We start from the raw sequence: 142139 nt of genomic DNA on the forward strand, positions 1-142139 counted from the left end.
GTCCAGGTCAGACAGGATTTGGTAAACAGGCCGAGGGATGTAAACATAAACTCTTTAGGAGTATTTAAAAAAATTCTTTTAATGTTTATTTATTTCTGAGATAGAGACAGAGCATGAGTGGGGGAGGGACAGAGTGAGAGGGAGACACAGAATCCGAAGCAGGCTCCAGGTTCCGAGCTGTCAGCCCAGAGCCGGACGCAGGGCTCGAACTCACAGACCGCGAGATCGTGACCTGAGCCGAAGTCGGTCGCTCAACCAACTGAGCCACCCAGGAGCCCCAGGAGTATTTTAAACATTGTTTTGTAATTTTAGTAAAACGTAAGACGTATATGTTTGCTACTTAAAGCATAATTTATATATGATACAAAGATCAGATGGTAAGTGTCCAATTTGGTAGCTTTCATAAATATACACATGCATGCAATCATGACACCGATCGGCATATCGGGTCAGGTCTCCACCTGCCCCGACCCGTCTTAGTCCTCCACCACTGACGTCCCAGGCGGCTTCTAGGCTCCTGATTAATCTTAGCCAGTACTGTTCTAGAACACCATCGGCACGCCCTTCTAGACTATCTACCCTCTTTTGTATCTATTTTCTTGTTTCAACAAAATGTTTTTGAGATCCACCCATGTTGTGTGTGGTAGTTCAGCCTTTTGATTACGGCATTATTACATTTGGTAAATAGACTACAACTTAACTCTCCATTCATCTATTGATAAATACTTGGCTTGTTTCCAGTTTGGGGCTGTTACGAATAGTACCACAATAAACATTTGGGTCGAATAGTTTGCAGGACATGTGTATTCTTTTCTCTTGAGCAAATATCTAAGAGTAGAATCTCTTAGACGAGTGGCAAGTGGATGCTGAACTATATATAAAAGTGCCAAGAGTTTTCCAAGCGCGCGTGTGATTTCACACCCCACCAGCGGTAGTGAAGAATCTGGCTTGTTCCTCATCGTTGCTAACACTTGATATTCTCAGGCCTTAGTTTTAGCCTGGCTCTAATGGGTTTGTAGCAGTATCTAGTGCCTTAAGTTTGCATTTCTCTTATGACTAACGACGTCGACCATTTCTGAAAGGCTTATTGGCCATTTTACGTCTTCTTTTGGCAAGTGTCCATTCAAGACTTTTACCCATTTTTTATTAGGCTCCTTGTCTTCTTATCAAAGTGTATGATGTGTTTATATATATGTATTTTGGTCAAATTATACACCGTATACAATATATCTTAGATCACAGGATTCACGCTATAAACAATATAATCTATATCACAAATTATACACTGTGGCTTGTCCTTTCATTGTATTGTCCTTGTCACTTACGGATCACTTGAACTCCAACTAATGCCTTTTGTTTTTTTAAGGATATTCTTGTGTGTGTCCTATCTAAGGAATATTTGAATCACTGAAGCTGTGAAGATATGCTCATATGATTTTTTTCCAGATGTTTTAGCTTTTGCATTTAGATTTATGATCCATTTCAAAATAACTCAGTGTATGGTCTGAGGTAGAACACATAGTTCATTTTTTTTCATGTGGATATTGAGTTGCTTTTGCACCAAGGTATTTATGTCAAAACTAAGTGACCATCTAAAGGGGTAGTATCCAAAATCCATAATGAACTTATCAAACTCAACACCCCAAAACCAAATAATTCAGTGAAGAAATGGGCAAAAGACATGAATAGACACTTCTCCAAAGAAGACATCCAGATGGCCAACAGACACATGAAAAGACACTCAACGTCACTCATCATCACGGAAATGCAAATCAGAACCATGATGAGATACCACCTCACACCTGTCAGAATGGCTAAAAGTAACAACTCAGGAAACAACAGATGTTGGCCAGGATGTGGAGAAAGGGGAACCCTCTTGCACTGTTGGCAGAAATGCAAACTGGTGCAGCCACTGTGGAAAACAGTATGGAGGCTCCTAAAAAATTAAACATAGAACCACCCTATGACCCAGAAATTGCACTACTAGGAATTTATCCAAAAGACACAAAAATGCTATTTCGAAGGGATACACACACCCCAATGTTTATAGCAGCGCTATCAACAATAACCAAATTACAGAAAGAGTCCAAATGTCCATCGAACTGGTGAATGAATAAAGAAGACGTTGTGTGTATATATGTATGTATATACATGCAATGGAATATTACTCAGCAATAAAAAAAATGAAATCTTGCCATTTGCAACAACGTGGATGGAGCTAGAGTGTATTATGCTAAGCGAAATAAGTCAGGCAGAGAAAGACAAATATATGCTTTTACTCATTTGTGGAATTTAAGAAACACAACAAATGAACATAGGGGAAGAGAAGGAAAAATAAGATAAAAACAGAGAGGCGAAACATAAGAGACTCTTAAATACAGAGAACAAACAGGGTTGCTGGAAGGGAGGTGGTGGGGGGATGGGCTAGATGGGTGATGGGCATGAAGGAGGACACCTGTTGGGATGGGCACTGGGTGTCATTTGTAAGTAGTGAATCACTGGGTTCTACTCCTGAAGCCAAGACTATACTGTATGTTAACTAACATGGATTTTCAAAAAATAAATAAATGAAAGACTAAGTGATCATCTATGTACAGATCTACGTTGGGCTCCCTATTCTGTTCTGTGGGTCTATAGGTCTTTCTATTCACCCGTGTCAAACTGTCTTAATTACCATAACTTTATCGTCAGGCTTAAAGTCAAGTGGCATAAGCTTTCCAAGTTGGTTCTCCTTCAAAATTGTTCAACTTATCTTGTTCTTTGTAACTGCACATAAACTTTAGAGTAAGTCTATCAGTTTCTCCGAAAAAACAAAACAAAACAAAACAAACCACCGATGTGTTGATTGATGCCGTATGTCTACATACCGATCCGGGGAGAATGGACATCTTAACAGATGGAGTTTGCAATCCAGGAGTGTGACATACCTCTCATTTTATCGACACTTCCCTCCCTCACTCCTGCGTAGTGTTCTGGGTAGAGTTTTTGTGTGATACGTTTGACTCAATTGATTCGTACTCGTTCAAATTTAAATGCGTGTTTGTTAAAAAATTGTCAAAAATTAAATTTCCTATAACTTATAGCTACATTGTAGCAACATAATTGTGTTTTATCAAATGTCTATTCTACTGAAAGCAATCTACAGATTTCGTGTAATCCCTAGCAAAATACCAACCTTTTCACAGAACGAGAGCAAACAATCCTAACATTTGTATGCAACCACAAAAGATCTTGAATAGCCAAAGCAATTGAGAAAAGAACGACAAAACTGGACGTGCCATAATTCCAGGTTTCAGGTTACATTAAAAAAAGGAGTGGTAACTAAAACAGTATGGTACTGGCATAAAAACAGACACATGGGTGCCTGGGTGGCTCAGTTGGCTGAGCATCTGACTCTTGATTTCAGCTCAGGTCATGATTTGAGTTTGTGAGTTCAAACCCCAGGTCAGGCTCCACACAGTCAGTGCAGAGCCTGCTTGGGATTCTCTCTCTTCCCCTCTGTCCCTCCCCTGCTCATGGATGCCCATGTACACCTGGTCTCTCTCTCAATCTCTCTCTCAAAATAAATAAATAAACTTTTAAGAAATAGACATATAGATCAATGGAATTGAACAAAAAAAAAACCCCAGAAATGAACCCACAACTAAATGGTCAATTAATCTTCGATAAAGCAGGAAAGAATATACAATGGGGAAAATGTCTCCGCAACAAATGGTGTTGAGAGAACTGAACAACAACATGAAAAAGAATGAAATCGGAACACTTTCTTACATCCTACACAAAAGTAAACTCAAAATTGACTAAAGGCCTAAATGTGAGACATAAATCCATAAAAATCTCGGAAGAGAGCACGGGCAGTAATCTGTCTGACATCAGCCGTAGCAGCGTTTTTCTAGGTATGTCTCCTGAGGTAAAGGAAACAAAAGCAAAAATAAACTATTGGGACTACATCAAAATAAAAAGCTTCTGCACAGCAAAGGAAACAATCAACAAAACTAGAAGGCAACCAACTGAATAGAAGATATTTGCAAATAAAATATCTGCCAAAAAGGGTTAGTAACCAAAATATATAAAGAATTGATCGACTCAACACCCCCAAAACAAATAATCCAATTTAAAAAAGGGCAGAAGACATGAACAGGCATTTCTCCAAAGAAGACATCCAGATGGCCAACAGACACATGAAAAGAGGTTCAGCATCACTCATCATCAGAGAAATAGAAATTAAAACCTTGGAGATTTGTCACCTCACACCTGTCAGAATGACCAAAATCAGAAAAGCAGTAGGGGGCCTGGCTGGCTCAGTCAGTAGAGCATGAAACTCAGTCTCAGGGTTGTAAGTTTGAGCCCTACATTGGGTGTAGAGATCACTTAAAAATAAAATCTTTAAAGACAAAAAAAAAAAAAAAACAGAAGAAACAAGTACTGGTGAGGATGTAGAGAAAAAGGAAACCTCTTGCCCAAATGTCCATCAACTGATGGATGGAGAGAGAAGATGTGGTATATATAGAAAATGGAATACTGCTCAGCCGTAAAAAAGAATGAAATCTTGCCATTTGCAATGACATGGATAGAACTAGACAGTATTATGCTCAGCAAAGTAAGTCAGTCAGAGAAAGACAAATATATGATTTCACTTATGTGGCATTTAAGAAACGAAACAAATGAGCAAAGGGGAAAAAAAAAGAGGAGACAAACCAAGAAACAAACTCTTAACTACAGAGAACATATCGATGGTCACCAGCGGGGAGGTGGGTCAGGGGATGGAGAAATGGGTGATGGGGATTAAAGAGTACACTTGTCATGATGAAAATAAAACAAAATAAAATAAAAAGAAATGCAATTGTTTTAATATGGATTTTCTATCCTGTGACCTTGCTACATTCACATACTAATTCTGATTGATACTTGTTTTTCACAATCATGCTGCCTAAGAAACCTCCCCAAATTTTGCCTTATTTCTTCATTTGCTTGTTTGCTTGTCTGCTTATTATCTTATTACACCGGCTAAGACCCCCAGGGCAATGCCGAGATCCAGCGCAAATCCTTATCGTGCTCCCAACCCTGAAAGGCATTAACTCTTCTCTGGTTAACACTGATGTCCGCCGTGGTGCAATGTTGGTGTTCTCCATCCAACTGAGCGATTTCATTCTGCCCATGGTTTTCTGAGCGTTCTTAATAAAGGAGTCATAAATTTGTCCACTTTTTTCTCCAGCTACTGACATGATTTATCCCCTTTACTCTCTTGACATAGTGAATTACATCGATTTTTCCAAGTTGAGTCAACTCTCAGTTCCCGGGATGAACCCCATTTGTGCACGGTGCTTTACCCTCTGATAGGCTGCGGGACTTGGTTCCCTTACACGCATGAGGACTCTTGTTTCTATGTTGATGAGACATGTTGGCGCTGTGATGCATGGACATCAAACACACAAATACAGAATCTGAGAAAACACCTGTCACAGCCACCAGAGCGGCTAAGTGGAAGAGACTGAGCATGCCAAGTGTAGGCACGCGTGTGAGGCAGCCAGCGCCCTCCCGCCTTGCTGAGAGACATGAGACCGTACCGCCAGCCTCGTCCCTGATGACACCGCACATCCGTCCACCCCGCGACCCGGTCACCCCACTTCTTACAATCCATCCTGCTCCTGGACCGCTACAAATACGGGACAGCCTTCGTAGAAATCGCAGCACTGTTTCTAAAAGCGAAAGCTTAAACGACACAAATATCTTTACGAGGGGTCTGGTTGATTGACCGCAATGCATTCCAAGATGAATTCTAAGAGGAATCCAAGGTACTTTTGAAAAAAATGAGGAAAGTCTCTACAAAGTAATTTGTAGTGAGGTCCTTGATTTATTGTTACAAAAAAAGTAGCAGGGTGTTGAATAGTGTGTACAATAGGCTACCTCGTCTCTAAGAAAGAAAGGGAGAGGGGCGCCTGGGTGGCTCAGTCGGTTAAGCATCCGACTTCAGCTCAGGTCACGATCTCGCGGTCCGTGAGTTCGAGCCCCGCGTCGGGCTCTGTGCCGACAGCTCAGAGCCTGGAGCCTGCTTCCGATTCTGTGTCTCCCTCTCTCTCTGCCCCTCCCCTGTTCATGCTCTGTCTCTGTCTCAAAAATAAATAAACATCAAAAAAAAATTTTTTTAAAGAAAGAAAGGGAGAGGATTTACTTATTGTCATGAATGCACGCATATCTTGGCATACATTTGCAAAAAGAAACGGGGAAGACTTCCTAGAAGCTGACGAAGATGGACTGATGGCGGTGGGGGAGACAAATAAAAGGGAAGGAAAGAGGCAAGACTTTGCTGAGTTCACTGCTCATAACACTGAAACCATGGGAATTATTCCGCAAAAAATGGAATCCAGGGGCACCTGGGTGGCTCAGTCGGTTGAGCGTCCAACTTTGCTCAGGTCACGATCTCACAGTTCGTGAGTTCGAGCCCCGCATTGGGCTCTGTGCTGACAGCTCGGAGCCTGGAGGTGCTTCGGATTCTGTGTCTCTCTGCCCCTCCCCTGCTCGTGCTCTGTCTCTCTTTCTCAAAAATACAGAAACATTAAATTTTTTTAAATGGAATCCAGTCCCAAAGGGGAAAAACCCTAAAATCAAGGTAGATAGAAATACATAAACCTGTATAACCTTGATGAGATAATGTTAATACTTTCAAGTAATTTTGAACACAGTGCCTCATGCATCCTAAACATGATGTTTTCCAGATACAAAAAAAAATTGCAAGGAAATTTAAAAAACCACTGCACTCAGTGAATTTATTGTTATTAATAATGTCAATGCAATATATTTTGAGATAAATCAAATAAATGAATATACCATGTTGAAGGAAATAAGACTTTCGATATATGGGGAGAGATATAAATAAAAATATTTTGATGCTAAATACAAATTAGAAATATATGTGCACTTATCTGAAATATAATTGATTATGTGCTTTATTTCAAAATCTATATATAAAAGCTGACCATAAATATTTTTCTCAGAGAGTCATGTAAAACTCTGGCAAAGTCAGAGAGTTCAAAAGAGAACGGATATAGAGACATGCTGTTCCTCTCGCTCCTTTATCGTATACACCCGATTCATCACTTGGCACATAGCTTTTTAAAATTACCAAATACACATGAAGTGGCAAAATGGAGATTCTTCTGATTTCATGCTGCAGATTTCACTCCTCCTGAATAGTTACTTGGCGTTTCCTGTGTATCCTTACAAATCTTTCTGCACACAATAATAGCATTTTGAAAAAAAAAAACAAAAACAAAAACAAATGAAGAAAGAATCCACCAAATTTTGTGACTGATTTGTATCCACTGGTACTGTTACAAATCCTCCCCTCCAGGCCTCCCTGAAATTAAGAGAACAATGCAGAAAGGTCCCCTCTTAGAGTTCCGCTTCCTGAGTGTCTGCCTGGTGCTCCTGCAACTTCCCCCCAGAGCCTCAGCGCAGGGACACTGATGTGGCTCCTGGTTCTGTGTCCTGGGAAGGGGGTGGTCTCACCGGGCCCTGGTCACCGTGCTCAGAGGGGGCAGCACAAAATATCCCAAGGGTGCCTCCCATTCCCTTGTATGGACACGCCCATTTCCCTCACTTCCCCCAACTCCCCACCCTTGTCCCCACCAAACTGGTGCCCGCTTCTCCGATCTTCTCATTCTGAAACGTTCTATCCATTTTTGATTTAGATTCTATGTGTCGTGCCGTAGGTAGCCTTTGGGATTGGCTCTTGTCCCACAACCTAATTCTCTGGAGACCCATCGGGATTGCCTCGTGGACCCACAGCTCACTGTGTGCACAGCTGAGCAGTAGCGGCCTCAGAAGGACATCTGGCTGATTCCAGTTTCTATTACAAATAAGGCTGCTGGGAACACCCGTGTGCAGAGTCGGTGTGAATGCACGTTTCTGTTTCTCTGGGACCGATGCCCAAGAACGCAACTGCCGGACTCCGTGGGAGTTTCAAGTTTTGTTTTGGAAGAAACTGCCCAACTGTTTTCCAGAGTGAATGTACCATTCTGTTATGCCCACCAGCAAGGTGTGGATGTGTCCGCTTCTCCACGTGGTCACCAGCATTTGAGGGTGTCACTCTTCTATTTACCTTTGCCATTCGAGGGGGGTCATGCCTTTCATTGTGGTTTTAATTTGCATTTCCTTGATGACATTGAACATCTGTTCATGTGCCTATTTTCCATCTCTATATCCTTTTTGGTGAGATGTCTTCTTATCTTTTGTCCAAATTCCAAATGATGGTCTCCTGTCATTGTTTTCTTTCTTTCTTTGTTTGCTTCGCTTTGTTTTAGTGTTCTTTATATATTGTAGATACTAGTCCTTTGTTGGATATGTGTTTTGCAGATAATTCCCTCACTCTGCAGCTCATCTTTGTGTTCTTTTACAAATATCTTTCACAAAAAGAATAATAGTTAAAACTGGAAGTGTCTTTCCCAGAACAAAAATTTTAATTTGGATCAAGTTCAATTAATCAAATTTTCCTTTTCTGGGTATGCTTTTTCTGGCCTAAGAATTCACTGCCTAGCTCCTAGATCTTAAAGATTTTCTTCTATGTTTTTCTCAAAGTTCTACAATTCCATTTAAGTCAGTGATCCGTTTTTAGTTCATTATTGAGCAACGTGTGAGAGTTGGGCTGACATGTTGTACATGTTGTTGTTTTGCTGGGAATGTCCAGTGACTCCAGCGCCATTTGTGGAAAAGACTAACTTTCCTCCATTGAATCGTTTTTCATTGTCATCAAACAGGTCAGGCTCGTGTGGGTCTGTGTCTGTGCTCTCTATTCTGCTCCGATGGTCTACATGTCTGTCCCTCCACCAGCACCACATACTCCGGACTCTGGTAGCCATGTAACGTCTTAAAATAAAATCGACTGATTCCCCCTACTTTGTCCTTCACCAAAATTATTTAAGCAGTACTAATGACCATGCCTTTAAGAATAAATTTGGGAATTGATATGCCTGTATCCACAAAATTCTTGCTGGAATCAAATTAATTTTTTAAATACTATAACTCTTTCCCACCCTGAATATTTTATGTAAAATATCATCACCGTTCAGTTTGCTCATGTTCAAGTTTCCTTTTCCCAAATGTCAACACGCATTCATTCAGTCAACCCAATTAATTGCTGTGAGCACCTGCTATGTGCTGGGAACAGCACAGGTCATTCTGGATGCAAAACAGAAAATGCGTGCCCACTTTGCTCAAGGAATGCAAGTTTGGGGGCCGATGGCTAACTCGGGAATTTTCTTTTTAATGTTTATTTATTTTTGAGAGAGAGAGAGACAGAGTGAGAGTGGGGGAGGGGCAGAGAGAGAGGGAGACACAGAATCCGAAGCAGGCTCCAGGCTCCGAGCTGTCAGCGGGGCTCGAACTCACGAACTGTGAGATCATGACCTGAGCAAAGTTGGACGCTCAACCAACTGAGCCATCCAGGTGCCCCTAACTCAGGGATTTTTTAAAAACTCCACGTTATTTTCAATGTGCATATCTATTAGGTCCTAAAGTTTAACACCCAAAATTGATCATGCCGTACATTGGAGAGCCAGGGCTCCTGTCATCTGATCTGCCCCATGACCTGAGGTCCACGACGCTCAGGTGCAGGGGACTGCCCCAGGGGGAAGCAGTGGTGAAATCTCCACAAGTGTCCGGGTCAGTTCTCGGTTCATCTCCCTCGGCTCCTTGCTGTGCCCCTTACAAGTAAAAATGAACAACCAGGAGTGAGCCATTCATCCACCCATTCTTTCATTCATTCATTTATTCAACACTTATTTAGTGTTCATGACTTTCCCAGGCTTGGACTGGGGGGTGGGAGAATGAGGTCAGAGAGCCCGCCTACCCGGATGCCAGCAGCTCCCAAGGAGAACGAGGGGGAAGGACTGACGGGGTGAAGCAATCCGTAGAGGCCAGGCCAGGGAGGGAATGTGGCTGCTGGTGGAAAGGCCAGTGGGCCAGGGTGCTGCGAGCAGAGAGCCGGGGAGCTGCCAGCCTACAGCTGTGGGCAGAAACGAGTTCCAAAGGGCTCTCGGCCATGTTGGCACAGGGAAGCTTTCGGAAGTGCGGTGGTTCCCAGGCAAGAGTGCCCACCTCCTGGCCAGGCTCTAAACAGGTTGGGGAGCAGAATGACATATGCAGACCACTATGATCGCTGACGGGCCAGGCCAAAGGACCCGGCCTCGCGGCTTCTCCCACTGAGCAAGGGCCCTGAGCAGATTTGTACGTGAAGACCCAGATCCCTCTGGCTGCAGCGGAGAGGAGAGTGAGAGTGCCTTGTTTCTAGAAGGAGCTTGAGGCAAGAAAGGCCGGAGGAGTCTCCTCCAGGAGTGAGGCGGTGTTGAAGGGCCACAGCCTGGCAGAGCAGCACCGTCTGTCTCCCAGGCCCGCCTCTCTTCTCCTTTCCTCGCTAGGCTGTGTGCTGCCCCCAGCCCCTCTCTCTAACCTCGATTGGAATTTCTTAAAGATGTTCACTGTGACATCAGGGAAGATGCGGGAATGCACTCAGCGTCAAGGCAAGCCTCTCCCCACGGACACTTGCAGCGCTCCCTGAACCTTCCCCTTCCCTGGAGGCCTCAGTGCCCACGGTGCCCCCCGCCCAGAGCAGAGCCAGGGGCCAGGCCCACCTCCCACAAGGCGAGGCAGTGACTCTGCAGACCCCAGATGGAAGGCACAGTGATCCTGGGGAGCCTGCTGCCCAAGCAGCCCGTCCCCCTGCCGGGCCTCGGATAATGGCACAAAGACATACACACAGGTGACAAAATCCATTTAAAGGTCTGAACGGCAAACCCAAGACCTAGTTGTTTGTTTTGTTTGTTTTGTTTTAATTTTTTTAATGTTTATTTATTTTGGAGAGAGACAGAGCATGAGAAGAGGAGGGCCAGAGAGAGAGGGAGACAGAATCCGAAGCAGGCTCCAGGCTCCGAGCCGTCGACACAGAGCCGACGCGGGGCTCGAACTCACGGACCATGAGATCATGACCTGAGCCAAAGTCTGATGCTTGACAGACTGAGTCATCCAGGCACCTCCTTGTTTTGTTTTTACATAAAACCCCTAAATTATACTTCTTCTGTAGTATAACACTTTTTAAAATGCTAACTCTTATTTTTTATTTTCATTTTCAACACAAAATATTTCCACACGATAGAAATGTACAGAGTAACATAACTGCATGTGACCGTCATTCCAAGTTAATAATCATTCACCCTTTGTGGGACATTTACATCAGATACACTTTTCAGAATTAAAACATCACCAATAGCGCTGGACCCCCCTCCAAATCCCAACCCCCCCCCCTTTCACAAGTACTCAGGCACCCTGCAGGGGAGTGGAGGCCTTCCTTCCCACACTGTGACAGCAGCCTCTGGGACAGCCCCCCACCCCGTCTGTAAATAGCACAGAATATTGTCATTCGTAAAACTCCACCCTCTGCATCATCTTGCCCGAATCCTTTTCCTTTTTGAGGATCATTTTTCCTCACTCAGCTTTGTACCTTCAGGACTTACACATTTTGACCCAAGGAGCACTACCTTCAAGCACACTCACCCCTGGGGACCACCGTATTCCATGAAATATGCCCCACGTTGCGTATCCAGGCCTGCGCTGACTGCGGTCCGGGGGTCTCCAGTTTGCACTTGGCAAACAACGCTGCCGGGCTGTGCTTGGCCCCCCCTCCCTGCCTCCACTGGCCTGCTCTCTGTGGTGGACCAGGAAGCAGTGGGTTGCAGACCAGAGAAGTGGATGTCTGCTGACCTCCCACGTGCTGCCCAACAGCTCCCTACCTTCCTCTCAGCAATTGAAGCCAGCACTGCAGTGAGAGACATTCCCTGTGCCTGCACCCTGGGGCCTAGTCCGGTGGCCTCCAGTGGACGGGAAGTCGCATCTGGGCCACTCTCTGATTTCCCATCACTAGGGAGCTGGGGCATCCTTGAGCCTTTTCAGACCTGCTCTCCGCAGAGTCTGTTCCTATCTCGGGTCCATTTTTCCACCAAATGGCTCGTCTTCACTCACGGACTCTGAGGATTCTTTCTGACTCTGCACAGCAATGCTTGTCCTATCTGCAAACGCTCCCAGTGTCCTCCCCCTGGCGGGGGTCGGCCATTTCTACGCTGCCCAACTGAAGTTTTCATGGTGACTGTTTTGGTGCAATTTGTCAAATGGCTTCCGCACGCTCTCCGGTTTTTCAAAAGAAAAACAAAACAAATCCAAAGCAAAGAAGAAACAAAACCGTCCTGCCCTCCCTACCTAAGCAATCCCAGGTGTGCCACAGCCTCCGGGAGAGCTTGGTAGGGGCCGGGCTGGCCTGTGCGCCTGCCCTGTGCCCCCGAGTCGGCGGTCTGGGCGAGCTGTTTTGGGGTACACACGGCCGACGAGGAGTGAGCCCGAGGCGATGCAACACGGCCCCAGACAGGCGCTAAAGCAGCCGTCAGACGGCTGAAGAGAAGCCTCCTTCGCCAGCGTATTCCTGCGAGCGGGGGTCCTACCTGCTCCTGCGCCCGCGGGCTCCGCTCGGTCCGCGCCGCCGGCCCCCGGAGGTGCGCCCCCCGCTCGAGCGGCGACGGCCAAGCCCGGGGGGGGGGGGACGGGGGGCGCTGCCGCGGGGCGGGGAGGGGGGCAGCTGAGTTGTCCCGAACACTGTTTGCCTTGCAGAAACACTTAAAAAAAAAAAAAAAAAAAAAAGCCGAAACGCGAACCAGGAGCACAACGAAGCCAGACCCCGGCCCGACCGCCGCTCTGTCCGCGCAGGAGCGGGGAGACCCTCCCGGAGGCGCGCGGGCGCGTGTCCGCGTGCGCGCGCGGGGGAGAGGCCAGGGGGCCGGGGGGGGGGGCTCGCCCACCTGCCTCCCGCGCGGATCGCTGACCCACGCGGGCCGCTCCCGAAGCGGGTCTCCGGGAACGGAATTCGGGCCCGGGGGCTGCGCGCCGGAGGCGGGGGAAGCGGCGGCAGAGGAGCTGGGAGGACGCGGACGGGGGGAGGCGGGGGGCGGGCAGGGACAGAGGCCGCCGGACGCGCGGAAGGGGGGACGCGTCGGAGGCGGGCGCCGCGGGGAGGACGCACACTCGGCTGCCCGCGCGAAGGGACCGGGGTCTGCCGTCGCTACGCTCGAGTCAGCGACCGGTAACGAAACACCGGTGCCTGGGGAGCCAGAGAGGTGCCCTCGGTGCTGGGGTCCCGACGCCACGGGCTGCCCCCGGCCTCTGGGGGCCGCGCCCTCGGGTCTCCTCCCGCGAGGCCGCAGGCGGCTCCAGACCAGGGGCGAGGGGACTCCCCACCCCACCCCCACCCCCGCCTGCCAGGGTTCCCCGCGCGCTCGCTCTGCGGAGACAGGTCTCACCGGAACCGTGTTTGAGAACCTCCGAAGAGCGCCGCATCTGCAGCCCCGTCAGACGAGCCCGGAGGTACCCGCGCCGGAGAGAGATTCGCGTCTCGTTGGGACTTGCTCTTCGCGCAGTTCACGGCGGCCAGCGCTGCTTTGCGAGAAACAGAGGGAGACGGAAACAAAGGAAGTTGCAGACCCGAACTTCGTGACCCCCGACTCCTTCTGGCTGCGTTTGCTGCAGGGCCCCAGGAAGTCGTGGGCCAGCAGCGAGCCGGGATTCGGAACACGCTGGGCAGGTGCCCTGACGCGCGCACGCCGATGTGGCGAAAGTCACAGCCCTGGGGGCAAATGTGTACGCTTCACCTTAATCGACCCCCCCCCCCCATTACACGTTCCATTTTGTAAGTGTTGCCACCAACCCTACAAACTGCGCCCATTACCCGGCAGTGAGACAGAGTGAAACAAGTTCGTGCGCGGCTTCGGTTCATCGAAACGCCCCGGCCTAGTTTTCCTTCTTCCCCAAGTTAAAGCGACGCGGGCAGAGGTAGGCCGGGCCGAGGCGAGAGCGCCCACCGCCGTTCAGTGGCCGGGGACTGCGCCGGGGCCACCGCTGCAGGGACCAGGCCGCAGCCGCGGGCCACAGCGCCCCCTCGCCGCCCGCGCGCACGACTCCCGGGCCCGCGCCGCTCCCCGGCCTCCCCGCGCCCCGCCCGAGAGCCCAGGGCCGACCGAGTCTGCAAGGCGGCCCGGCCGGCGCCGCCAGCTCCTTCCGAGAGACCCTCGGGCGCAAGCCCGGCTCCAGGCCTTTCTCCGCGCTCGGCCTCGCAGGACGCCCCGGCTCCTTGAAACGTGCGTGTCCACGCCGACTCGCTCTAAAGGCACCGGCGGCTGTGGGGACAAGACACAGAAATGCGACGGTGTTAACTTCTTTTCATCAGCGCGCGGAGGGGAGGAGAGGGAAACCGAGCCCGAAACCGCGCGCCGCCTACGTGACGGTTACGAGCCATCGCGCTGTCACCGCAGCTGGCCGGGGCTGCCGCGCGGGCCTCGCCTCTGTCCGCCGCTCCGGCTCGGACGCCACGAAAACAGCCGCGGCCGGGCGCCCGGACACCCCTCGCCCGCCACCAAAGCGCCCGGGTCCCCGCCCTGCTGCACGGGCGGCCAGTGGGGCCCGGGGCCAGCGGCTCGCTCCCCGCGCGGCCTGCGCCCTCCGCGGTCACCGGGGACGGAGTTCGCCACCCTCGCGGGCGGCCGCGTGCCGAGCCACCGCGTCGGGCCTCCTCGCTTGCAGCCTGTTTTTCCCACTGACTTGTTTTAAAAGAAGAGCCAGCCAACTTTAATCCAAGACAAGGAAAGTGACTTTAAAAAAAAAAAAAAATCCGGGAGCTTTAACGTGAAACGAAGTTTATATATTCCAGGAACAATGCGGAGCGTAAGTTTTAATGTCTCTGCGTAGGCATGTTAATTTGCTACAGTCACTACCAATAAAAGCGGCAGGCACTGCGATTCGACTGCTTAATAGTGCGAGGTAGACGGTTTTTATTAGTAGCAGGCAGCAGGATGGAGAATTTGGATTTCAGCGGAGGGGTGTAACTGCGGGGGGAAATACGCGGGGGCAAGAGGCTGTCTTCAGAATCAGCAGCTCGCGCGAAAGAGGCGAAGAGGAGACAGCCGTGGTGGAGACGCGCCCTGGGCGGCGGGAGCCCCTCCAAAGCCACGTGGCCTTGTCTGCTTATATACTTAATTGATGTCAAAATCGACTGTATCCGGAGCATACGCTCCTGCTCCAAACTGGGGATGTTTTTGTAATAATTCGCTGTTTTCTTTTCTGCCCCTGGCAGAGATCAGGCCCAAGGGGGGTGGAGGGAGAGAGAGGGAGGGCGAGGGGACGAGCCCCAAATGCTAATGAAACACAGCAGGAACTGGCCTTTGGAAATGGAAACATTGCAGGCCAATCATCCTTGGTGATAAACATTAGACCTGATTTTTTTTTTTCACTTAAACTATCTAATTGGAAGCGAACCCCCGAAGCCTGCAATCTGATCCGTTGGCTGTTGCGTTTGTCATCCCACCTGGGTGACTCTCTTTCGAGGCCTCTACCTCCCAGAATCCCCTCTCTGGAAGACCAAAAACATCCCAGACCCCGACGCTGGTATGCTCCCTCCATTTTCTCTTTCCTTTTCGACACTTCAATAATTGCTGTAAAGTCTGCCCTACACTGAGTTAGGACGGCCCACGTGGGGCGGCAGCGTGGTGGGAACCACGGGGCTGGGTCCTCCAAGTGGCCCAGCGTGTGGGAAGCGGCGATGTGGAGGTTGAAGCCAGGGGGCTGGATTTTAGGAAGGGGGGAGCCCTGGGCAGGCAGGAGCCCGAAGACTGGTGGCGGCTGGAGGCAACGGGCACCTACTAGGAGCCAGAAGCCTGCAGGCCACGGAGGATGGGTTCTTCTCAAGCCCGACACCTGAGTTTGGGACGGGCTCCCCTGGACCTAGGGAAAGACAAACGCAGCTTAACTATGTCTTCAAAGTTCTGCTGGCCAACAGGACTGGGCTGCAGCCTAGCCCGGGGTCTGCCCCCGCAGGACCTTAACAGAACTCGGCAACCGGGCTGCCAGGGTAGAGTGCAGCGAAGTGTGGGGGCGAGAGGGCGGCAGGCCGAGCCCTCACCTGCAGCGATTGGACCTTACAGGAAACCTTTCCGAGGCGGCCTCTGGGGAAGGGGCACCTGTTGGGTGGGCGTCAGCCCAGGACCGCACACACGGATACCCGGTGGACCTCCTGAGCAACCCCCCCCCCCCCCGGGGACCAGTACCCCCTCCCCCAGCACCCTCCTGCCCCTGGTGGGGGAGGGGTGGAAGAGGGGCAATGGAGTGAAGTGTTTTCTGGGGCTGGGGTCCCAGGGCCCGCCGCTAAGCATCTCCCCTCCGGGCCCCCAGAGGCACGTCCCGAGCCGCCAGTTACCTGGGCTACCTCTGCCGCTGCCTGCGCTCCTGCCAGCGGCCTGGCTCCTTCTCCTTCCTCCCCAAGTGACAGCAAGGCTTCGCTTCGTGCCAGAGGCGGTCTGTCCGGTGACAGTCATTCTCTAGAATGCTTTACGACACACGTCTGACGGAGGAGTCAACTTATTAAAATAAAATCAAATAAAACTCCCGGGGGAGGGGTGGCATCTTCGCGGGTGGGACACGGGCGGCGGGTGTCTAAACCTTCCCCAAAGCGGAAAGTCCTCACGCCCAGAGCCCCGGGTCTCCGCTGTGGACTTCGGGGCAGCAAGCTCACCTCTGGGCCCTCCTGGCAGTCCGCGAGGAAGGCGCCCGGGATCCGGGTCCCGCAGGGACACGCGGGACGGCGCGGGGCAGGCGACCGGACCCGAGGCCACGCGGGGCGCCTTCCACGGCGAGGCAGAGGGGACCCGGGAAGGTGGAGGTGAGAGCCGCGCACGCCACCCCCAGGAGGACCCGGGCCGCCGGCGCTGCCACCCCGCCCTCCCTTCGGCCCGCGGCTCCCGGCCGGAGCCTGGGGACACGCGCGCGGTCACCTGGGCCGGCCTCTTCGTAGCGCAGAGCGGGGCGCGGGCCGTGCGTCCCCCAAGTGGACCAGACCGGCCTGCGTGCGGACGGCCTCCGCTCAGTCCCCGCGGGCCGAACGGGGAGGGGGGGGGGAGGCAGTGGCTGCGGGGGGTGGGGGGGCACGAGGAAGGTGACGGGGGCGGCGGCGGGGAGCAGGCCGGCGGAGGAGGGGGGGGGGCGGCGGGAGTACGATCGAGTGGGAGGGGGCGCGCGCCGGGGCTCGGGGCTCGGCCGGGCCGGGCTGCGGGGCCGCGGGCCGCGGGCTGGGGCTGCGCGGGAGGCGACTGCGCCACAAAAGCCTGCGCGTCCCTCCCTCCTTCTCCCCCGCCCTCCCGCCGCCTCCTCCTCCTCCTCCTCCTCCTCCTCCTCCTCCGCCCTCCCCTCCCCGCCCCTCCCCCGGCCGCGGCCCGGCAGCGGGAGCGGGCGGAGCGGGCGGAGCGGGCGGAGCAGGGGAGGGGGCGGGCGCCCGAATATGCAGATGAGCGCGTGACGGACAGCTCCGCGTTCCAATGTCCCTCGGAAACTCGAGCGCTCCTTCCTCAACTCCTCACTCCCGACTCCAGACTCCCCCAAACCCCGACCGCCGGCCTGGCGCGCGGCTGCGCCCACCGGCTCCGCGCCGCTGCCGCCGCCGCCCCGCCGCTCCCCCGGCCCGCGGGCCTCGCAGGCTAGTGCGCGGGTCGGCCCGCCTCGGCCCGCGGCCCCCGCGCCCGCCGCCGCGCCGCGCCCCGGCCGGGCGTGGATGGAGGGCGCCGCGCGCCCTGCCCGCTGCTCGGCGTGACGCGGGCCCGGCGCCCCGCGCCCACCATGTCCTACCCGCAGGGCTACCTGTACCAGGCGCCCGGCTCGCTGGCGCTCTACTCGTGCCCGGCGTACGGCGCGTCGGCGCTGGCGGCGCCGCGCAGCGAGGAGCTGGCCCGCTCGGCGTCGGGCTCGGCGTTCAGCCCTTACCCGGGCTCCGCGGCCTTCACGGCGCAGGCGGCCTCCGGCTTCGGCAGCCCGCTGCAGTACTCGGCCGACGCCGCCGCCGCCGCCGCCGGCTTCCCGTCCTACATGGTAACCGCGCGCGGGCGAGTGCCGGGGGGGTGGGGGGGCGCGATCGGGACGCGAGGGCGCGGGGAGGGTGCCGTGGGCGGTGGCTCCGGGGTCTCGGACCCGGGCCGTTCGCGCCGCTGGCGGGCCCGGCCGGCCCGGCGACGTTACTCAGGCCGGGGGTCCGTGCAGCTTCTCCCCTGGCTCCCGGGGTGACGTTCCCAAAGAGCCCGAAAAGTGCGACCCCGCTGCTGGGGTCGGGAATCCGTCCCGGGTGGTCCTCGGTTCGCGCGCCAAAGCCTGGCGAGGGGTCCGGAGCGGGCCGGGGGCGCGCTCCCCTTGGCTCGGGGAGCGGGTCTCGGCTCCTCTGGGGCCTCCGCGGCGACCGCGGAGCGCTTGGGGGTTACTCGTGGGGCTTGGGGTCACCGGGTTGGGGGAGCGGGGGGAGCAGCGGGCGGCGGCTCCGGGACCCCTCCTGGTGCGCCACGATCTCGGCCTTTATCTGTCCCACAGGCCGAGCTTTCGAAAAACGGTGTGGGCGGGCGTGTGGCAGCCCCGGTCGCCGCGCCCGTCCCCTGCGTGCCGCGGCCAGCTACTGCTCCCCCGACCGGGGGTCGGCCCGCGCGCCTCTGGTTCCGCAGCTGGGCCCGGCCCGGGTGCTGGTGACGCCCGTTTCGGGGGAGCGAGGCCGTTACGGGGGGAGCCGGGGGGAGGGGGGGTTGTCGCCGCAGCCCGCCCTCGGTGGGATTCCAGGGCAGCGGCCCTGTCGCCGGGGCCTTGGCGGAGGCTGCAAATGTCTCGAATTTAAACGTTAAAGGCTGAATTAAAATGCTAATTACCGCGTATTTGAAGAATTCGAAACGGTGACTGGCTTCTGAGTTGCAAATTGGATTTGCCGAGCTTTAGAGCGGTGAATAGCCGAGCGGGGGCTCTGGGGTGGTTTTTTAACCATATAAGGGCGGGGAAGGGGGAGAAGGGGGAGCCAGCCAGAGAAATTTAGATATCAAGAAAGTACCTGCGGGCCTGTGTCTGTGCACGTCCGTGTGCATCCGTGCCCGCAGCTCAGGGACAACGGGGGGAAAGTTGTGAGGTTTTAGCAAAGTGAAATAGTTCAAAAATTCGAGGTTAGAACTGCAGCGTTTTCGTGGTCAACAGCCTGTCTTGCGTTATGCGCTGCGGGCTTTTTTTTTTTTTTTCCCCCCTGCTCTTTTGCTGCCGGGAAATGAGGCTCCAGCGCGGTCCTGACCCTGGGAACGGCAGCGTCGGGAGGGCGGGTGCGGGCCAGGTCCCCGCGCACCCCATTCACCAGGCTCTTGTCGGTTCCAGGGCGCGCCCTACGACGCGCACACGACCGGGGTGGCGGGCGCCATCAGCTACCACCCGTACGGCAGCGCGGCCTACCCTTACCAGCTCAACGACCCCGCGTACCGCAAGAACGCCACGCGGGACGCCACGGCCACGCTCAAGGCCTGGCTGAACGAGCACCGCAAGAACCCGTACCCCACCAAGGGCGAGAAGATCATGCTGGCCATCATCACCAAGATGACCCTCACGCAGGTGTCCACCTGGTTCGCCAACGCGCGCCGGCGCCTCAAGAAGGAGAACAAGATGACGTGGGCCCCGAGGAACAAAAGCGAGGACGAGGACGAGGAGGAGGGCGACGCGGCGAGGAGCAAGGGGGAGAGTCCAGACAAGGCGCAGGAGGGCACCGAGACCTCGGCCGAGGACGAAGGTGAGCGGGGCCGCGGCTGGCGCGAGGCCGCGGGGAGCTTTCTCCCCAGGCGGGCGCAGAGCCGAGGTCCGGGGAGACGCCGCGCGCCGCCACCCAGGATCGCGTGGGGCCGGTCGAGTCCTCGGGCGCTTCCCGGGGGAGGCCCTGCTGCCCCCGCCCCGGGGTCGTGGCCGGGGTGGGGGATCACGTGGGGGGCGCGGGGGGTGGGGGTGCTGTCCCCGCGCACCACAGCCATGCCCGCGCCCCTGCAGGGATCAGCCTGCACGTCGACTCGCTCACGGATCACTCGTGCTCGGCCGAGTCGGACGGGGAGAAGCTGTCTTGTCGGGCGGGGGACCCCCTGTGCGAGTCGGGCTCGGAGTGCAAAGATAAGTACGACGACCTGGAGGACGACGAGGACGACGAGGACGACGGCGAGCGGGACCTGGCGCCGCCCAAGCCCGTGACCTCGTCGCCGCTCACCGGCGTGGAGGCGCCGCTGCTGAGCCCCCCGCCCGAGGCCGCGCCCCGCGGTGGCGGCGGAGGCGGCGGCGGCGGCGGCGGCAAGATGCCCCTGGGCAGTCGGACGTCGCCGGGCGCGCCGCAGCCCGCCAGCAAGCCCAAGCTGTGGTCTCTGGCCGAGATCGCCACGTCGGACCTCAAGCAGCCGAGCCTGGGCCCGGGCTGCGCGCCGCCGGGGCTGCCCGCGGCCGCCGCGCCCGCCTCGACCGGGGCGCCTCCGGGCGGCTCCCCGTACCCCGCCTCGCCGCTGCTCGGCCGCCACCTCTACTACACGTCGCCCTTCTACGGCAACTACACAAACTACGGGAACTTGAACGCGGCGCTGCAGGGCCAGGGGCTCCTGCGGTACAACTCGGCGGCCGCGGCCCCCGGAGAGGCGCTGCACTCGGCGCCCAAGGCGGCCAGCGACGCGGGCAAGGCGGGCGCGCACCCGCTGGAGCCCCACTACAGGCCCCCGGGCGGCGGCTACGAGCCCAAGAAAGGTAGGCTGCCTGCGGCGCGCGGGTCCCCGGGGAGCCAGCACCCCCCAGAAAGCCGAGCGAGGGGCCGGGGCGACCCTGGGGCGCGGCAGGGGGAGCCTTTGTTGTTGAAGGGAGGGCAGGGAGTAGGCGGAAAGCCGGGCTCCACCAGCAGTCGCGGGGAGTGGGGGGGCGTGTAGCACGGGGTTGGGGGGGGGGAGGGAAGGGCCGAGCGCCCCTGGCCTTGCAGGAAGGCTTGCCCCTAATTGTCTCCGTTTTACTTAGCTTACCGTTGTTATTACTGTTAGTATTATTATCCTGATTGATTCGTTTTGGCAAAAGACCGATTGTCACCAAATGCAAATTGCAGTTTGCCTTCCCGTTGGTTGGGCTTAAGCTGCAGAGTGTTCTGGGTTCCCGGAGCCTCAACTGACTCTCCGCTCCCGCCTTTGCCTGCAAGGAAACAAACCGTCCTAGCAACTCTGAGAGTCGCCCGTTCTTCCAAATAGACAGCGAGAATCTCGGCCCCTTCCGCTGGCCTCTCCCGGGTGCCTCCATTGCTCATAATTCAGGCTGGAGTTGTTAAGACCTGTGGAAGGAACTCAAGGGGGCAGGAAGAGAAAACGGGAAGAGGAAACATGCCCCCAGTCTGTCTCCAACAGTGGGGGGAGGGGGGAGACAGTTCCCCCAAAGTGTTTTGTGCGTTTGGGGAGCGAGTGTGCATGGGTGTGCGGGCTGGTGGGTGTGCAGCTGTCTGCGAGACAGATGGCTCTGGGGTCAGGTTCTGACTAACTGCCCCCTCCCCTGACAGATGCCAGTGAGGGCTGCACCGTGGTCGGTGGGGGCGTCCAGCCCTACCTATAGAAGCCCCAGCTCAGCAATGCAAGTAAGTGGGGACCCTGGTGTCACCTCCCATCCCCCCCCCCCCCAGCCTCCCTCCACCAAGTGAGCTGTAAACTTGCTTAATGTATGTTTGCTGCCTCTGGTCCTGGAGTCTGAGGACAGAGCACTGCAGCGTTCTTTGGTCTTTTTGTTTTGTTTTGTTTTGTTTTGTTTTGTTTTGTTTTTCCTTTAAGTGGGAACCTAGCTGGTCTCTATAGAGTCCCCCCTTTGCCACTCCAGTTCTGCTTTGAAGAATCACTCCTTTCACTGGAATATGTATATGGCACCAGTGCTGTTGTTTCCTCTTTGAAAAATAGATTACTAAAATTTGGGTATCTGTATGCAGTGGGGGACCGTTTTTACTGCACTACACACATAAATAGCTCTGATGAGCTGGTGTTGCAGAGCGTGGGGCATCAGAGCCTTTAGAGGTGGTGTTTGCAGAGTAAGCCCGAAGAGAAGTGAGCCCCACTGGCCGTTTATCAGGCCTGGCCCCCGTGTCCAGATGGACTAGATAGGACCCTGCAGTTCGCCTGGCTCACAGCAGCATCTCAGAAAAATGCCTACTTTACAACTAGGCAAAATTACTAATCACACATCTCGAAGATGTTGGGAGAGAGGCGGAATCATTTCAGGTCGACTCATTTTTGTAATGTGATAATGTTGATGTGGAACTGAAGGATTTGGGATGATTTGGTTTTTTCCTTGGTCCACAGGTAGGTGTCACAATTGCTTTGGAAAAAAAAAAAAGTCAGCAGGCCATTCTCTCTCCCCAAGTTCATAAATATACAGATAGAAAAAACCCATCTCTAAATCCGGACTGCATCTTGCCCCACTGTAAAGGAGAAGGAGCCACAGACTCTGACAGAACAGACCTTTGTTGGACATAACGTGAATTTGTTGGCATAGTATAGCTTCCCCCGATGTATGTGTGACTTTTGAAAACAATCTTTTTTCTCAGGATATCTTGAATTGATCACTTCATTGCCACGGTATATATTCTATAGGTGTGATAGGATTTACTGTAAAATTTATTTGTAAAAGATGTACACAGTAGAAATAAAACGTGATTGAAGAACTTGAGTACTTAAGAAGTGGAAACAAATTTGATATTTATTTTTATAATGATATAAAGCTTCTAGTAATTTATGCAAGTTGTATTGCAATGGAATCTAAACTTTTTGTAAATAAATTCTGCCTGGTTTTTATTTGAACATTGCTGGTTATACAATCTTTGTTGGTTGTCTAACAAGAATTCTCTACTAATTTATATCTTAAATTGTAAATAAAAACAGACTAGTCTACAACAATATGGTGTTTGGGGCTCATTTTTCCTAGGAGAGTGATTTGGGTAGGGAGCCCCAGTTCGTAGCAGCCCCTCCTCGCCCCCCCCCACCCCAGGTGATATGACCTCAGGCATTTTAGTGAAAATGTGTAAAATAATCTCTCCCTTCTCCCGCTCAAAAAAAAAAAAAAAAAAAAAAAAAAAAGGAGGGGGTGGAGGAGAAAGGCAGATGAAAAAGAAATACACAGCAGGCCAATAATGTACACCTTTAGAATATTTATATGCACATGTATTGCAAGAAAATTAAGACTTTTGTGCTCTGAATATGCAAATTACTTGTTAGCCTACATTTTTTTTTAACTTGGCAAAATTCAATGACCTGCCGTACTTTCGCATCAGGATCCATTTTATATTTATTTCCATGCTGGCTTATTGAACCTCCTCAGGAACGTAAGCCTGAGAATCGCGATAAAAGCCTGCAGTGCAGAGTCACTCCTCCGACCATAAATTACTGATGGAAGTAATTGTTTATTTTAAAGCCCAAATTACCCAAATTGGCATAGATTATTCGGATTTATTGAATGACTCCGTAGCTCTCCTTTTCATATAACTCACGTTGAACGCAAGGCGAAAATCTGGGAGAAGAGATTTATTTTCCTTTCAGTGGCTCTTACCCTTACCCTGGGGGGAAAGAAAAGTGTAAACGACCTTAGACTGCGGCCTGGGCTGCTCACTCTCTAATTATAGGACAAGTCCAGAATTTGTAGGCAAGTAGCGTATTCCCTTTGACTGGTATCATAAAAGCAGCAAACCTGTCACCTTAATTTTCAGCAAAATTATATGGATATCCATATAATATAATTTCAGAAAAGAAATGAACAATCATTTGTTTCCTTTCCAAAGATAAATTGAGTGAATATAACTTACGGTTATAAAACAAGAATAATAGCTTCTTAGATTGCCCTTTAATCAATCATACACTTATCTTTCAAGAGGTTCATCTATTTTATTCCATGATTAATAATGCTACAGCATGAGCCCATTATTGGATCCCAGCGGGGGACGTCCCGGATGCTTTTAGCTGCTTTGGAATGGTCAGTTGGGGTTCATTATGGGCTGATATTGAACAATTTATAAAATCTTGTCTAAACATCTGCCAGGGACGATAGGCCGATGTGTCTGCGGATGGGAAATTGCTGGACCAGTTGATATTGACAAACGAATCTCTCTCCAGTGGCTTTTTGTGCAGTGGAAATTAGCAGCCTCTTGCTGGGGTCTTGTTAGAAAGGGTATTTGAAAGTAATCTTGGATACTTGAGGCGAAGCCGGGGGCTGTTCACTGGACACCCAGCCAGGCCAGTGGGGAGGGGCACCTGTGGTTTTCTCCCCAGAAGAGGAGCAGATCAGGGTTTTGGTTTTCTGCTCCTCCTTAGGCATTCGGTTGGTTTTGAGTCTGTAGGCTTTCGGAGGTTGGACAGAAAGCGAACCCTTCGTGTAGAGAGCTGGTTTTTGTTTTTTTGTTTTTTTTCCCTCTGTGCTGCCTCCCCGAGTAAGAGAGACCTGGAGTTGTTTGGGCTGAGCTCTTTCTTGGTGACAGGGGAGATTTTTCACATGGGAAACCTTGCCACTCTGCGGCAGTGCGTCTGGAAGAAAAATGTGAGGTCTGCAGACGTAAAAGGGAGCCGTGAGCTCTTTGCTTATTTGTGTTTCTGACATGAAGCCTTCATAGAATTTCCATGAAGATAATGATGTTTCCCCTCCTGATAGCATTTTCGATTGCCATATGAAGGGATAGGACTGGCTTGCTTTTATTCATTTTCGCCGTATTTCCTAAACCAGCAGGGAACAGCGTGCACGTGGCAGCACTGTCTGTTCCAGGTAATATTAGAATTTGAGCATTTTTAAGACTTCTCTGAGAAGCACGAAAGTTGATGACGTTTAACAGCTCAAACACGGAGAGACCAGGCAGGCCATGAAGAGAGAGCAGTGAAAGCACTCTGTCTCTTCCGGAAGTCGCAAGCAGGCCGGTGGGAAACCCAAACGCGAATCGATGTCCATGCCTACTTTCAGAAGTTGAGGCCTGATGGAAGCTTCCCCCTCTTTGGAACAGGAGGTGGTTTGACCTGCACGCGCCCATACGCGCCCGGCAGGACCCGGTCTCCGGACAACTGCCCCTTTCGATTGCTGGGAACCCAAAGCAGCTCCGGAGATTAGCTCAGCCTGACGAGTCTTCTTTGATGTTTCTGTGCCCAGCAAATTATCAAAGATTTCCATAACTTACTCACCCTGCCTCCCGACCTGAATTTCTTTCTGGAGAACTTGATTTTTCAATGCGGGCTAAGAACTTAAAACCTGCAGGTGTTTAGAGGGGGCTTTTGTAGCGAAAAGCAGAGTGATTTATGAGGTCTTCTCCGTGAAGATCTTTAGGGCAGATGAAGGAGGGAGGAGAGCGAGGGAGGGGGGAGGGAGGGGAGCGGGGGAGGAGGGGGAGGAGGCGGAGAGACAGCCGCGGAGCCCGACCCTTCGCGGGGGAAGGAAGTTGCCGTGGGGTCCGATTCCTCTTTGGGCGGTAGAACCTGGTGAGCCAAAGCCGGCGCCGGCCGCGACGGGCGGCGGCAGCCAGCGCCGGCGGGGAGCGGGGCGCACGGGGCCGTCGGGCCGGGCGCTGCGGCCGCGGGTCCCGGCGCTCCCGGGGCTCTCGGCGCGGCCCTCCGCGGCCCGGGCCGGGCGATCGGAATCGGCGCTTTCATCCCCGGCGGGGCCCGCGGGCCGGGCGCTGCCGACATCCCCGCGAGCGCTGGCCCGGCGGCCGCGGCCTCCCGCGCCCCGCAAATGTCAACATTTGTTCCCAATAAAAGAGTCATTGTTTCTGCAGAGCCGCGCAGCGACTGCCTTTGAAACTTGAAAAGAACTTCGTCCACCTTTGTCGGACGCGAGGCGACAGGGCGGGAGCGCGGAGGGGACGGGCCGGTGGGCGGGGGGTGGGGGTGGGGGGGGGCGCGGCTGCCCGGACACCTGCGGGCGCGCGCGGGGGGCGGCGGGGGCGGAGGACCGCGCGCCCTCCCGCCCGCGCGCGCTTCGGGGTCGCGGAAAATCGCCCCGAACTGGTTGCTCCGCCGGCGGGGAGTGAAAGGGGGCCGCGTGTTTGTCAACGTCGCGCAGTAAACGCGCCCCACACGGCCGCTGCTGGTGTCGGGTAAACGACATCAGTGTGAAAAACTCACTGCGAACCAACGTATTCCGTCGGGGGCGACCCTTTCCGATCGAAAGAACACCCCGAATTATTAGAAAGTTTCCTCCAAATAACCCTATGCAGTGATTATGGGACAGATGGCTTTTTTTCTGAGTGCAAATTGGAAATCTCAAGGAAAAAAAAAATTTATTTTAACCCCAAATTAAGGATATACGTAGATCTGCACAGCTTTTACAACAATAACATTTCAAACATTTAAAAAGTGTGTTAACCCACGAGGCAATCTTGGGAACAAAACACAACAGTCTGTGATATGTGGATATTATGATTAACATCATTTGAATTTCTACAAATCGCAAAGGGGACACGTCCCTTTGATGTATTTTCAAACCTTTATGTAAGTGACAAATCCCTACAGATATTTTAAAGGCTTATTATGAGGAGGAGTAATCTATGACAATATAATTTTCCAGTTGCTGGAAATCACTTTCCGACGGCGGGAATGGAAGCACGCGCCAGCCTTCCCCTCTGCTTTGGCGGGAGCTGCATGAGACCCGTATTTGGTGATGTGCCCAGGGGCCTCGGTCTGGGCAGGCAAAGGAGAAAAGGCTCCTGTTGGGGTGCAGACCCCCGTTCGCTGGGCTGCTAACCTTTCACCCGAATCTCCTGCAAACAGAGGGATGTAGGCTCACCCCCACCTCCGCCCTCCGCCCTCCACGCAGAGAACAGGCTTCCGTTCTCTCCACGGAGGGCAAAGCGTTCTCTCTCTTTCCGAGAAAGATAAAAATTGAAGATGTTATTAAGGACTACTCTGGCCATCTAATAAAAAGGGAGTGAGTTATGAAATCTCTGTCCTCTGTTCCTACGAGCTCCCAGGTAGAAGGAAAGAGGAAAAATGGTTTTTGTTTGTTTAAGTCTGGCCCCAAGATCACAAGGGAGAGCCTTCTAAAAAAAGGTGCCCAGTGCAACTTTGTTCTGCATGGACCCGAGCACAAATTAAGTCTAATATTCTGAAGGAAGCAGCACACCCTGAGGTCTGGGGCTGCCTGCAAATGGGAGCAGAGTGGGTCTTTACAGGAAATGCCCAGAGGGCAGGTAGGAAGCGTTGCACAGCACTGGCATTTTTGTGGGGAGATAAATTGACAATTTATTGTGTGTAACTCCTGATCAATTATTAATCCTTAGTGTCAACAACGGGGTTATAATTACCTTCGGTTATTTAAAGGAGTATTTTTTTTCCACTTCTCTGATCCATAATTAGTTAATGCTTTTGAACAAGGATCCGCAGAAGAGCTGGGCTCCCTTTTTGGTGGCTTTGGGGGGAAACAGCCACAGTCACCTTCCCGCTCTCAGAAGCCCCCTCCCAACCTCCATTCCCTCAGTGGGTACCTCCCCCCCCCCCCCAGGCTGTAAATAATGATTCCGGATGAAAACAAATAGAGCACAACTGGAATTAATAAGTCTGGTCTGATCAAAGTTAGTGACAGTGGGACAGCTAGCAGCTACCAGGGTCTGAGGCCCAGAAAGGTGCCCAAGCTCTCGCCTCTTCTCCAAGATCTAGAGAAAGGGCAGAGCGAACGTTTTAACCCCTGGCACCTTCTAAGCGGGGAGAAGGGCTGGGCGAGGACCCCTGTTCCTAGGCAGGGAGAATTCCCCGTGGAAAGGGGCCGACCCGGCTTGGAGCTTGAAGGGAGCCTCGCTCTGGCACCCGCTCCGGCCCCGGGGCAGGGGTGCGGGGTGGTCCTGGGCCGCTAGAGGCTGGGCCGTGGGTTAGCTGGTCAGAGGGGCACGAGCAGGTGGCCTGGGTTAGCGGCAGCGGCCGATGACCGGTGCCGGAGGAGCTCACAGGGGACAGGCAGCGTCTGCCGGGGAAGCTGCTCCACAGCGCCCACGGAGGACCGCAGTTGTCCCCGCTGTCGCCCTCGCCGCGGCCCTGAGTGCGGGTGCTCCAGCTGGAGGTGCCAACTGCGTTCCCCCCAGGGTCCCAAGCTCCTTCCTGTGGGCACAGCCCCTCCAGGGTCGGGTCCGAGCACACGCTCGCGCGCGTTGGGCTGGCACAGCGACGAGCGTTTCCTCGGGGCACCGTTTCCGTCCGAGCTCTCCAGACGCCTAAGCCGTCTTTCGGCCGACACCCCACAGCCATTTCTGCCCCGCGGTCCTCCGGTGCAGCGCCGCCACGCGCGCGCCTCATTGGTCACATCGAGGCCCCAAAAGGCAGCCCCCCTCCCCCACGACCTGTAGAGCCACGGCAGGTCAAGGGCCCGTGGAGAGGCGGTGACAGGCCTGGGGCCGCGCCTGCGCCGGACTGCCTGGCCAGAGTCTCCGCGGGGTCCTGGCCGGGAGCCCGCGGCGGTGGGGCGCGGGGGACACCTGGAAGCGGGGGGCTGGAGGGATCGGAGGAGGGTGAGCTGGCACTCGGGGACCTCCGGTGGCCCCACGCCGCACGCGACTGTGGTCTGAGGACCCAGCGTCCAGCTGCCTGCCCTGTCCCCCCACTTTTGACCCCATCCCTTTGGGGTCATGGGTAACTGGCCCTCGAGCCTCCTTAGGGCAGGCCGCAGCCAGGAGCCCTGGGCGGTGGACCAGCCCTCGGCAACGCACGACGGCTGCTGGTTCCGGGGAGGCCCACCCGCTCCCACCGATGAAGGCTGGCCTCTTCCTCTCCGCCCTCCAGCCCTGCTCTGGACCCCCTTCCGTGACTGGCTCGGTCCCCATCCCCTTCCCCACCTCCCCTCGGGAAGCGCGGCTCCGAGGTGAGGGGTGTGGCGCTCGGCCAGGCGGGGGGACTGGAGACCCTGCGCTCAGAGCTGCCGTGCCTTCTGGCGTCCCCCTCTGTCCCCTTTCCCGCACGGGAACCGCGTGTCCGGCGGCAGGAGGGCTGGAGGGCCACGCCCCGAAGCTGCTGAGAGCCAGGACCCCGCACCTGCCACGCCGGGTGGTCCTCGGAGTGGCGCGCGAAGGGACCCCGCGCTGCGCCCGGCACGCCCTTCCCTCCCTTCCCCAGGCAGGTGGCACCCCCAGGGACCGCTGCAGATGAGGGAGGGTCGCGGCACTTGACGGGGCGGCTGGCCTCTCAGCTACCACTCGCCGAAGACCAGTGGCCTGCGAAACCTCCGCTTCTCCTTTTTTGGGAATTTTACAGACCAAGGCAGGGTTTACAGGCCCAACAGAGCAAATGCAGCTCCCTCCACCTACTGCCAGACTCCATCCCCGCGCTCCTCCCGACGAACCAGCTGGTGGGCTGCCTGGAGGGGGTGAGGAGCCCTTGAGGAGGCGGCGCAGCCCGAGGCCCAACGGGGGCGCCCTGAAGCGGGACCAGTCGCCTGGTTTCCGTCGTGCTACAGCCTCGCAGAACAGCCCGCAGAACGCGTTGTGTGTGTGTGTGTTGGGGGGGGCCTCCAATCCAGCTTCCCCCACCCCTTACTTTCCGGACCTCTTGAGGCAGCTTCGACTTAGAGGCTCAGAGCTGGTCGCTCGAGGGGGTGGCTTGACACCTTCCGGCCTCCTGCAGGCTGGGGGACGGTCCTGAGGCCGAGGTGGGGGCGGGGCAGGGCGCTGGGGGGAGGGGCTGAGAGGTGAGGGTCGGATCTGGGGAGGTGGTGCCCTACCTAACCTTTGGGGGTCAAGGCCTCGTGCATCTGGGGGATGTCCTGGCCCCAAAGTGACCTCAGCTCAGTCCTTCCCACCATTCACACCCCCTGGGGGGAGGGGGGTAACTGCACCCTGGAGGTCTGCACAGCCCCAGACCAGGAAATGCTGGAGGGCTGGTATGGGATAGGCCAGCCAAGGCCTAGAGACCCCCCCTCCCTGGGCCCAAGTGCAGGGGGGCACGGGGTGCAGATCAGGTTCCCCGAGGTCGGTGCCCAGCCATGACGTTAGTTTATTTAAATAGGAGGCCCAGACCAGCTCCAGGTTTCTTCTTCCAGACTCTCAAGCAGTGGAAAAACAATTTGTTTTGTAATGATTATATGATCCTCAGCCCCTCCAATAAAAGTGCCCTTGGGGGTCATGGGCCCAGATATAAACAGGAGTCGCCGACAGGGCCCAGGCTTTGGGAACCTGCTTCCTGCAGGGTCTGATTGGGGTGGGGGGAGGGGGAGGTTGAGCCCACGCCCCGATGGGAGAGAGTGTGTTGACCATTTCTGTGGGGCTGGACTTTTTAAGGCTGTGCTTTAAGAAAGATAAAGCCCGCCTGTCAGGAGGCAGCCCCACAGATGAGTTCTGTTGTAAACACTCTCCTGGGACCTCACCGTGGGAAGTAGAAGCAAAGAACGATTCAGGTGCGCACCCCTCCTCTCCGGCCCTTTCCGGTGCAGACAAGGCACGGAGAGCAGGAAGCAGGCCTACTCCCAGGTGGACTCCGGCTGGGGAGGGGAGGGATGTGTGGCTGTCCGGCCAGGGGGGCACTTTTGGCCTGACTCTTTGGGGGGGGGAGGGGAAGCCTCCGGCAGAAAACTTCTCAGGTGGACCGGGAAGCAGGACGGCCGTCCATCACGTCCGCGGAAAGGCTGCCGGGGCACCTTTACCTGAGCACTGGCGGCTTCAGGGGGGCCTGCTGGGGGCAGGTGCTGGCTGCTACAGTGGGGTCATCCCCTGGAGTGTATTCTTCAGGAGACAGAGTGCGAGCTCTGTCTGGGGCAGGTGGCCTCCCTCTGGCTCTGGCTGGCCCTGCAGGGGTGCATGCACTCGGGAGGGGGCTGCTGTGGGTCTGGGAACCCCAGAGGACACAATACAGGATGGCGGCCTCCATACTGCCCCAGGGGCGGGGGCAGCCCTCATGACTGTCCCTGTATGGCTCTTTGAGTGGCTCAAATGGCCCTTCCCCCAAAGCCCGCCTCCTCCAACCGGGAGGCTCTGCAAGGGGGCTCCTTGTTGCCCCGGGCTGGCCCCCGCGTCGCCACCCACCTGCCCTAGCGGGTCACTCACAGACCTCACCCCAGCCGGAGGCCCAGTGACGTCCATGGACCCGGGGGACAGACGAGGCCCACACTGTAGGTCTGAATACTGAACGTTTGTAAATCGGGCTTGTGAACTGCTCAAGACAATGGGCTTTACCCTTCTATCTGAGGAAATACACCTTCAAATACCAAAATCACAAATACGTGTGAGCATGATTTGCGTGGAGGTTATGGACCTCATGGGGAGGACCGAATTCATGGTCACTGTGCCAGGCCAGAGGCTCTGTTCTGAGGGGCGGCCACCTGTGGATTTGGGGTAAAATAAAGTCACAAACTGTGTATTTATTCCACTGATCATTTTCTTGTCTTGGGCCGAATTACCCCTCGTAACAAACAAGATTTTCGTATAATTTGTGTCCTACTGACAATATATGATTTAAAAATTACAAAGTTGTTGTATCGGGGTGCCTGGGTGGCTCAGTCAGTTAAGAGTCCGGCTCTCGATTTCTGCTCAGGTCGTGATCTCGAGGTTCCAGTTTGTAAGCCCCGGTCGGGCTCAGCGAGGGGCATGAAGCCTGCTTGGGATCCTCTCTCTCCCTCTCTCTCTCTGCCCCTCCCCCACTCATGCGAGCTCTCTCTCAAAATAAATAAACTTAAAAGAAATAAATAAAACGTTGTGTTCCAAGCATACATCTCGATATATTTTCAACAGAAACTACAGAAAACCAGATGCAAGAAGTAAAAATTACCAACTTGCGTTTTGTTTTCCAAAAAAAAAAAATTATTTTCTTCTAAAATACTCAAAGCTATCTCTTGAAATTTAAAGGCAAAATACACGTTATAATTTGTAAATATCCAACATTTAAATAAAAAACTTAAAAAAATACAGCTGCACTGTTTTAATGTTTGAAATGTGATCCCTGATGGGGAATCTCTGAGGTTGAGGGCCCTGTGGGGGAGGGGAGAGTGTTTGGGGGGGTGGCTCTGGGCGGACCCTCAGCTCTCCTGTCTTCCCTGGGCCCATCAGAGGGCAGGCCTGGACTCAACTTGCTGAGCCTCCTTGCCCCTTCTGCCCAGGGAAGCCACCTGCTTCCCAAGGTGTGTGTGGGGGGGAGGGGGAGGCCGGGGGGCAAGGCTGGGCAGGTGCTTTCATCTGAACCAGGGGCTGGACGGCAGTGGGCAGTGGGCAACAGGAGCTTCAGATGGTGTGAGGGGCAGAGGAGACCCCAGCAGACCCTCACAGGGGGAAGGCGGGTAGACAAGGGCGGGACAGACAGCGCCGCTAACTTCACGCGCAGGAAGCTGGACCCGTCACCGCTTTCGTCACAGGGAAAGTTCCAGCACTTTTAAGGTTACGGAAACATTGCCCAGCGAAGGCACAGGGTTCCCACGTGCCCTCTGCTCATTGCTCGGCTTCCGCTGCTGTTTGCATCTTGGTTCCCGGTGGTGTTCGTGGCACGGCCTGATTGTATATCCGCACTTCATCATTAACTAAAGTCCGGGGCGTATGTGAGGGCTCACTCCTTGTGTTGCACGTTCTGCGGGTTTGACAAAAGCACAGCGTCACGAGATCCGATTCTATGGAGACTTCTTCCTGACCTTAGAGGTGTCCCTTCGAATTTTGTGAGAAATAATAGATACAGTCAATAAATGAGTACAATACAAATAGAATACAATGAACTCATGAATGTATATAAACACTCAACGTGAATACGTAAATATACATAAATAACAGAGTTGCTAGATACAATTCGAGACATCCAGTTACATTTGATTTATATATATATGTATATAAACAATGGATACTTCGGCACTATAAGCGTGAAGTATGTCCCATGTGGTAGTGGGACTAAAATGTTGTTGCTTTTCTGTCCTTTGTACTTTGCATTTAACTTTTCATTTTATTTTATTTTGTTTTGTTTTATTTTATTTATTTGCTAAACCTGGCAATATTAATTTTGATGAGACACATTAAAAATATTTGTCCAGTGACACTTTTTAAAAATTTTTTTAATGTTTATTTATTTTTGAGAGAGAGAGAGAGAGAGAGAGAGAGAGACAGTGTGAGTGGGGGAGGGGCAGACAGAGAGGGAGTCACGGAATCCGAAGCAGGCTCTAGGGTCCGAGCTGTCAGCACAGACCCCGATGCTGGGCTTGAACTCATGAACCACGAGACCATGACCTGAGCTGCAGTCCGTCACTTAAGGACGGAGCCCCCCCCCCCCCCCCCCCGCCCCAGGCGCCCCCCAGTGACACTTCTTTTAAGCCCTGTTTTGCAAGGGAGGAGCGGGAGGGAGGGATCCAAGTGGAGTCTATACACCCACATTTGCTGAGTAGGTGCATGGAGCTGGAGGGGTCAGGTGGCTCGTGTTCAAGCCAGACCCACCTTCTGGTAAGATAGGAAGCAGGGGGCTATGTCTCTCAACACAATCCGCCAACAATCCGTTGGACCTCCCCCTTGCTCTGGCCTGCTCTCACCCCTTCCCTTCTCTCTTTTCTGCCATGAAAATCTATTCTCAAATCACATGCTCTTCCCATAAGTAAATACTGCTGTTTAAAAATGGTCACTTTAATTCAGCATAAAATTACTAACGGTCACCATGTCCTCGGTGTCTATGTTCCACGTGAAGTGGCTTCATGTCTTACAGTCCTTAAGCCAGAATGGCATTGGAGTCATCTGGAGAGAGAGAGATTCAGGGTCCGTCGGTTTAGCATGGACACAGGCATTGGTATTTTTTAGGTTTATTTATTTATTTTGAGAAAGAGAGAGAGAGAGAGGGAGGGAGGGAAAATGAATCCCATGTAGGCTCTGCTCTGTCAGCCCCGATGTGGGGCTCTGTCTCACAAACCATGAGATCATGACCTGAGCCGAGATCAAGAGTCAGAGGCTTAAACGACTGCACCGCCCAGGCCCACCTATTGGTATTGGTTTAAAACGGTGATGGCCTGAGGTTAAGTAAGAAAATGAGAAAATAAGAAATAAAAAACCCATGGTGGAAATTCAGGCAGCATTCCGATGGCAGACCCCGAGTGGGGTGGATTAGAGCTGCGTAGCACGTGTGAAATGACCTCGGGGGTAGATCCGACGTGTGGGGGCCTGCACCCTCTGGAAAGAACCGGGAGTTTCCACAGACCACTGAAGTCCTCCTGCAAACATAGCTGTCCCAAGGCGGTGGGGGCTGGGTAGCCTTGCTTGGCCGTCAGTGGGTGGTCAGAAAGCTCTCCGGTTTCCATCAGAGGCAGGTTAAGTGTCTGCATGTTATAGGTAGTAATCCCCAGTTTTGGAAGCCGGCCTTAGCCCTGACTCGGCTGTGGGCCCCCAGACCAGCCTCCATCGCACTCCGCAGGAAGGAGGGGCGTTGGCATCCGACCTTGGGCCTGGCCTAAGTCTGCAGACTGTTTGATTTACACGGTTGCCGTCCTGGCTTCCGCGAGCACAGACATTCAGACGTTCCCCAAAGCAACCGGCCAGGGATTGGCTGGATTTGCACTGACCTGAAATCTACACGGTGGATATGTGGGGGGCCCCCAGTGTCTGCAGCCGGGGAAGGCAAGAAACGATACGATGTATCAAAGCCAGACCTCCAGTCTCCAGGCGATTCCCGGAGATGGGGAGCCCCGCTCCCGGCACACGCCTGCTCAAACTGCACCCAGACCGGTGCCCGTTGGATCGCCAGGCTGTTGGTGGGGGATCGGAGTCCCTTTAAAGTCCCCACTTTTCAAAGCAACTGTAACTGAAAGCGGGAGATGGTTTTCAATAATGTCTTGTTGGATTTCATTGTGTTGCTCTACGGTCCCACCAATGAATCTCGATGTGTTATCAATAAGCCCATTCAAATCCACCGGAAGCCTGCAGGGGACGTGGAGTCTCCTGCTGGCTCCGGAGGCTGTCGATCCCTGTGCACCCGTGAGTGTTTGTCTCCATCCCACGGAACTCGGGCCTTCGTCCGTGGACTTCTGTCTGCCCGCACTGCCCAGAGCAGGCCGCCTGTGTCCGGCACTCGGCACCGTTCCCGGCTCTGTGTTGTATGTCTGCGGATGAACATCAGAGGTTTTCAAAAAGAATGTGACTTTCAAATAGGAATTTATGCTCTGAGCAGAAAGAACCTACGGTGACAAGCAGAACCTAGAGACTCGCTCAGCCATGGACTCCCGTGCAGCGGGGCGTTTTCATTTCAACCGTTTTAACCGGAAGACACGGGATGATTGAAAAAGCGAAGCCCCGTGGCCTGCCTCGTCTGCTCTGTTTCCGGGCTCCTCTCTTCTGCCCACCACCGCCTTCTCTTTGGCCCTCAATCTCCCCTCTGCCCACAACGGCATCCCCACACTGGATCCCTGCCTCAGGCCCCCTTCTCGCCGTGCCCTTCCACACCAACCCCCGAAATATCTGAAGTAGATCGCAGACCTCAACTCGCCTGGTCCAGGCCTTCGCCGACAGGACCTGGGGCTCACCGGCCTTCCACACGCTCCCCCACCGCTTCCCTTGCCTGTTCACGTTGGCAAACACATCTTTGCGCCGGTGCTTCCCATGGACGGCCAGCCGCAGGGATCCCTTGCAGACAGCTGTCTGCTGGGGCCTTGTGTAGACCGTTAGCTGCAAGAAGTTTGTGTAGACAGTCAGCTGCAGGGGGCTGTATGGACAGGGGCCTCTACGGACAGAATCCCGTTCACCCTCTTCAACGAGTTAGGACCCTGTTCGTGGAGTGCAGTCCGACTCATATGCAGACGGTTAGGACTTATTTTAAGTTTGTGCCCTCATCGAACACTTGTTAGACGATCGCGATGCCTTGAAAAGCCGCAGACGGGTTAAAAGATGTGTGTGGTGTGGAGCAGGAGGGGGTTTCATCAGGGAGGGGAGAGGGTCTCTGCACAGGTGGATCTCGTGCAGCCGCTTGCTGGCAGCTTGTGACCCTGTCACCTCGTCCTCGCTCTCGGCTGTGCAGGAAGTGAGCGAAATGGTACCTTCGCACGTTTGCTTGACGGAAGCTTCCGGTAAACGTCTCTGCAAGACGTGCTGAACCCTTGTTAGGTACAAACGCCCAGGGAACTCAAGTTAGGCTAACAAGTTTGCTTTCTGTGTCACCGAGCTCTTCACTGCCACCGAGTAAGCGATGGCTTCTTAGCAGTGACGTCGGTTCCGTTCATAATTCTGTTTGCAAGTACATTCTGTACAGGCAGACCCGACTCTATGCACCTTTCACAAACGGATGTTTTGGGGCGACACGGCACGGAGCGGGTCTCTGGGCCCCTTTCCTCCCACAGCATCTGCTCACTCTGTGTCTCTGCGTCACATTTAGGTGAGTTTTGCAATCTTTGAATGACGGAAACTTGGTTGGCCTTCTATCTGTCTCGGTGATTGTACTCAGACGTCTTTGATGTGGCTGTTGTAATCGTTTGGGGTCCGTGGTCCACCCACGTGTTTGGGGACACGTGGCCCACGTGCCCTCACATCCGGTGTCTCATTGAAACATTGGGTCTCCCTGGGTCGATGTGACTCTCCTCACGTGTTGTGCCGGAGGGGCTGAAGCTCTCGGTGACTTCGGGACCCAGAGCGAATTATAGAGGTGGAAGCTGCCAGCATCGACTTCGCGGTTCCTCCGTGTGCCTTCTGTGGACTCCGTCATGCAAACCTCCCTACAGCACAACCTGAGAGCCACGGTCATCATCTCCCTTCCACGTGAGAAGACTTGTTGCAAGTTCCGGGGACTTGTACTCTGCCCAAAATAACCCAGGCCAAGGAATGTGCTCTGGACCCCACACCGGGTCCCGCCATGGCCGTGGCCAGTCTCCCTGGCCCCGTCTCCACCCAGACCCTGCTCCTCCAGGCCGACTCATCCTTCCCTGCACCCCATGCCGTCCTCACCCGTCCCCGGCTGTCCCTGCTGCAAAGTGTGTTCTGTGCAAATGAAGGCCATGAGCAACAGCCCAGCCAAGGGTCGTGAGGTTGGCATATCCCCCAACCCTGCATCGTCAGGGGAATCGTCTCCACAGACGCCCCCCAGCACCTGAGACCTGTGTGCACACACAGCAAGCTCCAGTGAACACAGACTCGACCTTCTACGCAACACAGCGTTTCTCTGCAGCGGTGGGGGACGGCCGTGGACGCCCGGCCGTGGACGCCCAGCCACGTCACTTGCTGTCTGTTCTACGGCACGTCCCTGAAAAGGGCTTCAGCATTTGCAGAAACCCATGAACGGCCTGTCCTATCCCAAACCACGGCCTTGCAAAATGGCTGTCTCGGCTCTCGGCCGGCCTCTGTCTCCTTCAGGGCTGCCTACAGGCACAGGGACACTTCTGGGTCCAAGCCCATGACCTGCCTGGGCTCAGCCCTGGGCCTCTTTCCGAGACCCCTCCTTTTCTGCCCATACATCTATATCTATATCTGTATCTATATGCCCCTCTCCCGTGGAGGTTAAGTTTCCCAGAATAAGTCAAGCACAGAGCTGTGGCTTGTGCAAACATCCTCTAACGTACTCTCTTCTAAGGAGCCAAGTGCCAGCTTCTAGCTGACTCACGGACCCGAGGACATGGCCGGGCTTGCTGCGTTATGCAGAACCGAGGGCACAGCTACAGAAGTGCATCCCGTCTCTCAAATCCTTCTTTTTGAGCTCTCTTGATTTACACATTAGGTGAGGTCGCTTCACCCTTCATAATCATGCACAGCATCTTTGCCTGTGTGTCTGGTACACACACACACACACACACACACACACACACACCGAGGTTCCGAATACCACGACGCTGTCCTAGTTGTACTCCGAGCCTCATCCCCTCCGAGTTCCGCTTCGCCCGCACAATCTGCTTTTGGGGCAGGAGGCTTACTTCGTGTGGATTAACAACCCTTACAAAGATGTATCAAGGTGACCACGTATTTCGGGAATATTGGAGACTGTCACTCATCGCCAGTCAGCGAGGCTCTGGACGGCACCTCCTGCCTCGACAGAATGGCCAGGTCCGTGTGGAGCTCGCCTTTCCTTTTCGGTAGGCTCTCCCTGTCCCGTGTACCTGGAGCGGGGCAGGAAGTGTGCAAAGGCCAAGTTTCAAGGGACACACATGTCCAGGTTTGGATACAGATGAGTATTTAGGTCTGGGATGAAGTGTGAAGGCTTGAGGGTCAATGGGCAAGCTGGTTCTGGCTCGATGCTGAGCACCGTGAAGGGTCCTTCTCAAGCGCGTCCTCCTGTTGATGTGCCCACCTGCTGTCCTCTTCTTGTGTGACCTCGTCGTCCTGCTCGCTGGCCTCTCCGGGGGGTCCTCACCAAGCTGGCCCCTCGCTGGCCCCTCGTGGTATCCCTTGGCCTCCATGGATCCCCGTGGTGGCCAGTGGGTGGGTGCGAGTGGATGTTCCTGCAGGGAATCCCAGGAAGGACCGTCCACGGACCAGCTGCATGGCCCCGCTCTTGGCATAGTGCCACCCAGGTGCATTCTCAAGGAGTAATTGTTACGTGTTTTGAAATCCACGTTTATGTTTATTGAGTATTATAACCAATCCACACATCTATTGGGTATCTTGTGACCCGAGAAGGTGTGGGCAGAGCACAATGTGTGTGGTGTCGGGCCACCTGCCTTCCAGCTCCAACGGGCCGCTTCCTGACCCTCCCCGACCTTACCTATGTCAGGTGCATAAGCAGAGGCTCGAGCAAGCCCTTCCCGAGGATGTGTCCACACAGAAGCCCCTTAATTCGGCTCCTTTTTTGGATCAGCTGCTGGACGATTCTACGGAACTTAAAAGATATCAGACAGCGTACAAATTAATTTATTATCTGGAAGGACCGTGTGTTTTCAACCGCAGACTCCTAACTGCAAAGTGAGCATCGTGGTAACAAAAGGAAGATTATTTTCTTTCAAAAAGGTTATGTGTAAAGCAGAGTCCACACGAGGCAGACAGGAATCAAGAGATTTTACAATACCGTGGAAAATTATTTAATATATTATTCAATTTCTTGAATATCATTAACTATCGAGCTACTTACAGAATTTTTTTATTAAAGGAATAAGTTAGAACGGTTCCTAAACCTTCTAGGCCGCCAGTGGCCGTTGTGAGTACCGTCCACGAAGGTGATTTCAAACCTGAAAAGGACATTTTGGAAAGGACAACGATGTGCCCTCCAGCAGAGGCGGTATGTTCACCTGACGGCGGGAAGGAAGGAGGAGAGAGACTGAGAAAGACCTCATAACGCTCACAGGAAAGCCTGTGTTGGCTCCATTGGTTTAGGACTCTGGTTGGCAGAACAGGAAAAAGGCAGCAGCAGATAGTTTGCTCCTCTGTGCAAGGTGGGCCCCTGAGCTTCTGTGCAGGCTTTTAGGCAGGACGTGTCCCGAATTCGTGCAGGCGTGGGCTCACGGAAGATGCTACGTGCAGAGGGTCTGTAACGTACGACAGGACCTCGGCGTGTTAGATTTAGTCGGATTGTGTGTTTGTGTCTCTTTCTGTGTGTTTCCTGTAAGAGGATGCCTGGGGTTTCTGACCCCGAAACCCTTACCCAAACGGCTCTCGGGACTTCGCAGACACCCCCTTACTACGCACCACTGGCTGGGAGATTCAGGAAAGCAGAAGGCAACATCGTCCATGTGTTCCAGAAGGTACACCAGAGACAGCATGGTTTCTCCGGCGTCCCCCGTGGCTGTCGCGGAGCTGGGGGGACCCAGAGACGACGTGGTTTCTCCAGGGTCCCCCGTGGCTGTCGCAGAGCTGGGGGGACCCAGAGACGACGTGGTTTCTCCAGGGTTCCCCTGGCTGTCGCGGAGCTGGGGGGACCCAGAGACGACGTGGTTTCTCCAGGGTTCCCCTGGCTGTCGCGGAGCTGGGGGACCCAGAGACGACGTGGTTTCTCCAGGGTTCCCCTGGCTGTCACGGAGCTGGGGGGACCCAGAGACGACGTGGTTTCTCCAGGGTCCCCCATGGCTGTCGTGGAGCTGGGGGGACCCAGAGACGATGTGGTTTCTCCAGGGTTCCCCTGGCTGTCACGGAGCTGGGGAGAAGTGCATTGCCCAGACCACAGTCCAGAGTGAAGGATAGAGTTGCAGGATATACTGCACACTCTGAACCCAGATCCCAGGTTTTCTTCTTTAAGAATAATCCCCCCCCCCCCACTTTTTCAGATTGAAGCATTTCATGATGCTGTTTGGGAGAAAAAAAGTCAAAAGTGATGAAGGTGACGACCTGCCATCTCTCAAACGCTCACTGGCTTTGAGCCGTGCTGGAGAGAGGAGAGCTTCACATGTGGACAAACTATTTCTGCTGCACTTGGGAGTCATGAAATATATTGAAAGACATTTAAAAATACCTTTGCCTGGATCGTGGGATGATGGCAGCTGGGTAAGGAAGAGTTTAGTATGCTTCCAGTGAAAGTTCTTTATTGGAAAAGCTGACAGGTGCTCCATTTGTATGAGAAAAACCAGCCATTGTTATCCTAACCCCTCAGAATGCTTAACACCCTGCTTGTCAGAAGCATATAGATCATGGTTCTGTTTGAGCAGTATTGTTCAAAATTTCTATTAATAATTCCTCACAAGCACTTCACCAGTGACTAAAATGACCTTGGATTTTACAGATGGAAGATGTTCCCAGCCACATCCAGGGGTGAGAAGTAGGCAGGCGGCCCCAATGGGCTCCTACCCTTTTGCATCATTTGCGTGCCTTTTCTTAGGCAATTTTCAGTTCAAAGTCTTATTTTAATTTCCCTTGGGGATGCCATTTCATGGGTGTGAGCTTAGATTAAAAAAAAAAAAACTTCCTGTTTTTTCGATTTTTTTTTTCTTTTCCCCCACTCTGACCTCATGGAAACATAGAGCTAATGAGGCTGGGGTTGTATGTTTGGTTTGACTTTTGGGGTGAGCTGAGCACAGGTGACTCCTCTCAACTCAGAGGTCTAGGCGACCTCGCAGGATTTGCAGACAGTTCAGAGGGCCCAAGATCCTGCCGACTCTCCTCTGTGGGTGAGGGGCTGCCCTGCTGATGGGAAGGTGAGTGTGGACGGTCGAACCCACCTCAGGAACACAAAACTCCCCACGGGACTCTACTGTGTGGCCTTGACCTTGCCCACGTCAGCACGTCCCCTAATTCAGCTCTCGTTGTTACAGTCTTCCTGTGTTCCGAGTGCTAGGTCGGGCAATTTGACCCATACACGTTTTCCATTTAATCCACAGGATGAGACTTGGGAAGGAGAATCAATGCGATCTCTTCTAGATCTAAGAGTTTGTGATAACAAGATTCTCTGGGTTGAGTTGGGGCCTTTTTGTACTTAGCAAGAGCTCCTTCAACCAAGGGAGTCTCACACGAAATTCACTGATACTTATTTGGTTGGTTAGGCTTAAATCACTTAAAAGCCCAAGTCACGGGTTCAATTCCATAATGACTCAGTCCGTAGTGGTGGTTACAAACTGCCTTAGAAATACAGCCCGATGTCTCTTGGAAACATGCTTCTTGATACGAGCCAGAGCGTGGCTTCAGGAAGTCAAGTACCCGCCCCGTGCAGAAAGGACTACATGGACAGAAACCTCTCACTGTGGAGCGTGGTGACAGGTTCAAGACTGTGTAAACATTGCAAGACGCTCTGAGTATCGTAGCTTTATGTTCAAGGTGGGGGTTGGGGCCCACAGTGGGTCATAAGATCAAGGAGCAGTTTCCTTTGAGCAAAATAGAATAGAAACGGTAGTCGGGTAGAGACAAAGGCCTTGTGGACTCGCTCAGGTGTGTGTGCACGTGCGCGTAGATGTAAAAATCCCGCTCTTGCGGAGGATTGGGGTTGAGACTGAGAGCCCCCAGTGTGGTCCATAAGCAGTAGGTTGTTCACGCTTCTCTGAAAGGTGGTTAGAATCTTAGATTCATTCTAAGAGGGACGCTTGGCTTGTGCGGGGCTTGCGCAGAGACCAGCACGACCCTGGCCGTTCCCCATTTCCGCCCCGGGACAGGAGGCAGAGGCCGTGCCTGCCGGTGAAGCCGGTGAAGTTAGTGAAGTGGCAGTCAGGTGAGGGAACCCGGGCCGCCGTGACCGGCTGCCAGCTTTGGAAGCATCGGGTGCGTGTAAACTGGGGTCTTTTTTTTTTTTAATGTTTATTTATTTTCAGGAGAGCACAAGCCGGGGAGGAGCAGGGAGAGAGGGAGACACAGACTCCGAAGCAGGCTCCAGGCCTTGAGCTGGCAGCACAGAGCCGGACTCGGGGCTCGAACTCACAAACCGCGAGATCATGACCTGAGCCAAAGTCCGACGCTTAACCTACTGAGCCACCCAGGCGCCCTCAACACTTTTTTTTTTTTTAACATTCATTTATTTTTGAGAAAGAAACAGAGTGCGAGTGGGGGAGGGGCAGAGAGAGAGGGAGACACGGAATCCGAAGCAGGTTCCAGGCTCTGAGCCGTCAGCACAGAGCCCGACGAGGGCCTCGAACTCACGAACTGTGAGATCATGACCTGAGCTGAGGTCCGACGCTTCACTGGCTGAACCCCCCAGGCGACCCTGTAAACTGCATTCTTAAGTTGCTGATGATAACCAGTGACGGTCAGTCTTGTCATAGATACAGGGTAGCCCGTGCCCAAACCGGGGTGGGGGGGGTGCAGCAGGGCCCGGAGAGGCCTTCAAGGTGCCCGTGTGGCAGTGCTTGCTTCTGGAAGCTTCCAAGCTTCCCGTTTTCTTCTCCGAGCACCCTGCGGGCTCACTCTGTAGTTGGGCCAGCCATGTGGCATGCCACAGATGCCACGAAGGAGACTGTTTTGCAAATCCTTGGCAAAGTGTGCGGAGAACAGAAATCCCCACGAATACATAGCCCAAACCTGTGAGTCGGGCCTAACAAGCATTCTCAAAATACACGGAGAGAAAAGAGAACGCCGGCAAGGACCACGTGATCCAAAACCTAATGTCCAAGTACGAGCCCCCCCACCCCCCGCCCCCACCAGGGTCCTAGGCTGGACACACAGACTCACCTGTCCTTCTGGGCAGCCTTCCTTCCAGGAAACTCACCAAGAAATATTAGTCTCACTCCACTTAATCACTGAATGCGAGCAAGGAAGCATCGCCTTCATTGAAGGCCCTCAGGAGTTCTGGCAGGTTTTTGCTGCCACGAGGCTGAAGAGAGTCGCGGGGACTGTGGCGGGGACACAGCTCTCCCGCAGGATCGCCTCTCCGTCATTTCCTTCCCGAACTGGAATCCCCGGGGCCTGTGACGCATGGGCTTAGCCCTCGTCTGCTGCGTCGCCCCCGCAGCGAGGGCTCTGGACCCTGGTCCTCACCCCAGCTCAGTCCCGGTTTATCAGATACATCGCCCCCCACACCCCAGCCCGTGGAGCCTGCGGCCTCAGATGGCTGCAGGGAGAAGCCTTGGCCAGCGTGCCAGGCACGCGCATAACCCCGTGCCCGGTGCCTGCCACATGCTGTGTCAGTCTTTCCTGTCACCCTGGCTTAGAGAATGAAGGCTCCTCAGAAAATGCTCCACTGCCTTATGCCCACGTCACAATTATCCTGAAACCCCGGATCCCTGGCGGTGAGCACAGAGTGATTGCACCCAAGGTTCTTCTTTATTTACACCAGGAAGTGGACCATTCACACGCGTGCTTGAGGGCAGTGTCGCCCCTGGATCTGTGGATGCAGGGTGGCCAGGAGGTCGTGGGGAGGGGGATTCTGCTCACTCGCGGAGAGACCTGTCCCAGAACAATAGGACGTGAGGTTTCTTTGCCCACAGAGGTGCCCCTTGTTTTCCGTGGGTGAATTCTCCCTTACCCTACTCTCATATTTAGACCAGTCAGCATCCCGGGAGGAATTTCAGTGGTACCACGATGGGTAACCCGCGGGATGGGTACTCAGTGCCCTGCTGGCTTAGGGGCAGGGACCGCGGGGAACAGGGTGGAGGGGACCATACGGGGCTTGGGTTACAGGACCCGTATCGTGTTCAGGACCCGTTGCTGACTGCCCCCGCCCCCCGGGGAGTGTGGCTTCTGGACGGCATGAGCCCAGCTTCTGAGCCTCATCAAGGCCCTGGAGCCCGGTGCTGGTGCCTTCCCGGGCCCCCTGCGCTCTGGCAGAGGGCAGGACAGCTCTGCCGTGGGTCTGTCCTCCACTCCGCACAGAGGGAGCCACGTGCCCTTGTGTTCAGGGTCTACTTGTCCTTCACGTTTCAGGGAGGGATGGGGTGAGGGGAGGCAGACAGCAAGGTGGCCACAAATGGGCTGGTGGCCACGGCACCTCATCTCTGGACACTCACGGCCGGCTGTGCGGATGGCTGGGCCCGGCCATGTGTCCAGCCCCGGGCCAGCCCGTGGGCATGGGATTCTTCCCGTGTGCTGCTATGCCCACCTCGTGGGTTACCCTGGAGCGGGCACAGGACGGACAGAGAGCATGCACGGGGGACGGACGGCCATGCAGGGTCCAGAGAGGCAGGACAATGCGTGCTCAGCCTCCTGCCCTTGTCCCCGGAGTCCGCTGCCCATGGCTCCCCAGCCACAGGCAGGGATGACACGGGATCGCTCACGGTTGCATTCCCAACGGCAAAGTCAGGATTTCCCACCGCCAGGAGCACGACGCATCCGAGTGGCCGTGACCCCGAACGTGGGGAGAAATAACTAATCAGGTGAATGGCTTATCTTTTTTCCTGAATGACACAGACCATTGTGAGCATCCGATCTTCTGGCTGAAGAGTTCTTTGGTGTCAGAAAAATTCACAGAATTTTGTTGCCGGGGGATTTTAGAGGGAGCTGAGCCCCAGGCAGTGGGGATGCGGGCTGGGTCTCGGCGTGCCCCTAGGGTTCTGCGCAGGACGGAGAGTTCCCTTGCCGGACGCGCAGAAAGCCGTTCTTTCTAAGTGCTGGGCCACCAAACGGTTCGTCCTTCCGGTCTGCCAGAGGGGATGTGCTTTGTACCTGGCTGGAACCTGACTGGGTTTTGTTTGTTTCAACTGAGTATCTTTTTTCTGTTTTCAATGTCTGTTTATTTATTTTGAGAGAGAGAGAGAGAGAGAGGGAGAGAGAAAACCCCAAGCAGGCCCTGCACGGAGCCCCACGTAGGGCTCGAACCCACAAACCGTGAGATCAGGACTTGAGCCGAAACCAAGAGTCTGGTGCTTAAATGACTGAGCCCCCCAGGCGCCCTCTGAGTATCTTCACAACGGGAACTGCCGGTCCTGTGGAAGATCTACGGGGGCACGTCAGTGGCCCTGACGTAGGGCCTCCGCACCGGAGCGAGGTCTGCCCTCCAGCACCTCGACACAGACGGGCTCAGCGCCAGAGGCGGGAAGCTCCTCCGTGCCGTGCATGACTCAGGGGAGGCCGCATGGGAAGTCCTTTGACACTTGTTGGGCTCGATGACACTCTAGCAGCCGACTCAGCGCTGACTCATCACGGCATCCTTCGCTCAGTTCACTCATTTGCAATTTGGCAAAAGTTGGAAGGTATAATGGCTTCTATTTTTAAGTGTGCAGGCAGGAATATTCTACGCAGAACTGTGAAGTCCTGGCGTCTCTCTCTAGCCTTTGGAGACTGGGAGAATTCAAAGAGAGAAAGTAAAGTTTGTAATTCATGTGTGTACTGGGATTCTGATAAGGAGCAAAACTAAATATTCTTCTAAATATGTATTTTTTGAATTTGCAAATGATACGGAAATATATATAATCACATAGTAATTTTATTCTAAGCTAATCATGTGGAAGGTTTGTGAAATGCGATCCTGTAGGCAAGCGATTACATCACAAAGTTATCGTCACCTCTGAGTCTACGTGGGGACTGCAGAGCCAAGAATCAGATAGAATCCTTTCCGGGACTATTTTCCTGATTCCCATTTGTCATGACTGCTGATCTTTGCTTTTATTTAATGTCTATTTATTTATTTTGAGAGGGAGGGAGGGAGGGAGGGAGAGAGAGAGAGAGAGAGAGAGAGAGAGAATGAGCTGGGAAGGGGCAGAGAAAGGGAGACAGAGAGACTCCCAAGCAGCTCGGAACCTGACATGGGGCTGAATCTCACAAACCGTGAGATCATGACCTGAGCGGAAATCAAGAGCCAGATGCCTGACTGAGCTACCCAGGCTCCCCCCCCCCCGCCCCCCAGACCCTTGTTTTTCGTCTGTAAGTGACTGACTTCGTGTGGAAATTAAACATCTTTCTATACTGATTCTTCCCTCCTCCTCCACATTAAAAAAATGATTTAGTTTGGATTGATTGAAAAGTACCCTTGAAAAAAAATTTCTAAACATGTATAAAAAAATAATGGCACAATCAAAATTAGCACTTGACACGGGCACTACTTGGACCCGCCTGGAAGCTGACCCAGGCGGAGCGGGCGTGACAACTGACAGCAGGCTTTATGGCCGCCGCGTCGGCCACGTCCATCCTGGACACGTAATGGTAACGGGTGATGCGAACTGTGATAATGACCACGGAGATTTATTTGCAGAATAAGTTATTATTCCTCAGGAGCCGGACAGCAAGTATTAACACGTGAGCTGCTGTCCGCGGGCTCTCCACAAGAAAGGTCGACCTTTTGTGGCCCGAAACCGTCCTGAGACGCAGGATTAAGGGGTGTGGGGGCCCGGGGGGCATCGGCCCGACTCTGAGGCCCCGATGTGTGGCCAGACTGGCTCCTGTGTTTTACAGGGTGGAGTACCGTCTACAGGAGGGTGGTGGCCCACATCAGCGGCAGCCTCCCCCCCCCAGCCCCCTTCCCTCTATTTCTTAATTCCTTCTTTCTGTGTACGTTCACCGTACATCACTTCCCCAGAAACCTTCTGCAGCTCAGGCGTGGCCACATGACCCAGTTCAAGTCCACGAGGCAAAAATGGGAAATCGCTGTGGGGTGTGTGGTGGGCGGGAGGAGAGGGATTCTGAGAAAGGTTCACTTCCCTGATTATAATCCAAGGGAAACCAAAGGCCTCTGTCTTGTTTTCCTGCTCTGTCCCTTCCTCTCTGCAGACAGCCGTGGGCGGAGGCTCTGCTGCCCCGGGGCGCGGGGGTTGTAATGTCAGGTGGACAAGTCCAAGGACGCAGAGCCCGCAGAGGGAGGGTGAGAAATGGGACGGCGCAGAGAACGTGGCCCTCGGCCTGTGCGCGCGCAGACCTTCCCCACTGAGAGCTCGCCCGGCTCGTCGTCGTGAACTCCCCTTACGGGGCGTCAGAAGCGGTCCTAAGTGACCTAAGAGGACACCCAGAGACAGGACCGGCCGCGGACCCCTGCCGATGTCCAAAGGGCATTCATGGCAACCAGAGGAGAACACCCGCGTCCCCCCAGCGCGTGACGGCAGCACGGGCCGCGGGCCGCACCTCATCACAGCAAATACTTCTGACGGAACGAGTGAACCGGTTCATCACCGCGTCCCTATTGTCTCTGGAAACATCTCTATTTGACGTTCATGACCAGCCTCACGCGGGAGGAATCCTGTCCTTGGCCAAGGCCAACGCATTTCACGGGAAGACGGGCTGGGGCGTCACAGGAGGACAAGGGGATATTTGGGCGTCCATCCCCCGTCGCTTGGATCGTCACCTCTGCCCCGACAGTTCAGCGCGTTGGGGACTGTCCTCGCTCCCCGCCTCGCGGCGGGGAGGACGCGAGAGAGCAAGGGGCCTTCTCCCTCCCACGTGGCAGCTTTTCTGTACAAACCTGGCAGCGGCCGTTCAGTGGTGCCGACGTGGGGCTTCACCGTCTCTCGAAGATCGGCTTCCTCAGCCGCCGCTTGAGCTGCTGGCGGCCAGGGGTGGGAGGTGGGAGGGTGGCGACCTGCTCCGAGGTGTCTCCTGCCACCCCCGGGTCCGTCCGGACTCTGGGGGAATAAGAGGCTTTGCAGCAGGTGCGCCTTCCTCATTCTGTTCGGGTCTCTCCTCTTCGACCCTGAAACGTCTGTCTGTGGGGATCCACGCTCGTCCCCCGCCCCGGCCCAAGACCCCGTCCCTCCTGCTCAGGCAGCCGCTGTCTGTCTGACGTCTGACCTGCCCCCTGACCCCAGGAGCCCATCCCGGCGCCCAGGAGGCTGCGGCCAGCTCCCTCAGCCCTTCCCGGACACGCGGCGGCAGGCCCACCCCAGACCTCTGCCTCCCACTGAATCGTGTCCGGCTCTCAGGCCGCGGTCTCTGCCCTGCACCCACCGGGCTCTGGCCTTTGGCATTTCCAAGGAAGCCTTTGGAGGGCAAGCAATCCTTCCCTTTCTCAAGGGCGCGGCTCTTGCGGCTGAAGCCCGGCTCCCGGATCCAGCAGGCTCCGTTTCGTAACAAGGTTGTTGGGAAAGTGACAGCTGGGCACTGGCTTCTTGCTTCCAGGTCCATCTGTCCCCACCCCGAGGCCGTGGCCGCCTCGACTTGGGAGATAATTCACAGGCACCAAAACTACTGTGGGCTAAAGAAAATAACAATACATTGGAAGTGTTTCACGAAACGTCACCCCGGCGCACGAGCTCTTGTAAATCCCCAGGAAAGACAAGAGACTGGGAAGCTGGGTCCTCAACTCTAGGAAGCAGATACTGAGAGAACTGTAAGCACTTAGATGGCAACACGGAGATCCAGAGGCTGGAGGGCTGAGCACGCGGACAAGGACCATTTCTCAGTATTGATAACAATATACGTCTCTATGTAAAATAATCTCCCCATATGTCAATATATATCACTAATAATCTCTGTGTAATATCAACATGTACGTATCACTAACAATCTCTAGGAAGCCCTGTGGCTCTTTTTGTCACGAGCCCTGTAAAGTCTGGAGCCCAGGGTCCCCCGGCAGCCGGACAAAAGGCTGTGTGATGTTGCGTAAAATGACTGCAGAGACTGATGACTGTGCTCAATCAATCAATCATTTCGTCCATTCATACGACACCCGTGTCCCCAGCACCAAGTTCTTTGTAAGGCACTGGCCCCTCTGTGCCCGAGGACTAAGTGGAAAAACCAAGGTGAAACGTTACTGAGGATCCACATCAAACATGAATCCTTTAAAATGACTACTTGTTAATTCTAAACCAGGAGGTATCTTGAAGAGCGGTCTAAGGAAGCTATCGGATTTCATAGTATAAAGTAACGAGGAAAGCAGAGAGACCCTGCAGAAATGTTTTCAGAGTTCAAGACTTAAACCCTTTAAAATCATTTTTAAAGATACAATTTTATTTTATGGAAATCCTAAGCCATGTTACTACAAACCCAGTTCAACCGACTGCATATAAAACTCCATCACCTTGCCTCAAGGTAAGAAAATAAAGTTTACTGCTATTGAATCATACTAAAATATTCATCTGTCAGGACTTTGTCAACCATGGTTTTGATGGCATTTAAATTGAATTTAATATAAATTTAAAGGCATCTCCATTTGATGTGATGAATAAAATGGGGCCACCATCAACTTCAATTTTAATACCTTAAATGTAGGCATTTCCAGCTGCCTTGGTGCATTTATACTCGGGACTTACTCGTTATAGTATATGTTTTTAAGCATTTTGTTATTTTACATTTGCAAATAATACTGAAGCCAGAGGTGGAATCCCAACTTGGATATCGCGGCCCCGAATAGGTTCTAGAAGCCAGTGCCAAGCAGTCCCAGCTCCGGGGGCCTCCTGTTGGCCCCCGTGGACGAGAGGACCCTGGCTGGGCCGCGGGGTCTGCTGGTGGGAGGGACGCCCCCGCGCACCCCTCCTCCGAGGACCCCCTCCGCGCATGGTCCACAGGATCGCGCTGTCCTTCGTCAGCCTGACGCTCTCTTTCCTCCGTTCTGCTCCCGGAAAACACTGACCGTTGTCAGCCGCGGAAGTCACTTCTGGGGGGATGAGCTCCTTCCGAGTGCGAGGCGCTCGTTGTGGCCCGGGGGTCTGGTGTGTGTGTGTGTCTCCTGCCTGGAGAGGGTGGTGCTCGGGGGAGAAGGAGGAGGACGTCGCGGGGCGCGCTGGGTCAGGTGCGCTGAGGGGTGAGGCAGGCGCCCCTCCAGGTCAGGGAGCCTTTGCGTGGACTCCGAGCTCCGAGTCCCGGCTCATCGCTGGCTAACCTCAGCCCTGGGCGTGAGTAGGCCTCCCTCCACTGTGACATCCCAGAGGCAGCGGGCTCCCTGAAGACGCACAGAGAGGTCTCCCGGCCCCCAGGGTCCCAGAGGAGGTCTGACTTGTCTCCCAGAGACAACCACGGCCAGGACCACACCTCTCTGTGGATCAGTGCCAGGCGTGGTGCCCGTGGCGGGGTGGGCGCTGAAGTTCCGGCCACCGGCCTTGGTGAGCTGCACGCCCAGTGGCCAGGCGGCTGTGTGCAGAGAGGCTCTAGAAACCCCTTTCCAGGGACGGGCCCCCCCGGTAGGAGAGAGCCAAGCCGGGAGGGAGGAAGGGAGGCGACCGTCAGCCCTGGACGTCAGACGGTGCCGGTCACAGGCACAAACGCCTGGTCTGGGTCCAAATGGGCCCGACTGGGGAAGACGGGCCTTTTCAGGAGGGGCTACAGCACAGTGGGAGAGAGCAGGTACGTTCCTTCAAATGTCACTCCTGTCCTGAGGTTCGGGGGGTGCAGGCTGCAGGGTGCTCGGGGACACAGAGCCTCCACTGTGAGCCTCGGGAGCTCGGGGCCGGCCAGGCAGCCCTTGTCGTTGTCCCTCCGGCCCAGCGGCTCCGTGAGGATGCCATGTCCCCGTGAGTGGGTAGGGGGCGGGTGTCTTGCCCTCCAGGAAGGCAGGCAGGCCCGGGCACGGCTGGGACCAGGCTGGGTGAGGGTTGGAGCCCGACCAAATCGGAGGGCCAACCAAAGGGACACCTGGGTGGCTCAGTCACTTAAACATCAGACATCGGCTCAGGTCGTGATGTCACAGAAGGGCCAACTGGGGACGGTTGATTCTAAAGGGGAGGGGACGCTTCTGGACTGGAGGGCCCAGTGTAACCCCTCAGACCCTGTTTTCCCCCAGCAGGCGGGGGACTGAGGCCCAAACCCCTGCAGCCGGCTGACTGGGCCAACCTCAGTGGGGGGCCCGCCTCCCAGCCCCCACAGCCGTGCCCCCGCCAGCTCTGAGCCCCCCACCCCACGTGCACCAGGCTCCCAGATACCCTCTGCCCTGCCCAGCCCTCACCCTGGGACTGGGGGGTGAGGACTGGGATGTTCTGTCACTATTTTTCAGGGACAGTATTTATTTTCGTCCCATCTGCCAATTTTCATTTTAGAATACGTTTTATTCTCTCACGAGGTAGAGCCTTATTTTACTTACTGGAAAATGTAGTGTAGACTTAGCTTCATGTTTCTACAGAATTGCTTTGGGATTTTCACGTCCGCCTACGGAAGTCCCCATCTGTGGGTGTGTAAACTGGTTCCCAAAGCCTCGTGCGTGAGAATGCGTCCTGAGCCGGGGTCCTCGTGGTTCGAACGTCCTCCCACGTGGGGTCCCACACAGCTCCCGGCGGGCACCCCACCTGGCCTCGCTCTGCACCGGTGGCCCAGGCCGGGGACCCGCACGCCCGCGGGCTGCAGACCTGAGTAGGTGGGAGCGAGAGAGCAGAGTCCCAATCCCTTCCGAGGGGGCAGCTCAGAGGCGTCCAGCCTCCGCCCGAGGCCGCACGTCCTCTCCCACCACGTCAGTCCCTGGGCACGTGGTGGCCTCTGGTCCCAGGGACCCGTTTTGCTCTGGGTCCACACTTGTCACCGTGCACTCTGCCCCGTTTCCAGGCCCGGGGATTCTCCTCACTTGCTTTCCTGGGCAGCTGTGCATTTAAAATTCAGTGATCTCGGGGCGCCTGGGGGGCTCAGTCTGCAAGTGCCCGACTTTGGCTCAGGTAATGATCTCCCCGTCTGTGTGTTCGAGCCCCGCGTCGGGCTCTGTGCTGGCAGCTGGGAGCCTGGAACCTGCTTCAGTTTCTGTGTCTCCCTCTCTCTCAGCTCCTCCCCTGCTCACTCTCTCTCTCTGTCTCCCTATCCCAAAAATAAATAAAGAAAGTTAATAAAAAAATATTCACTGATCTTCACCTGACACATCCGTGTGTTTGGAGTGGCAGGGGAAGATCCAACACTTACCCCATCTTCTGACTCGACCTTGGAATCTAAGCAAGTTATTTAAATGAATAAAAATCACCTTCAGGGACATGTAGGCAGATATGTAATTAATACACAAAAATCAGGTGCCTTCCTATGTACCACCAAAGACCCCTCAGAAGATACGAGGGAAGAGAAAATCTCACTTGAAACACCTAAGATAACTGAGGACATGACATCCTTGCGAATAAACTTGATAAGCAATTGCAAAATCCATGTGGGGAACCTTTCGGACGCATTTGAAAGCCTGCCAGGGAGGCCTGAGCCGATGAGAGGAGGAAGGGAGGATGGCAGTCTCACCCCAGGCACCATGGGAGTTTAGCCCAGACCCGATGCACATGCCAGCAAGTGCCTGTCACAGCCTGGCACTCGATCGTAAGGCTCCCGTGGACGGGTAACGTGCCAGAACAGCGAGAAAGTCCCCGAAAGACACGAGCAAGGAGGGAAAGGAGCAGCAGGGCCCGTGAGATAGGCAAGCAAGTCATGAAGTGTCTGTGGCTGAGCAGTTCCGGGGCACGGCCGGACAGACGGACCGGGCAGGCGCAGGGAACGTGCACTTTGTTTACAATAAAGGCAGCATCTCGTACCGTCAAGGCCAAAGCAAGTGACGTGAAGGCGACTGAGAAACCATTTGGAAATACATAAAATTGGACCCTTATCTTACTCTAAACAGCAGCAAACAAACAGACCACAAAATACCAAATGGGCTGGAGGATGGAAAGAAATTAAAACGAGGTCTCCAGCATGCCAGAAGGACCCCTTCCAGCTGTGACCCAAATAAAGATGCAATTAAACCAAGGCAAAGTAATGGCACCCACAGCAAGCGGATCTTCGCACGGCCGCCCTCACCCCCGAAACCCGTGGCCGAAAGCAAGGGCAAACCGCAAAGCCGCCCTTCTTCCGGTTTAAGGGCCAACAACCTACCTCATAGGACGTTTCACGCACCCACGGAGAACGAAGGCCCAGACACAGGACAGGAAAAGGGGCAAACGCCCGGAAAACACGTCTCCCTGGGACACACGCGCAAGCTCGCGGTAACGTTCCGCGTGGCCGTCTGGGCAGAGTCGCGGCCCCGTGGTGGGGAGCTGGACAACACGTGGCACGGCTACCCTCTAGCACCACTTCCAGAAGTTTCGCCGAAGGCTGAGCTCCACAAACAGGAGGAAGGACCAGCACAGGACGGTGGCTGCTGCGGGAGGACGCGAGAGGCCCCAGCGGCGGTGGGTAGAGCCGTGGCCTCTACAAGGCCGTCCACGTCCTGACCCCCAGGGCCTGCGAAGGGGACCCTGGCTGGAAGAAAGGGCCTTTGCTGATGTAACTGAGGTCATGAGGGGCTTACCCCGGATGACCTGGGGGGCCCTAAGCCCACGATAGGCGTGTTCTAGGAGTGAGGCCGCGGGAGATCAGACAGACAGACGGGGGAGACACGGAGGAAAAGCTCCCGTGAAGACAGAGGCAGAGGCGGGAGACATGCGGCCGCAGCTCGGGGTGCCTGGGGCCACAAAGGCTGGAAGGGGCAGGAAGTGGGAAGGGCCTTCCCTCGAGCCTTCGAGGGCAGCGAGGGCCCGCCGACACCTGGATTTCAGACTCTGGCCGCCAGAGGCGGGGACAACACATTTGTGCGGCTGAAGGCCAGATGGCTGCGGGGCTTTGTCATGCGGTCACAGCGGCCCAGCAAGGAGAGAGCCACCTGTCCCAGAGAAGGTGCTAATGAACCGGTGCGGCTACCCGGTTTTTGACGCGGGGCGTCTGGGATCTGCCTTACGTCACTTGGTAGCCGGTCACCTGTCACAGACAGAAGGCGAGTTAGGAACGTAAACCTGTCCTCTTACTTCGGGGGATGAAGCCCGGGAGGGATGCGGGAAGGACCAGGATGGACAGAGTCCCTGGGGACGGACGGCGTGGCTGGGTGAAGGCGGAGGGAGAAAGGGCCGAACAGGGAAGCTGCTCCCTCAGCAGGTGTAGCTTGGGGACCGAGCGCCTTCCCTGGGGAGCACGCTTCAGCGTAGAGAATGCACGCAGCTGATTAGTCAATTCTTCGTAAGGGACGCTATAAGCGCACACACAGGGAGGACAACAGGATCCTAGGCGAAGAATCTCGGGTCCTCGTAGGAAAAGCAGGGCCCCCGAAAGAGAAGCGTCGTCAGAAGCGATGTTTCAGAAAGATGTCTTCCCAAGTCCTTCCGGTATTCCAGGCAGAAATCCTGCTGGCAGGGGTGAGATGCAGCGAAGGCTACTGTTCTGTCACAGGGCACAGAGGACAGGCCTGTCCCAAGCTCACGGCAAGAGCACGTCCATCCACACCATGGGGAGCACTCACAGTTCGGCCCTGTCCACCCGGACGGTTGTCTGTGCAGGACGTCAGCAGAAACCCACCGTCGTGGAGCCTGTTTGTGCCCCACTCCCCATCCGAGATTTTCTCCAGAGGCTCCGCGTGCCTCCCTTAAAAGGCCCTGCACCTCCGAGGGAGCCGGCTGCTCTGAGGCTGGCGGGAGGCCTGACTGGTGGGACTGACCGTGTCCCCTGCCAGCCTGGCTCCTGGCAGGAAGGAGAGCTGGCTCCATGGAGGCAGTGAGACCTGAGGACAGGTTCGTGAAGGCTGCTGGGAAAACTCACCGGCTGTGACACAGAGCCACTTTCTGCCCCGAGGGCATGGCTAGGGAGGAAGCATGCAATGCTTGACACTGGCAGCCCTCACGTGACCATGAGGCCTTCCAGCCTGGGACAGTGCTGGCTCTCCGCGTCACAGGGTGAGGGGCAGAGCACTTCTGGGACAGTCCTGCCACATCTAACTTCCTCCACGTCTGCACCCGACTCATGGTTCCCTGCTGTTCCCGTCTGTTGGAATCGGGCCTCCTATTACTGTAGCTGAAAGCTTCCCGTGGACAGAGACATGCCAGGCAGCCACACGGAGCTGAGACAGCAAAGCACTTGGTTGACTTTTGAAAAAAAAAAAAAAAGGCTACACCTGAGGACTCCCAGGAAGCCTGGAAGCTGAGCAAAGCAGGTTGGGGCAGCCCGGCCAGACTTGGGCGGGTGTGAGAATAAACCCTGGGTAAACCCCAGCCACGTCAGAGAGGCAGATCCAAACCGGAATGAAATGCAGTCCCTGATTCTTCAAAAGGAGGGTCCTTTATATTTTGACCCTCAAATTTTATCAAAGAAAAAAAAAACTACAAGCTTGGAAGGCAGCAAAAGCTACTAAAATTCTATCTTGTGTGAAAGGATTAAAATTATTTTTATTTTTGGGACGCTTGGGTGGCTCACTGGGGTAAGCGTCTGACTTCGGCTCAGGTCATGATCTCACAGCTTGTGCGTTCGAGCCCCGCGTCGGGGTCTGCACTGACGGCTCGGAGCCCGGAGCCTGCTTCGGATTCTGTGTCTCCCCCTCTCTTCCTCTTCCCTGCTCATGCTCGTCTCTGTCTCTCTCAAAAAAGAAATAAACATTAAAAAAATCTTTTCAAATGATTTTTAGTTTTGACTTTAATGAAAATACGGAGGAACACATTTCTAACGCAGGGTAATCATGACAAGAATGGAAAGATAAATGTGTCCTCCAGGTTCCCAGGAGAGACCACGTGAAAAAGCAGGACCCAGGCAGCAAGAGACAAGAAACATCAGGCTTTTCTTCAAAGACCAAAACAGCTGGAAGAGAGCCACGCACATATACGTATTTTTAAATAAGAGGCGGTAAAAGGCACAGGGCATGAAATCATGTAAACCATAGACTTCATTTTATTAAAAATGTACGTGTAGGAAAAACACTGAAATATAGCACCTGCAACATTAATGGGCCAGTCAAATGAGGCAGGTGATTCACTGCCGTTTTCAGGTTGTCGATCAAGAGTGGGTACGTTTCTAACCACGAACTGAGCCTAAACTTAACTAACGCTGAATACGTGCAGATCTAGTTTGTTCATTGTCTGTTTATTTACGTGTTATTCATATGTATCCGGTAATTACATATCCAGTCACAAAAACTGGGGGAAGGCCCCTTGGCCGTGTGCTTGTAATCATTTCCGGAGCCATGCAGTTTGCTGGTGACTTGGACTGGGTCGTGGACAGCGATGTCCCCGAGTGGTGACGGGTCCCCACCGGCACACCGCGCTGTCCTCGGAGCACCTGGCATCTCCAGCACGCCCCGGCCTGTGCAGAGAACCGGCGTGCGACACGGCCCGGGCCTCAGAGACTTGGGCTTCTGCCGGGGCTGCCAGCGGACCTGGGCCTGGGAGGGGGGAGGGGCGCCCCACGCTCACGCAGTCACTCGGCAAACACTCTCCGGGCAGCCGCCCCGGGGGTGAACGTTGCAGTGCGCACACTGGGCGACTGTCCCACGGGCTCTCCTCGCTCCAGGCTTCTGGGCAGCACAAGCGGGTCACCGGGAGTGTCCACAGGCACGGTGTCTCCATGTGTGCAAATTGAACCGGTTTTCCGGGAGAAAACGTGCCCTTTGCTCCGAGCCTGACGGTGAGCGTCTGGGTGAGAAGGGGCTCCCCAGCCTTCCAGCGAGGTCATTGGGCCCGGCAGGTGCACGTCGGGGCTCACCGGTGCCAGGGACAGCCGCGGCGGGCGTGGGCACCTGAGGCCGAAGCACGGGGGTAGCAGAGGGAGGGCCAAGGGTCCTGATGCACCTCCCCCTCCGCCTGTCATCCCTCCCAGGGGGGTCCTCACACACATGAGTAAACGGCATTGCCTCCAACGTGGTATGTTGCTGAGTCTCGTCCTTAGCGTCCAGCTGTATCCCTGTGGTTTCGTGTTGTCCTTGAACACCTGGAGGGGCCTGTTCAGCTGGGGGGGGGGCACCCGGAGGTGGGGACGCTCTCTTCTAGTTGAAAGAAGCGGACGGACTAGGAGCATGGCCCAGAGCGACAGGGACACGGGGTCAGCAGCGGTCGCTTCTCGTCAGCGTGGAGGGTGACTGGGCAGAGGAAGGTCGGGTGCAGCTGGACCGGTCAGTGCCCAGGAGCTCGCCAGTCGGAGCGCGAGCCTGGCAGCCCGTCCCCTGTGCCGGATCATGTCCAATGTCACCACGGCATCTTCTCACGTGCTCTCTCCTTTCTCCTTGTCTTTCTTTACACGGCAGAAAGGTGCATTTTCTGAGACCGGGATCCGAACTCCTCTCTGAATCCCCCTTCCACAGCTGCGCCCTTCAAGGCCCCAAGAAGCACCTCAGAGGCCCCTCCGAGCAGCCGATGTGCACATTGGACCCGAGACCCTCCCGGGAGAAGTGGGGCGTGTGCTTATGACCCGGTCCTCCGGCGACGTGTCCCCTTCGGGTGAGGTGGCTGAGGCCTGTGTGCCGTCCCCTGTGCTGGCCTGGGGCTGGCTGGAGACAGCCGTGCTGGGGGGCCCACCCCCCCCCCCGCCCGTGGGAGGATGCTCATCTCCTGCGGGGCTCCTTCGAGGGCTCAGTCCTGCCCCGGGACGTCTGTGCTGGTGAACAGGAAGACTGACCCCCAAGCAGGGTCTCCACCATTGGATTGACAGATGCAAACCCATGTTGCTTCCATGCTGTCAAAATCTAAGCTTTTAAGAAAAGAAGTTTCACGTTTTGTCACCCACAAGGCTCGGTGTACTTTACGCCCGGCCCACGTGGCCCCTGCTCCGTTTAGCTGCCCGTGTGACCCCAGGACTCGGCCACCCGGAAGAAGTAGGTCATGGACAGCGACTCCCATCAGTGATGAACATCGTGGCCCAGATCGTGGCCCGGACGTGACACGTGCTCCTCCCGTAGCCTGTCTAATAGGAACCCTTTCCTGCTGGTGCGGCCCATTTCCGGCGTGCTTGACGGGAGGGTGCAGAACCCCCCAGCGGGGCAAGGAAACTTCCGGAGAGCCTCCCGTGTTTGGCATGAACGGGTTGAGACCCTTCTTAACACATTTCACTTGTGATCTTTTAAAGCTGTCAGACCAGAATGATTTTCAGTCACTTTGCTCTGGATTGGATTTAAAATCGTGTCCCAAAGGTAATAGATTAATAGATTAAAAAGGCGAAGTATTAATCTAGTGCATCGTCCTGTCTCCTTACCCGTGAGATACAGTATACCTGTCACACGGCTGTGGCACTTCTTCGATGAGGCGTCAACGGGCTCAGAGCCGGCTTCTGAGACACGCAGCCGCTGGCCGTGCGGACCCGCAGGCCCCTGGTGTGACCGGCCGTGGGGGGACAGGCGTGTCCGACATCCCTGTCGCCCACCGGCTTCGAAATTGGTTCTTTGGTCAGTGCTGGGACCCACTGTGTTGATCTTCTCTACTGTCTTGAAGGAAATAAATAGAATTCTTCATTGTCTCACGCCTGATTCCCAAGGAGAGCAGAGGGAGGTGTTAGAGACCTCATTCCCGCCAACACTTTGCCTTTAAAGATTTGTGGTAAAAATGAGAGTCTGGATGAACAGCAGCCTGAAACCTGTAAACCCGGCTGAAAGCTGGCCGGGGCCGCGTGGGGAGAGGAATTTGCGAATTCCGGGCTGTGTCCCCGGGAGGTCGAGGTTTTCCTACCTCCTCCTACGTTTTGCAGTTTGGTGGCCAATTTCTGGAGCCCAAGTGGGAATTCTGCACCAGAGGAGAAACGGGCAGAATTTTCCTCCTCCCCCAGTTGAGACAAAACTCATCCCATCGGACCAGAACTCGTGTGCGGACTAGAGGGGTCCCCTCCGTGCGTCCACACTGCAGCACCCTGGGCCCGGTGCCTTGCAGGGCACCTACGTGCACAATCCCGCACAGAGCACACGCCCTCCGTGCACACCCGCCTGGGTCCCCTGCCATGTGAGTAAACCATCTTAGCCCAGATCCCGCACCCCCGTCCCCCTTTCCCCAGAGCCAGGCACACAGCAGGTGCATACTAAGAGCTCCACGCACAGAGGCACGTTTGGGTGAATCTACGCCCTACCTACCTAGGGTCCGCTGGCTCATTCTGGAACAAACTTCATACACCACAGAGGAACACTTTGGCAACTCACACGGATTTTTCTAGAACATTTTCTGGGCTTGCTTTACAGAAAGCGTGCAAGACTTTGTACTTCGGACACTACCTTCAGAGGAATGCCTCCTTATGCGGGATGACTAGAGGGCGAGACCCCCACGGCCAACACTGCCTTTGTACTGAGAACAAGCGCCCACCACGCAAAATCCACGTAAGATTTTGACTTCTGAAGCTGAGGCAACTCCAAGGCGTGTTTTCCTCTCCTGAAAATTCAGAAACAAAAAATCCTTCCAGGGGCCCCTCAGCGGTCGCGCCCCCTAAATCATGAGGATGTCTGAAGTCTTGTGTCACAGGGGCCATATTTTCTATGGTGTTCTTTCAAAGTATGTTCCTGGAAAAGTACTTTGGGAGGCAGAATCTGAAAGCCTTAGAAATTATTATTATTTTCCTTTCCCCAGGAAGCAATGGGGCAGAACGGCGCTGGAGGCCGCGTGCCAAGTGTGGTCCCTGCAGGGCCCCCAGCATCTTGTCCGAAGGCTCCCACAGCTGGGTCCCAGCACGAGGGTTCCGCGAGTGTCACACGTGAAATCCCGTGACGCGGTTGTTCGTGTGATGGATAAGGTATGAGGAGGACGCGGGCCGGCGTGGCCGTTCTAGTCCCTGCCTCTGCGGGGCGGCGAGGCCGGCCGGGCTCCCCGAGACTCTGGGACACACAGGGCGCCGGGGAGGGGGCCAGGCACGGGGGCCGGACCCTCCCCCGGCGAGCCCCGATGCCAGGACACAGGGCAGTGGCGGGTGTCGGAGGGCGGCGTCCCTCGGGACTTTTGGTGCCGGGAGAGGCGATTGCCTGCGAGGCCATCTGGGCTCCACCTGCCGTCCACTGGCCCCTTCAGAGATTCATGCTGCTCTCTCGTCACCACTGCCTACGGAAGCTGGGCGCTCCTCTTCTAACCACGATCGTGCTGTGAGTGCCAACACGTGACTTCCTTAGGGCCGCGCGTCTCTGCCGTGGTGCTGACTGTGACAGCGAATCTTGCTGTGTCAGCTGCTGGACGCGTGACCCCGAAGCGTCAGATGGCCTCGCTCCACTGCTTCCCAGCCGCTGTGGCCCCCGGGGCCACCACTATGAGAGGGGCGACAGCCACCCCCCAGGGTGACAGCCGAGAAGGAACGGGCGGACGTCCCCTGGGACACGGTGCCTGGGGAAGAGGCCCCGGCCGACGCTGGCCGAGGCGGTCATTTGGGACGGTGGGGACGGCCCAGAGGCGCACGTGGGGCAGGCACGCTGCACCTGACGCACGTCAGGGGACAGTGAAGCCTGCTCCCGTGCCCTTGACGGCCATGAGGTCACGCTGTACGGGAGACCTGCTCTCCTTCCTCTCACAAGAGCGTTTTTCAGAGCCAGTCACCCTGCAGTTAAAGCTGGAGCGTTTGCCGCTCGCCTGGGCACTTGACCGTCGGGCTTAGGGTCTTCCTCGTCCCGAGGGAGCGCCCCCGTCCGGTCACTGCCCCTTCTCATGCCCAGCCCGACCGAAGCCTGTATGTCGGACCCTCCCCCACCAAGGTGACGGTGCTCCGGGGGAGCCGTTGGGAGGTGACGGGGTGGTGGGGCAGGTGGGATCGGCACCCACAGAGCTTCCTGCGCGGAAGGACCCAGCAAGGGGAGGGCTACCGTGTGCAACACCAGAACCCACCCCTGCGGGCACCTGGATGTTGGACTCTCGGCCTCCAGACCCGCCTCTGTTCGTAGGCCCCCCGGTCTGTGGAGCGTTGGTAGGACAGTCTAGACGGATACGACCGTCAGGCTCTGAGGTTCCAGGTGGATGTGTGCCCTCGGGGTGGGGGGGGGGGCACTGACCGGCCCCCTACAGGAGGATTCCACTGAAGGTGCCTTAGCCAGGGGTCAGAAGGATCACAGGCACGTGACCCCGCACGGGCCCTGGCACATCGGGGAGGCGTCCTCTTCTGCTCTGACGCTTGTCCCCACGCAGAGCAGGGCGGAGCGAAGAGGCTTGTCCTACTTTGTGTCAATACGTTCACTGTTTCTGACAGACCACCCACATCGTCATAAGAAATTTCTCATGTGTACATTTCCGTCACATTTTGGGGGAGACTTTAGTTTGCATTTTTGCCTTGGGAATTCGAAACTATCTGAGAACCCCCCGAGCAAAGGGGCTCATTTTAGATGGAGAGCCACTGCTTTGAAAACTCTGGTCCTGGCAGAACAAAGCGTTCTTGCATGAGGAAGGCCCGCGCGACCTCGTTGCACGTATCTCGAAGGGCCGGGGGCTTGACCTGGGCCTCCCCTGTGCCTCGGCTTGCGCTCGTCTACAGTGCGAACCGATAAAAACAGACTCCCCGTGGTAGCGGGGGCACTGGATAAACGCTGTGCTGAAGCCCCAGAGGAGAGGTTCGCACGGAGCCCGCGTGAGAGCCACGCCGATCTGGAAGAGGCCCAGCCGTGGTGAGCCCGTGGCGACCCCCAGCTCTGTCCCAGGGCGGCCCGGTCCCCCTGCCCCGTTCTGAAACCAGCCCCGTCGGCAAGTGGCGAGCCCCCCGGGGCACCCTGCAGTCCTCGTGTGAATAGTTTCAGGGAAGAACACGATTTGCCAAGAACATCCAGGACTCTGGCTGTCTCGCCTTTGAAGACTTTGGGAAATTCAGATAGCATGTGATGTCCAGTGCCATAATTTATACTTCAGAAGATACTGATGTGGGGAAATGTAATTCTGGCTAATTTATTGGCAATGGTTGGACTCTTCTCCCTGTGGCACATCTGTAGATGATTTCCCTCCACGATCTGTTCCGGGGTTTCCTGGTTATCAAGGCCCCAGCACATCTGCCTGCCGCATGAGCTCGGGGGAGCGCCCGCCTGCCCCCAGGCCAGCCTCCTGCCCCCCTGCCCCCCTCGCCCTGGAACGGCCTTGTCCTCTGCCTGCCGCCAGAACGGACGGATTTCACACGCAGAAGGGTGGGGGTGGTGAAAACACTGTTCCTTCCGCAAGATCGTTCTATTTTTCCTTGCTGCGTTTCGATCTCATTTGCCAATGCGGTGGGATCAGTGATGGGGCATGTGGGTAACGATGTTGGGTTAATATCCGGCCATTCTTCAGAGAGCCCCGGTCACACCTTTCACAGCCTAAAGACCGTCGGATTTGGCCAAACTCACTGTCCAGAGGGGGTTGCTGTCCCAGGCTGTGTGCACGTTGCCCAGGGGTCCCTCACGAAGCAGGATGCGCCTCTCCTGACAATGGCCCGTCTGACCCTCCTCGGAATCCGTGGCCAGGGGGTCACCCCTCACTGCCCTCAGTGCCGGCATGCTTCCTTGTCAGCATCACTGATGATCGGGTTTGGAGGCCAGTTCTAGAAGCTCAGAGGGTCTGGCCAGGCAGGTGACACGCCTACCCAAACCAGAGAGGCATGTGAGTGATCAGTAACATGGCAGTGACAGGGCTCTGCCTGGCTTCCAGTTTTCACGCCAGAGGCAAAGGAAGTGCGTGCGAAGAAAAAACGGCTCTTATCGCACAAGAGGCCAACAGACAAAAGAAAAACTAAAACTGGTGGAAAAACCCCACCTGGACAGGTGCTCCCATGAGAGTGGAAACTCAGTGTCTCTGGTCCAGGCTGTGGTGACTGCCGTCCCCAGCCGGTGTCCAGGGCTCCCAGCAGGTGACATCAGCAGGTGCATGGGGATGGGCAGGCTGTCTTGTCTCCAGGGGGGTAGGGTCCTCTTAGCTTTCGCAGTTGACATCGGGACTTCAGTCCCACGTGGACACCCGGGAACCCTCTGACTGCAGCCAAGATGAGCCTGTGGGGATGAGGTCAAGGTGCTCGGTGTGGGTCTGTCCCCATGAGGGTGGGGCTGTGGTGTGCCTCCCGTGTCACAGCCCCGTCTGCCCCCTTGGGAAGACTCCAGGCCACCGGGCAATGCCACTGGTCACCTGTGGCTCCGGGCTGCTTCCACTCCCACGGACAGAGGAGATCTGGACATCACAGCTGCTCAGAGTCTTGGGTGGGGCCGTTCCCTCTTTGTGCGCTGTCTGCCTCGCGGGCAAACAGAAAGCTTTTTGCATCATTGTTAGATTCACTCTTCCTGGTGATTCTGCAAGATGGGCAGGCAGCCGGGGGCACTGGCCCCAACGGTCAGCAGTGAATGTGCAGCAGAGATCATTCCCTGCAGACATGACTCCACATTCCTGCCATGTGAGTCCGCACAGGACTTGGCCCAGCAACTTGTAAAGAAGGAAAGACAGAGCCGGCGACTGAGAGGGAATGTTACTGTTCACAGCCCTTGATTCCATCAAGTCACGTGGCAACAGAAGGAACAGGGCAAAGGGACAAACCCACGCACACAAGGTCACGGGGCTGGCTGTCGAGGTCGGGGCCACGTGGGTTGCTGGAGGGCCCTTATCTCCCAGCCTTGACAGCTTCCACAGAATCTCGGGAGAGGCAGACGGAAGGACAGAAGGAAAGAAAGAAGGAAACACAGGGGGAGGAACGAGGGATGGCAGGAGAGGAGAACCTCCTGGAAATGAGAGAACGGGTTTTGTCGGAGGCACAGGCTTCATTCCAACACAGACGGCCTCTCCCTGCTGCTGACTGAGTGCCACAGCACTGAGCTCCTGCAGAGGTGGGAGATCGGAGACCACGTCTAGTTCCTGGAAGCAAAGGTCAGGAGCATCGTGTGAGGACTGTGGGATCAGGGATCAGTGTCAAGACTGTGGGATCGGGGATCAGTACCAGGACTGCAGGATCGGGGATCAGTGCCAGGACTGCAGGATGAGGTATCAGCACCAGGACTGTGTGATCAAGAACCAGCACCAGGACTGTGGGATTGGGGATCAGCACCAGGACTGGAGGATCAGGGATCAGTGTCAAGACTGTGGGATCGGGGATCAGCACCAGGACTGGAGGATCGGGGATCAGTGCCAGGACTTTGGGATCAGGCGTCAAAACCAGGACCATGCACTTCAACTTCTCTGTGCAGTTGTCCAGTGTCCAGTCCCCAGGGCAACGCCAGGGGCCCTGGGCTGCTTCGTGGGGCACTGTGTCCTCATATGACTTTTCGTATTCATCTTCTGGAACTTCTATAATAGAGTCCCACGGGTTTGGGGGCCTCCAACAGCAGAACTTTATTCTCTCACACCTGGAGGCCAAGAGTCCAAAATCGAGGTGTTGGCACGACCACACTCCCTGGGGAGACTCTACGGGGGGGACCCCTCTTTGCCTCTTCCAGCGGCCGTTGTTCCCTGGCTGGTGCCTGACCTTGGAGATTCCTTTTCTCTCATGTCTGCGCTGGGATCGCAGACCAGGGTGATTTGCCCTCTTCAAGGTGCTTCGTGCCACGGTGGCCTGTGAGCCACAGAGCCTCGTATGCGATGGCACAGGGTCCACACTGACTGTGCCAATGAACCAGGGAAACCTGATAATTTCCTGTGGACCAGCTTCAGAAATCAAAACCATCCTTTCTGCTGTATTCGTAGCCAAAACAGGTAAATTCTCCTCCAGATTTAAGAGGGTCATAGACTCTATCTGAATGGGAGGACTGTTGAAGAAATTCATGGCCATTTTTCTTAAAAATACTATAACAGTTTACTCTCTGGTCACAAGTTATTTACATTCTGTCCCTGTGCAGACTCATTTGAGACCATTCTCAATCATCCTGGCAACAGGATCAGGGTCCGCGTGAGGATGAGGTTTCTGTGGGTGGCTCCTCTCAATCTGGAGACCTGGGTACAAAGGGGCCAATCTCTCTTTCTGTAAGAAATGAACTGAGTTTGTAACTGAATACTCTTCTCAGTCCATTTCCTGATGTCAAATGTAGCTCCAAAATACTCTTTTCAATTGTGGGCTGTGTCTACATTATGTCAGTCTGAGTTGATATCATTCCCTTAAAAACACTGTGGGTTTCCCCTGTATCGTTTCACATTTATTCCATTAGTCAAAAGCCACACCCACAAACACTTCAAGACAAATCCTCCTCTTGAGCATAAAGTGGGAAAACAACCAAAAAAATTATAGGGACCCTATCGTTTAACACACAGGCTTGTGACCTGACATTCTTGAAAGACTTGCAAGTTCGAAAGGGTCTATAAAGCACTGCTTTAAATCTTTTTCTGGAGAGGCTGAAAATGGGTAATAGTTTATTTTCAAAGCCAGCAAGCCCTGCCTATTTATATATTTTTTTCTAAATGCTGCTTGGGGGCGCCTGGGTGGCTCAGTCGGTTAAGCCGCCGACTTCGGCTCAGGTCATGATCTCGCGGTCCGTGAGTTCGAGCCCCGTGTCGGGCTCTGTGCTGACAGCTCAGAGCCTGGAGCCTGTTTCAGATTCTGTGTCTCCCTCTCTCTGACCCTCCCCCGTTCATGCTCTGTCTCTCTCTGTCTCAAAAATAAATAAACGTTAAAAAAAAAAATTAAAAAATAAAATAAAATAAAAAAATAAATGCTGCTTGAAAATGGAGTAATTCCATCTCTAACTCATCATCCTTTAACCGTACCATATAATATTCAGCTGAAAAAAAATTGGTGATTTTAGCATTCCGCCTAAAAATGTCCTTCAACGAACCCACCTCCTTATTGCATACATGTGCTATTTGCTCCATTATTTCAGGCAACATTTTGCTAAAATTTCCATCACTGAAGAGCAAAGGTCTGCATTCCTCAGATAATATTGCCTTCGCCTTTTACTGGGTTTTCACTGAGAGACACCTGCTGTTACAACTGCCTGGCTTCTGCTAACAGCCTCCTCGGGCCTCTCTAGTTCCCTCCAAACCCAAACTGACACAGTGTATTTTAGGTTTTTATTATGGCAGCACCCCCCCTCCCAGATTCCACACACTATTGACGCAGAAAAGAATCCCCGAAAACATAGCGACCGGTGTAAACCATTTTATTTTGCTAATATATTCAGGGAATCAGGAGTTTAAACAGGACACAGAGGAGACGGTGTGCCTCTGATTTTCAATGTCTGGGACCTTCAGTTCCAATTGGCCCCATAGGAAGGGAGGACAAAATGATCTGAAGCCGAATTTAGCAAAGCTGTCTGGGCCCGGAACCGTCAGCCAGAATGCTTTTGTGCGGCTGGCCTTCTCGGGCCTGCCGGGTTCTCCGATTCCAGGGCTCAAAAGAGCCGATAAGCTGCATTGTGTGCTTTCAACGAGCCTTAGATGGCATAGAATGTGCCTCTGTTCTTCCGTGAGGGCTGAAGGAGACACTAGCCACCGGCGATTTAAGAGGAGGGGACTGCATCCCACACCTCAAAGGGAGGAACAACAAAGACTTCTGTGGCTGCTTTTTCTTTCCCTTCGGAGCTGCCCGGCGCATTCTGCCAAATTTAGACGAACCAAACCAATCCCAAATAGTGAAACTGCCAGACAGTCGAGGGCAGAAATTACTTTCTATTCAGTCGTTAATGGAATTCATCCCTCCATCCGTCCATCCGTCCGTCCACCCAGCCGGCCACCCACCCACGTACACGTGGGCTTATCCAACATCCGAGTCCCCGCTGTGCAGCTCCCATGACAGGCCGCACACAGCTGGGCCCCCTGAGACCCTGGCCACCCCTTTTCGTCCCCACTGGCTCTGCTCTGTCTCAGGAGACCCTCCTACTCCAAGGGGACTGTGAAATCCTCTTCAGTGCCTCTTCCGTAAAAGCCTCCCACCTGTTGTCCACCAGCAACTAGAAAGTTCTCTCTAAGATGCACGACGGGCTACGCTTTCTCTTGTTCACATTGTTTCAGGCTCTAGCAGCTTCCTGCCCTGGGGGGTCCCCCAAAGCCGCGGCGATTTGGGCTTGCCCCTCTGCCCGGTCTCGGGATCTCAGCCACTCCTTCCTCTAGCTCCGGGCCGGATGCACAAGCTCCTCCCGGGTTTCGAGGGCCCCCCTCACCCTCTCCCTCTCTCCCTCCCGTCCTGCTCCCACCGCCCACCATAAAAGCCTCTCCCCTTTGGAGCCATTTTTCACTCCCAGGGTAGGCCCGGTGGTGTCCCACACAGGCGTTTTCCTGTGCCCGTGTCCAAGTCTGTGGCCGCGGCTGGACTCCACCGAGGGCGGGTCAACGTGCCAGGCCTCGCGCCAAGCAGCGCGCAGTCAGCTTCTGTCCGACTGTTTCAGGAAGGGCTCCTTCACATGACTGTGGTCCCTTCAGTGCAGGTGAGCCTGCAGGCTGAGGGGGAGGGGCCCGCCCCTGGGGGCCCCACGTTGGTTCCCCTCCTTGTCCTGACCTTGGAGGAGGTCGTCCGCCCCGCGGGGCATGGGAGGAGAAGGGATCAAAGTGCCAAGCGCCGTGCAGGGGCCGCTGGGAACCCAAGTTCTTTACCCACGTGCTCTGTGGGAGGCAGGCTCTTAGGGCTCAGTGGAGTAAGGCTCGGAGGGGTGAGGCGGGAGAGACGGCGGGGTGGCTGGCCTGCGGCCTGCAGGAGCGCCGACTGTTGGTCAATGTCACGGGAACGGGATCCGTGCTCGCCGGTCATGGCTTGCCGCGGAGGGACTCAGGCGTCGCACCGCGTATCCACAGCCAAAGAGCGCTACGTGGGGGCCGGGGACCCGTGCGTGAGCCTGTCCCCGTGGCGGGGACCAGCGTAACCTTACAGGTCTGCTGGGAACGCGTGTGGCCACTCTTCCCAGGGCCGAAGGGACCTGCGTGAGCTCAGGCTTTGAGTCCAGGTGGTGACCCAGCCCTGAGTCAGGTGTTCTTGTCCCCCGTTGGCATGTGGGGAAACTGAGTCCAGGGAGGGCAGGCCGCGTGTCGAGTCTCACATCCAGCCAAGGGGGCAGTCCGAACGGGCACCCAGTTCTGACGCCCCGCAACCCACGCGAGGTGCCTGGACAGGGGGTGTCAAAGGTGGTCGGTCTGAAGGTCGACGTGGGAACGGACGCTCTTGCACCCCGAGGGGGAAGGTCAGAGTCGCCGTCCCGGGCAGGGCCCCTCCCCCGCCTCCTCCCCGAGCTGGAGTTTGTGGCGGTGACACGGAGTCTGCAAGCAGGAGCCCCCATCCAGCCGGAGCTCACCCGCCCCCCGAAGCCGGGTCTTCCCCAGCCGGGCAGGGGGGCAGGGGGACCCTCTCCGGCGCGGACGGAGCCTCCTGCCTGCTGCTCGGCACGGCACCGGCTGGCGGCTTCGACAGGCGTGCCTTTGTCCTTGCTGCTGACTGCGCCCCCCGGATCCTCGCGGGGGGCGCCTCCCCACCGCGGCTGCGGGTTCCGTGCACCGGTGTGAGCCTGTGCCTCCTCGGAGCCGTTTCTCCTCGACGAGCTTGGTGGGGGGGGGGGGGTCTTGTCAAGGTGGGGTGACCCTTCACAGAGGGAGCTCTGCTGTCCCCGCCCCGCTGGCTGTTACGGCACCAGATGTATTTAATTATCACCACGCAGGCTGAACACCCAGCCTCGCCGTTTCCCCCGTAGCAAGATGATGTGTGCGTGTGTGTGAAAAAACGTAAACAGATTGTATAACAAAGTGTTCTCGAGCTGTCAGCTTCCCTCCCAACTCACAATTGGCTGGCAGTCGGCACATAATGAATAATCGCTCCGGGGACCCGCGGAAAGATGTGTGGGAAAACTTTAATTAAAAGCTTGTCAGTACAATTTTACCTGGGTGACATCACCCGCGTGAAATGCCGCTGCGGGCTTTGTTGTCTGTGGGATCGCGGGGCACGCTCTTGTTTTGCTGACGGCAAACAATTGAGAAAGGCCTTTAAGGGCTGGCGGTGGGTGGACGGGAGTGGGAGGCAGCCGCTGGGCTCGGTGAGACCCCGTCGCGTGTGGGGGGCCGGTTTGGCAGCTGCAGCTGCGGGTCCGCGGCGGGGCGGGGGCAGGGCCGGGCCCGGCGGGGGGGGGTGGGGGGGAGGGGGGTCCCGGCCGGGGGCCCTGGGGGTGCCCGGGCACCGCGTTCACCCTGGAGGCGCCCCCGAGCCCTCCCGCCAGAGCAGACGGGGGCAGGCGGCCGGCGTGGGCGGGGCGAGCGGTGTCCCCGGCGGGCAGGCTGGCCGGCCCCCTCCCTGGACGAAGCCGGACTGGAGAAGACGTGCCCGGTTGGAGCCTGAGCTTCCGGATTTTCCAGAAAGCAAAAGTGGAAGCAGGGAACGTGGGGGGTTTACTGTCCTTCCAAACGCACCTCGCTAAGCGCTTCCTCTCGCCAAACCAGTCATTTGCAGCTGCACCCCAACTGAGGACGCCCACTCCTGCCTCACCTCTGCGTGAGTCGTCAGAACGAACGCCCGACCCTCCTTGGCCTTCTCGGGAGACTTTGGAGGTTAGAAAGAGAAATTGAGTTTTGACCCGCGCAAAGACCTGCGGGTTCCCGAGGACCGACCGAGTCAGCGCTCAGGAGGTGGGAGGTTTGGGATTTGGCAAAGGATCCCACGTTCCGGCTGTTCCCCCCTCTAATTTGTTACGAGCCTCGTTCCTAATATTAAGGGATTAATTGCAAGTGAAAGCAATTAAATACTAATGAATCCATTTTCTGAACAATGCCTTTCTTTTATCTATAAACCGTTTACATGCGATATTTTGGTAGCAATTAAGTATCACAGTGCAGCCCGGCGCTTTCCGAACCGTGTTCGGACAGGTGAACAGGCGCTGGCTGCTTGTCGCTATCACCTGAGAAGGTTGAGCAACAGGGCGGAGAGGGGGTGCGGCCAGGGCTGACCCACGGGCAGGCATGGGCTGCAGGGGGCGTAGGGAGCAGGTGCACTCCGGGGTCCTGCCGCGCCCGTCCTGTGGCCCTGACCGTGGTGGACCACGCTCGCGTCTGTGCAGCCACATCCCCCTTGCAGGCGTGAAGGCGAGCACAGCCTGAGCTCCCCAGCGGGAGGAGCCAAGCGGAGTCCGCTGGAGAAGCCGGACAGCCGCCAGGAGGGGCCCAGCCCCTCGCTCCCAGAGGAAGTACTGGGGGGCAACTTCCTCACGTCAGAGGTGGCTGTTCCAGCCCAGGCAGGTGTCCACCGGGGGTGGGCAAACTCATCTGGGGCAAAGACGGGCGCGGGTTTCATTATGAGCGGATTGAACCCCACTCGTTCATTTGCGAGCTCATCAACGGCAGCCCAGCTCTCTAATCCTGGGGAGGCTCCCAGGCCAACGGGTGACCTTTTAAAGGAGCCTCGTGGGGCGCCTGGGTGGCTTGGTCGGTTAAGCGTCCGACTTCGGCTCAGGTCATGATCTCACGGTCCGTGAGTTCAAGCCCCGCGTCGGGCTCTGTGCTGACAGCTCAGAGCCTGGAGCCTGTTTCAGATTCTGTGTCTCCCTCTCTCTCTGCTCCTCCCCTGTTCATGCTCTGTCTCTCTCTGTCTCAAAAATAAATAAATGTCAAAAAAAAATTAAAAAAAAAAAAAAAAAAAAAAAAGGAGCCTCGTGTCCCACGGCTGCTCCGAGGACAGGATGCATTCTGGGCCTCAGCTCGAGAAGGGACAGGGCCCCGTTCTTCCAGCGGAAATCCCAGACACTGAGGTTGTGGGGGACGCCGTGGCCGCGGGAAGGCGGTGCCCGGAGAGCCGTCCCCGCCGGGCCATCCAAGTTCAGATTGAGGGCCGTTCTCTGTCGGCGGGGCTGCTGCCTGGGGCCCAGGCGCAGCTCGCCGAGCACAGAGAGGGTCTTTGTAAGCTGGTCTGATGGTGTTCTTTGGCATTTCCCTGGTAACGAACCCATCCGTGAATGTCTCCAGGAGCCTGGGCTACGCCCCTCCCCCTCATGTCCTAGTCCCTCCCTCCTTTTGCCTCATTGTTTCCCACGCTGAACCCCATTTCCGAACTGGGGGGGCTGCTGCAGGGCCCTCATCATCCTCTGCAGAGAGGCCTACATGCATTTCTGGGTCTCTTTTCTGCTCACCCTCCTTTCTCCATAGCTTCTGTTTCTTCGCCAACGTTGCTGTCGTCGTTGACAAGGACATTTCTGAGATCCTGCACCTCCTGAGTGAGGGGACGCCCGCTTCCCACCCGCAAGAGGGCCAAGCATGCCTTTTCCCTCCCTTCCAACCTCTCCAGCTGAGGGGGCGCAAGTAAGGATGTGGGTGTTCTCAGGAGCCCCTTTGCAGAGGCCTTTTCAGAAATATCATAGTTCGGGGAGTAAAACAGCGATTTCTCTAAGGACATCGTTTTCAGAGACTTGCTAAAGTCACGAATACTTGTAGGTGAGGTCGAGTGTTCCGACACAGATTATTGCTTCCAGAAAAACTTACTGGGTCCCCACTTGCCGCCCTCCCTGCTGCTGTTGCTCTGCTGGGGAGACGGGGTTTAGTGTCGGGCGGGGACGGACGTGGGACTCGGGAGGAAGCGGGAAGGTCTGGGTCGCCGGCGTGCTTCAGAGACCCACCGTGGGGCCGCCCAGACTCGCCCTGCTGACGGACTCAGCACTTGCGGTGCCTTTTACACAGGAGGCCACGTTAATCCAGGGATCCCCCACCCGGCTCGAGAGGAGTCGGTTTGCTAAACCCGAGTACACACATTACAGCTATCCCACGACCCGAACCTGCGGATCTGATCCGCGGCTTTCTCTGCAAAGTCGGGTACCATTCCCCAGCATTAGTGATTGCTCTGGACTTTGTGTTGACATGATTTGAGATAATCCTGGCTCCCGTGTCTTCTCCTAGCTTGTTGATACAAATGTCTGTCTTTTGCTTTTCTGTTGTTGGCTTAGTGTGGTTTTACATGAGTCATTATGTATTGTTACCCACAGATAACTTGCTTTAAAAACGCTTCTTTGAGAATTATTCATACTACTTTACAGAAGAGGCCTCGCACTTAAAACCATCGAGTATTTGTCCAGGAGAAGATGGAAGGATTAATGGAGCGAAGTTCCTTGTCCGAGGAAGGCTGACATACAGAGGGCATCTCCACATTACAAAGGCGGCCTCCACACTGACCAGGAGACGAGGGCGTATTTCCGGTGTGCAGGCACTCCTGGCCAGCCGTTTGGAAAGAAGGAATGTCTTATGTGGAAAAAGAAAATGACGTCTTATGTGAGAAGCTCATCTAAAATAATACGAATATTGGGGCGCCTGGGTGGCGCAGTCGGTTAAGCGTCCGACTTCAGCCAGGTCACGATCTCGCGGTCTGTGAGTTCGAGCCCCGCGTCAGGCTCTGGGCTGATGGCTCGGAGCCTGGAGCCTGTTTCCGATTCTGTGTCTCCCTCTCTCTCTGCCCCTCCCCCGTTCATGCTCTGTCTCTCTCTGTCCCAAAAATAAATAAAAAACGTTGAAAAAAAAATTAAAAAAAAAATAAATAAAATAAAATAAAATAAAATAATACGAATATGTGTCTTATCTGAAAATGAATTTAAGGTGTGCAAAGTATTAAAATACGAGAAATGAAACCATGAAGGTCAGGAAGAAAATTCAGTGCATTTTTGTTACATTGGTCTGGTTTGGAGAAGGACTTCCAAATACGGATCGCGATTATTCTGAAAAAAGAACGAAAACTTTGACTAATTCACATGTAGAGTCTACTTAAGACAAATAAAAACGAAAATGAAGTAAGAAGATGATGGAATGGGAGAAAGAAACATTTTTTTACAAAGAAGGGAGCGCCACAAATCGGGAAGGGGGGGCCACACGCAAACAGAAGGATGCCGAGGTCCAGGCACAGACGCGGCTCAACTCTGGCTCAGCGCACGCGCCCTGCCCACCTGCCCAAAGTGCCCAACGTTGCAGATTGTGGGAAATCGAGAATAAGATGTCCATGTTTAAGCTGGCAAACATCTAACTTTTGTCAGGTGGGTCAGGGGCGCTCTCCCACACCCCATGTCATGTCCGGTGCTGCTTGAGGAAGTTAAAAAAAATGTATTTAAATTCAAGATGTACAAGGTCATTAAGAGAATGATTTCCCCTTTCCTCTGTGTTGCTGCTGTCTGATTATTACAATCTGCTTTTCCTCATTATTGTTGATAAATACATAGCCCTTTCCTAACAAGAAGAATAGTGATTTGGAGATTAAATATTCTTCCTCACATGTATACATTTTTCTGAAGTTTATTTATTTTATTTTGAGAAAGAGAGACAGAGGGAAAAAGAGAGAGGGAGAAGGAGAATCCCAAGCAGGCTCCAAGCTATCAGCGCAGAGCCCGACATGGGGCTCGAACTCACCAACAATGGGATCACGACCTGAACCAAAATCAAGTCAGTTGCTCAACTGCCTGAGCCACCCAGACGCCCCTGTATACGTCTTTTAAGCTCTAAACATTCCAAATCAAATTTTCAAAGTAAAAGTTATTCTTGAGTTAAACCCCACTTCGGTCCTGAAACAAAGTGGGCTGGCTTCTCGTCGAGACACAGAAGTCTTAGTGCCTTTGGACGGGGAGACGGGACAGTGTGGAGCAGGAGGGGCCAGAGCGTGTCAAGTTGCCTGGCACACCCCTCCCCCCTTGCCACCGGCTACTTTGAAAACGAGAAGAGGGCGCCTGGGTGGCTCAGCTGGTTAAGCGTCCGGCTTCGGCTCAGGTCATGATCTCACAGTCCGTGAGTTCGAGCCCCGCATCGGGCTCTGTGCTGACAGCGCAGAGTCTGGAGCCTGCTTCAGATTCTGTGTCTCCCTCTCTCTCTGCCCCTCCCCTGCTCATGCTCTGCCTCTCTCTGTCTCAAAAATAAATAAAAACATTAAAAAAATTTAAAAAAATTAAAAAAAAAAAAGAAAACGAGAAGAAAAGAAGACTGGTTATATAACGAATGCGTCCACGAGTTAACAAACTTAGGGACCGTTGATGCCGTTGATGCTGTTGCCCTGGTCAGACTTCTCATAAAGGGGCGCGGGACAGAAGACGAACAGCCTCCCTTTCCCCGTGACCCACGGAGGGGAGGATGAGCCCTTCCCGCCGAGAAGTATGGAGGTTTCATCACTGCCTGGGAGCCCGCCGGACCCTTCCCAGTGGTCGCTGAGGCCTAGGGGCGCCTCTCCTTGGGGGACCATGGTTTTCTGAGCAGAGGTTGGATCTCTGGCACCTTCCATAAGTTTCAGAGTCTGTAGCAGCCTTGGGCTGACAGGGGAGCCCAGCATCACTCCTTGTTGGCGCCCTGATCCTCGGGACTTCTTTGATGACGGGACTTGGGGATACAAAGTATGAGCCTAAGCTTCTAAGTCTCCCACTCTCTAATTTTTTAAAAAAAGCATTTACTTATTTTTGAGAGAGAGAGAGAGCGAGCACACAGGCAGGGGAGGAGACACAGAATCCGAAGCAGGCTCCAGGCTCCGAGCTGTCAACACAGAGCCCGACGCGGGGCCCGAACTCACGAACCACAAGATCATGACCTGAGCCGAAGTCTGAGGCTCAACCGAGTGAGCCACCCAGGCGCCCCTGAAGTCTCCCATTCTGTTTAGCTTTTCCTGGTTAAGCCATCGCTTCTTTCTTTTAAGCCCTAACCCCTCAGAGGGCACACAGACAGAATTCGGGTTCGCTATGAGAGAATTCGGCACACGTGGGGCGCTCTGTTGCAGGGCTCGTGAACCCTAGCGCGCACCCCCTGGGCGTGCCGAGAGCCTGCGGGGGGCAGAGCATAAAGCGTTGTCAGGAAGCAGAGCCCCGAGTTTGGAAGCTGTCGATCCCGCTCTTGGTTTTGTAGGGGTGGGATCCCACCGCCGGCTTCGCGTCTGCCCGCCGTGGCTGCTGTCACGGGCAGGCTGTTTTCGGCACAGCCGGTGCCTCTTCCGTGGTGGGGTCGATTGGCTTTCCGAGATGCTCTGACGTTACCTAGCCCACGAGACTTGTGCCTCTCTGGCCGGACACTACTGGGTTTGCATCCTTTCCGGCCAGGGCTGCCCTGCCCGAGGTGTGGCATCTGTAAACAAACGTGTGTGATGTCGTGTGCATGGTTTCGCTCAGAATTAAGAGCGAGGCATTCCTTTTGCAAGATGTCTTCATCTGTTTGAAACAATGTAGCAAAAGTTTGCCCTGGTTCTGGAGGCGTTCTCCAAATCCATGGTTTCTCGTCACTGGGTGCTCTACAACTGTGTCTGGAACAAAGACGCGGACCTGCCCGGGACAGAGGGGCGGTGGCCAGGGACAGCGACCCAGTTCACGAAGTCTGACTGAGTGCACGAGGTGGGAGCTGGCCTCAGCATCGCCCCTTCCACTGACCAGGCTTCTCCCCCATCTCCCCTGCCCCTCTCGGCATCGCCGTCCTGACGCCAACCTCTTGCACCAGAGTTGGAGTCGTTTTCCGTGACAGTGGATTGGAACTTGTGAATTTCCAAGAACCGGTAATGAAAATAAATGTATGTTAGGCTGGACGAAAGGTTGCCAGCTCTTACCTGAACGAAAAAAGACAATAAAAGTCAACAAAACCAAAACGCGTCTACTCTTAGATACCATCACCAGCTTTCATGAAGGAAAGGCATTTTAACACCCGAACTATAGAAAGTTGAAACTCACAATAAAGAAACACGCTTTCCAAGCACAGTGGGTTGGCAGCTTGGTAACCCGCATACACTACATTTTTCTAGTTTTTTGTATCCGCTCGCAGACCGCTGGAACTTCCGCGGCTGAATGGTAGTTGGGAGCCACCACCCCAGCGCGTGCTTCCCTGCGTCTGTGTCCTGTCGCTTCCTTAGCTATCAGTGGAAGGAAGCCCGGTGATTATTTCGTCTCAAGGCAGGAATAATTTACAAATCTTCCCAAATATACTTCTGTCCATTGGAAATGGATTAAACATAAACAGGTAACAGAGTTGCTTCCAGAAGAATCGCCTCATTCATCAACTTTTACTCCAGCTGTTTGCCAACTTGCGCATGAAGCCAAATCTCATTCCTAAAGACTGCTTTGATCTCCTCTGCCTGCCATCCTGAGAATCTCATGTAATGTGAGCTGTGTTCTGTGGTAATTTCGTGATGTGGGGTCAGCTGAGGAATCCATTGGCTTTGGATTCCGTAATGTATGCACACCGCTGGCTTTGTGCAACGCAGAGCATTTCAAATAGGCAGACTTTCATTTCTTTGTCTGAATTTGTTTTGGCCGAGAACACTGTGTCACTGCTCGGGCCCGCCAGTGACACGGGATCAGAGCTTATTATTTAAGGATCGGAGCTTAAGACAAAACAAAAACAGAGGCACCGAAGCGGACGAGGCTACACCTTTGCAAGAACACGCAGATCAAACGATCAGCTTGTTAAAACTTTGCTCATCTCGGTGTTCTCAGATTGAGCTATGCAAATCATCCTCGAGGAAGCGCAGAACTGAATGATCGTCTTGATGAGCCCAAGACGTCAAAACAATCCAGCTCGAGAGAACAGGTGTAAACAGGGCTGCTCTGTTCCGCAGCAATTTAAGCACGAGAGCACAGGGCTCCTTGGGTTCCAGCCTAATACACAGAGTTCTCAGGGTGATCAGACCGCTGTTTATCCAGGCACACCTAATGTCTAGGGTAGACTGCCTGCCAGGGCTCAGAGCTGTCGGCTGAGTAAATGAATGACTTTCTCACTCCTCTTCAGGTTACTGAAGAGCTTTGTCTGTGACAAAGGAAGCCAATCACCAGCTCAAAGGTGGCACAGTGTCAAAATCACCTTTGGGTTTCGGAGCCTTTCCATCCATAGATCTGGCTGGTCACGTAATCCTGCAGATGGTAATGGTGGGCGATGCTGGCTGGAGTCTTTGCAGCAGATAGGACAGGAGAGGAAGAGCGTGGCTCACGTCCAGCCTCATCAGAAGAGCGGAGGGGGTCGGTACCCCAGGTGCACAGGGATGATCGGTAGCATGTTTGAGTGGTACCAGGAAAGTCGGAAGGTTGTTGCTTGCATAGTGACCAGACTAGAATTACATTTATAAGTGAACGTTTCCTCTCTTCAAGATGACGGTGGGGGAGCCATTTAACTCCAAGCCCATTTTAACTTGTGGTACGGAACGTTCAGAGTCGTCGGTCTACGTTGTAGTATGGTCTTCTGTGACAGTAAACACGCTTGGCTGAAGGTGGAATCACCACGAGGAACTAGCCCGAAATCTCGTAACACCTCGCAGGCGAAGAAAATGTAAACACAAAATCCAATAACCAATAAAGCAATGCTATTTATTTGGAGTCTCCAAATAAAATATGTTTATAAGTAATGAAACTGATTGTTTTTGAGATTTTTTAAATGTGGTTGGTAACAAGGACGCTCGGATGGCTCAGTCTGTTAAGCATCTGACTCTTGATTTCGGCTCAGGTCATGATTTCATGGCTCGTGAGACCTAGCCCTGCATTGGGCTCCATGCTGACAGCACAGAGCCTGCTTGGGATTCCGTCTCTCCCCCTCTCTCTGCCCTTCCCTGCTCACTCTCTCTCTCTCTCTCTCAAAAAATAAATAAACTAAAAAATAAAATAAAATAAAATGTGGTTGGTAAGATAATTCCAAAAGGATTTTTTTTTAAGTTCTGACATTTTAAAAACATGCTTGCATGATTGGGGTAAGCATATACTAAAACTAACACTTGTGTTGTTGAACACAACAAGACATTAGGTGTCATGCTAAGTGTTTTCTATGCATAATGTCATTTAATTTCCATAGAGACTTTTTATCTCAACCCATGGTTTCTTTTGAAGGACAATTATCTTAAAAACATAATAAATTTCCTTGTGCACCAAAGGACATTGTCAACAGAGTAAAAAAGGCAACCTTCAGGATGGGAGGAAATATTTACAAATCACATATCTGGTAAGGAGTTCATACCCAGAATACATAAAGAACTCCGACAACAAAGCAACAAAGAAAACAAAAACCCTGATTTAAAAATGGGCGAAGAACTTGAACAGACGTTTCTCCAAAGAAGATATACAAGTGGCCAAGAAGCACATGGAAAAAAATGTTCAAGATCAATAATCATTAGGGGAATGTAAGTCATAACGTTGATGGCATACCACTTCATACCCATGAGGCTGCCTACTACTGAAAAAAGAAAAAAAGAAAACCGAAAACAAGTGTCAGTGAGAATGTGCAAAAACCAGAACTCTTGTGCACTGTTGGTGGGAATGTAAATGGTGCGGCCACTCTGGAAAACAGTATGGCAGTCGTTAAAAATGTTTATTTTTTAAATTTTTCTTAATATGAAATTTATCGTCAAATTGGTTTCCATACAACACCCAGTGCTCCTCCCAACAGGTGCCCTCCTCCATGCCCATCGCCCACCCTCCCTTCCCTCCCACCCCCCCATCAACCCTCAGTTTGTTCTCAGTTTTTAAGAGTCTCTTGTGGTTTGCCTCCCTCCCATATAATCCAGTAATTCCATTTCTGGGTGTATCTCCAAAAGCACTGAAAGCAGGCACTAGAACAGATATTTGTACGTCCATGTTTATAGCCACAAAGCCAAAAGGTGGAAGGAGCTAGAGCGTCCACGAACAGATAAGCAGATAAACAAGACGTGTTGTGTACATACGAGGGGATATTATTCCTTCTGAAAAAGAAAGGACGTTCTGGCACATGCTCCATGTAGGTGAACCTCGAGGACATCACGCTGAGTCGAACGAGCCAGGCACAGAAGGGAAAATACCGTATGACTCCCCCTGCACGAGGTGCCCAGCGTGGGCAGATTCATATGGACAGAAAGCGGGACGGTGAGCAGCAGTGGCTGCTGGGGGCCGGGATGGGGAGTCAGTGCTTACTGAGGACCCAGGTTCAGTTTTGGAAGCTAGAGCAAGCAGTTCGGGGTGGGGAGGGTGATGATTCACACAGGGAAACGTTTGCGATGCCTCTGACCTGGGCATGTGGTTGAAATGGCAAAGGTTACATTAGATATATTCTAACAACATTCAAAAACCAAAGGCAAGAAACGCAAAACACAATGAATTTCTTGCCTATTTGCCTCCAGTCGGCTCTAGGTGCCAATTTCCCAGGGGTCCTCGGGCTTGCTGTGTGTCTTCCCTCCTTTGCCCCCTGCCGGTCTCTCTGGCCCTCGATGTCTGCACTGAGTCAGGCCCCAGTGGCTTTGGTGGAGGAGCCACACCTCTAGTCTTGTCCCCAAGGCAATTCTGTGAGATATCAGAAGTTTTAGCAAAGGGCTGGACGGCTACGCCTTTGATGAGAGCGGCTAGTAGCCCTTCCAGCTCTGAGAGCACCCTTGTCGTCTCTTCCGAGCTCAGATCTTTCTTGTCGTATCATGTCAAGCACAGCCGACAAACACCAGCACCTGCCGCTCACCTACCATCACCCTGAGTCTCCAGTCTATGGCGAATATTGTATGCCGCCAGCGTCATCCGAGGTGAGCAGTCTTCCAAAATTCTCACCGCTTCGTAAGGCGGATCTGCCCCTTCTGGGCCCCAGGACCAGTGTCCTCAATGGTTGACGCCCATCCTCTAAACCAATGCCACCTCATATTTTAGAGTTTTTGCTATGACAGCACCTCACCTCTGGTACCAGTTCTGGAATCATTTATGATGATCCAAATTACTTTTTTGGGGGACAAACCATCCTAAAATGTCAGTAGTTTAAAACCACAGATTTATTTCTTATCATAATCTTTCAAGGATTTATAATCTGACAGAAAAGCCATCATCCTGAATGTTGCCATCAGCCGAGGGTCCGTCATGGCCCCTAGAGCTGCCTGTGTTCCTTCTCAGGCTTTCACGTGGACCCTCCCAGCCACGGTGACTCATGGCTCTCCCACACTTCAAACCCCAACCCCCCAATTTCCTTTCTGCCACTTCATTCCCGCCTCTAGCCAGAGAACGTTCTCTACTTCCAAGCTTTCATGTGATGAGACTGGGCTTACCCGGAAAGCCCAGGATGATTTCAGGTTAATGGAATCCACAAAGTCTCTTTTGCCATCTACCCTAACGTACTCACAGGTTCCAGAGAGTTTGGGCGTGGGCATCTCTGGGGAGCATTATTTGATGGACCATACAGTCACCGATTTGAAGCAGAAACAAAACAAACCAAACTCCAACTTGTATAACCCGTGTCCTTGCCCACCTGGCCTCCATGAGGACTGACACGTCCTCAGACCATCGTCTCTGACATTGATCCTCAGGCAGGTTCAGCCTCCTGCCTGGGGTACAGGTGGTTATCACCAAGGGAACTGCACGGTCGAGTGGAAGGAGCCGAGTTTTGGAACTTTGTCCCTACGAGGGCACTGATCCCCGTGGTTGTTAGTTCACTCGTTTGTAAAATAGATTGCAAAATTTTTGTGTCACCGAAACCCTCGCTCAACGCGTTTCTTACTTGGAAGCTCATCGTGCCCGCACCTGGGGACAGCTGCGCTGGGGGAGGCCATGGCAGGTGGGAAGCCACCTGGGGGCCTCGTCCGTGTGGTCCCCATGCCTCAACCAGCACCGCCTCTCGCGAGGGGCCTCCGAGGGGGGCTTCGTCTGCCCTGGGCCCTCTCCGGACCTTTCTAGCGTGCATCGTGCGGTCCAGGGAACGTGTAACTTTAAGGGCTCCTGTTTATAAAGAATCATGGCCTGAAAGTCCACGCTCTTTGTGTTCTGAAGGATTCTTCGGCTCGCTCAAGGACGGAGGCTGACACTGAATCAGGAGTTTCAGCAGAGCCTCACTCCACATCCTCTAGATGAGATTTTTGTCCCTTTTTGAATCAGCCTCTGGGTTTCCCTTCCAGCTCCAGGAGCGGCGATTACTCAATGCACAGAGTGCTGCCTTCCTGATAGATATCTCTGCCGACGTGGTTTGATTGGGTTCATTTGTACAGCTCGGGGAGCTGTCCCGATCTTCCCCGGCTTCTGGTGGCCTGCTTGCAGGCAAACACCTGCCGGGACCTGCCTGCCGCCAGGGCACCTCGGGACAGCAGCCCTCGCATCCGTTCTGTCTCCAACCGCGTGAAAGGTGGAAACCAAGGGCTCACGACGGTCCGCAAGCACAGATTTTTTTTAAAAACCCTTACAAGACGGAAACGTATTTATTTGCCAACCATGTGAGTTTCAAGTTGCAAATACGGCAAACCGTCAGCACAATTTGAAGGATGCATTTCACACCCTGCAGGATTGCGTTTGACATCTTTTCTGAAGGTTAGTTTTGGGGTTCCCACGGGGACATACCCCATCTCGACGAAGAGAGATGACACCTTCAGAAAATCGAGGCCGGAAAACTTGGGCTACATCGCGGTGATGTTTTCACAGGTTAGTAGAGGAGCAGATTCAGCTCGGATGACGGCCCTCGCCGCGTGACCCGACCCATGCAGACTCTGTCCACCGGCTTCGGTGGTTTTAGGTGAGCGGTAGGTGGGTGGCTGGGCGGGTGGGCAGCGACACGCAGGATCCAGGTCTCTCCACACCTGGCCGCTGGTGTGAGGTCACCCGGGTCGTGCTCACAGGTGGCGGGGTTGGCCGCGCAGAGTCACCCTGCATTGTTCAGGACACCGTGGCCCCGGTGGCCTTCCCCGCTGAGCACAGACAGTGCTCTCTCTGCTGAGCGGCTCTCCTGTGGCCTCCCCAGGCCTCCTTGCGTTCGGGGGAGTCCTCTGACGGAGACGGCAGCCTCTCAAAACTGGGGAAGCGAGAGACGGCTCCCAGTCCCCAGCAAGATGTTCGGCCCCTCATTCCATACGCGCATGTCACCGTGCTGGGGACTTCTGGGCGGGCCCGCAGCTAAGGTCACAGCGGACCCGACGGCTGGAGGCCTCCTGCAGAGAGTTGGGGAAGGAATTAGAAACAGTGCTTTTGAATCACCCTAAACGAAGGTGAACTACACAAGTATGTCTGCCCCTGGAAGCACTCCCGAGTTCATCGGCGGTCTCTAGACTTCTCACATGTTAACTGACAGGCCAGTGACCCTGGGGGACTGCAAGCAAGGAGCTGTGGCTTCATTTCACTCTTTACTAAAGTTCCTACTTAAGCAGCCAACGTTTTCTCTGGCTTCGATCTTGTCAAATTGTGCTAATCTTTCGGCTGGGCAAATGGTATTAAAATAGGCTCCTGTCATTTTCCCTTCTGTATCTGAGTGAGGAGTATTTGGGGACATCTCTGTATCCACCCAAGGTCTTGGCTTCTCAATAAAGGGATGAAAACAGGGACTTAATGGTGGAGAAGATCTCATCAGTGGCGTGGAGCACACAACAGGGACGGGGCCAGCTGTTAGTCCGAATAAACATTAACACAAAAGACAGTCAATGGTAGTTAAGTTCACACTTCACGAGGTTGCCTTTGCTGTGGCATGACTGTGTCCAGTCTGTGCGTGTAGGTCACTATCTCGACTGTTTTTCCAGGGGTCCCTGACTGTGACCAGGGCACAGACAACAGTCTCTTTGGAAAAGTCCTTACTGCCACCCAGTTATGACGTGGGGGACCCTTGGATACTGGGGATCTCGTTAGTTTCTAATGGGCTGTCATCAACGTGACATCATCACAAATCAGTGCCACAGAAGGGAGAGATGCACAGCAATGAAGTCACCCCCAAATACCGGTTCTCCCTCAGCTCTTTGCCGCCAGGGATTTCTTTGTAATACGGAACCCAGGTTCCTGTGATTTAAACTTAAAAACTGCATGTTTAATGGATCATAATTGCCATATTCCAAAATCTCTTGAAAACCAGAAATTGCAGGACAGGGTTTGCACCGCGCCTAGCCCGCTAGACTTAGGAAGACCTGATGGCAAGGTGGCCTCGGCTGGTGTCTGTGGATGTGGATTTAGGGAGCACCTCATCGCCTAACCGATAAGAGGGGTCCCTGTGCCCAGAATGCATGTACAGACTATGCATTTACACTGAGTCCTGCCTCCCTGCCGGGAGTCTGGGATTTCGGCACCGGTGGCCAGAGGATGCCTCGTACCATCCCTGGGCCTGGGTCTCTAGGGAGCTTCCCTGGGGGCAGTGTTGACCCTGTTGGCCTGACCCCTTGCTGGGGAAGTAAGCGTGTCCTCCGATGCCCTAGCAGAGGGCCCTGGAAGCTGGTGCCTGGTCTGCCCTGGACTCCGCACCCCGTGCCCTTCCCTCGCTGACCTGCAGGTGTCCTTTTGCTGTATTACGTCGTGTTGCTGAGGGAGAGGACACGCCAAGTCCTGGGAGCCCTCCCAGGGAGCTGCTGACCCTGGTGGTGGTCTTGGGGACCCCGGAACTGCGTCCTTTGAACTTGCGTCTTCACTCACACCCTCCCTTCCCCTCCTACTCGCCCACCAGGTTCTCAGTGACTGTTTTCTCATGAAATCTATAAACGGGGACTTTGGGGCTTAAGGAGGCCGATAGCAGGAACCCAGAGGTGAAAGTTTAAAGGAGCCAGAGATGGAACCGACTGTCCACAGCGGTGGTTGGGGCACACGCTAGAGTCACTCGGGGGACACAGAACAGACCCTGTCTGGTGGGGGGTGCGTGGCCCTCTGCACGTGCCGTGAGACTCTATGGGAACTTCGTGTGACGTCACTTCACGGGATGAGCGTGTGGGACCGCCATGGTGCTGCCGGCACGTTTCCCACCTGCTGGACAACGGGCTCCGCTCGGGCGTGGACCGGAGTCGCCCCGAGGCAGGAATCATCAGGGATGCCCGTGGAGAAGCAGGTGTAGACCATTGAGAAGAAGAGGGCAGGCCTGGGAGTCGGCCCCTCCAGGATCGCCTCGGCATCCAGTGTAGCGGATCCACAGACCAGCTTCGAGCAGGAAGGGGCTGGAAGTAACCTTGAGGGAGCACCCTGGTTTCTAGAATTTTCCTGTCTCTAAGACTTCGGTCGTGCTACCCAAGTTCTTCCGACCTGTGTGGGAGTTTGAGCAGCATTGTGGGGAAGGGGGATTCGCTCGCGTCACGAGGACAAACCAGGGAGGAGCATCTCTCGGCACTGGCATCAGCCCCCAAAGGGACACGGCTTTACTCGGTTTGCATGTGCCTGGGAAGGCGGAGGGGTGACCATGGTCACTGGTTGACGGGGTCTACCAGGACCACAAGATCTTCTTCCCTTGGGGGAGAGGCCACATCCTGTCTTCTTGTGCCCATTCCGAGTGCCCAGCGGGGCCAGAGCATCAACCTTCAGCACGTGCCGTTGAATGAGCTAGCCGTCTTAGCATTTCAGGCATCTTTATATTGCTTTGATCATGATCTCTTGAAAAACAAAGGCAATGAAATATAAAGTAGCACATTTCCATCTCTTATTTACTTGCTTGCCAAATAAAGCATTCTTTTGGGAAATGCTGAGATACCACTGCTAGTGAAAGTAATGGATGAAGTCCTTTGGATCCCTGGAAATGGGTCTAAAGATGGGCAGAATTTAGGAAAAATGGCAGTAACTTTGCATCGTTCTCTCATCCACTCTGGAAGCGGTTATTGAGAACCTACTATGTTCCAGACAACGTCACCGTAGATGTGAGAGCCCAAGACGCTGGGACAAGAATGTCAGGGGCAGGGGAACTCGGCTATTCTGAGAAGCTCTGAGGGGGTTTCACGTGGGCTTGCCCAAAGGGCTTCAGTGCAGGCTGGAACTGTGTGCGGAAGGCCCTAGAAGGCAGGGGTGAGGTGCAGAACATGGGACAGGCAGGTGCATGGTGAGAGGGGTCTGGAGGCCACCTCCCAGGTTTGTCCCTGCAGCCTCCCCCTCAGACACCTTTGTCCCGCACAAGGTGGGAAGCCACGAGGGTACGGGGGGTGGAGGATGGGTCACATAGAGTGGAGGCACGGTGCCCTGGGAAGGCCAAGGGGATGGGGGAGGGTGAACTTCAGACTCCTGAGCAGGGCCTGGTGTAGCTACTGGGCCCTCGTGCTCTGCTTCTCTCTGAGTGCCCCGTGATTTTACGTGGTAGGTAGCCACTGGTGTGGGAAGGTCACGGTCTAAACTAGTGTGCCCAACCTCGGATGCTACTGCTATTTTCCCATATTGTGGACATGACCTTCTAACCACATTAATAATGAAATGTGAATCTGTTCCTCAGCAGTGACATACTAATTGTTGTCCACCAATGGCGTCTAGGGGACACAAATGTCACAACGATACTCTTAAGAGGAAACACAACCTTCAATAGACACCACCGCTGAGAAAAACAAAAGCATCAGCCACAATTTCCCTAGAGGGGTGGGCAACCCAACATTTGTGGGGCAGACATCTTGGTGCCTTGAGATAAAATGAAATCAAAATGTTAACATGAAAGCAGAGTTTGGTTTGTTGTGATTCCATAATTGCATCACGTGGCCCATGTGAATGGGACTCCCTGGGGTGGGCGGTTCAGCAGGTGCGGAGGCCGTGCAGGGGAGGTGTGCAGGTGAGACCATGCAGGGGAGGCCAGGGGGAGGTGAGGCTGGGGTCACAGCTACTTGTCTGATCCCAAAGGCATGTGGAAAATTCATTTTCTGCCTTTCTTGATTCAGACGGGCATGTTTTGGGGCCTGGCAGACTACCTTTTACAGAACTTTGCCAAGATTTATAGTCTCTGAAGCTGTATATTGATAGATGGATTAAATAAAATATTATACAAGATAAGAGACTCTTAAAAACTGAGAACAAACTGAGGGTTGATGGGGGTGGGAGGGCAGGGAGGGTGGTGATGGGCATTGAGGAGGGCACCTTTTGGGATGAGCACTGGGTGTTGTAATGGAAACCAATTTGACAATAAATTTCATATACTGAAAAATAAATAAATATTTAAAAAAATTAAAAAAAATATTATACAAGAATGGTAAAAATTAAATAAAAAAGAAATTCTATTTTTTCTTCTTGTAGAACCTGAAGAATCAGTTCTACGATGTTAGGAAAGACAGTTTACAAGAATCCACAACCGTTGAGGGTTAAAATGGAAGGAAAGAGTTATTTTCCTCACCCAAGGACCAGAGGCTTTGTTAATCAGTGTCTACTTTATGTTTACTGTTTGGCCACGGTCGGTCTAGGACTGTCTTCTGTGATTACTTTCCGATGACCAGCAATTAGGAAGTGCCATTTCTACAGGGTGTGTTGCCAGATCTGGGGGATTATCTCCACTCTGATACATGGAAGATACTATCGTGCTGGGGTTTTCACAGGACTGTGAGTGAAGTTGAGCAGATTTTGTCTTTGCCTCTTTTTCTATGAGGTCTTCATTCTTCACAACTCTTCATTTCTGCAGCATCACCTCCTTTGCCTACACTAAAATGGCAATGATTTCTTCTCTCACTTTGTCATTGTCCTTTGAATTTCCTTATGGTGATTCAATTTCTACACAAACATTTTTATTTTTTTTTAAAAAAATTTTTATGATTACGTTTCTTTATTTTTGAGAGGCAGAGAGAGACAGAACGTGAGCGGGGGAGGGGCAGGAAGAGAGGAAGACAGAGAATCAGAAGCAGGCTCCAGGCTCCGAGCTGTCAGCACAGAGCCTGACGCGGGGCCCCAAACTCACGAACCGTCAGATCAGGAGCTGAGCCGAAGTCGGACGCTCAACCGACTGACCCACACAGGCACCCCTAGCCACAAACATTTTAAAAATTTTGTCATCAAATCTGTTGACACTTTATTGCTTTTGGATTTGGGGCCCTAATGATCTCCACTCCCATTCTAGAATTAAACCAACCCATGATTTTACATTGCTGTCTAATATTTCTGGTTTTATCTTTCAAATTAAAATCTTTACTACGCATGGCGTTCTTTCTGGTGTATGGTGTGAGGTATGGATCGAACTTTGTCTTTGCCCAAATGATGAGCCCAATGTCATTTATGAAAAACACTCGTTCTTTAAGACAGTGACTTGAGAGACCAACTTTACCAATTACCAGATTTTCATTTGCAGTTTATTTTGCTCCTGGACCTTTGATTCTGATTTTATGGACTAAGAATCCCCACAATAGGTTCTAACATAATAAAATGCAGAAGTGCTCCTTAGCCCATCAGGCTTCTAAGAATTACGTGTCGCTGCTACTTAATAATTTATGAAGTCAAGGACTTTTTAACTTCAGTAAGTATTCCTGAATTTGAAGAGTTACCAGCCTTGATGCTGGGGAGAAAGCTGTGAAAGCGAGTAGCTACTTCTCTAGGTGATAGGACTGTGGGGTGGACACGTTAGCTGCTGTCCTTTAGCTCATCCAACACTGTGACATTTGCTAACTCTTGCTGTGAAGCGGCTTTTTAATTTGCTTGTCAGGACTGAATTATACACATGTATATGTATTTCTCCCTATAAAAGGCAAACACTATTAACTCTCACTCACTGCAGACGCAGCAAACGATTTCAGATGAGGGAACAGTTGTAAAAACAGAGAAAGGGTGCAGCCGCTGAAATTATTACCTTGAATCCAAGCCACAGACTGGAATCTGTCTTCTCCTAATCGAGGGAGGTGTTTGCACGGCACGGGGGAGCTCCAGTTGTGCAGGGAACACTCTCCTGGCGAGGGGAAACCCATCTGCTGGCCGGAGGACAGAGGCCCCTGCAAATTCGAGTGGAGCCGGGCGCCTCCCCCGGGAAACTGGGATTTATCTTCTTCCCGCTGGATGGGGATAGAGGCTTGCGGGGCAGCAGGAGCTTGCGTCTCCCCAGAATGAGATCCCCACACAACTGCTGTGGCTCCTAGGGAAATACATCTCTTTGCTCAAGCTACAAAGAGCATAACCCATTCCTCCAAATGCCTGGAAACAAGTCAGATTTTACTGAAAAGAAAATATATTTGAAAACGCATCTTTATGAAAATTAAAGCTCCTCGGAAGTGAAACTGAAAAGAAGATTTTCTAACACTGACAAGTCTTTCTTCTTTTTATGAAAGCAAACAGTTCTCAAATATTAGGATCTGTGTTTGGTCTATATCTTTAAGTATCTTTTATAATCACCCTCTTCTTGGGATTTCCTGAACACAGTGGGGGCCGGGGAACCCCCACCCAACTTTTGAAGGAAATAAAATTTAGGCGTTTAAGAAAAATAGGGGCGCCTGCGTGGCTCAGTCGGTTAAGCGGCCGACTTCGGCTCAGGTCGTGATCTCACGGTTCCTGAGTTTGAGCCCCGCATCGGGCCCTGTGCTGAGAGCTCCGAGCCCGGAGCCTGTTTCGGATTCTGGGTCTCCCTCTCTCTCCGCCCCTCCCCTGCTCTCGTTCCGTCTCGCTCTCAAAAATAAATATTTGAAAAAATCAAATAAAAATAAAATAGAAATAACATTTGGTAATTTGCCCTCAAAGAAAACATAAGAAACACATAGAAGTATACGGTACCAATAAAGATTCTATAAACTCAAAAGACAATCGTTTTCTTTCTCTCGGGCAGAGGGGCGTTTAGAACTTTATCATGTTGACAACTTCAACAGCTTCAGCCAAACGAAGCTTCTGTGGTTCTGGGAGACGCCCCCGGGGCCCCGCTCTGAGTCACCTTCTCCTCCCCGGCTCCTTTACGGCCATCTCAGCATCTTTTCCAGATGTGCTGTTCTCTCCAGGTCAAGCCCGATTTAGCACGAGGCATATAATGTTGACTATTAGCCACAGTAGAAAAGTTCTTCAAATAAAAATTATTGACCTTCTTCTCCTGAGCCCTCTCTCTCTTGCTGGCTCTGTAGTTCAAGTGAGATACAAAAAACTGTGAAACTTACCACCGGTTTTTGTTTTTAAATCTCTGTAAGCAAAGTGAAACACTCTTTCTGGGATTTGCACAATGTGGTGAGTCCGGGGCAAACTTGGCCTTTTTTTTTTTTTTTTTTTAATTTCTTAACTGTTATTTATTTTTGAGACAGAGAGAGACAGAGCATGAATGGGGGAGGGTCAGAAAGAGAGGGAGACACAGAATCTGAAAACAGGCTCCAGGCTCTGAGCTGTCAGCACAGAGTCCGACGCGGGGCTCGAACTCACAGACCGTGAGATCATGATCTGAGCCGAAGTCGGCCGCTTAACCGACTGAGCCACCCAGGTGCCCCAAAACTTGGCCTTTTTTTATCTACTGAGAAGGTGCTGCTTGCAGAAGCAGGGGCAATGCACGTGTATCCAAAGGGATGTTCTTTGAATATTTAATCCAACCGAAATGAAATATTTTTGTAATGATCGTAAGTTTAAGAACTTCTTAGCTCACAAACATAGTTAAACATTTCCTATATTCAGTGATCGTTGGTGCCAATGAACTTCAATAACAAAAGAGGCTGAGTCGTTTTTTGCAAAGCTGTATTTTCCTCGAGTTCATGACTCGAAGATGTGGCAAAATTTGCTCACCTGTCCACCTGCTTTAATCTGCACACCCCAAGTTAAGGGCACAGGCCCTCAGGGGCGGGGGCCTTCCACATGAAGCGTCAGGCCCACAGCCTGCCTACCTGGCCTTCCGGGGCCCAGCCCAAACATGCGGTGGTTTCTGGGGCAGCCCGGGAATGCTAGAGCCTTGGGTTTCCTTTTCAAACGGGGGTGGGATTGGCCACGCTTATCAACAACTTCTGGTCACCAGCCAAGGAGAAGAAGTTTATGCGTGCCTAGACCATTAAAAAAAAAAAATGTTCGGAGGGTCTGACTTTGTTAGCAAGGCCAAATGATCTGTTTTTAATGTAAATATTTTGGCTCCGTTGAAAGTTAGCAAATCAAGGAATCTGCTATTCCTTCATTTTAGCTCCTTTTGGATGATGCTTTGAAATATGCGTGCTAGAACAGGTCTGCACAACCGTGTCCGGTCGCGGGGCCCCTCTGGGGCTTGGTGTCGTTTGGGCCGCTGTGTGGGGCTGACAGGTCTGCAGCGAGATGCGGTGATGGGTGGAGGTCGGCAGCCCAGGAGAGGGCCTTCCGCACGGCGAGGTGGCCAGACTATGAGACCCAGTCCACCTCAGGAGGGGAGGGTGGGGGACGGAGAGGGAGAGACACACATCTGTTGACTGACTGGCAGTTAACACGCTTCTTTCGTCTTGGCTTCCCTGGTTAGGATGTGCAGGGGGTGTCGGGAGGGCTGAGGCTGTGCGCAAACCTGCAACCACACCCGGATGCGGGGCTCAGGGTCAGGAATCGGCCAGGGCCAACCGAGAGGCGCTGCTGGGCCCAGAGTCTGCAGTGCAGGCCTCGACCCGGGTGGGAGGGCAGGGGTGCGGCCGAGCCCTGGGCTCCGGGCTCCGGGGCCCCAACAAAACAAATCCTTGGCTATTCAGGGGATTTGAACGCCCCACCGGCCCTCCTTCTGTGGAACACCAGACCGAATCGCCCTTTATCACGACGTCTCGTGAACAGTCCCAGGCTTCCCCGTGAGGCCCCGCTTTCCTCAGTGAGGAACGTTTCATAAGTGGTTTAGGCTTCGGATCCTTGCAAATTACGGCTCATTTGAATTTCAGGACTTAATGGGATCATGTTGCTTTAAGTATACTTGTATTTAAAAACAGCAAACGACTTCGCTCACGGCAGCGACACAGTCTTGCTTTAAATTAACTTTATTAAATTCAAGAGAAAGGGAGTCTGTCGAGGAAGATAGCCAAGAACGGGCGTGGCGGCCAGCCGGTCTGGAGCAGCGTGGGGTCGGGACAGGCCCGCGCCCCTGCCCCGTGGTGGCTCCGTGTGGGAGCCCGGGCCCAGGGCCAGAGGGGAGACCCGCGGGCCCGGTGTTGGCGACTCAGGCGGTGCGCAGGGGCCCAGACACCCCCCTTCCTCTTGGAGGAGAGCTGGGCCGGGGTCCTCTCCTGGCGCTGGTACCGTGGGCTCATTGCCTCCCACTGCCAAACACAGACACTTCTAGAAAACGGACTGAGGTACGAGCAGCCTCAAAACCAGCTTGTGCTTAACTCAGAGGCAAACCCTTTTCACAAGCGACCCCCTCAGGTGAAAACGGGTCCTTCAAGGCTGGGACGAGCCCCATCGCCACCCCAGAGGGCTCCCTTCTGCCTCTCTTCTGAAGTCACTTCAGCACGTGGACTTCCTTCCCGGAGGAGGCCCCGTTTGCCAAGTCCCCTTACTGGTGGGTGCCACGGTCACTCTGTCAGGAGACTGGAAGGACTGTGTCCGCTCCCTGCAGGCTGCAAGCTCCTGGCTGGGCGGCTGGGCCCTCGAGTTGCCCGGAAGTGACCTGAAAACCTCAGGAGGCCCCTCGTGGGACTTCCAGTTCTGTCCCCCAAACCAGTGCCTGTTGGTGAATCGTTCCAAACACCTGCTGCTTTTGAGAAGATGGCCAGTGTGAGTAGCCACACGGCACCGTTCCCAAAACGAGAGGGACAAGAAGACGAGGTTCGTCTCTTAAGAAAAAGTCGAAACTTCTGAGCACCATTCTCAGGAGCAGGTGCTCTGCATGACAAGAGCGGACACGGAGGGAGAGAAGCACTTGGTGCTTTGATAACTCGGCACCGAGGGCCCCGGCGGCAGGGAAGAGAAGGGGGGCGCCTGACCTCATGATCTTCACTCCCAACTAGGGGCGCCTCCCGTGCCAGGGACCCGGCCGAGAGACGACAGAGAGCCCTCTCCCTGGGGCTGCACTGGGGGGGGGACACCAGGATCTGGGGGCCCCCCTGCTCACACAGGCAATGGTTTGCTCCTTCATTTACAAACGATAAAACACGAAGGCAACTGAACTTGAACGGTGAATGAGATCTGACATGGCTGATTTCTGCCCATTGTTGCTTCGGGATTTATTTATATTGCTGTTATTTATAGATTCCGAATACATATCATCAAAGACACTGTGGTTTTAATCATTTTTGTGGAAGTCTGAATGTCACACATAATACTATTTTCATGAGAAAAAAATCCCCAAGCAAATGCGGTTAAAACCAGGTTACGGAATATAAAGGAGAAAACGAAAACGGTATCCTTACTTTTTTATTTATTTTTATTTATTTTATTTTTTTCTGGGGCTCCAGACTCCTTCAAGCTCGGGCCAATATCATGGACATTAGCACAATGGCCTTTACCCAAGCAAATGCTAATTTTTCAATGATGGCAAAAATTAGAGAAACTCGGCGAGTTCCATATTTTCTTCCTGTGAAACCGATGAAAATGTAAATGGGCTGTGCGCTTTTGTGTGGAAATTCTCCCCAGCTTTATCGCTCCTCTCCCACCCTCGCCCTGGAATCCAATTATGTTACGGGCCGGGTGCAGGGCCCAGGGCGGTGCGGGGCGAGCAGAGGGGAGGCCGTGGGTTAAAGTCTTCTCGCAGCTCCCAGGACCCACCCTGGGAAAGCTTCCCTTTCCTTTTACATTTCACAAAAGAAGAATTATTAGCCTTAAAATTGCAACCGGACGGGTCTCTTGGCCATTTGGGAGCTAACTTGGGATGAGCCAAAATGAAAAGTCCTGAGAGTAAATCGTGGCCCCTCCGGGGGCCTTATTTAATAGACGTGCATTTTTAGGAGCGTTGTTCGCGCTGGATTTGATCTCGGTGCCACGTGGAAGACTGCACCCAATTTCGGGCACCCGGAGCTCTGTGTCTTGGCCGACTTGTTTCCAGGGCCTTCCAGCGGGAGGCCCTCGGAGCCCCCGTCTGTGCGCGAGAGACCCCACCTGCGGCGGGGGCCCCCCCTTCCAGGAGGCCGTGTTTACGCGATCTTTATCTCGAGGTACTATTGCAGAACCTTGGGGTAGCGCTCCCCTTGCAAAACAGCACCTGGGAAAGCTGCTTCCCCAAACCTGTTTCACCTTTTTCCTCCCCTCCCTCCGGTGACGGTGACGGGTTGGGATTTACAGGTTTTCGCACTGTTGCAGCACCTGGGCTGATGTTATCGAGGCTCGAGAAATGCCTTGGAGGAGGGGTTAGAGCGACTTCATTAAGCAGGAACTCTACTCTAAGAGCAAACGGAGTGTTTCGACTAACAACATTGCAGGGAACGGTTAATTCTGACGAGGCAGTCCTTGGACGAGGCTCAGACGGTCGGGGAGGAGCGGGCCTCCCGGCTGCCCACCACCCCCCCTCCCCGCCAGTCCGGGCCAGGAGGGGACCGCGAGGCCCGAGGCCCACCAGCGCCGCCCGCCAGGGAAGAGGGAGGCCGTGGACCGCACCCACCCGCGCAAACCACTCAGACTGCTGGGTGACCGTTCCCCCTTTCAGGTCTGGGGCGAGAGGGTCTTCCCGGTGAACACGCTGGGACGACAGATCCGATCGAAGCAGCCGTCCTGGCCGGGCCGGTGGCCCCCGGGGCTGCTGTGCCCGTCTCTCATCACACCGTGCCCCCGACGCCCCGTCATTAGCCCCGGTCCTGGGGAGGCCGCACACTGCGCACCGTGAGGCAGTTTGCTGCTGGAAAGATGTAATCTCGGGTCCCGGTTTGTAAGGTGCTCGGGGACTGGATAGTGGCCTGTGTCTTCTTTCACTCTGAGCTGTCAGCTATCGCTCAGGCTCCAGATAGCCATCAGACTGTGACGAATGGGCTGCCTTTTTTCCCTTGTCTTCTTTCTTTTTTCTTTTTTTTTTTTTTTAGCATCATTACGATATGGCTATGACGATGAGAAGCCATGCCCGAGGAAGGCTGCTGACTTGGGCATCTGGTGTGGTGACAGTGACCATGAGCACAGCAGGGAGCGAGCGCCTGGCTCTGGTGCTTGGGGTGGGGTGGGGAGGGTGGGGGCACGGGGTGGGGTCGCGGAGCGCAACAGCTGATCGCCAGCGGCTTCAAAGTAGGACCTTATTGTCACTCACATGAAAGAACATCTTTTTACAGGCCGTTTCAAAGAATTTTCCATAATTATAACAAGTAGAAAATCAAGGAAGCAGAGGGACATGGACGTTTAGTCAGTGAATCAGTGCTTCTTTTCTCTCCCATCTGTCTGCCATGTGAGTCGTTTCCTGGGCAGAATCCCTCTCGCCAGCCCCCCTCCCCCCCCCCCCCCCCCCCCCAGGGAAGGCAGCTTGGTCGCAGCGGAGGTGAGGGTCTCAGGTGATGCTACGTGAGCCTCGAAGGAGCAGATGGAGAGCCCAGGAGGAGGCCGCAGGACGGCCCAGCCCTGCCCGAGAGAACCCCCCCTTCACTTTCGCTGACCCCCACGGCACAAGAACGTAATGTCCCCTCCAGGGCTGTCGGGGCCTTAAATAAGGAGTTCTAGAACAGTGGGTGAGAGTCATTAAATTCTCCTCTCTTCCCACTGGAAATTTTACAAACTATCCCCAAGGGCCCCGAATTACGTGAGCCAAAACCAAGCAAATTTAGATTCAGCTTTTATTTGTAGACAGTCACATCAGATTTCAGACGCTTTGGAATAACTTCCGATAAAACATACGAGATAACAATGAAATAACTTTATTTGCATCGAAGGGTTAACTGGAAGCCACTGATGGTCAATGAACATCATACTTGTTGAGCGTGGATGGGACGACGCCTCCGCCCTCCCCCCTCCCTCCCCAACACCCTGCTCCCCCGCCAGCCCTTCGGGAGGGAGAGGAGGCACACCTAAAGGGGGGCAGGCCGCGGAAACGCCCCGGATCGCTCTCTCCGGCTTCGTGCGGGAAACCAGGCAGGCAAGCTGAGGCCCATCGGGGTCCGGCTCCATCTCTCTCTCTCTGCCTCAGGTTGTACCTGAGCACACGTGCCACTGCTCCGGACTTGTACCTGGGTCCACCCGGGCCACGGGCAGGTGGCCGTTGCCATCGTGTCCGCTCTGACCCTAAGGAGTGAGGGAGCTGCCCTCACAGACCCGGAGAAGGGGCCACACCCGCCGGGCTCTGCACACGCACCTGCCCACACTCCAAGCTCTCGTTGGCCACGCATCCCGGCTCTTCGGTGGGTATGGGATCCCTGCTTCCAGCTCTGAGCTCCTCATGGCCGGCAGACCGGCCTCTTCTTGGCACGTCTGCCCGCGGGGCATCTGTTCTGCGCTCAGGTCCTGCCTCCAGTGCGATGGCAGAACAGCACATCCTCCCGTGTGAAGGGCATCGGGACGGAGACCGGGTCACCCGGCCGGGTGGTCCCCACGCCAGGACGGGGCGCCCCACCGAGGGGAAGTTCTGCTCGGCTGCCAGGACCTGAAGCCCAACACGCAGGGCCGGGGACCAAAGCACCGTGACCCCATGAGAGGTTCGCAGCATTTTCCACCTTTTTTAGACAAATTAAATGAGCAGGCAGCAAGAAGGAAGTCAGTCCCTGAACACCTCCTGCTGTGGCCTCTCCCCAGAGTCAAGCGCCCGGAGAACAAACACAATTGCTGACAACAATGTGACAACACCAACCGGGAAGGCTAATCTCTTGTTGAACCGACTTAAACTTTGAGGCACGTTTCCGGTGACTTTCTAATGTCTCTTCTCTGTAAAACCGGTCCTCGAACGATGCGTCCGCCTGAGCGTGATGATTAAGACGTGGAAAGCGCGTCCCCGGAACGGCCCTGCCGTCTGGACGCGGAACAGGATGCTTGCGGTTCCTCCACTGGCCTGTGTCTTTCTGTGGCCTTTCCAGGGGGCTGGAGGAAGTCCCCTGTCTCCAGGAAATAAGCCACAAGCTTGTTAAGGGAGCGTGGGGACACTTCTCAGAGGCCGGGGGTGGGGGGGGGACCGAAGCGCGCAAACGTTCCTGCACATCGCGTGGGGGGACAAGAACTAAAGCTCTTTATCTTAAATTGACGTGAACAGAGAGATGAGCTTCAAAAAGGAAATGAGTCAGAGGCTCCGGGGTTGGGAACGTTCCCAGCAGCCGACTGGGGGTGATAATGACCCCGGGAAAGCCGGTAATGCGTGGGTTGCGGCTGGCACGGACTCGGCCAATGGCTTCCGAAAGGTCTTCTTTGGGTACATTCGCACCCTCTGAATTCTGCCTCCATGAAACATCCTCCCAGGCCCCGAATCCAAGCAGGTCAATCGACGCTCCGGGCCTTGGGTGGCGTTTGCTCCCAGTGACGGGTGGGCCGGCGCCTCTGACATCTTGGAAGTAGGCACACAATTCTTATTTTCGCAGACGCTCACAAAGGGGGTGTTACCACGAATCAGACTGTCCGCGTGATTCCTAGCTGGCTCACGACCCTCCTGGGCCTCCTTTCACCCCGTCTACACTCGATCCCATCAGACCTTGGCTGACCTCGGGATGGAGGTCCCAGACCCCCTCACGCGCTCGGCCTCGGAGCTGCCGGGCGTCCAGGCACCGCCTTCCAACTTCTTTCCCAGACAGGACCTTTCTAGAATGCATCTTCCGATGTACCTTCTGCCTAATTCCTCTTTTAAAAAATTTTTTCTTTAATGTTTATTTATTTTTGAGAGAGGAGAGAGAGAGAGAGCAAGCAGGGGAGGGGCAGAGAGGGAGGGAGACACAGACTCAGAAGCAGGCTCCAGGCTCCGAGCGGTCAGCGTAGAGCCAGATGCGGGGCTCAAACTCACACACCGTGAGATCATGACCTGAGCCGAAGCCGGACGCTCAACCGACCGAGCCACCCAGGCGCCCCTGTCTAATTCCTCTTTTAAAGCCCTGTTGAAAGGCATTTCCTCACTCGGTCCAGAAAATTGGAGCAAAGCCCTACTCAGGGTTGCTGTCCTCTTTCGGCTGCTTGCAGAAGCAGAGTTTTTGCTTAAGGAGTGATCACCTCTGGGGGAAATTCGTCAGTCTTGTGGTTTAAACTATTTAAAAAAAGAGGAGACAAGCCCTCTCCATTTTCTACAGACTCACAAAAGGTGGTTTTCTTCTTTTAAAAGTCACCTCGTGTGACCGAAAAGGCCTCGAGGCTCCGGTGAACGGCAGAGGTCATCTCTGAAACAATAAAGCAATTAATTCCTTGGAGCTTCCTGGTTCTCAGTGATGCAATTAGCCCTGGAAGCCAGAAATCTGCCCCTATAGAGCGAGGCCCTGGTGGGTTGCCTCGGCCTGAAAATACCCTTCTGTCTTCTTCCCGCCCCCACGGGGCAAAACCATCGTGAGAAGCGACAGCCCGGACTGTGGGGTCGGCCTGTTGTCAGCCTCTCCGTTCAGGTGTGCTTTTACTTTGTGTGCTAGAAACACGCTCTGCAATTTCCGCCCCAGAACAAATCGGTTTGTCCCTACACAGATTTGAATACAATATGGATCTAATTACATCACGTGAAAGCAACAACCCCTTCAAATAAAACCTTGGTAGAACACAAATTACTTATCATACCTTGTTAATCTGATATCGCAACTAACTAGCAGGGTAACAGATTTCAACTGCACAGCACTTAAATCCTGTAATTAAAGTATCCTAGAGTGTCTTAAGTTGTGCTTAGAAAAGCCCCTCACATGAAGGGCGGGGCAGCAACAGAGCAGGTTCCTGCTCGAGGAGCCAGGTTTCCGAACGCAACTTTTGGAAAATCATGATTTGCACAAGTCTCTCTCACCAAACTTTATATTTAGTACATTACAAGGACATGGTTAGGTGCCTAAAGCCATAGGTTACTATCAAGCAGCACTCAAAAAAATTACCATATATTTAATTTTTTTAAAAAAACGGAGTAAGATAGATGCTCTGTTTTGGAAACGAGCATCTATTACTTTATGCCTTTTGCTGATGGTGCAAACATTCTCCCACATTCTTTCCCACTTGGGACTGTTTTATCTCCCACATTTATCTCTTTCTGACAAGCGACTTAATTCTGCCAAGCCGTGTGATTTGGTTGCTCTCGTAACCATCGAACTGTTTGCCGGGAAACACTCTATGTCTCCTTAGGGACACGTGGGGGACCCCGCTTCTGTGCCTCACTCGGTCAGGTAAGTACCGGGGACTCGCACTGGTCTGAAATCTGAGTGGAAGTGACGAGCGGTGCTCCCAGGAGGACACGGTGAGGGCTTCCGTGCGATATGTCACGTCCTGCCCTACTGGCCCCCGAGGGAGCTCATGTTGTGACGGAGCCGCCGTCATCCTGGGTCACTGACCCCCACTGACCGCCACCCCATGGACGCGCACTTGTAAGGTGAATCGGGTTCTTTAATCTCCGAAGGTTTTAGGGCCGAGCGCTGCAATTAACCCCCCCCCCCCACAGCCTCCTAGACTGTTCGCTTGGTGTAATTACTGATGTGCGTTTCGCAATACGGCTGCCTCATCAGCAAGCTTCAGAAAGCCGTGCTGAAACCTCTTTGTATTTCTGCTGAAAATAGCCCTCAAGGCTCTACTATGTCAAGTTCACGGTGTAGCGGCACAATCATTTCTTCGCGATTCTCTCGGGACCCGTCGGAGCCAAGGCTCGGCTGCAAATGCCCACCCGCCACTTGCGGGGGGCCGCATTCCGTGGGGACTCGGATGGATGGGTCCGCCTTCGGCACAGACAAGACGGGCGCTGCCACGGTGGCCGCAGGATTCGTGGAACCCTGGTGGCCGGCCCACCGTGGGAGGACCAGCCCTCACGCTCAAAGGGACATATTTTGCACACTTAGAAGAAACCTCGTCATAGGCTGGTCATAAAATTAAGGAGAAGCCAACGAGAGTTAGTATTTGAACAATGATTTCATGGTAAGTTCATCCTTTGATCCCAGGGACCAATACCCACTCGTTTTCAACGACCTCGAGTAAAATTCCCGAGGCTCATCAGAGTTGGTTGGAAAGAAAGGGCAGACTTTGTTGGTTAGGATTTTGGAAAATAATTCAGTGTGGGTTATGAAGAATCACACAGAAAAGTCTTGGGAAAAGACCAAGGTTAAATGAGACCCATTCACCCTGTCCTAACTTGCCATCAGAATGTTACAGAAGACACAGAAAATGAAGCAAATTCATACCAACTCTTGGAGACCCTCCAAGTAAAAACAATCTAAGCATCTTGCTGCTTTTCCGTCTCCATTTACACTAAACACATCACTCTGAAAGAAAATCAGAAGGGACCGTGCCCCTCGTTCGTCATCTAATTTAGGCCAAGAGACCCAGGGAAGTTACTGGGCACAAAACTGATTAGGCTGGCCTTTTCCACTAGACCCAAATTCCATCTTGTCCGGCCTCCCTCCCACTCAACCTCAGCCCACCCGGTGGCGCTAACACTGTGCCTTAAAGAACAGCCACACAGGAGGCAGGAGGATGGGGCTGAGGGCTGAGGGGGTGGGATGCACCGTAAAGACTAGGTTTGGATAAACCTCCTTGGATTTGGGGATGCATGGCCACAAGGGAAAGACAGCGTAGAATTTTGTGTTACAGAAGTCAGAAAAAACATGTGAGGTTCCTCTTAACATTCTTAAAGAAATTTAAGAATGAGCGTTCTTTAAGGAAATGCAGAGATTAGAAGAACAGGACGACTCTCGAAGCCACTAAGGATACTTAAGGTTGGCCTTCAAAGAAGCAGATGAGTTAGAAATGCTAAATCTTGGTAGGCAACATATCTACTGCGTTTGATAAAAAACCAGAACAAATTTTACCCCATGAAACATTCAATCGTTGTTCCAAAAGACAGACCTGAGAATGTCTGTAAGAAGGCAGAGAAATGACCAAGGAGAATAAAAAAAATAAAGAAAAAAGAACATACTATATTCCAAGAACAGTGTCCAACCTAAGAGCCTGAGCTTTCTTAAGGAAGAAATTTAAGAAATTAAGTAGACATTAAGAGCACGATGAAAGAAACTGTCTGAAACGAAGAGAGAAGGTCACACAGACTAAATGGCTTTAAGGGTTCCAGGCAGAACGACAAAAGCAGCCATGGAGAATGATCCACACCCAGAAAGACTCCAGTGATGTGTTTTGAAGCCCAAAGATTTAAAACCAGGGCCACAAGCTTTTATGAGAACAAAACCGAGAGGGTGAGTTAGCTGTGGACTCCCCTTGTGTCGCCCCGGCTGATGGAAAATGGCGAAGGTACCTGATACAGAGGGAAAACTGGCTGCTATTCCAAATCTCCTTCTCATACACACTGCCTTTCACGTTGAAAAATGCTCCAAGTGAAAAGCCTTCAAGAAGCGTCCCACCTGCATGTGAAGAAAGGCTAGAGGGTGCTCATAGCCATCAGACACAGAAGTCACACTTGAAATCAAGATGATGAAGGTCGTGCTCCAGAATAACACCGACAGAGCCCGAAATCACAGAGATTAGAGATGACTGAGGTCCATTCGTCTCAAAAACCAAGGGCCCATTACGTGTTGCAAAGAATTTCAAGGAAAATATTGGTTTTGGTCTTTATGTTTGCTCACTGGTTGGTTTACGTGTTGCTGATATTTTTGTTTTGCTGGATTTTAATTTTGAAGATTTAATGTAATTTTTCTAAGCTACTAGTTAGAAGAGGAAGAGACATTTGACCAATTTTGTGCTTAGGCAGCAAGCTGAGTGATATGGCCCAGGTAATTATTATCTGGGAATGGCGTTATCAAATTGCAGTTTCGTTTCTCCGTGCGCTAAAAACGTATCTGAAAAGCTGAATCTATCGTCTACCTATCTACCTTTCTGGTATGCTGTTAGTACGTTTTAATAGTTGATCCCAAATGTGCCTATTTAAATGGTATTTACAAGTATATTTTAGAGCAAGAAATGTATAAAGGGTTAACCAGTGGTGATATTTGCTGAATCCTACTCAATAAAAAAGCACATGTATCATGTTTGAGGAGAGCCCTGCAGGCAGAAATAAAGATCCTGCTACCTTGCCTGGCTTTCTAGCAAATCATCAGATAACTATGCATTGATCTGTCGATTGATTATCTGTGATGCATTATTGTGGGTATGATGCATTTTTAAAAGTTTATTTACTTATTTTTGAGAGAGAGAGAGAAAGCACAAGCAAGGGAGGGTCACAGAGAGAGGGAGACACAGAATCCGAAGAAGGCTCTAGACTCTGAGCTGTCAGCACAGAGCCCAACACGGGGCTCAAACTCATGAACCCTGAGATTATGACCTGAGCCAAAGTCGGATACTTAGCAAACTGAGCCACCCAGGTGCCCCATGGGTAAAATATTTTTAAGGACAGTCTCTCTACCCTCATGAACTTAGAACATAGTTGGGGAAGCAAGTGCTGGACATGGGAAATTTTATATAAAATGCAATCTGGAGATCATGGTCTCAATCAGACACAGGAGAGTCTGGAGCTAATCACCAGGTGAAGGGCTAGGACAAGAATTTCTGTGTTTTCCGAGGAGGCAGGAAGCAGCAGGCCAGGGTGTTAACTTACTTGAGTGGAGGTGAGTGTGTTCGTGAAAGGAAGGCATGGAGGGGACCAGGCACAGCCAGTCGGCGAGGCGGCCAGAGCCAGAAGCCCTGCACCTTGTACCGTTCCAATCTAAGCGCATGGCTGGGGGCCACGGAGGGTGTTCAGATGCTTCTAGATTTTATTTGCTTCTGGATTTATTTTACTTTATTTTTCAAATCACGCAGATCGAAGTCCTCATTGAAGCGACCGAAGCCGCCCAAAGACAAGAAAAGGAAACCCTCAGCCTCCCCCGCCCCTTTGCCCGCAACTCCCGCCCCTGGTGCCCATCCTATCACGCCTCCTGCCCACTCGTCTCAATGTGGGGACCTCCTCACCGGTGGACTCTCCTCCCAGAACCGGAATAGAAGTGCACGACTCTGAAATTTCTCCTTTTTCACAAATATGTATGTCGATACGTGCAGATTTGAGATGCCGTCTTCAACGAGGCCGCGCGAAACGTCGTGCTATCCAGATGTCGTTACCGCTCCACATTTCACTTGGTTCATCTCCGATATGCATCATTGCAGAGTTGTGCTTTCATTCATGGAAAGTGCATTTTCCTGAATGGGAATGCTGGACCACACGCAAGGTGGGTTCTAACTGTACCCTCCACGGTCCGTACCGACTTTAAGACAGAAATTGCAGAGTCCTTTCAGGGAAAGGGCACGGGGGGCAGCACCAGACTTCTCGTCCACAGAGCTGGAGGCTGGAGGCAGAGGGGATCAGAGCAGAGGACCGTGGGATGGGAATTTCGTATCCGCGGCTGAGACACTGTTCATCTTTCAGGACAAATGAAAATAATTTTGAACACGTGGGAATACGGAGACAACACGACTGTGTTTGCCAGGTAAGGAAATAATCAAGAAGTCGTTTGCCGAACGACAAGTGAAGCAGGAATTTCAGGACAGGAGAAGGCGACGTGGTGGGGAGAGAGTGGCGCGCACCCAATCTGCCGTGTGCGGAATCACACCTGGGCGCACGGGGGCCGCGACGAGGCATCTGTAATACACGCGTGAGCTAAGGCCGTTTGAAACATACAAACTACGGGACAGCAAGTCATGGAATGGAATTAAATGTTCAAATGCCTCAGCAGAGCCAGGAGTGTGGGCCGTGGGGGGATTTGGGGAAGTAAGAACTTTCTAAAGGATTCACTTAGATGGCAGGAAGGAGAGTGGTAAGCAGGTGGCAGGCCTCGCTCTTCTGTTGGGCTATAAACTTACGGTCGGCTGCCACAGTACAGCCACAGAATGAGCAGGAACTCTCCCCAGACAGCGAACGAGGGAAAGAGAAGAACTCAGGCTGCAAGTGGGAAGCACGGCCCGCGATGGGTCAGGGAGGCCGGGGGTCGGATGGGAAAGCAAACCCCAGCTCTGCTCTTTGCAAGGAAATCCTCAAAGTGACAAGAGAAGGTTGGCAAGAAAATGTAGGCCAGGTCCTACCACGGAAATCAGACCAAATCAAGGCAAACGTAGACATATTGTCAACATAAATAAATAAACTTTGAAAAAATAATAAAAGAGCTGCCTGGGTGGCTCAGTCTGTTGAGCGCCCGACTCTTAGTTTGGACTCAGGTCAGGATCTCACCGTCTGTGGGGTTCAGCTCTGTGTTGGGCTCTGTACTGACTGTGCTGAGCCTGTTTGGAATTCTCTCTCTCTGTCTCTGTCTCTCTCTGCCCCTCTCCTGTGAGTGTGCATGCTCCCTCTCTCTTAGAATAAATAAAAATAAAGCTTTCTTTTTAATTTTATTTTTTTTAGTGTTTATTTATTTTTGAGAGAGAGAGGGGGAGAGAGAGAGGGAGCGCGAGCAGGGGAGGGGCAGAGAGAGAGGGAGACACAGGATCCGAAACAGGCTCCAGGCTCTGAGCTGTCAGCACAGAGCCCGACGTGGGGCTGGAATCCACGAACCGTGAGACCACGACCTGAGCCGAAGTTGGATGTTTAACTGACTGAACCCCCCAGGAGCCCCCATAAACTTTCCAAAAAAAAAAAGCAAAGCATATGGGATAGCATCACAGTGGGAAACACAAACATGCTTTCTTCGCAGTTTGAGAAACCAAATAGAGCAGTGGTTCTCAACTTCGCCGTTGCCTCAGTCTCTTCCCACCTACACACATTCTCACATGGCAGGCATATGGTGTATCTGTCGACATGTTGTAGGTATATCTGCATTATACCCATAAAAAGACTAAAAGTATTTTGCTCCCTAAAAACCGGCTTCTACCCCGCTTTGGGGCAATAGCACGCCCATCAATGCAGAAACAGATTTTTTAAATAAATGAAATATAGGAATATGCACAACACGGTTGGTGAGGTCCTCTACGGAGACATTAGAAACGATAGACCTCCAGGGGTGGCGTGCACAGTGGCTGAAGGGACACCATCCTCAGTTAGGGGACCCTCTGCACCTGCGGAGGACAGCGCATGCACGGGGAAACAGGGAGCGCGGCCGAAGGGCAGGGCGTGCACGCTCAGAGCTCCCCGAGCCTCTCCTCCTGGAAGGCCCCTGTGGTTAACGCACTGGAGAGACTAGCTTAAAGGAAATGAAACTGGTCACCAAGGACGACTCTACTCTTTAATGTGCTACTTTGCCCGTGAAGCAGAGAGGGGACGGGACAAGCACGATGTTCTAACCCCACCCAAGTCCCACCCGAGGAGCCACGAGCCTGGGACTCTAGCGGTACCTCGACCTCTGCTTCTCTCTTCCTCCTTGTTCTTTCTTTCTCAACCAGAGGTCAAAACTAAGAACATTAGAAGTCAGAAGGCAGCACTTAAAGAAACCACCTCTGAGGCTGTCGGCCTCTGTCATCTCCGTCCTCCAGAGCCCGTATGGAACGCTGTCCCATGTCGTGTCCGCCACGTGTCCCTGCATCAGACCCTGAGCCTGGGGTGGCCGGCGGGAACTCTGCCCTTTCCAGGAGGCCCATCCTGGAGCATGCCGGTGACCGCGCAGGGGCCCGGTGCCGGAAGAATCCCACGGAGGGAGCACACGAGTGAGCGAGCTTATCCTGATCCTGAAAGCCGTCTCGTGGATTTGTCTACGCCACAACTCACACCATGGGTGTCACATGTTCCACATGTGATGTGAGGGGTGGAATGCAGCTCTGTCCAGACTGAGACTCGTTCTAGGATCTCCCGCCTTGTTGTCTTTTGGAACAAATGGTGCCATCACCTTGCGGCGCGACGGTCATCTGGCGTCGGGGACAGCTCGGGGAGTCCATGCTGACCTGCCTTATGTCACCGCGGCCGCGGCGGCCGCCAGTCACCCCCCGCCGCTGGGAATCAGAACGGATGGCATGCAGGGGACAGCAAAGGCACGGCCACCTGCACTGCTGGCTCTTCCCCAACTGTGGCCAGTCACGACAAAAGTCCGGGTAGGCTCCGGATCCGGGGGCCCTTCTTGAAAGAGCCCCTTCACCCCAGGAGGCGGGAGGGCAAATGGGAAGTTCCCAGCAATTCCCTCCAATGGGATCACCCTGGGGATGGTCTCTGCCGTGTGAACGTCTGTGGATCTGAGCTCGAGGGAGGCCCTTCTGTGCGGATCCCAGGCCAATGTCCCTTGAGTTCGTTGGGGTTCGGACCGCGGATGGAGCGTGAAAATCAAGTCAGATACGTCTGACACTTGGTGATACCTCTTCCAGACGCTCTATGGACCCCTGGAGGAAGCAGAGGGGGTGGGTTCAAGGGGGTGGCACAGGCGTGTCTCACGGGGCCTCTGTGGTGTCCCCGTCTCCCCGTGGGACCCACGAGGAGGGGCTTTTTGTGGGCCCTGCGGTTCTGTGTCAGGTGGGTCCCGAAGCTGTCTCTACATCCCACGTGAGCGTTCCTTGGTCTATGCGGGCGGCCATTTCAAACCCGCTTGAACAGACGTGCCGTGTGGTTGACAAACCCGAGATTTGTGAAGGATGTGTGTTTGTGTCCTCTGGGGCGTGCACCTCTCTGGCACCGCTCGGCCCTCTGCCCACACTGCATGCGATTCCACGCTTGGCTTTAAAAGCAGAGAGCAAAGCATCTGCTAAAGTCCCTGGAATTATCATCCAAACGTCAACTTTTCTTTGCCTTAAAAAACAAGCCCGTTTCCTAAAGAAAGGGGGTTTCTGCGTTTCCGTGGAGGTGAACCGAGGCAGCCTGAGACCTCTTTCCTAAGGAGCGGCTGCAACGGGTTTCCAAGGTGGTGAGGGGCATCTGGCACTCACGGCCCCGGAAGCCGGGCATCTCACCCCCAGGCCGGTTCCTCGGGAGCGTGTTGCTCGCACATCCTTAAAACGCGATCCGGCCCCCAAATCAGGGCACTCGCGGGGGGAGCCCCTCACAGCCCGCGTCCCACGTGATGGATGTGGACGCAGAGCCGGAGGGACAGGTGTCAGGATGTTCCGATCCCGCGGCGCGAGCCGTAAGGCCATCGTGGGGAAGGTGGTGGCACTCCTCCCGGAAACTCGGGAGGAACTTTGGGGAGCTTCTCCCCGCTCCCCGCGCCTCCCGCCTGCCTCCTCCGCGGCCACGTCTCTGCCATCACTCACTGCCCACCGGGCCGGGCAGAACCCCACCACTTTGCAGGTGGGGCGACTGCTGCCCGTGGCAGAGACGGCTGACATATTTATTAGCTTGTCAAAGCCTCCCCTGTTTATGGAAGCCTCACCCGGCTAAACAAAACAGTCTGCTTCCCATTGGCTCATCGAGAGGCCCCCGTCGAGAGCCTCAGCAAAGCGCTTGATGAGGCATAAAATGATGATTAATTAATTTACTGCTCAGTTCATCCTCACACGGCGCGGCTGATGACTCTCCCAGCGGTCAGCCCTCGCTCGGCGGCGCGGGCCCAGCCTGCCTTTGCTTTGACCCGAGTTCGGGGCTCTCGGAGGCTCCGGGCAGGGAAGGAGGCGGAGGGCGCGAGTCTCAGGGCCCCAGGAGGTGGACAGGGGCCACAGAGAGGCCTGGGCCCCGGAACAGGGCGGGCATCCTGGAGGGGTCTCTGTGCTCTCTGGTGTCCTGGGGGCCCTGGCCCCCATCCCCACGGGACGGCCAGCTTGCACCCCCACGGCCTACGGGAGACGGAGGCCGTGGCCGCCCAGAGCTGGCTCCAGGATGGCCGGGGTGCCCCCTGCCCCAGGGGCAGGGGGCCGGTCTGCCTTCACATTGGATCTGAGCGCGAGGAGATGCCCTCCTGGCCTCTTCAGTGTCACCAGCCTGAGATCGAGCCCAGACTCACTGCTCCAAACAGGTCAGTGCTGAAGTTCAGGGAAGGAGATGCTTGAGGGAATGGGATTTCCTTCTTTCCTTCTCAGTTTAACGTCACACGGTACCCAAGTGGTTCTATTTGTTGGGTTTTAAGAGTTTAGAAAGTGTAACTTCTTCAAAAGTTGACAAGTATCTCAAACGGGAAGTCTTGGTGACACACGCACTTTTCACAGGCCTTAAAGAGCAGGTGTACGGACGGGATCCGTTTGTACGGAGAAATGACAGACTGACGAGCTCGTGCTCCTGAGGGACTCCGACGGTAACTACTCCGATGAGGGATCGCCTTGTCTCCCAGCACACCGTCCTCACAGGGCCCATCTTATGACCCAAGGGACACCCGGCCCCACGTCAGGTGACCGCCTCCCGGTGGAGGGACATGTTCTGGAGAGCAGGTGGGAGCTCGGGGGTGGCAGGAGCCCCGCGGTGTCCCTTCCGTCTGAAACGCCAAGGTGGAGGGGCTGGTGGCACAGGTGGGGTCCGAACCGCCACGGGCGGCCAGAGAACCGCAGAGACCCTGCAGGACGACCGTGTGTGCCCTGCCCCCGACCCTCCACAGCTGAGTGGCAAAGAGACCACGGGCTGTGGCCGAGCTGGAGCTGGAGGACCCAGCCCTTCACCACGCTGGTCTCTCCAGGACACCTGAGCTGGGGTGGCTGGTCCTCGGGGCACGACGAGGGAGACCGATGTTGCCTGTCTGGGTCAGGTCGCGGGCAATGGGGACCAGAAGAGCTGAAGGTGCGTCACTGATGTGCAGGAGACCCACGTGGACAGACGCCTGTCGGGGCCTCCGTCTGATCCGGAATGGCACCCTGACGGAGCATGGCCTCGCACAGCCTGGGGTCGCCTACGGGCCACTCACTCCAAAGGGCAGAGAGCAGAGGACAGCACCTACAGGGGGTCGTGCCGGAAGGTCTTTGCCTGTAGATGGGGACCATCTTAACCTGAGGTGGCCTTGGGTGTGGAGCGAGCTGGCGAGTCTCGTGAAAGGGTCCCCATCCTGTGGGCGTCTCCTCAGCATGGGGTTTGTGTGTTCCATCACAACAGTCGGATGTGACAGGTGCAAAGCCCTTCAGACTCCACTCATTTCACCAGGCCTCAAACTCGGCGGGACGGAACGTTACATCAAAGAGACACCTGCTTCATTCCTCCTGGAAGGGGGAGTGCACATTCCTTGGGAAAGGTACGGTCTGGGCCCCTCTTAACTAAGGTGTTACTAGTAAGTAGAGGGACGTCTGTGGAGCACCGATGGGGGGGGGGGGGACATCGCAGACGCCCTGTGCTGTCCCGCAGAGCGGGACAGGATGAGTTTGGGGCAGGGGTGGACAGTTCATGGGAGCTTGGTGGCCACAGGGAGCGTCTGCCCGGAGGGAGATAGGGACAGAGCCAGCAGCAGGGGCCGCCGAGAGTAAAGACTGTGAGTTGGGTTCGTGGGGACCTCCCAGCACAGGGCGGTGGGTGGGCGGGTGGCCCAGAGGCCATGCCCGGGGTTGATGCTAAGGACAATGGGGCGTCACGGAGGCCGGGGGTCAGGGCACAGTTAACCAGAGCGCGGGGGTTGGGGTGCGGGGCGCCGTGTCAGAGGCACCGGTGGCAGGCCGGGCCGGCCCCGAGGGCCAGGACGTCACCTTCCCGGGGAAAGCCCAGCAGCAGGAGGTAGATGGCCGTGGAGGCATCCACGCCTCGCCCGCCAGGCCAGGGCAGCCGATGCGTGCGGGTGAGGGGCGTCCGGGGAAGGAGCCCCAACAGCAGGCTCTGCTCCCGCCCACACAGGGTCCCAGGGTGGCCGGCGGGTGGCCAGTCGCTGGACCTCAGTGGTGCCCTGACTTGCGGCCCGTGAGTGGGGAGCTGTGTGTGCCGGGCTCTGCTGGGGACACACGGGGGCCTGTGTGCCCGGGGCGTGCTCCCGCGGGGGAGCCCTCGTCTCCTGGGTTAGGAGCCCGGGCTGCCCTTCAGGCCGACTTGGTGGCAGTTATATGGGACTGAGAGCGGCTGCTGCGAACGTGATGGTCGGTGCCTGGCTCCTGCCACCAGTGGAAGGCGTCCAAGGACGTGTCCCCAGGAGGCGGGAGGGCGACTCTGCCCTGGGCTGTCCGGCCCTAACCGCTCGTCTCCCTTCTCAGCCCCGCCCCCGCGGTCCCATTCGGAGGGTCACTTCTGCGTCGCTAGGGTTTTAAAGCACCAGTTCTGTGAGGTCGTGAGAGTGAGAAGCTCTACAAGGCATATTTTGGATTCCTGAACATGTATTTTTCTTTAAAAAAAAAAAAATTAGACACTGTATTTTGCCAGACCTAACCGTGGGCCGGTTTAAAATCGGAACTTAATTTCTAGAGAGTGGCTAAATGTGGCTGAGTGCTTCCTAAGACCAATTAGGACCTCATCCCGGAAAGGCAGTCTGTGCTAATGGGGCCTCTCCCGCTCCCGCTACAGTAAGTAAGCCGGGCCTCCCTCGCACGTGGTGCCGTAACCCCATCTGGCTCGCACCGTTTTCTAAGAATTTCTTTCTCCTACTGACTGTCAGCCATGTGTCCAGCACATTCCACTGATGAGTGCCGCGCTTCCTCCTGTGCATAAATAATTCAGCTCCAGAATCAGTTGATCCAAACTTCCAGGACAGAGAAATTGGGGCAGAATGGAGATCGTTCTCCTTGTTCCAGAATTTACAAACTGTCTTGTAATGTAACGTCATAGGAAAAAGTTAGGAAAGGTGCAGTCGACAAAGAGCCGGTGGGCGTGCCGGGCCCAGGCGCAGGGGCCCCTGTGGTCTCCCTGAAGCCACCAAGGGCAACCGCGTGTGGGGACCTGCCCCGCCCCCATCTCAGCTGGGGAAGGTCACAGGTGCGTTTTCTCTCAAACACTGGGAGGCTGCGGGGGGATGAGGGGAAGGAAGAAAATTGAAATGACAAAGCCATGGAGGGTGAGAGGTGTAGGTGGACAGGAAGAGACGGGAGCTCTGAGCACAGGGTGACCAGCCTCCTGGGGACTGAGGGTGCCTCTGGCCCACAGCAGTTGCGTTCTGCGGCTCACGGGGGCCGCCCCCAGATCACAGCCGCTCCTCAAGGAACCTGGAGGCCTCTCGTCCTCCACGGGTTTGATCATAATAAGGTAAGCACGTTTGTATTGTACTGGTCTGACTTTTCATGAACTCTGAGAACCGACTGATGAGTGAAATTTAATGTTTCTTTTCCAGGAGCTTGCACTAAATCAACAAAAGAATACTGGAAACAACCATCTGTGTATTTTGTGAACAAATGAAGGAGCGATTGGTCATAAATGAGAATAATCGCATACACTCTGTCTCTACCTCTTGGAGGAGTTCTGCTTTTCCCGTGAGCGGGTCCAAGGGTGGTACAGACTTGTTCGTTATTGTGGCAGAAAGGTAAACAAATAAAATGTTTATTTTTCCCTTGTGATTTCAAAGCATCTTAGTAGGAGAATTCTTTTTATGTTTTATGTTTTTTTTTTTTTTTTTTTTGAGAGAGAGAGAGAGAGAGCGAGCAAGCAGGGCAGGGGCAGAGAGAGAGGGAGACACAGAATCGGAAGCAGGCTCCAGGCTCCGAGCTGTCAGCACAGAGCCCGACGTGGGGCTTGAACTCACAAACCGTCAGATCATGAGCTGAGCCGAAGTTGGATGCTAAAACGACTGAGCCACCCAGGGGCCCCAAGAAGCTTTTCCCTAAAAATAATCTTTGAAATACAATAATGGGGACAGTATTTCGTTTAAAGAAAACTAACCGAGTTTGCACAACAGAGACCAGAAAGCAAAACAGTGATTGAATACGAACCGATGGTGATTTCTTTCGTGACTGGTTCGGTCCTCCTGGCCATGCTGACACGTGGTCACGACAGAGCCCCTGGTCACATTTCACAGATACAGAGACGCAGACCCCGAGACATCCAGGCCGCGGTCACATGGCATCCGGGGCCCCCACAAGTGTCCCGCCGTTCGTCATGCCACCGGTGCAGGAGACCCGCAGCCCCTCCCCCAACTGCCCTCCCCTCCCCCTCCCCACGGGGCCACGGGGGGAGCCCAGGGGACGCGCCAGGCGTCCGACAGCCCCATGGCCAACGCTGGATGGCGGGCTTGCGCCCTAACTGGCTGTGGAAGCAGCTGGCTTCTGTATTTTCCATCCGACGCGATGTGGCTTCTGCTTCTGCTGAGAGGCTCCTGCCACAGAGGTGGGGCCGGTGGGGGGCAGGGGTTTGTACGCGGGGTCGCACTAGGCAGAGACTCACTTGCATTGATGCAGACCTGCTGCCCCAGCTAAAACACAAAAAGAAGCCTTATCGAGTGACCAAAGCCAGTAAAAGCAGAACACAAAGCTGTCGGCTTAAGTCTGAGGAGGACGGGAAGACCATGTCTTGGGTTGACAGAAGCCGGGATCGCCTGGGCGACCATGTTTCTAGATGGTTCTGTCTTGAGATACGGGCTGTTCATTGTGTCAGGCAACATCCGCTTGGAAACGTGCTGGGACGCTTCGTCAATGCCCAGCCTCCGCGGATACGGATTTGAAGCCAATATCCCTCCTGTGGAATGGATTTTAAAGGAACGTCTACCCCAGTGGGGTTGGGTCTCCCTCCACTTAAACTCGACGGGGTTTCTTTGAACTCACTGCACACAGACACGCACATGAGTGACGGGCTCTCTTACTGTAGACGCCGTAGGAAGCAGAGCTCCGGACCAGGGGATTGGACGTCCCGAGTCCCTGGAACAGTCCTAATCCCACCCGAAGTGGGGCCGAGGGACCTCTGCAGCCAGGTGCCCCTCCCCCTCTGCCACTTCTCCTGTGACAGTGAGATCACGGGCTCACCGGCCGCCCGTGAGACCCGTTACTTTTGGAGCCCTCTTCCTGCATCTTGGGGCCACCCTCTGGCCTATCCCCAGAGCCCCCCTCAGGGGCGGTGGATGCCATCCTGCGCCTGAGTCCCTGTCGCCTGTTCCCTGCGTTGACCCGGGCCTGGCCTCCTGTCACGCGCTGCTCACAGGACCCCGGGGGCAGCCCCGGCTGAAAACTCCATCCTGCAGAGGAAAGGCTGCTGCGGAGAAGAGAAAGCTTAGGCCCAGGACCCCACGGCAGGTGGGGAGCGGCAGGTCTGGGCTTGAAACTCAGGCGTCTGACCCGGTGCCCGTGTTTTTCCAGCAGGACTTTGTGTCTCACGCCCCACAGCGCCCGGCCCCACGCAGGCAGGACAGACACGCCGATGCCGTTCCAGGCGCTGGTGCTGTTCCGGGCACCGTCTCCTCCCTGGTCACGGTGGCGGCTCCCCTTGGGACGCCCCTGTGCTCACTTGTGGGGAGGAAGGGGACGGAGAGCAGGAGGCTCTTTTGCTGATTTAGCGTCAGCACTTGTCTGGGGTGCTCCACGCCTAAGTAGGAGCATGTCAACGTCAGGCTACAGAGGGGGAAACCGAGGCCGAGGGAGCTGCCTGCCTCTTGGGGGGGCAACTAGGCGTGCTTCCGTTCCTCCCTCAGAAGAGGCTTTCATGGGAACATGGACCCTGTCTGTGCGCGGCTCCAGCCGGCGGCTCTCCTTGCTGCGTGGAAATGAACCCCACCCCGCGCCGGCGGCCCGGGATCCGCGTCCCTCATCCCCACAGCCCGGCGGCTCCTCCTTCGGGCGGCTGGCGAGCGGACCGCGGCGGCCGGGCCCTCTGGGCTCCCTCTGGGGCTCTGCCAAGCCCACTGTTCGCACCAGGCGACTCTCCGCTCGGGGATCTGCTTGTCCTTCTGGAGGCGCGGTGCGTCCCTGTGAGTCACGGTTTGCTCAAGGTCAAACGTCGGCGGCCTCACGGGCTTGTGCTTTAAATGTCTGCCACTAGACGTGCAGCCAGCCGGCCGGGAAGTCCCAGGAGAGGGGGTCCCCGGGGAAGTAAGATCGTCACAAACCGGGCTCTCGAGAGGTCCCGTAGGGGACCCACCGCCATGGATCTCCAGCCAGCCTGTCTTCCCGACCGAGGAGGGACGTCGGGGACAGGAGCCAATAACTGGCGAGGGAGGGAGGACGTGGGCTTGTCCAGGGGTCGGTCCCACCTCTGGGAACCAAGAGCAAAAGAACACCTGCAAGGAAGGCCGACCCCGGGTTTGGACACTGACCTGCCGGGTGTGGGGTCCCCACAGCCTGAATGGGAGCAGCTGTGGTAGAATTTTCGGGAAGAAGAACACAGGAGACCTTTGCGTGCTTCGCAGGCTCCCCGGCGTGGAGGCCGCGTCACCCTCTGCAGGTGCCGCACGTCGGAAAAGCTACGGCCCAGAAGACGATGCCACGCACGTCGGATGACTCGGGACTCAGACTCGGGGACAGGCGTGCGGGCTGTGGCTCCTGACCCAGCCCTCCGGCGAGCTGTCGCTTTCTCTCAGCCTGGTCGCACCCGGCTGTGCACATCAGGCCCCAGGTTCACATTTGGGGACGTCACGGAGGTCACGTGGAACCGGCCGGGGCGGGAATATTTACACCCTAGACGCAGAGAGACTTTGTGTCCTGGCTGTTCAGGCCGTACCCATCTGCTACTGTCCGTCTCTGGTGGGTGTGCTGTCTGCGCAAGGGACCAGCCCGTGGGGAGGGAGGGCATGACGTCACACAGGCCAAGGGCACGGCACACGGTCCACGCCTGATAAACAGGCGTGGGGGCCGCTCGGTTTTGCTTCCAGGAGCCGTGCTGGGCCGGCTCCTGTGCTCGGTTCGCCCCGACGGACCCCTTCCGCTGCACCAAGAAAGCCAAGCATGAGGCAGATGTCGCCTCCAAGGAAAGCAGACCTCCCTGCGCGATTCACTTTCAAGGTGAATTTTGCAGGACTTGCGGAGGCAAAAATAAAACCCAGCGAGAAGTGGCAGAGACGGAGGGAATGAGCCTCAGCTGAGTCAGAGGCACGACAAGGGCCCAACTCCTGCCTGGTTTCCAGGAGGCCTCGGGAGCAGGTGTCCTGGCCTCCCTCCCGCCCGCCTCCACCGTTCCACAGGTGTCTGGGCCACCGCAGAGGCTCAGATGTCCCCGAAGAGCGCTTTCCCTTTGCACTGGCACACAGAGGACTCGAGCAGACACAGGCACCGCGGGGAAGGAGATCAAGGCGGGCTCTCTACAAACCTGACTGTGGGCTCCGCTTTCCAGAAGGTTTATGTCCTTGTGGAACAGGCCCAGAAGCACCCGAGTGCAGTGTGCTTGAGACGGGGCTGCGGCCGGTGTGCCCCCGGCATCCTGCTTGGGGACGGCCGCCGGGGGCGAGGGCGGGGTCCTCTTGGCCACCAGCCCTGCACGTTTGTGGCCCCTGCAAAGGGTGTTTGATAACAAGTCCTCAGCGCTTTTCTGCAGCACTCGTTTGTGTTCGAATTCTGACCCAGTGTGGTGTTTTCTGTAAGTAATGAACACAGTTCAGGCAAGAAACTCAGCCTCCCCTCCGAGCACAGACTGCGGCTCACGGAGCAGATTCACAGGCACAGGAAACAGGGAGGACGTCCCCTCCGCCTGCCTCTCCGTCCCCTGTGGCAACTGAAAATTGCCCCTTCCACTCTGTAAGGGCCGCTGGACTTCCCTCAACGGCCCCACACGCAAGCCCTGCTGTCTGCTCCTTCTCCTGTGGTACCTCGGCGAGGGGGCCACCCCGGACCCTCCAATGAGGCCAGGCGGTTCGGCTTGCGGGCATTTCTGTGAGCCCTAGCTGAGAAGAATCAGACATCAGTACACGAAATCCGAGATCCTTCGAAGACCCCCATTCCATCTCTTTGTTCTCCCGCCGTCGGGCCCTGCTGGTGGAGGCGATTCTGCTAATGTGGAGTCAGCCGGGGCCAGAGGGAGATGGCCGGGCAGGGTGGCCGTGCCCCGGAGACAGGCCTGCCCTCCCTGCGGCTTCCCGTCCTGTGGATTCTGAGGCCGGGTCCGCACCAGCGCCCGAAGCAAGGAGCCTGGTTGGCAGACCCCTGGGTAAGGCTCTGCTTGTCACGGTGGAGCCGTGCGGTTTGCTGGCGTAAGGCCTGGTGCCATGCAGGATTCGTGGCAGGAAACGGTGCTCTGACCGTCCACTGGGGGACAGCGTGTCTACTGGGGAGGGAGGTGTCCTGGCTTTGCTTCTCGGGACCCCTGCTGGGTCCGAACCGGGCCTCATTGAGGAATCTCCTGATGTTTCCTCTTCCACCGGCTCCCCAACTCTCCTGACCGGCACCTGTTGCTGTCGGGGCTGCTGTCCCACCTCCCTGCTGCTCCTTGGGTTTTATTCTACATTCACCAAGAATCAGCCATGATTTTCCCTCGGCCTCTTCATACCCATTATCCCCATTACTAGATGATACAGTTCGATTTAGCATCGACTAAGTCAATGCTCATGACCGATACACCTACGATACAAAATATTAACATCAGTTGAGGGAGCGTTACTTTTTTCCTAGGAAACCGAAGCTGCATGCTTTGCAAAGACTTCATGAGAGCACCACGTAAACGTTCCGTCAAAAGACTTTACAAAATGCAGAGGAATTGCACTGGGTCATACACTTAGATGGCTCTGCGGGTATCTTAAGGAATCACTAGACTTTACGAAATCATGGCGGCTGATTCCTGCCAACGAGGAAAGTCTCATCCAAAGAACAGTCTTCGACCTTGTATCAAGATAAGCGATTGAGTGAAGATTTCAATTTGTAAATGTTTGAGGCGCGTTCCTACGTATCCTTTACAATTGACTTATTTTTATTAGTGAGGCAATTCGACAGCCCCCCTGGGGGCTGCCGCTGTATTTGGGACGCCCCTGGTGAACTTGGGGTGGTTTGTCCGTGCAGCGCCAGCCCCCCTCACTCCCGGGCAGAGCGCCCTCCAGGCAGGAGGCCAGGCACGTCTTGACCTATTACATCATCATCGTTTTCCTAGTAATTAAATGTGCATTCTTCACAATGAAAGGTTACAGACATCAAGAGCTTCCTGGCAGCATAACTGACAGGGATTTGTGGAGAAGATCCATGTACACGCGTAACCAGCCTGCCACCGTGTTCGGAGACAACACGAAGATCACAGATGCAAAGAACAAATGTTAAAGGGAGCTATTGTCCAATACTGTTTGAAAAGTACGTATCTAATTAGAGACGAATCTGTTTAAACTCACCAGTAAAGTAAGCTGATGAAAGAAAGAAAAAAAAAAACTAGGTCAGTTGGAAATCTGTGTAAGTTGGGTCTCTAATGGGGCGATCGTTAAAAATAATTTCAATTATTCACGTCTGAATGACTTTTGCATAAAGCTTTTAAATAACGTGAAGTCTGCTGCGAAAAGTGTAAATGAAAGATTGGTCGAGTTAATCTCTGACATATTATCTGAGCTTGTACGTTGTGGAAAGGAGCCCGGTAGAATGTTAAATTCCACATAAAATATTCTGGTTTCCTCTGGTTTATTTTAAGGCTGTGGTGTCATTTATGATTACATTTTATGAGAAGATCATTACAAGCAGAACTGCTTTTCTAAGCTCGAGAAAGGTAATCCACACGCCAAGATTAGTGCATTTGGGGACATTAATAAGCTCAATTCTCTCCAACCTGATGGATTTGTAACTTTGCCTGCAGTGTAGACGTGAGGCAGTTCAGTTTGCAATGTTCTCTGCAGAATCCGCGCATGCCGCAGACGTCCTTCCACCCGATGGGAGGGACCGGGTCCGCCTGGGCTCACGTGCGTGAGGTTTCCAGCTCTGTAAGGAATATTGGCGTCTTGTGTATTGAGTCCTATGAAGCTCTAAGTGCCCTGCGAATAGCGTAAATGCGGGGCCAGAAACGTGTGTCTTTTGCCGCAATCGCCAGTGACAAGGGGTCAAGGGGGCAAAATAGAAATGTAGAAATTGTCAAAGAGAAAAGGGTGAAATGGAAAAAACAAATGGTCCTGGAAGTGAATGTCAAAGTTCCAAGTACATTAGCGGAGTAATCACCATTATCCACCTTCTTAAAGTTCGGGCTCGGGAAGATGGAAATTTCTGGGGGGTTATCCAACGGGGATGAAACCACAGCCTCTAAGAAACATCCACACTCCCCACGTTGGCTGCAGTGTCACTCTCAGCAGCCATGGCGTGGAAGCAGCCTACGTGGCCCCGGGGCACGAACGGATGAAGAGGTCGTGGTAGCACGTGCGACGGGAGATGAGTCAGTCACGGAAGGAGGACGCCGTGCCATCTGTGACAACGTGGCTGGACGTCGAGCGCGTTATGCTGAGTGAAATAAGTCAGACACAAAGAGGCCGTATGATCTCTCTCGTAGGTGGGCTCTAACAATTTTTGAACTCTTAGAAACGGAAAAGAGTGATGCGTGCCGGAGGCAGAGAGTGGGGGCTCGGGAAATGGGTGCGTGCGGCCCAAACGTAGACGTTTCCAGTTTATAAAATACGTAAGCTACGGGGAGTGAGTACGTCCGTGATACTGTAGCGTATATTTGAAAGATGCTAAGAAAGGAGGTTTTTAAAGCTCTCACCACGCAGACACGTGCACAAATGCTGACTTTTTATTCTGATGCGTTAACTAACCTTACTGTGATCGCCATTTTACAATATGCACCTATATCAAATCACTACATTGTATACCTTAAACTTACACAATGTCATACGTCAATATATTTTAATAAAACTGGAAAAAAATTGGGCTACGGACGTACCTCATTTTCAAAGAAGGAGAATTTTGCTCCCAGGCAAAGAGATGAACTTCTCGATTGGGCTCCTGAATTCTGCTAATTAGCTCGGAAAAGAAGCTCGTTTCCCAACATTCGGTGAAATGCTTGACGTGCAAATACTTGTTCCGGGCCTCGTGGGGGTCCCGTGTGCAAATGAGGGGGTGGTCTCTGCCTCGGACTGCGGTCCCCGGGAATGACGGGGCACCACACCCTCCGGTGACCACGTAATTGTGGTGACGTCCTCCTACGTAAGAAAAATGAGCATTTTATCATCCTGAAGTGTAACCATGTATTAGAGGAGATCAGTGCTAAATGTGTTTGCCGAACTTATTCTGATGGATACAAATAAAGCCAAACTGACTGTTAAGTAGTGTCGGTCCACGATTCTCCAACAGCACAGACTATTTATTAAGAGTGACAGGTGCGAGGAAGCAGAGGCTGCCGCCTGAGTGTCCACGACGGGCGGGCGGGCAGCTGACTCGGGGAGGCCCCCGCACCCAGCAGGGATTCGAACGCTCCCCGTGCACACTGCGATGCAGACGTGCACCTTCTTGTTGGTTAGCCATACCCCCCGGGAGTTTTTCCCTGACATTTTTTTTTCCTGGCTGTTTTCCTCCCTTCTTGCTTGTTTTGCTTAATTTCTCTCTCTGCTGCAGATTTGCACTTGTCCTTATCAAGCTGCACATGACCTTGGAGCAGTATTTGTTGCGGTGGTGTGTTCGAATCACGTAAACTCTTCATCTGTCTCTAAGCAGCTCTGTCAGCTGCTCTGTTCCATTTTTTTTTAATGTTTATTTATTTTTGAGAGAGAAAGGCACGGAGTGCGAGCGGGGGAGGGGTGGAGAGAGGGAGACACAGAATCCGAAACAGGCTCCAGGCTCCGAGCTGTCAGTGCAGAGCCCGACCGTGGGGCTCGAACTCACGGACCGCGAGATCATGACCTGAGCCGAAGTCGGACGCTTAACCGACTGAGCCACCCTGACGCCCCTGCTGGGTGTTTGTTTCATTTTAAACAAACTCCGTATTTAATTAAAGCATCTGCAAGTTTTTGCCCAAGTCAATGGAGAAAATCCCTGAGTGGAAAGCTCTCCGAAATGCCCCTCTGAGTCTCCCTGGTCGTTGCCCTCTTGGTCTGACCATCGTGATGGAAGAGATGTAATTATTACTTTTATCTTATAGATAGCAGTGAAGTTAAGCCGTTTCTAAGAACATGGCGACAGTGGAACCAGAAATTTTTGAACTCCAGGAGAGACCCGGTTCTCGCTTCCGCCCCTCCGTGGGTTCTCATGCCGCCCGTCTGCTCTGACTCAACACGAGCACGCGGCCACCCTTCCTGTGTGCCGGGCACCGTTCTGGGCACAGGGGATTCAGTGGTGAGCTGGGACATGCGTGGTCACTGTCCTCATGGGGTTACAGTTGGGACGAGGCACAGGCACTTATCAGATCATCACACAGACATGTGGAAAATCGCTGTGGTGACTAAGGTGGCCAAGAAGAGGCACAGGCCCTGTGAGTCCCGAATAGAAGGGGCCGGAGAATGCTTTCTTGGCAAAGTGGGCCGGACGTGACATTTACAGGAGCTTCTTGTTCAGGGGGAGAGACAGGCCACCAGCCAGAAGCAGCAGCATGTGCAAAGGCCCCGTGGCAAGACGGGTCATAGCAAGTAAGAGGAAGCATTTGCAGATTCGGTTAAGGACAGAGCACTCAAGACGCTCCTGACCTTGATGAGGGATTTTCCCTTCTCTTGAGAACCTTGGAAAGCCATGGAGGGGACGTAAGGGAGGGGGTCAGGCGGAGCAACGGCAGAGAGGGTGGGGTGGCCCAGTGCACACACCAGGGGATTTCAGGGCGGTTGGACGAGCACGGCGATGAGACGAGATGGAGGCCAGGGAGGAGGGACTCAACGCGTCTTGGTGAGGGAAGCAGTGCGGGAGGGGGGCAGGGGAGGCACAGACACCCTGGCTTCTGGCTGGGGCAGCGTCTTCGCCCACACCTGCAGCTCCGCAAGGCTGAGGAGGGGCTCCGAGCCCGGCTGCGGGACGGGATGCACCTCTGGGCTCAGAGAAGGCCCGCCAGGGCGACGTGCCTGCTGTACGCGTGGGGAGAAGGCTGGGCTGCAGACCTAAATGCAAACGGGCGGTCTGCGTATCTGCGAAAATCAAGTCCCGACTCTAGGGGAGACTTAGAAACGTCTGGAAAGGGACGAGCTGAGGGAACAGGCTGTGAGCAATCGCTACTCGCTTGCTAGAAAAATCCAGACTGGCTAAGGGATGGGCAGAAAAGCAGGAGGAGATCTCGGCAAGTGTCCGGGTCATCGAAGCCGAGGGAAGAGAGAGGGTGTTTCGAGAGGAGAGGGACGTGCCCCAAGCTGACCACTGTGGCCACAGAGGGACCCAGACAGGTGAGGAAAGCCCCGAGCCTGTCTCTCGTGGAGAAAGGCCCCCCCAGGCAGAGCGGGGAGCTCGAAGGGTGAGGGCGAGGTTTGGGGATGGAGACAGAAGTGTGGAGGACTCGAGCGGTTTGTCTGTGGATGTGAGGAATATGGTGGAGGCAGATAGGGCCCACGCAGGGTTTCGTGTTTTGTTTTTTTGTTTCTGCCTCGAAGAAGGACACGGTCATGTTCTAAGCCACCGGAGAGGAGCCAGAGGGGGGAAAGAAGGGACAGCCCCTTGGGCAGGGGTCCTGAAGACAGAGGACCAAGCTCCATGGTGTGAGGGAAAGGGCTGGTCTGGGGCAGGAGGAGGCACCTCGGTCACCCCGACCGGACCCCGGGATCGCTCTGGGCAGTGTCCTACCCCGCTCTTCCCCTGAATACCACCCTGGAAACCTCATCTTCCCTGGAGGCTCTATTCATGTCCGCACACTGAGGGCATTCGCACCCGTGTCTCTGGCTCCTCCTTGAACTCGGCGTAGCGGTCTGTTACTGCCAAGGGGGTTGGCTCCAACTGCCTTCGTCACTCCAAACTCCCCATGGCACACCGGAACCGTCGCCCTCCCCCAGATCTTCAACTTTCCCGGTGGTCCCAGTGTCCTGAATGGTGGTCCGGCTGCCCAACCTGTATCCCTGGGAGTCCTGCTGCTTCTTCCCTCTCCCTTACTCCCGGTGAGTTCCCATGATTCTGCTTCTCAGATATTTTGCAACTTCAACCACTGCTCCGCGCCCACATCCCTCCACCTCCTGAAGACGCCGTCTTCACTCACCCGGGGAACTGTAGTAACATCTTAAATGGTTTCCTCACCCCTGGTGCTACCCGTGACTCGGCGGCTCCTAATTCTCCGCGGTCGGGTTTCCTGCCAAACCTTCAGGAAGGGGCTCGAAGGAAACCAGAAGTCTGCTCTCAAGTTACCTGATGTGAAGGCTCTTCTGATGTTTCCTGACAGTGGGGAGGCTCCCTGAGCCTTCACCCTCCTTTATTTGTTCATCTTGTCATTCCCCACGACACCTGCACGTGTGTCGCACATAGCAGGGGCCCCAAACCCATCATTGTGAAGTTTCACGTTCGCTTCTCGCCAGATCCTACTGGTGGTGGGGGGGCCGCAGGCAGGCCAAGGGCCCCTCGTGGACAGAGGGCTGTTCACATAAGGAGGGGGCTGAGTGTGCAGACCTGACTGGGAAGCAGCAGAAATCCCCTGAAAAGCGCCCAGACCTCTCCGAGCTGGGAAGACCGAGTTTTGGAGACATCTGGTATCAGCTACATACCTGGGGCCAGACGCCTCAGTCACCCAGCGAGACTTTGGCCAGAGGCGCTCTTTGTGATTACTTGTGAGGGCCGTGCAGATTTAGCTAGAGAAAAAGACACACGTGGGAATCGTTGTGTGCCCAGACCCTGGAGGGAAAGGCAAGGTCTAAGGTGATCCCTGGTCTGTGGTGTGCTGAGTCGACGGTGAAGCAGGGACATTCCAGAAGGGGGGCGTGCTTGGAGGGAGTGCTGTGATTTGGTTTTGGACATGTGGAGGGTAAAGTGCTAAGGGGCAAGGTCAGTGAGCAGCGAGGTGTGTGTGTCTAGAGCTTGAGGGTAGTAGGAGAGGCCACCAGTGATATACATCTGGAATTTACTAGGGAGGCAGAGTGCAGGGAGCACACGTGTGTGCAATGGTTGACTCCTATGAATACTCGCTCAATCTTCACTTCGGACTTCTTGCAGGTTTGTCCGGAGAGGAGTAATTTGCTCTGTTATGGCAAGAAGTATGCAGTGTTTGGTGATAGGTCAAGCAATGGAAGGAGATGATAAGAGCATCTGATAAGACTTTGTAGCTCACTAATTACTAGTTGTGTTTCCAAGAAATCATGACTGTCATCTATCTGCCCACACAACGTATAGATCCCTGTTGAAAGACAAATGGGGGCATTAGGGGAATCTGCTTACTGTCCCTCTACAGAGTAGTTTGGTAAAATCCAGCAGAGAAGATTTAGGAAGGAAAACGGTTGTTCTTCTCTCCAGAGGTGACTCACAGCTCGCTGCTGCTCGGTTTCAGTCCACATCTGGTCCCATTTGGGAAAGTTTGGTCCAGGCCTTCACCTATCGCATATGCCCTGAAGAGGGTGGGAAACTCAGCCTTCACATTTTGACAACAATCGTTTTTGAGAAACAATGATTTTGTCTGATGAAGAACACACAGGAAAGTTGGCCTCTTTCTTTCGAATTGCCAGTGCAGCTACTAAGCCTTTTGGTGTGCCCTTTATTTTTCCAAGAGTTCTCAGTTGCTTCTGGCATTGGATTGTTGGCAGCACAACTTACAGTACATGGGCTACTTCAGGTTAATTTACTCAGTTGAGGTGGATCGGGTGGCCCCTTGTTAGGACATCCGTGGCTTGCAGCCAGAGGGAGGCAGGGGACCTGTCTAAACATGCAGTTATGCTCAGTGGCCTCACGTATTTAATTGAGCTGATTTTTTCCACTTTGGAGGCTTTTGTTCTTCTTTTAAAATGTTGACTCCTTTTTTTTTTTTAACGTTTAACGTTTATTTATTTTTGAGACAGAGAGAGACAGAGCACGAACGGGGGAGGATCAGAGAGAGGGAGACACAGAATCCGAAACAGGCTCCAGGCTCTGAGCTGTCAGCACAGAGCCCGACGTGGGGCTCAAACTCACGGACCGTGAGATCGTGACCTGAGCCGAAGTCGGCTGCCCAACCCACTGAGCCACCCAGGTGCCCCTAAAATGTTGACTCCTTAGAGCAACATAGCTAACATTTTCTGTCAATTTTACTTCAGCAGTGATGGAGAGGGGATGCTTGCATTGGCTGAGCCAATTTTCTAGATCTTCGTAATCTCCGTACATCTCTGAGCCTCACACATATGAGATGGTGTATACAGAAGGAGCCGGGCAGTCGTACCTATAAGCCGTGCACCCCAGGGCTTACCTCCTGAGAGTCTCCCAGACATTCCCGTCCAGATAACATGTTGCTCTAATCTGACCACAGGTGAGTCTATTGACAACGCACTGAATATTGCACATAAATTGTTAAAGAAGTTTGAAAACATTAAGATTCTTTTTCAATATACTTTATCACGTATATTTTTCAGAACGTTTCAGATCGGTGGAAAACAAGGCCACCGTTTTTAACCATGGTGAGAATTATTTATTCCGAATTTCTGCCATCTACCTTCCAGCCAGGTTGTTAGGTCAGGCTGCCCCCAAACACGGTCTGAGAACTTGCACGGGGTGAGTAGTAAGAAATAACTCCCAGGTGTGGGGGCAGCAAAAAGGAAGCTGTACGAGGGTGCATCCCGACACTCCCAGCCTTGGCCCCATCCGCATGCAGGGTCTGGAGTGGAAGCTACCCCCAGGCCCCTCCCAGCTTAGACCCGGCTTCTACTGGGGTCCAGCTTCCCTCTGCTTCCTCAGACAGCCACTGTCTCAAGGCTGCCCTGGAGGGGAGGAGTGGACATTTCCAGGCATTTCTGGCTTTTGTTATTTGTACAAAGTGGCTTTACTGGCCAATAGTCCAATAACACTTTCCAAGGAAAGTCCTCCAAAGAGAATTTCAGGAGCTGACAATTGAAGGGAATAGGGGCCAGGATGACCTGAGCACCTGCTCCTCTCTCAAGAAAGCTTTTGAAAGAAATGGATGAGAGAGTGAATAGCCTTTTAACACAGTCAGGATTATTTTCGGGGAAAGTTTAGCAAGCACTCTTCAGTTTCTCAAAACTCATTTCATTAAGGGCTCAGATGTAACCACAGGAAAGCCATTAATTTACGTTGTTGATACACCTTAGTTGATAAATGGACATTCCCCCTGCTATCGAAGATGTTCTTGTGATTTTGCTAAGAAGATGATAAATGTTTCTCTAAAACTTTTCAAAATGAGCTTGACTATGTCATACTCATAAATAAACATAATTTGTGGGTTTTGACACAAATATATAAAGCTACATAAGGAAAAATACACAACCATGTTAAAAAAGAGGTCAATATATTGTCATATTTTTGGTATATCCCAACTCAGTAGACGTTGGAAACTTTACAGCAACATTTCCCTCAAAGCAAATTGCTTTTGGTTTATCGTAATTGTTTTTGTGGTGGAAGGAAGGTCACAGCAGGTGAAAGAATGGGGCCAAATTCATGTGAGCAATTTATTCCCCCAAATCAAGTGTGCTGCACGTGGCATCCCGGAGACATGAGTCGTCTGTAAGCAGTGTATCTGGGGAAGAAGACACGGGACCACGGAAAGTCCAGGAACGCAGCCTCGGCCACATGTCTCTCATGGAGCCCCTCTCGTCCCCGGCCGTGACTGGCTGCCTTCAATACAATACCTTTCCTTTCCTTTAGTCTCTGAAGAAATGAAAATTCCTTCCAGCATTTAATTAATTTGATTAGTTTCTTTTACAGGAAGAGAGAGTGCAAGCAGGAGAGATGGGGAGGGCCAGAAAGAGAGAGAGAGAGAGAGAGAGAGAGAGAGAGAGAATCCCAAGCAGGCTCTATATGTTCAGTGTGGAGCCCGACGTAGGGCTCGATCCCACCACCGTGGGATCACGACCTGAGCCAAAATTAAGAGTCAGACGCTCACCCGACCGAACCATCCAGGTGCCCCCCTCCCAGCATTTTAAAAGGAAAACAATTGCTTTAAGATTCCACAATCTCCTTCAACCCTATAACCTTCTGTCTTTCAGAATTTGCCTAAAAAGTACATTATGTTCACATTTTAGAAATGGTTTTCTTAATGTTTTCTGAAGTTCCGGTCATAAAAATATAAAGATTAGGTGGGTCATCCTCCTAAAGGAAAGATTTCAATGTTGCGTTTTAACATACAGCAAATGCGTTTGTCATTAACTACCTTAAATCCTTTTATGGAAACGCGTGGTAGAAACTAACAGCGTGCAGAACTAGAAACTCGCGCACTGACTTTTCGAGGTTTCCTGCACCTTGCGTGCAACCCAGCTGGCAGCCGCGGCTTGCCCTCCCGCCGGCCCTCCCCCCCCCTCCTGGCTTGTGTTCCCGGGTCGCTGCAGCATCCCCCGACCCGCCTTGCCTCGCAGGTGGTGCCGGTGCCACCCCAGCACCGGGAGGGAGTCCCAGCGCTGGCACTGAAGGCGGCCAGCAACCCTGCAGCTCATAACAGGACGTCTTTGTGGCACTGATTGTTTAGGAGTGCACAGGAAATGTCGCGAAAGTTGACCAGATGGGTGAATGGCATTTCTAGACACGATGCAGGGGGGTCAGCAAAGCGTCCCAGGTTCTGACTGCGGTAACAAAGCGGTCCACGGGGCACAGGACACATTCACTCACTCAGTGGCTCTCCTTCTGCAGGCTGAGACGGAGCAGGTAAGTCACGGGCTCGTAGGCCGCGATCCGGGGAGGCTTACGCAGTAGCTCAGAGCACCACGGACGAGCAGCCGGCCTCGGTGGCCACGGACACAGAGTCTGGAGCCATGCTGCTCAGGGTCCGCTCCCGAGAGGCCGCAGGACCGTGGACAAGGCAGCAACCTCTCCCTGCCTCGGTTTCCCCACTGTGGAAAGGGGCTAATGGTGGTTGTTATGGGGATCAGAGGAGCCAGATCAGGTGCCAAGAACAGGGCCCGTCACAGAGTGGGCTCGGCGGAGCTGGTCAGTGACTCCTCTGCCGGCTGTGCAGAAATCCCGGATGTTCCCCGGAGGGGGAAAGATACAGGGCGAGACGCGGTCCGTGCCCTTGTAGATGCTGCCCATGGCTCGGCGAGAGCCCCCAGACATCTCAGGAGCCTGGTTCTTTCCTCAGATGCGAGTCTCACTGGAAAGATCCGAGGCGAAGCAAGTCCCGAACGTCACATTTAGTCGGGCCTTCGTGAGTCGCGGCCACACTCCCCAAAACGCCCTTGCTGTCATTATCGTTCGCTTTCCGTAGGTCTAGGAAGGGAAAAGGGAGAAACGATCTTCAGAAAAAGTCTTTGCAGATAAAAGGACAAGTTCTAGGATAAGCGTGAGCTGTGAAGGGGTCATAGGACCCTGGAGCCGTGACCCCCGCGCAGACGGTCTTGTCGGGGCAGCGGATGGCGTGTCTGCCCCCCACCCAGCACCCCCTTGGCTGCGTGTGGCAGGGAGGGAGTGCAGAGACCCTGCGTCTCGTCAGCTTGGAGGGACAATGAGTTGGTGACGGAAGGTTGTGACACGGAAGACACGCCAAGCGTCCTTCGTTAGCAAGGGAAAGGCCAGAGGCGGCGAATCATAGGGAGGCACACTCCCACATCGCCCTTTAGAAGACGCATTTTTTCAGGGCGCCTGGGTGGGCCAGTCGGTTCAGACTCCAACTCTTGATCTCGGCTCAGGTCACGCTCTCACAGCTCGTGGGCTCGAGCCCCGCATCAGGCACTCTCAGAGAGGAGCCTGCTTGGGATTCTCTCCCTCTCCCTCTCTCTCTGCCCCTCCCCCACTGGCGCTCTCTCTCAAAATAAATAAATAAACTTTAAAAAAGGTGATTCTAAACCATACGCTTTCCTTTTATTTTAATGGAGATGGAAAAATTCATGCAAATCTACACTTGTTTACATGATTGCATGTCATGATAATACATGTTAATGCCTCCAAGGGATGTAAACTATTTATAAACATTTTGATCTCTGCAGTGCTGTTTACCAATGCGATAAAATAAAACGTTAGCGTCACAGAAGCAATATTTTGGTGCGGAGATAAAGAGAACCCCGTTCGGATGCTGATAACTCGTCATGATGTAGAGCAAGGCCCAGACTGGCCTGAGTCGACACAACTTGGGTCCCGGCCGGCTGTGTAGTCGTGGGCAAGCTGCTGGCTTCCTGGTCGCCTCATCCGCGGCCCTGACCCAATATGCCACCCCCACCGTGTGATTCCTGAAGATTCCTCCCTTTCACAGCCTCGGCCGGACTTCAGTTGGAGAGCTCAAGTCACTTTGTAAATCTTTTCCTTTTACCTCTACACATTTAAAAAACAGTCAACAGCAGGAGTGAATGGAACCTCAATGACTTGGTTAAGTTACTGAAAATTGTTTTAATTTGGCAAGCTAAAATTCAGAAAAGAATTAAAGTTTGTAAATTCGCAAGGAGTGAAGGAATCCATACTTAAAAGCTTAAAATGCTTGTTGAGTAATTTCCTCCCTGAGAGACTCACTTTCACAGGAAATCAAGTGGTCTTGGAAATACAGAGACTGTAATGTGCTTCGGGAGGGCAAGAAATTTCCCTAAATATCAGCTGTATCTGTGTAACCACAGAGTCGCCGCTGAGCACGACAGGTGCCCCTGCTGATGATAAGGTCCCAGGGAGTCTAGAAGCATGGGTTTGTCTTCAGTGGTTCAGAGCTCAGTGGGATTTTTCTCACGGTTTTTCGTGTTTTTTTTTTGCGTGTGGGGCTGGAAGGAAACATGGATTTTGTTGGATAGGGTGCTTAAGAGGATCCAGAGGAATCCAGAAGTTGTAGTTAACTTGGAATTGTAGAAGATCTAACACAGGACAGACATCACTCAGCCCACACATGTTATGGGGATAAATCCTTCATTCACAGAAGTGTGAGTCCAAAGATTTCTGGTATTTTTTTAAAACTTTTTTTAATGTTTATTTATTTTTGAAGGAGAGACAGAGTGTGAGTGGGGGAGGGGCAGAGAGAGAGGGAGACACAGAATCCCGAAACAGGCTCCGGGCTCCGAGCCGTCGGCACAGAGCCCGATGCAGGGCTCGAACTCACGAACCAAGAGATCGTGCCCTGAGCCGAAGTCGGACGCTTAACCGACTGAGTCACCCAGGCGCCCCTAAAGATTTCTGGCATTGACATCAGTTGGTAGAGAAGCAACGCCGTGACCTAAAAGGTGAGGGTGGCCCTGGGGAGCTGGGCTCCAGACCCAGGCTCTAGCCTGAGCTGTGTTCCTTCTGGACCCTGCACCCCCAGAGCTGGGTTCTGAGCGGTACTGTTGAGAGATGTGGCTGGCTATTTCTCAGCAGTTCCTTACTGATCGCCTCCTGTGCAGCAGGACGGGGGGGACACAGCGGTAGATGGCACGGCTCTGGTCCGGCTCACTTGAATGTGACACCCAGTCACCAGCAGCCCCGTGGGCTCACGAGGATGCTTCTCAGCCACCACGGCCAAGTCACAACGAGAGGGGCCTTTACACGCATGACGTTTCTACCATCGTTTTCTGGTTTTAAGGGAGATGAGCCCATGTTTTTCTAGTCACCCGTGTCAAGAGTGGGTAGAGCACACAGTGTGCACTTCTGAGCAGGACAGCACATCCCGTTGGTTTCGATTTTTCCGTCAGTTCTTCGGAATATACTTTAGAAGATGTCGGTATTGCAGAATTATTACATTTTTAGCACTCTGTATCGATGGCATTATTCAAGACAACCGGCATATTTCTCTATTTTATATACGATGTGAGAGTTGTTAGCCCTTTATCCATCCCACCAGGTTTATTACAAATTTCTGGTCAATTTCCTTAATGCCTCCTCTCTTTGCTGAGCTGCCATCATCATGAAATTTCTCCCTACCTTGACTCCAGGGACGTCTCTGAGGGGTTTTCAGGGCTGGGTGTGTGTGTGGCGTATGGGACTGTGCATCCATTTATCAGAAACATCAGTAGCCTGTTTGGGTCTGAACAGAATCTTTGGGACTACTTTTTAGCCCCCAAATTGAAGGCTTTGCTGTATTTCCTTCTGGCATTCAGGTTAGAGATACAAAGTCTGAGCGAGGGAAGGTCGATGTTGTCCATCAGAAAAGAACAGTGTGGGGGGAGCCCGGGGGGCTCAGTCGGTTGAGCGTCCAACTTCGGCTCAGGTCATGATCTTGCGGTTTGTGAGTTCGAGCCCCGTGTCGGGCTCTGTGCTGACAGCTCAGAGCCTGGGGCCTGCTTGGGATTCTGTGTCTCCCTCTCTCTCTGCCCCTAACGCACTCACATTCTGTCTCTGTCTCTCCTTCAAAAATAAACATTAAATTTTTTTTTAAAAAAAAGAAAAGGACAGTGTGTACTGTCTTATTTTTCTTTCTGGGAAAATTGTAGCAGTGCCCCACCCCCCTTATTCTCGAAAAGGGATTATCGGGGAATGAGCCACGGAGCTCTCTATTCCTGGGTTGGTAACTGCAATGATCTTGCAATCTGCACACTTTGGGCTTCTGTTCACGATGAGGGTGGTTTTGCTTGTTTTTTCTCTCCTGGTTGTTTCTACTGTCTGTCCTCCTCTCTCTTCTTGGTTGGGTCAGTTGGGGACATATTGGCCACATATAACTGACAACGCATCTAAACGAGGCTTAAGAAACAGGGTTTTGTGTGTCTCCCACGGCAGCTGTAGGGTGGTGGCTTGGGTGCTCTAGTGATGACTTTACCTCCAGGCACAAGGAGCACCGTGCCCGGAGAACCCACCCCTGCCCTCTTCCCTTGGGTGCCTCCCCTTGTGTGAGAGGCTGCACGCACACGGCCCAGGAGCTCCTGCTCAGAAAGTTCTGAGCCACTTCAGTAGCCCGTGTGGGCTCTCCCGGGTCTCCTCTGCTCCCGAGCTGGGCACGCTGGTGCACAGGGTGCTCGAGGGATGGCTGTTGGATAGACCACATCTCAAGCTCGGAGGGGCAAGCTGGCATAGTCTTGTGTGTGTGGATGGACCCACAGGGTGACAGGAGGGCAGAACGGGCTGTGAGCCATGCCAGGGCCCCAGGGAGCCACCAGGCTCTGCCACAGCCTTCTAAACTTGAACCTGAACTTCCCATCGGTTACAGGGGTGTGTTGGTCAGGGCAGGAGGACAAACTTGTCTCATTTCTTTTGCGCGTTGGCTCACTTGGTAACCTCGCATATTTAGACATGAGGTCTGGAGAGCGTGTTGTGCTAGGCGGGCTCTTTCTGGCTGGGCAGGAACCGAGAGTTACCTTCTTCGGCATTCTGTGAACCATCGGCTGCTGGAGATTGGCCAGGAGCATTTACATCAGAGAAACTGGCAGGCGGCAGAAATCAGGCGTTCTCCCCGACAGCCGTCGTTACACGCACGGTGGCACAGCACGGCCCCGGTGCCCCCATTCAGACTGTCCCTCCAGCTGTGTGAGTCCAGCGCTGGCCTGCCAGGTGCCCCGCTACCCTGGCCTTGCCCTCACCTTGGAGTCACAGCAGGGCTACTGCAACCTCTTCTGGGCAAGGAGAGCACAGTGTCACCCCGGACCCCCAGCCTCCCTGTGGACCTCCACCTTTGTTTCATTGCCGTGCGACATGTCCGCGTCAGCCGCGGGGGGCACTCCGAGCTCCAGCCTTGATCTGTCCCCCTGGCATGTGAGAAGGGGCTTAGGAGGCGAGAGGAATGGGCTGGGTCACACATGGACACCGGATGCAAGGACGTTCCTTCTCTTCCCACTCATGTGGATTTGGGGGAGAGCGGCTCCCGGAACTGAGTGGAAATGGAAGGGAACCAGCAGCATCCGTCGTGTGTCCACTGTCCTTCCTGAGAAGGACATGCAGGGATGTCCTTCCTGAGAACATGCAGGGATGGCCAGAAGTAGGGTTGTGCACAGGGCTCAAGGGGACACGTGTCTCTGCAGAGGCTGCCTCTGGGTGCTTTTCCACCTCCTGCTTCCAGTCAGTGGCAAAGTCCCAGCGCGCCCAGGTCGTCCCGGAGCTTCGTGCTATGTTCCACAGTTTACAATAAGAAGTTTATAACCTTGTGACTTTCATTAAATGTGTATTCAAGTTAGTGAGCATACAGTGTCATCTTGATGGCAGGAGAACACCTGGTGAATCATCACTTACATACGACACCCGGTGCTCATCCCAACAGGTGCCCTCCTCGACACCCATCCCCTCCCTCCTCCCCTCCAGCAACCCTCAGTCTGTTCTCTGTATTTAAGAATCTCTTATGGTTTGCCTCCTTCTTTGTTTTTATCTTATGTCTCCTTCCTTCCCCTATGTTCATCTGCTGAGTTCCTCAGATTCCACATCTGAGTGAGATCATATGATATTTGTCTTTCTCTGACTGATTTATTTCACTTAGCACAATACCCTCCAGTTCCATCCACGTTGCTGCAAATGGCAAGATTCCATTGTTTTCATCACTGAGCAGTATTTTATTGTATATATAAACCACATCTTCTTTATCCATTCACCAGTCATTGGACATTTGGGCTCTTTTCACAATTTGGCTACTGTGGGTAGTGCTGCCACAAACACCGGGCCGCATGGGCCCCTTCATATCAACACTCCTGGTTCCTTTGGATAAATTCCTAGTAGTGCAATTGCTGGGTCGTAGGGTAGCTCTATTTTCAACTTTTTGAGGAAGCTCCGTTCTGTTTTCCAGAGCGGCTGCACCAGTTTGCATTCCCACCAAAAGTTTATAACTTTATAATTTGGTCTCTGTTGCTAGCAATAAGAACTTTTGCTTAACCATTTTTTAATGAAGTAGATTTTGATTGTCTTTTTGTAGAATAATTTAACTCATAAATACCTGAAATTTGTCTAAAATTGCTTTATTGAGTTAACATTTTTCACTCTATCCTAAAGAAGGAAGCATAAAAAATAACTAAAAGCATCATACAGAATCATAAAAGCAAGATGAGGATTCGCTACCTCTGAAAAAAATTGCCAAATTCCCAGGACTTTCCAGGAGTGCCTTGAAATATTTTGTTAGGAACCTCAGTGTACTGGAAAAATAGAGGAAAACTATACATTTTCCATATTTAAGACTAAGACTGGAAGGGAAATGGAGAGAACATCATCTCTGCCTCTGGGCAAGACTGTCCAGAATCCTGAAATGTGGTGCTTGATAGACGCACTGACATCATGTCCCGTGGCCCACTCATAGGGCTACAAGTCAGAGTTTCCATATGTAGGAAGACTTACATCTCGTCTAGGTTTGTAATAACGTATCCCGACCTAACCCCGTTTTGGTTCTAACCGCTAAAAGGCCGCGTGGCACACTTTTCAATCTCCATAAGTTAAAATTAATGGTTGTCTTTTGAGGGAATCCTGGGTGGGTTCTTCAGATAGCAATGTTGCTCTGGCCAGGGGCTGTCGGGGATGCGGAAGGTGGGACCCTGGTGGGACTCCACAATTTATGTCTTGGGCTCCTGGGGGCTCAGTAATCTGGGAAAGATGATCAGTCTGGAAGACAAACGAGGGGAGAACTTTGATCGGTGACGTGGTCTAATAAGGAAGAGCCTGCCTAATCAGGATAACTCTGTGTGGGCTGGCATATTTCTACAAGTCAATCCTGAGGGCAGACTCTAAAAAATACTGTGTTGGAAGGGCCAGTAGATAAAATTCTTGTGCTGCTTAATTATAGCCTGTGATATAGTTAGAGGGAGCTGGATATGTACCAATGAGAAGCTAGACAAAAAAGAATAGAAGAAACAGAGCCCGAGTTTCAGCTTTTAGGAGAGTCCTAAATAGACGAACAAAACCAATCTCTGACGCACTGTCGTAATCGTTTCGGTGAGGAAGGGACTTGCGTATCAGTTTGCGACGGGCCTCCCTCACCCCTCAGTGTGGACAAGCCCAAACCTACCGCTTCCAGCAACTGCCTTAACTACAGACATGCTGATGTTACCGGGGACGAAGAGTGTGTTGGCCACGCTCCATACTTGAATTCCACGTGGGCCTGTGTGCTTCATTTCAGGCTGGCTGTGCAGACACTTTTTGTTTTGTTTTGTTTAATATCCTAAACAAAGAGGTATAGATAGGTGTACATAAAGAGTGGGTGGTCTTAAATTCACCGAGGTAGAAATTTAACATGGGTTCCAAGGAGATGAACTTCTTCCAAAGCAGAAGGCTTTCCAAATAACTTACGTCAGGGGAGAGAGTATAATTACCTAATTATGCAATGCAAGTCACTTTGTTTTTAGAGAGGAAACCAGAAGCACAAAGACTTTTTTATGTGGAACAGAGTGTGATGGGGCAGAAGATGAATGTGTGTATTACAGTGTTGGTGTTTGCAACCCATGTTTCCTTGGAGAGGCCAACCCCAAAGGCATGGACCTGGTTGGACAAATTTCGAAAGAGCTTGGGTATTCATTGTGGCAGATTCAACTTGGCCACTGATCCTTTGCCCACTGCCCACTGAAAGGTGGCATCGAACCCCCTCCCCTGGATCATAGGCTGTCTCAGTGTCTGCTTTGACCAACAGAATGTAGCAGAAGTCACTTGACCTGGCAGCTTCCACCTTCTGTGTCTTGGTACATTTCTGAGGAAGGCTCAAACCATCACAGAATAGGCTGAGACTGCCTTCCCGGAGACACCATGTGTAAAATCCTGGGTGACAGTCTCAGCCAGGTCCAGCTGTGCAGCCATGCCCACTGAGATAGGAGGTTTGTGAGGGAAGTTCTCTTGGGCCTTCCAGACCAGCCGGTCTGCCAGGTGAACACCACCTTGACCCGGCTGGTCTGGAGGCCCTTAACATGATATGGAACAGAAACACAGCCCAGCTGAGCCCTGCCCAATGTCCTGACCATGACACTATGCCATACAATAAATTGGTTGTTGGAAGCTGTTCAACGCGGAGTCATTTCTTACATAGCAGCACATCCCTGGAATACTCATCAAATAGGCCACTTTCGGGATTTTAATTACTTCCCTGGTTTTGGATGGTATTTCTTATGCTCTATTTTATAAACGTAAACATGACGAGTCAGGACCCTTAAATGTACCCTCCTCTGTGTACAGATGATATGCAAGATCATCCTGAAAATTACAGAGTGCTGTTTGTATGATGTTCTAGCACCTTTGTGATCTTGGGGAAAATTGTGAAGTTCTTTTCAGTTGATTCGTGTGTACAGGGGAGATGAGTAATTTCTACCCACAGGGTTGCTGGAGGGATTACGTGGGATAATGTTTGCAAAATGCCTGGCATCTTAAAAAGCCAAATATTTGGGGAAAGAAATATTACAGAAAGTATTTCTCTAGGAATTCTTTTCCAATATCAATAATGCTACTACTTATATAGTGGATGCTTTAATTTTTGTTAATAATAAAGTTTTGGATTATTATGTAGTATTTTTTCAAGCATTTATATAAATAAAAAGCCCATTTTTATTAACACTTTTCAAAACCTTCAGCAGGGTTCATGTCATATTACTACTCACATTAATATCAGTGAAGATCATATAATAATTAATAGAAGAAAGATGTCAATGCCCAGGTCATTTATGTGCTCCCTCATTGAGTCAATTATATTTTACATACAAAAAAATGACCATTGATTGCAATCATTTAGAAGTCTCTATATGATTACCAGATAACCATAGAGTAAATGATCACTCTGCTTGAAAAAGGTTGTAAAAAAATATTTGGGCATCAGAATTGTTATGGGTTCCTTCATTTGTGTCCTTTGTACCGAGACTTGACTCAAGTATAGAGCAGGACGTGACTTCAGGCACACCCGCCTGCCTCAACTAAGAATGTGGAGGCTCAGGAGGGCGATCTCTGGTTTAAGAGCAGGGCTGGCAGAGCACATTCACCCCCTCCAAGAACTCTGTGTCAAACCAGTGAGAGATGGAAGAGGGAGAGACCATGAAGAAGATTCTGGAAGGAAAAAAAAAGCAGGAGGAAAGCACTAAACAGCTGTGTCCTGCAGACCATTTCAGGAGGCAGTAGGTCATCAGCCAGGGCACCACCAGAGACGGGATCAGGGAGGGGCTTGGTGGGGCGGGAGCGTGCGTTTCTCCAAGGAGGAATGTCTGACTACCAGGAAGAGAAGAGGGCAGCGTGGGCACGAGAGGGACATGCAGGAACCTTCTCTTCGAGAAGGTTGACCATGAAGGGAAGGAGGCGGGTAGATGCTTTTACTGGGTTGAGGGAGGTCTGGCATGTTTATTGGCCCAAGTAAAAGGCTGGAAGGAAGATGGGCGTGGTAAGGAGGCAGGTGGGTGACAGTGAACTCATGGGAAGGGGCAGGGCCTCTGGGGGGCTTGCCAGAAGGCCAACAGGGCTGTCGGCTCCTCGGAGCTGCCATGTCACATCATCTCCTGGGGTTCCTCAGCGAGGGGGCGCCCAGTTCTCCCTCAACTGCAGCCTGCACGACCCAGAGATCCCACCAAACCATCCCTTTGATGAGACGTTCTTCCTCCTTCACCTGTGGAACTGACACCACGTAGAAAGTTCCCTTAGAAGATAGGACCGCGTTGCTGTCGGGCTCCTCTGTGTTTCCTAGGAAGGCAAGACTTAGAAGCAGACGCTCTACATCTCATCACCTTACTGTGTGTTCTTCCTTCTCTCGTCACCTTACTGTGTTCTTCCTTCTCCAGACACCTGTACTAAGAGGTCAAGGTCATACAAAACAGGTAGGTCCCATGGTCCCTTCTCTCCATGACTTTTCCCCCTTTGACAGAGAAGCAACACTTCTGCACGATAAGCATTCAGTAGTACGTGGGGATGTATGATTGCGGCCAGGCAGGATGGAGTAAGGGGTACGATCTGCAGAACCCCAGAGAGGGAGCCAGGACAGGTGTGGACACGGTGGGGCAGGGGGCCCTGGACAGTCGAGATTGGAGGCTGTCCCCTGCCTCACTGTAGTCTCTGTCCCTGGCTTGCTGGGTGACCAGGACAATCAAGAATCTCTACTGTTTGGTTGTCTTACGGGCAAAATGAAATTAGGCCAGAACCCCCAGATAGGTTTCTAAGTTTCTAAGATTGTTTCTACCTTAGGAATTCTATAAAGTCACAAGGATTTTAACAATTAGTTGGTAATCAGTTTCACAGCAAGTCAATGTTTTACGAAATTTCATGTTTCATTTTGAGATTTAAAGATGCTGAATCCTCCCTCAAATAAAGAAATTTTATAACATTTTTAAAATTAAGTAAAAATAAAGTAAAATACTGAACCCATACGATACTCGTGCTGTCGTTGTGCATTATACAATCTGATCATGTTTGCTTGAAGTCTTTGATGAGTTGTAATAAATCTGAAGGATATTTATCGAGCCACATACTAGGGACTAGACACTGTCCTAAATGCTTTTTGTGTGTTGGCCAATTTAATCCTCAAGACAAATCTTTAATTGGGTGCGGGCATTTTGACACAGGCGGAGATGCCTAAATGATTTTCCCAGGGACATACGGTGAGATCCAGAGAGCCGGGCTCAGGCATCTGTGTTGCCGTACAAATTACGTTTTACCTCAGGATTTCATCCTTCTTCAATGATTTCTGAATTTGATTCTTAGATTTGTAAATCTGTGTCTTGTGGTTGTAGGTTAGTTGGAACGTATCATCAGTCAATTATTTTATTTTTTCAGTTTTTACCTAAATTCCAGTTAGTTGACCTACAGTGTAACATTAGTTTCAGCTGTACGGTGTAGAGGTTCAGCAACCCCCTCAGCCACCGCCCCTCTGGTGACCATCAGTGTGTTCTCTGTAGTTAAGAGTCTGTTTCCGGTCTGCCCCCCTCTCTCTCTTTTTTCCCTTGCTCGTTTGTTTTGTGTCCTAAACCATAAACTCAGCGTCATGCAAGTCAGAGGTGAACTTTAATCGGTGAAAATAATTTGCTGTGAAACTGATTGCCAACTAATTGTTAAAATCCTTGTGACTTTATAGAATTCCTAAGGTAGAAACAATCTTAGAAACTAACCTATCTGGGGGTTCTGGCCTAATTTCATTTTGCTCGTAAGACAACCAAACAGTAGAGATTCTTGATCTCTAACAGCCTTAGACAGTCTTAGAAAGAGCTCTCATTGATGAAATTAGTTGTGTCAAGAGGCAGATTGACTGAATCATTTGAGAGGTGTTCCCCACCTTGCATACACATGGCTTAAGAATCTAGAAGATTCTACTCGAACTTACAACTTGGCTGCAGTGAGGTTTGACTCCTAACCCTCCTCTGTCCAGCCTTGAGTTGAGTTTCTGGTTGGCTGGGCGATGGTCTTAGGGTTCTCCAGAGGAACAGAACCAGTAGAATCTGTCTGTCCATCTGTCTGTCTGTATATCATCTATCTCAGTTAACTGTCACTGAGAGAGAGAGAGAGAGAGAGAGAGAGAGAGTGGGAGAGAGATTTTAAGCAGTCAGCTCACACTCGTGGGGACTGACAAGTCCGAAATGCTCAGGGCAGGCCGGTGGGCTGGAAACCCAGGGAAGGACTGATGCTGAAGTCTCGAGCCTGGAACGTGAAGGCCGAAGTTCAGTCTGTGTTGCAGTCCTGAGAACCGCTTCTCCTCGGACCTCAATCCTCGTTCGTGAGTCCTCCACTGATTGGATGAGGCCCACCCACTTGCTAGAAGGTCTTCTCTTTGAATCCAAGCCTACTGGCTTAAAAGTTAATCACGTCGGAAAGGCACCCTCCCACCACCTGGCTGGCACGTGGCCAAACAACAGGGCACACAGTCTGCCCAAGCCGACCCATAAAATTAACCCTCACGGTGATCGTGTTTCCTCGTTTGCTCGGGACAGCCCTGGTTCGCACAGACTGTCGGTGTAATTATTACTCGCACCCAGCACTCTCCTGAAGTGTTACGGTTCAAAGCACAGACTCATCCCACTTCAAGGGAAGTGCCTGGGACTCCATCAAGCCTACAGAACAGGTTATAGGGACTTTTATACCTGCTTGGCCATAAAGCTGTGCTTAATGGGTTTCATAGGTGTAGCCTAATTGAGCCTAATATTTGCTTTCATTATAATGACATTATGAGGTTAGGAGAATTAGTTACCCTTCATCCTCCTAAAGTTTTCTACAGCTGTTCTGAGAAGTTACAGCCGTGGTTGTTCTTTTACTGGTGGAGCCCAGGGTCCCTGGATCTGAGGCCGGCCCCTGGCTGACCTCTGAGCTGGCTTCGGGGGAGGGGGCAGTGGCTGGCCTTGGGAGTGGTGTGGAAGGGTGCCTTCCTTCCGGAACTCAAGTCTCACTCCCTGGTCCTCCTCAGTCCGAGTCCCTTCACGGGCCCTCGTTTCTCCAAGTCAGGTTCACAAGCTCTCTGAATCATGATACACTGGGGACTCACTAAAAATGCCCAACTCAGACCCGACCCATCAGAATGGGGAGGGCAGCCGGCCTTCAGGATGACCCCCCAGGGCCCAGCCTCCTGGGTCCACGCCCTTGTCCCCCTCCCACGTGGGACCAAGATGTGGCCAGCAGAAGGTGCAAGAGTGACAGCACATCACTTCTGAGGCTGGTCACCAGGGCCCCGGGCTCCGCCTTGCTCTCTTGGACCACTGGTTCTGAGGACGGCCGGCCACCACGTCTAGAGGGCCCCCAGGCAGCCCCGGGGACAGGCCTCCCACCAACACCCACGCGAGGAGCCGCCTTGGAAGTGGATCTCGCAGTCCTGGTCGAGACCGCAGGGAGGCGGCCCCGCGGATGGACGGACCCCAGCTGGCCAGAGCCTTGAACCGGGACCACGTAGCTGTTCTCAGACTCAGACCCTCAGCAGCTGTAAAACCATAGACGTCTGTGTTTCAAGCTGCTCAGCGTGGGGCCGGTGTGCCACTCAGGGGTCGGCAACAAGTGCCCGGGAGACGCCGTCACAGGAGTGTCTCAGGCCCCCACCAGGGAGCCCTCACCACAGGTGCATCACACAGGCCCCCGGGATGGGCAGTGAGACGCGGCCGCACAACTGAGGCTGTGGGAACCTGTGGGGCCCGCTCTCCACCCGTCGGAGGGAGCTTCTAACAGGGAAGGTGGCCCGTCACCCACTGTTCCAACAGCCTCGGTGGTTCCCACCTCGATCATCCCTTTTGTGATCCCATCCCTGCTGGACCAGCCCCACACGACCCATGCCAGGCCCCTCCGTGACCTCGTTTCCCCCCCTCTGCCCCTCTCCTCCACTCTCCTCCCCTCCTCTCCCCTTCCCCTCACTGTTCCTTCCTTCTCCCCTCCTCCTCCCCTCTCCCGCCTCTCCTTTCCCCCTTCCCTCACTGTTTTCCCCCTCCACCTCTCCTCACCCCTCCTTCTTCCCTTCTTTCTCTCCCCTCCCCTCTCTCCCTGTTCCCCCTCCTTCCTTTCACGTCCCCTCCCCTCACCCCTCCCCTCTCCCTCCTCTCCTTTCCCCCTCCCCTCACTGTTTTCCCCCTCCCCCTCCCCCTCCCTCCCCTCCCTCCCCCTCCCTCTCGACCCACTCCCTTCCCTGCCTACCTCACCTGCACACTCCAGCTCCCACGCAGCCCTGACCCAGTTGCGTTCACTTGTCTGTTTATTGTCTGTCACCCCACTGGCATGTCAGCACCGGGAAGGTGAGGGCCCGCTCTGCCTGGCTCGTTGCTGTCTTCCCGCCATCTCGACACGCACCTGACACTTGGCTGTGCCCCAACCAGTGTTTGTTGAACACGTGGAAAAAGCACCTGCCTGGAGAATTCACCTTTCACAGCTAAGCTCCAGCGTTTACCATTTCCAGCCTACTTTTTTTTCCGTGAATTTCCCAGTCTGTGTCATTTTCACAGGCTGATTAATTAAAATCGAGACTATGACAACATATAATTATATTTCAATTAAAATGCTTAAAATGAAGACTCAGCTTGGGGCTCCCCTCTTCACGATGCTTTGTACCTCTGCACCTGGGTGCTCTCCCGTGGGTCGGATCCCTCCCAGCCCTGGGGACATCTGAGGGACTTAGTCACACCGTGCCTTCCCCCACACACCGTCCAGCCTTTCTGGGCCAGGTAAACATCTTGTGTCTCCAGCACAGGGGGCATCAAACTTTGCCCGTGGGCCACACCTGGCCCACCACCGGCCGCAGTAGCGTGGCGTTCATCAGAGCACGTCCACAGAGCGTGTCCACACACCGCCCGCTTTCAGGCCACAGTGTCAGAGCTGGGCAGGAGCCACAGGGATGGCAGGGGCTGAGAGACCCAAAAGGTGTCTATTTGGTTCTTGACGTAAGGTTTGCCAATCTCTGGTCTAGCACACTGGAGACACTGGGTGACACGCAAGTCTCTAAAGGGACAGACGTGTAACTTGAGGAACAGTGTCACAGCTAAGTCAGTATCAGCAGGAAACTTAAATGGATACGCCTCGGCCATTTTCTGAGTCCCCCTGAAACCGGCTCTTTTAAAATTCCACAATGTAAAGAAGTGGGTCACATACAGAGTGTTCTGTTCTGTGGCATCCCTATCACAGAGCCCAGGCCTGGAAATTCCAGCATTTTCTATGTAATGCACTTAATGCGTGCTAACTCTCTGCCCTAAATGTTCTAAAACTAGAAACATTAACAGTAGCTTAGGAAGTTTCGAATAAACGGTTGTGATGGCTTTTGATGTGAAATATATTCCGTGATTAATGGATCCTTTAACATTAATTATTTTATCCCGGCCATATTACTTTAATTTGCCTTTAAAATGGATGAGTAACCTTCGAAGTTTCCAATTAGGGGTGATTTCTATTTGGCACCAAGATGAGATGTATGGATTTAATATCCCACGGAAAATGCTGGATTTCCACGGGTCTTAAGAACAAAAGTCAGCAACTCCTTGTGCATTTCTGGACCCTCTCTAATGGTAGCCAGTGTCTACACGGGGCACATCTCAGGCTTGAGCCTTCCCAGAGCACAGGGTCTTTTTACTGTACAAATGACTTTTCCAGTGGTGTTCAGAGTAGCTTAGGTGGGGTATAATCATTTATACAGAGTTGAAACTGAACAGGAGCAAATGAATATCAAAGGCACGGTCATTAAAAATCATTAAAAAACATTAATTATGACCCTCGTCATTCCCAGGATTCTCCAGGCTTGGGAAGCCGAAGGAATCCCTGTGGGCGGTGAAGACTCTGCCAGCCTCCCCAGGCGCAGAGGCAGAGGAAGTGTTTCCCTGGGAAGGAGCGTCCACGCCTTCTGGGGTCTGACAGTCTTCGTGAAACCTAACTGCTGAGCTGAAAAGTCCTCTCTTCACTTCCACAAGACACCAGATTCATCAAACGGAATATATCACTTCCTTTCATTTACACTTTGTCCCCCTCAACCCTGTGGGCCGGTGGGGACTCTCCCCATTTGTGCACCTTTGTCCTATGAAAATGCACAGTAAGAGAATCGTATCGGTGCTGATCCTGAGAGACCCCCACACGTGGACCCTGAGAACCTTTTCCCTTACGTCTTTTAACGGAGAGATTTAGAAACACTCACTGGTGTAAAATTTTAAGGTTCAACCATGATAAAGAGGTTCAACCGTGATAAAGGACCGCGTATTCTCCACATATGTTGGGTGAATTCTGAGCTCCTTGGAAGGCATTTGCAGGCATTACGAAGAGGCTGAAAGGGACACATGTTAGCTAGGGAATGGAAATTAATAATCACTCACTGGGAACACTATATTAAGGATGAGAAAACGGTATGTCTTCTAAGTGTTTCAGGTGTGTTTCCTTCTTCCACAGACCATTCACATTCCGGCCACATCTTCTCCAAATGAACACAACTGCACTGTCTGGTGTAGGACTGTACGTGCTTTCAAAGCTGCTAAGGAATATGATCATCGTTATGTAAATTAATCACCACACTTGACCATCAAGTCGAACCTTCCCACATACCTGGACGACTTTTTATTTTCTTCGTTTTATAAATGTAGTTTAAAAATTGTTTTTAGTCTTCATTTATTTTTGAGAGAGAGAGAGACAGAGTGAGAGCAGGGGAGGGGCAGAGAGAGAGGGAGACACAGAATCCGAAGCAGACTCCAGGTTCCGAGACGTCAGCATAGAGCCTGACACAGGGCTCGAACTCAGGGACCTTGAGATCACGACCTGCGCCGAAGTCTGACATTTTGCTGACTGAGCCACCCAAGCACCCCTATAAATGTAGTTTTGATGTGATATTGGGTGAAGAAAACTTTCAAGCCTAAATGGTAAATGGTACTTTACAGGTTTTGGAAACTGGACAAACAGGGAAGTTTAATGTATTTTGAATGCTTTCATTCAAATATAAATATATTTTATATATATATATATATATACACACACACACACACACACACATACATACATATACATATGCATATATATGTGTATATATACATACATGCACATATGCATATATACATACATATACATATGCATATATATACATATATATGTATATGTATGTGTATATATATGTATATATATGTACACACACGCACACAATAGAAATGCTAAAGGATCCAGAGGTGACCAGAGCATACAGTGAGTGGTCTCACATGTGCCACAAAAGCTGTTATTCCTTATCCACTTCAAAGTGGCCCCAAATCCTGTATTTTGCACTAAGTTTCTCCAATGTTTCATAAAGGGAATGTGTGGGCTTTTGTATCTTCTCAAGTGATTTACACAGTAGACCCTTGAGCAACTCAGGGGTTAGGGGTGCCGACCCCCTGCACAATCAAAAAATCTGTGTCTGACTTTTGACTCCCCCCCTGCAAAACTCAACTACCAATAGCTTACTGTTGACTGGAAGCCTATCAATAACATAAAGTCTATTAATACATATTTGGTGTGTTTATAGTATTATATACTATATTCTTACAATAAAGTCAGTGAGAGGAAAGCAAATGTTATTAAGAAAATTATAAGGCGGAGGAAATACATTCACAGTCCTGTACTGTATTTACTGAAAAAACTCTTTGTCTTAAACTCTTTGTTTAAGAGAAACTGCACAGTTCAAACCCTTGTTCTCTGAGGGTCAACTGTATTTGAATGGGCTACGTTAATGTTGAAAAAGAATACCTTTAACCTTTTCTCAATTTATTCAGATCTTTCCACTCAGAGATCAATCTCTGTAATGGTTTAGCCTTCACATCCTCTCTACAATACAGAACTGCATTTCGATCAAGTGTTCTGTGAGGATTTTGATTAGAAGTTCCCCACGCAGTGCACTCAGGTGAAGGCATTCCAGCAGAAACATAAACTCAATTTCAAAATTGCTGGCTACATATGTTTTTATACAGAATGCATTTCCCTTCATGTAAGCAATTCTGTCTAGCAGTTGACTGGTCGCGTGTTGACAAATGGCCAATACTACCTGAGAAATAAGAATTCAAGGATACTAGTGAAAACAGACAGATAAACAAATAGTACAACGTAAAGTTTAGAGAGGCCTCCAGCCTAAATGCCTAAAATCAGAAGCACATTTCCTGCAAGTTGCACATGTTAGCATCTCGGATTAACATAGTTCGCAGCATGAACTGGGACGATGTATAGATGCGTGTGTGTGTGTGTTTTATTTCTGCACAACTTCATTAAAAACATTTTGCATAAATAATGCAAAATGATTTCTCATGGTAAAATATGTAGACAGTAACAAAGAAGAAAAAATTGAAATCACAGACCTGTGTTTCCAATTTAAAAAGCCAGAAAAAGAGGTGCAAATTCAATGTAGTTCAAGTAGAAGGAAAATGAAGAGTAGAACAGAAGTCAATGAAATAGAAAACAGAAAAGCAATAGAGAAAATTAACAAAATCAAAGTTAGTTCATTGAAAATATTAACATGAGGTATAATCTCCTAGTAAGATTCATGAATGACTGGACAGGACTACCTACCCTAAAGACATTTGAAATCTAAATGATATGCAATAGCCT

The 142139-nt window shown here is 53.3% G+C and overlaps 1 protein-coding gene and 1 long non-coding RNA gene across 3 annotated transcripts; one reads left to right on the plus strand and one right to left on the minus strand.

Moving 5' to 3' along the window:
• Window positions 1-14598: 14598 nt before the first annotated feature.
• LOC122241527 lies at window positions 14599-16669 on the minus strand. Its single transcript, XR_006221721.1, has 3 exons — window positions 16598-16669; window positions 16283-16426; window positions 14599-15810 (listed from the first exon to the last, which is right to left on the minus strand). It is a non-coding gene; the product is annotated as an uncharacterized LOC122241527 (long non-coding RNA).
• Window positions 16670-17656: 987 nt separating this feature from the next.
• On the plus strand, window positions 17657-108892 carry IRX2 (iroquois homeobox 2). 2 transcript variants are annotated; one of them, XM_042997959.1, is made up of 5 exons: window positions 17657-17943; window positions 19246-19651; window positions 19903-20634; window positions 21422-21496; window positions 108854-108892. In XM_042997959.1, the coding sequence occupies exons 1-4, from the start codon at window positions 17695-17697 to the stop codon at window positions 21472-21474; spliced, it is 1440 nt and encodes a 479-aa protein (XP_042853893.1). In that variant the 5' UTR covers window positions 17657-17694; the 3' UTR covers window positions 21475-21496; window positions 108854-108892. The 2 variants fall into 2 exon arrangements, with proteins under 2 accessions (XP_042853893.1, XP_042853887.1); XM_042997953.1 differs by lacking the exon at window positions 108854-108892 and adding an exon at window positions 22209-22931.
• Window positions 108893-142139: the final 33247 nt, after the last annotated feature.

The sequence above is a fragment of the Panthera tigris genome, chromosome A1 (genome assembly GCF_018350195.1).
Source record: "Panthera tigris isolate Pti1 chromosome A1, P.tigris_Pti1_mat1.1, whole genome shotgun sequence".
NCBI lineage: Eukaryota > Metazoa > Chordata > Mammalia > Carnivora > Felidae > Panthera > Panthera tigris.

Excerpts from the sequence above, each read along its gene's own strand:
- IRX2 (XM_042997959.1), top strand. The coding sequence starts at position 17,695 with ATGTCCTACCCGCAGGGCTACCTGTACCAGGCGCCCGGCTCGCTGGCG. Across the intron at positions 17,944-19,245 it reads CCGGCTTCCCGTCCTACATG|GGCGCGCCCTACGACGCGCA; the intron begins GTAACCGCGCGC and ends TGTCGGTTCCAG. Across the intron at positions 20,635-21,421 it reads CGGCTACGAGCCCAAGAAAG|ATGCCAGTGAGGGCTGCACC; the intron begins GTAGGCTGCCTG and ends CTCCCCTGACAG.